Source organism: Alligator mississippiensis, chromosome 10 (genome assembly GCF_030867095.1).
Source record: "Alligator mississippiensis isolate rAllMis1 chromosome 10, rAllMis1, whole genome shotgun sequence".
NCBI classification, from domain to species: Eukaryota; Metazoa; Chordata; order Crocodylia; family Alligatoridae; genus Alligator; species Alligator mississippiensis.
The window spans coordinates 31,378,022-31,484,407 of NC_081833.1; the positions used below are offsets into that span (position 1 = coordinate 31,378,022).

At 49.3% G+C, this 106,386-nt stretch overlaps 2 protein-coding genes and 1 long non-coding RNA gene across 3 annotated transcripts; 2 read left to right on the top strand and 1 right to left on the bottom strand.

Moving 5' to 3' along the window:
- Window positions 1-14,069: 14,069 nt before the first annotated feature.
- Window positions 14,070-34,405, top strand: LOC102558247 (protein DGCR6). The gene is made up of 5 exons (XM_006263069.4): window positions 14,070-14,194; window positions 20,899-21,059; window positions 22,284-22,384; window positions 30,140-30,280; window positions 32,851-34,405. Exons 1-5 carry the CDS (start codon window positions 14,085-14,087, stop codon window positions 32,932-32,934), a joined length of 597 nt encoding a protein of 198 aa, XP_006263131.1. The 5' UTR covers window positions 14,070-14,084; the 3' UTR covers window positions 32,935-34,405.
- Window positions 24,823-26,120, bottom strand: LOC132243567 (uncharacterized). The gene is made up of 2 exons (XR_009455202.1): window positions 25,815-26,120; window positions 24,823-25,580 (listed from the first exon to the last, which is right to left on the bottom strand). It is a non-coding gene; the product is annotated as an uncharacterized LOC132243567 (long non-coding RNA).
- Window positions 34,406-37,572: 3,167 nt separating the features above from the next.
- SLC7A4 (solute carrier family 7 member 4) lies at window positions 37,573-74,312 on the top strand. The gene is made up of 5 exons (XM_006263068.4): window positions 37,573-37,686; window positions 53,007-54,080; window positions 54,810-55,486; window positions 59,560-59,668; window positions 70,974-74,312. The coding sequence occupies exons 2-5, from the start codon at window positions 53,099-53,101 to the stop codon at window positions 71,165-71,167; spliced, it is 1,962 nt and encodes a 653-aa protein (XP_006263130.2). The 5' UTR covers window positions 37,573-37,686; window positions 53,007-53,098; the 3' UTR covers window positions 71,168-74,312.
- Window positions 74,313-106,386: the final 32,074 nt, after the last annotated feature.

Below are 106,386 nucleotides of genomic sequence, written 5' to 3' on the forward strand. Positions count from 1 at the left end.
AAATGCTTTAATAATACTACATGTACACTGAAGAGATCTTATATGAGCACCCTGATAGGTCACAGCTGTTCCTGTAATCACAGTAGAAAAGTTGCCAAAATAAATGAAGCATGGCAAACTGATACACCAAGCAAACCTGTCTGTAACATAATCACTGTGGAACTACTGCAGAGAAAGATGCAAGAGGGGAGAGCAGCCATTTTATTTTTCAGTCTAGAGTAACAGAACCTGCAGCCTGCACTGAGAGCACACTAAGCAAGGGGAGCCTATGTATAGAGTCCTAAATAAACTGGCACTCATGTGGGCAATGCTGGGGATTTTGACGGGTGTCACTATCACAGTTTGTGGTTGCCTTAAAGAAGGCATCAGAGCACTGTCAATTTGGACAAGCTTTGATCAATGCCTTGACAAATACTGTACATTTGTTGACGGGTTGCACAATGACCAAATTTAGAAGTTATTGACTGTCAACCCTTACACTGGAAAAGACTGGAAATAGAGGTTGCCATGGAAATTGCTGAGAGGGGCTTTCTGGAATGTATTGGGAGCCAGAGAAGGCACCCTTTGAGTCAAGACCTAGGAAAAGGGAAACTGAGGGTTTGTAAATGTAACCATTATACACGAACCATGCACACTGAAACGAGTTGCTAGGCACATTACATCAGTTGCAGAAGGTGCCAAAGAAAAGGTCCAGAGTATATAATCTGATGATACTGACCAAGACCTGGAACTGCATGTGCTTGCAGAAGCAATGATGAGAAATGGCATCTGGGTTGCACTCTTATTGAAGGAGTCCCTGTAAGAACAGAGCTAGATATGAGAGATGAAGATATTAGGGAAACAGCAGCTTCGTATAATAAGACCTTGTCTCATATGTACCTTTAAAGGCAATTATCATGACTACACTGGAGAAAAGGTGGCCCCAAAGGGGGTACTTGGTAATAGTTCACCTAGGGCACATCTACATGTGCATTTGCTGCAGGGTAGACTTACTCTAGAGTAAATAACTCTAGAATACATCTACCCTGAGCAGGCCTCTACATGTGCAGGGAAGCTGGCAGCAGTATGCTCCCACCCTGGCCTGCCCTACACTGGCTCCTTGCCACCTCCAAGGGGACCTGGAAGCTCCAGCCTGCTGGCCATTGCCCTGCTCAAGCTGGCTACATCCACCAGCCTCCACTATGTCAGCCACCTCTTCAGTGTGGGAAGGGCCACTACCGGGGAGGCTGTCCTAGAGGTGTGTGGAGCCCTGCAGAATGTGCTGGAGCACACTGTGCTCTGTATGCATGACCCCCTGGTGGTGGCAGTGGGGTTCTGTGCCCTGGGCTTCCCCCATTGCATCAGGGGCCTGGATGGGACCCACATCTCCAACATTTGCCCGCCCTGCAGTGACTATCTCTACTACAGCTGGTAGGGCTGACTCTGTTGTGCTCCAAGCCATTGTTAACCACCATGATACCTTCATGCCCAGGATGACTGTGTCTTATGCAACTCGACCCTAACATCCCTGGTAGAGAGTGGGCCCTTTGAGGCAGGGGTGCCAAACCTCCAGCTGGATGTGGTGGTGCTCTTATCCCATCTTATCGGGGACCCCACATACCCGCTCCTCCGCTGGCTCATGCACCCCTACACCAGCCAGATGGACACCTGCCAGGCACACTTCAACCGGTGCCTGGGCTGGACATGCGCCCTGGTGGAGTGTGCCTTCAACCACCTGAAGGGACACAGGTGCACTCTCACCACCCACCTCAAGGTCACCAAGGCACAGGGGTGTGACATCTGTCTACTCAGGCAGGGGCCCCTCCAGGGAGGATCTGCAGCTGCTGGTGGCTGGCATTACCATGACCGGCCTGGCCCCCTAGGTGGAGTTTGTGGGGCAGGCACTGGCCTGGGCTCCCAGAGCTGCAGGAGGCAGCCAAGGTTCAGAAGCATGGCTGAATAGGCTCCTGGTGGGTGAAGGGATCCTTCCCTGGTGATGCATCACCACAGGTACCAGGCTGCAGGGGAGGTTCAGACAGGCTACCCATGCTTGAACATGGCTCCAGTCAGGGTCCTGGGGCATGAGGATGTTGTCCAGCTGTTACTTAAAGGGCATGGACTTGTGGGCAACCCCTGACCGGTGTTACTACTAGGATTCTTTTTGCCAGAGACCCCCCAAGGACTGACATGGCCCCTTGTCCAATTTGGTATCATAGTTTCATAGTTGGTAGGGTTGTAAGGGACCTGAGCAGATCATCAAGTCCGACCCCCTGCCGTGGCAGGAAAGAGTACTGGGGTCAAATGACCCCGGCCAGGTGTTCATCCAGCCTCCTTTTAAAGACCCCCAGGGTAGAAGCCAGCACCACTTCTCTTGGAAGTTGGTTCCAGATCCTAGCTGCCCTGACTGTGAAGTAGCGCCTCCTGGTATCTAATCTAAATCTACCCTCTGCCAGCTTGTGACCGTTATTTCTTGTCACTCCTGGTAGTGCTTGGGAGAACAGGGACTCTCCCAATGCCTGCTGGTCCCCCCTGACTAGTTTGTAAACGGCCACTAGATCCCCCCTCAGCCTTCTCCTGTGGAGGCTGAACAGTTCAGGTCCCTTAGCCTCTCCTTGTAGGGCCTGCCCTGCTGACCCCGATCATGTGGGTGGCCCTCCTCTGGACCCTCTCCATGCTGTCCACATCCCTCCTGAAGTGCAGCACCCAGAATTGAGTTTTAATAGTAATCCCTAAGCCTTATTACAGGTTTGCTCCCCATAATACGACTTTACAAGTGGTTCCTTAGGTGTTACAACGGTGACCTTTGGTGGTACCAGCCTCAGATCCTCTGCTGGGTCTGTGGGATGTTAGTTTCTGGATTCCTCATTATCCAAACAAGAATTCCAAGGTTGCTCCGGTCTCCCCAGGGTGGCAACTCAAAACACACGTGTTCCTTTGTTCGTCCATCACTTTTGTAAATTTTCTCATCCCAAATGATCCATTCCCTTGGCTCTGTGCCAAGCATTTCTTATACAGTGCACCAATCCCCTGCCACTATGCCAGTCACATTCCTTATAGGGAAACTGTTGTGCCTTGTTTACCTAGTGCCCAATCCCAGCACTCACATCTCCCAATGCCACAGAAGGTACTCTGTTCATTTTCTTTGTTTAGTTCTGGGAAAGTCTGGACTATGGCTAAAAGTCTTAGCATAACTCAGTTGTGGTTGGTGATGGTGAGCCACTGTGCCTGCAAGCCCTTGACCTTTATACAGCACCGGCACAGACTCGTTGTGTCCACACTCCCACATGTGGCCTGACAGACTCTTGTAGATGTGTGCATTATAGTTCCCGTTCCATGCAAACTGGCTGAGGACCTCAGCTTCTCCCCACAGTGCGAGGTCCATGGTCTTCTTCTGGCACCAGTTGGGGCCCAAGGAGGTGACATGTGGCTTCAGGGAGGACACAAGCATGGCTCTTTTGATGGCTCACTGGGCCTCTGCATGAGAATCCCAGTGCTGGTGGGCCTGGGCATGTGTGTGCAGTGCTCAGTGCAGGGCCACAGCACAGGCCTAGCAGCTGTGCATGAAGGGCATGCCAGGCACTAGCGGCAGGGTCTGTGCAGACTGCTGTGGCTGGCCTGGGGTCATCTGGAGAGGGACCCAGTGGCTAGAGGCTGGCTGCATGTGGCCCAGGGTGCTGCCAGGCCTGGCAGGTGTCTGCAGCACCCAGCACAGCACGAGGGTACAGTTCTAGCAGTCGTGTGGCAACACAGTGCCAGAAAGGGGTGCTGGGCCTAGGCAGGGTCACAGTTGACCAAGGGCTTCTGCTGGGACATACAGTGGCCAGAGGCTTACTGCAAGTGCCCCACAAGCACTGCAAGTATTCCCACAGGCTTTTAAGGCCCAGGGGCTGGGGCAGAAAAAGAGCCACCCCAGCCCTGGGGCTGGAGAGGGACTGGGTTCCAGGTGGTCCCCTAGTGATGGGGCTGACTGGAAGCAATTTTGTCCCCATCAGTGTCTACATGTGAATTCAGATACCCCAATAGGTGGGAGAATAGATGACTACTACCAAAAGGACATGAAGGATGTTGGTGGTTGTAAACTTCCTCCTGCATGGCATGGAGATGTTCATCTGCTAGCCTGACCTGTTGCCTTGGGAAATCTGCTGTCTGACAGGCTCCCACATCTAAGACATCACCAAAAGGTCACTGAGACTTATCCAGGCTTCTGACTACCATAGGCAATGTATAGGGGGATCACAGGGGTGCATGTGAACCCCCTGAGAGCACCAGTGCACCCCCTGACTGGCCACACTCGCCGCTTGGGCAATGCACAGGGGGGCAGGCAGAAGCACTGGTGCCTTCCCTGCAAGTGCTGGCCAATTGCTGTGATCACTGCAGCTGCTTCCAGGAGTGGCTGCGGCCGCTTCTGGGAGTGGCTGCAGCAGTCAGCCAGCGCTTACTCCAAGAAGTGGCCGCAGTGATTGGCTGTTGTGGGATCACCTGCAGGGGACCCCCCCTCCCCCGGTTGGCAGGATCGCTCATAGGGAGACCCCCCCACCCTGGTCGGCAGGACTGGTCACAGGGGGGGCATGTACCCTCCCCCCCAAAGGCAGCACCAGTCATCCATGCTGACTACTATCTTACACTGCTTATCCATGTAGGCAGTAATGAAGTAACCTTGAGCAAAAGTGACTACATGGTTCTGGGTGCAATCATGAAGTGGATAGAGGCCCAGATGGTGTTCTCATCAGTCATTCCAGTCAAGGGTGAAGGCCTAGGTAGGACACATCTTGGAGTTCAACACATGGTAGATGGTACATGGTGTTCCCAGAAGAACTTTGGCATCTCCAACCAGGGGGTGGTGTTCCAGGAACAACTACCTGGAGGACATGGGGTCCACAAGACAAAGAGAGGGAAGAGTCTCTTCATGTACAAGATTGCTAATCTAGTGAGGAGGGCTTTAAACTAGGTTCGCCTGGGGATGGAGACAAAAGACCAGAGGTAAGCAAAGAACCAGGGGACCTGGATAAAAACCTAATAAAGGGAGATAATGGTAGAGTCTCCACAATGCTCTAAGGAAGAAAATAGGCCAATCCATTAGCTACCAGAAATGTTTCTATATTTATCTGAGAAGCTTGGGGAATAAGCAAGAAAAATTGGAGATCTTATTACATGGAATCATGAGGTAATTGGGATTACAGAGACATGATGAAATAGTTCACATGACTGAATACTGACAAATATGGGAATAGCTTTTTCAGGAAGGACAGGCAGGGAAAACGGAAGAGGTGTTGCACAGACAGAGAGAGAGAGAGAGCAGGAAAGAGCAAGTATGCATGTGGTCTGAGGTTCAGTATAAAGTGGGAAGTAGGCCTGTGAAAGCTCCTGAGTAAAGGTCAGAGGGTTGAGTAGCAGGATGTATGTCACTGTGGGATTCCTATATGCTACCAAACCACAAGGAAGAAGTGGATGAGGTCTTTAAATAAGTAGCAAAAGTTTCCAAATCACAGGACCTGGTTATCACAGCGGACTTTAATTATCTGCACAGGCAGTCCAGCAAATTCTTAAAGTATGTTGGGGGTAACTTTTTGGTACAGGTGATGGAGGGGCCAACTAGCAGGGGACGTTCTTCTTGACTTGCTGCTTACAAACAGGGAGGAATAGTCTGAGAATGTGAAGTTGGAAGGTAGTTTGGTGGCAGTGGGTGCATCTACACAAGACACTTTACTGCACAGTAGTGTACTTTACTGCAGAGTAATATGTGCACCTACACATGCACATGCTTACTGCACAGTAAACCTCCCTAATCACAAGTAAATTTGCTACCTGAAAATGCAAGTAGAAAATTGACTTGCGATTACTAACTGTGCAGTAGGGCTCATGTAGATGCCTGGCCAGAAGCAAATCTGCTCCTGGCCAGGGGATGGGAGATTGCTCCCTGCCCCCAGGAGCTGCCTGCTGCCAGGGTGGGCTCCACCAGCAGAGCCCAAGTTGGGGGCAGCAGGGAGCTCCAAGACCCCTGCTCTGAGATCATGATTGGAGAGTGGGGCTGAGAGAGCCTTATCTCCCAGCCCACACTTCACCATTGCAATTGAGGAGCAGGAAGCTGGGAGAGCCTCATCTCCCAGCACCAACTCCATGACCATGGGGCCAATGCTGGAAGATCCTTATCCCCCAGCACCAACCCTGTGACCATGGACCTGGTACTGGGAGCTCTGTGCTGGTGAAGGCTAGAGAGCCTGTTACCTGCACAGCTCCATGAGCGTGGAGTTTGGTGGGGAACAGGCTGTTCCCCACTTAACAATCACAGAACGGGGTCTGGGAACTGTTGCAGTCAGGGTCAGGTCCCAGCCCTGTGCCCGATCAGGTGATCAAGGCACAGGGCTTGAAAAGAACTGCAGGGGTGGGGTAGGTCCCAGCCCCCTGCCCTAGTCTGCTGGTGGGGCAGCTAGATCACTGCTGGTGGATCAGAGCATGGGGCTGTGACCTGCACCTCCCCTGCAGCTCTTTCCCTGACCTATGTCCTTGATCAGGGAGCTAAAGCCAGAAGCTCCCTGCTGCTGGGGCAGGAGAATTGTTCCTGTCCCGGAAGCAGGCAGCCTTCCAGGGGCAGGGTACAATGTCCTAGCTCTGGGCAGCAGACAGCTGTCTCCTGGCCCCCTGCTCTCTGCCAGCTCTTGAGCTAGCACCAAGGGAGAGCCTAGAGCTCCACCTGGTGGCTGCATGGGCCCATTGCAGGGCCCCAGGAACTGGGAGCACTTTTCTGCCTTTAGCAGCAAATCTGTTCCCATTTCCTTGAACATGTGGATGCCTGCCTGGGAGCATTTACTTACAAGTAGGTTACTTGCAAGTAAACTGCTCCTGGATCTAATGCACATGTAGACACACTCAGTGACCATAAAATGATAGAGTTCAAGACCCCAGTGGGAGGAAGGAAAGCAAAGCAGCAGAATAAAGACACTAGACTTCAAAAAAAATAAAAAATAAAATAAAAAATAAAAAAAAGCAGACTTTAACAAACTCAGAGAAAAGGTAGACAGGATCCCCTGGGAGACAGGTCTGAGGGGTAAAGGAGTCTAGGAGAGCTTGCTGTACTTTAAGGTCATATTAAGGGTACAGGAACAAACTAGTCCAATGCAATGGAAGAACAGGAAGTGCAACAGTAATCTCTTGAATGAGATGAAACTCAAGAAGGAATCCTACAAGAAATAGAAAATGTTATTAGTAGGGAAGAGTATAAGAATATTGCACAGGCATGCAGGGAGAAAAATCAAGAAGCCCATTGCCTGACTTGAGATGCAACTGACAAGGGACGTAAAAGGCAATAAAAAGGATTCTAAAAGTATGTAACAAGTATGCTAGCTCACATTGGGTCATGGGTGGCCAGGTCTGGGGATCAAAGTACCAACCAGCATCAGGAGGAACAAGCAATTCCAGTCAAGGGGAAGGGCTGAAACAGGAGTGGATACATCCTACAGCCCAATGCATGGCTGTGCAGGTGGTGTTGCCAGCAGGGATGCAGCTTCTCCAACTATGGAATGCTGTTCCAAGGATTACTAGGAAGAGATGGGATCAACCTAACAAAAAACAGGAACAGCATCTTCACAGACAGGCTTGCTAACTTAGTGGAGGACTTTAAACTAGATTCACAGGGGCACAGAGACCAAAGCCCCAAGGTAAGTGGGGAGGTGGGAAACCTGAAGAAAGCATGAGGGGACAAGAAGGAAGGCCTCCTCATTCTTCCTGAGAAAGTAGGGCACTTGGCTAGCTACCTCAGGTGTTTGTACACGAATGCACGGAGCCTGGAAAACAAGCAAGAATTGGAATTTCTTGCACAATCAAGGAACTATGATGTAACTACAATAATAGAGACTTGGTGGGATAGTTTGCATGACTGGAACACTGCCATGGGTGGGTACAAACTATTCAAGAAGGACAGGCAGGGAAGAGCTGCTCTTTATGTAAAAGAGCTGTATGTTTGCTCAGAGCTGCAGTATGAAACTGGAGATAGACCTTTTGAAAATCTCTGGGTTAAAGTTAGAGAAGAGAGCAACAAGGCTGATGTTATGGTGGGTGCCTGCTATAGACCACCAGACCAGAAGGATGAGGTAGATGAGGCTTTCCTCAGACAACTAACAGAATTTTCCAAATCACAGGCCCTGGTTCTCATGGAGGATTTCAGTCACCCTTACATCTGCTGGGAGGGCAATACAGCAGTGCACAGGAAATCCAGAAAGCTTTTGGAGAGCATTGGACACAACTTCCTGGTGCAAGTGTTGGAGAGACCAACTAGGGGCCATGCTCTTCTTGACCTCCTGCTCACAAACATGGAAGAATTGGTGGGGGATGTAAAAATGGATGACAACTTGGGCAGCAATCACTATGAGATGATCGAGTTCAGGATCCTGACAAAAAAAAGAAAGGAAAGCAGTAGAGTATGCACCCTAGACTTCAGACAAGCAGACTTTGACTCCCTCAGGGAACTGATGGGCAGGATCCTCTGGGAGGTCATTCTGAGAGAGAAAGGAGCCCAGGAGGGCTGTCTGTATTTTAAAGAAAACTTACTGAGAGTGCAGGAACCAGAGACGCGAGTTTTCTGGAAAAATTTGAATTGGAAAATTTTCCAATGCCCTAAATAGAGCATGATCTGGTTTAGCATGTTTATTTGACTTATATTTAGCAAACAAAACTAAAAAAGTATCCCCATGTTAATTTTATGTCCCACTAGCCACAAGTATTTGAACTTAAATATTTAATTAGGAAAAAAATTAAATACAGCACACTCAATGTGGTTTAAATGTTATATTTAAACAAATTCAAAGCTTTATGTGGAAAGAAATTATTTTTATTGGAATACTTATAAAAATGTAAAGACAATACACAATAGCATGTACTTCCCTTGCATGGCGTGTTTAAATTTAGGGAAAAAAATGAAGGCACTGAAAACTGTTGACACACTAGTTTTAGCACACCCAAAGAACTGTGCATGATGCGCCATGGTTGTCTACTCATCTACTTCAACAGAGTTTAACTCTCTTCCACTGAGGTCATTGCGGCACCTCCAGTTTCACTGTCACTATCTGTAGGATCACTTGCACTACTTACTAGTTCCATTTCAGAATCAGGTTGAGGCAAATCTGATTCAGAACTACTTGAACCACATTCTCTTTTGCTAAAGGATGGTCCAATGAGTCTATGGGCAAGCGCAACTTATCATCACGCTGCATCTTCTTCACTAATTGTGCTTCTGACTGATTCTCCAGAAGCAAGAGATTTTGAGAAATAGAAACAAGCTTAGTGCTGCGTTCATTTGATAGTCTATTTCTCTTTTTTGTCTTGATTGAGCTGAAAGCCTTCCAGTTCCATTCCCAAGAAGCTGCTGTTGGTGGAATGCTTAGGATCCTTAGAGCAATCCTGGACGACAGTTGGGCGTTACAGTATCCCTTCTACCACGTGACGGGAGACACATTCTCTGCTGCCCGCCAAATGATGTCTTTGCTCCAAAATTTTTCTTTTGCATGGTACCGGGCAATGTCTGTCATCATGGCTATTTCGTCAATGTTGGGGACATTCTTAGCTATTTCCATAATTGTATTAAGAGCAGTAGATAATTCATCTTCTGATAAATGTTGTCCTCTGTGTTGAGGACCCAAAAGGTTTGCTGCCAGATTAAATGGATGAGAGCAAAACTCAGATCTCTTGTTAAACATTTGTTTTACTTCTTCTTTGGAAAGAGGTAAAGAAGGCAAAAGCTCAATTAGATTTTCATTCAGTTGTCTGAAAAATCTCTGGATTATTTGAAAGGCTTGGTGCATATGTCCTTCAAGTTTCTTGATAGCCACTGAAACTGGTAGTAGCAAATTGAATGCTCCTTGAACTTGAACATCATTATCAAGAATCTGCTTCCAAATGCTCAAGGGAATAATCTGGGATATTGTGTCATCTACTGAAGAACACTGCAAACAGTTTTTTGTGCGCAGCAAACTATGTAAACACTTTGTAGCCAAGCCCCATCTAGTTTCTCCTGACAATAAAAGTGCACTTTCCTTCCCCTGCTTCTCTTTCTGTCATTTCTTCAAAGCCCAATTAGCAACATGATGATTGTTGAATACCTGCACAATCACTTTGCAGTTTGCCAATGTTGTCTTCATTGTATTCATACTTAATGTGTCCTTCACCAGAAGATTCAACCCATGAACAAGACAGCCAAATACTATTAAATGAGGATACTTTGCCTTTAACAGTTGCTACACAGCTTTCCATGTTACTCACATTATCAATTGCAAGGGCTTGTACCCTGGAGGGACCTGCACTTTCAATCTCTTCACTCAGTAAGTTGGCTATATATTCACCTGTATGACAAGATGATTTGGAACAATTGTTTTCAGGAATATTGGTTCAGGTGCTGTTAACATAATGTTCAATAAAGGATTTACTTGTATATCAGTCCATCCATCTGACATCAGAGTCAGTGATTCTGCTTGACCAATCCTCTGAATAACCATTGTTTGAATTCTGTCATACTCTCTATCTAAGAGAGAATGTAATAAGCGGTAATGTGACGGTAACTTATATGATGAGCAAATTAGTTTGTAATGTTCCTTCCAGTGTTGATTTTCAGTTATAGAAAGAGGTGTACCACTTGCAAATATAGCTCAAGTTAATGTCTCATCTGCTTTTTCTTGATCTTCTTTTGACATTTTGTCCACAAAGCTTGATAAAAAGCTTGACTGTCTTGAACAGCTACTCATGGTGGATCACATACCTGGTGACAGGGATCTTGAAAGCAAGGATCCTGCTTCTTCTTCCCCCAGACCTGGTAGCTCAACATTTTCATTTTCCATTTTTTGTAAACCTGTTATTTCACTTGAGCTACTAAGTCCTGCAACAAAAAGGGGGGGAAAGATTTTGATTTTAGCCTATTCTAGTCTGGCCTCATCCATCAGAATGAGGAGAAGCAGCAGGGAGCTTGACTGTTAAGCCTAAGATACTTTAGGTGATTAGTGCAAGCAAAAACACTGGATACAAATACTTTAAATAAATAAATAAATAAATAAATAATAGTCCAGAGTTGCATTAACAACTTTTAAAGTTATAATGTTTTAAAACAATATAGAGGCTAGTCTATACTGTGTGTTGTTTAACATATTCATTTGTTTACTTACATAAGATTCCTGAAGTAGACTTTTCTCAGATGATGTTGTTCCACCACTTGGTTGTATTACCTTTCTGTATATGGCTTATACTCTTTCAGGACAGTTTCTACATGTTATTAAATGTTTCTTCATTCTTGTTGCATTGTTAGCATACTGCTGCCCACAATATTTACATCTACCAACTTTCTTTCATCCTTCAGTGGCTTGACCTTCACTATAATGATGCCCCACACTAGGTTTTTTTCTGATTAGGCATTATTATGACTACTTCAAAGCAAAAGCACTAGAAAACTAACAGATTGTATGCAAACACTTTCAACTTCCAACTCAAAAAAAGAAATGAGACACCATTCTGTGCATTTACTAAACTGAAAGTGAAACAAAAGTTAATCAGTTTTAGTTTTGGTTTTGCTTTCACTTGCAGTCTGAGATTAAATAAGAATTTTAGCTTTGGTTTTGATTTGATCTGCACAGCCAATTAGGTGAATTCATAACTTGATTTTGGTTTGAATTATTATGTGAGTATACTTACCTTCCTGTTTACAAATAAATAAAACATATATGTATTCTCTCACACATTTCCCAGGAAAAACCTGAAAAACATTAATTACAACTTTTAAACTGCCAAGCTTGCCTAATATTGTACTGGCATCCATTCATTGTTACTAATGATTGCCTTCTGTGGATACAGGGAAAAGCAGCATACGTAATATATCTTAACTTTATCAAGGCTTCTGATACCATTTTCCACAGCATTCTGAGGAAGTATGGGTTATATGAATGAACTGTAAGATGGATAGAAAGCTGGCTGGATCATTGGGCTCAGTGGGTAATAATCAATGGCTCAATGTCTAGTTGGCAGGCAGTATTAAGTGGAGTGCCCCAGGGGTTGGTCCTAGGGCCAGTTTTGTTCAATATCTTCATTCATGATCTGGATGATGGGATGGATTGCAGCCTAAACAAACTTGTGGACAACACCAAGTTGGGGGAGTTGTAAATATGCCATAGGGTAGGGCTAGGATTCAGTGACCTAGACAAATTAGAGGACTGGGCCAAAAGAAAATCTCATGATGTTCAACAAGGACAAGTTCAAAGTCCTTCACTTAGGACAGAAGAATCCTATGCACTGCTTCAGGCTTCGGACCACCTGGTTAAGCAGCAGCTCTGCAGAAAAGGCCCTGGGAATCACAGTGGACAATAAGATGAATGAGTCAACAGTGTGCTGTTTTTGCTAAGGACAAAACACCCTACTGGGCTGCATTAGTAGAAGCGCTGCCAGCACATCAAGGGAAGTAATTATTCCACTCTATTCTGCACTGGTGAGGCCACATCTGGAGTACCGTGTCCAATTTTGGGCCACCTACTACAGCAAGGATGTGGACAAGTTGGAAAGAGTCCAGTGGAGGGCAACTAAAATGATTTGAGGGGATGGAGCACGTGACTTCTGAGCATAGACTGAGGGAACTGGGCTTATTTAGTCTACAGAAGAGAAGACTGATGGGGGATTTGATAGCAGCCTTTAACTACCTGAAGGGTGGTTTCAAAGAGGATTGAGCTAGAGTGCTCAGTGGTGGCAGATAACAAAACAGGGAGCAAGTTGCAGCAAGGGAAATTTAGGTTGGACAGTAGGAAAAACTCTCATTAGGAGGGTGGTGAAGCACTGGAACAGGTTACCTAGAGGTGGTGGAATCTCCATCCTTGGAGGTTTTTAAGGCCTGGCTCGGCTCAACAAAGCCCTGCCTGGAATAATTTACTTGGGGATGGTCCTGCTTTGAGCAGGAAGTTAGACTAGATGGCCTCCTGAGGTCCCTTCCAACCCTGATTTTCTATGATGCTATAACAGGCAGGTCAGGAAGGCAGGAAGTCTATCTGAGAAGAGGGGCTAGGAACAAACCAAGTCAGAAAGCCAGGGAATCAGGAAGACAGCAGAATCAGAGAGCAAGCCAGGTTGAAAATCCAGGAGATCAAGCAGAGTAGAGAGCCAGTCTGAGATTGAGTTGAACCCATTTAGTGAGATACTTCCTGTTCCTGTGCATGGGTTTATATCTGGGAACTCGAGGGTTAGTTGACCCTGACCAGCCACGCTGGTGACTGAGTGGATAGAGGGCTAGGCCCCGATAGAGACTTTGTACCTACCTTACCCAGTCTGGGTATGTGACAGGACTAGATCTTCCAGGTGCTAGCAACACCCTGCAGCTGGCTAGCCCACCCGCCCCTCTGTCACTTCTGAACTGCTGTCCTCTCTCGCCTGCCAGGCCTCGATGGAACAACCAGTCATACAGGACTCCTGAGCCTGGGCATAACCTGTTCCATTTGGACCACCTGCTTCACCCTTTGAACTTATCTAGACCCCGGCCCCCTTGGTCAGGCCTTACTTTGGCTACTACCTTCAATCCTAGACCCACTTACTTAGGCCATGGCTTCTCAGCAGCAGCTGCACAGCTGGAGTTTTTAGCCCAAGGGTTTAGGCTCTGGACCCCCTTCCTGGCCCTCTGGCCTAAAAGGAGATAAAATCCCGCTCTCTCCCTGACCCTCTTGCCTAAAAGGGACTTAACTTACAAGGTGCTTTAATTCACTGCAGCCTCCACCTCTCCTCACAGTCACTTCTGGTCCTTCAGCCTTTACTAACTTAAATCCAATTAAAATACCATCCCTCCAGGCACTCACAACCAAAGCCTACATGAACTTAAATCCTTATCCCTTCTTGGCCCACTCCGGGGCGGGGAAGTCTTCTCTTTCCTTTGCCCTCATCCACGAAGACTTCCTTGCTGCACTTCCAGACACCACGAGAGCCTGCACAGCCAACCTGCCTCCTTCCCAGCCAAGGCTAGGATGCCCTCTATAGCCTGAAGGCAATGCGAGCCGTTTATGCCCTTCCCAGGGCAGAGCTATCGGAAGCGGGAGGGCCCTTCCCTCTCCCCGCCGCTCTTGCGCGGGGCGGCTGCGCCGGAGCATGCGCGGGGCGGGGCGATGGCGCGGCTGTGGCGGTGCGGCGAGGAGCTGGGGGACGCGGCGCGGCAGCAGGAGCGGCACTACGAGCTGCTGTCCGAGCTGCAGGCGCTGGTGAAGGCGCTGCCCAGGTGCCGGGCGCTGCGCGGAGCCGGGGGCGGGGCGGGGCGGGGCGGGGCTCCCCCGGAGCAGGCGGCGGAGAGGCTGCCGGCTCGGGGCTTTGGGGCTTCAGCAAGGAAGGGGGACGGGTCTGTCGGGGGCCATCGGGGCTTCTGCAGCCCACACGGCTTCTGCCGGAAGCCCTCGGGTGTCTGCAGCGCTGGGTAGGAGGCGGGTGGATGTCAGGGTGCTGGGGGTCAGAGTTAAACAGGCCTATTTGTGATCACAGGCTTTTAGGCCCATCTCCAAGAGCTATAAGCCTTCCTTAATAAGGGAGGCCACTGAGGATATGTCAGCTGATTTTGTGAGACGATGAAAAGAAAACAGGCCTGTTTGATTTGCTGTAGGGCCAGGGGCCTTGGCCCATTGTGGAAAATTATAGGCCTCCCTTAAGAAGGGAGGCCACTGAGGACGCATCAGCTTGGGACAGCAAAAAAGAAAAGAGGGAAAGGAGCAAGGTCACAGGTTACTAACGCGGGATTTGGAAGAGAGCACCCAGCAAAGCACATCAGCCCGGGCCCGCTGCCCCCGAGCACGTTGAGGGAGCCTGTGGACACCGACCAGTGAAACTGCCCGGAGACATGAGCCTATTTGCCACTGTGGGAATTCGTGTGCTAAAGGCCGACCATGGGAAACTATAAGCCCACCTCAGAGAGGGCCTATGTGTTGCCTAGGGACCCAGGGTCAACACCCGCAAGGAAGCATTATAAGCTTCCCTTAGGAAGGGAGGCCACTAGATAGGCAACAACTGAATGCTTGGGACACCTAAAGACATAACAGGGACAGGAGTGAGGATCAGAGGCTTAAAACTAGCACGCAAAGGGGAAACGCTGAGCAGAGCATACCAGACTGCCCACTGGCCCTCAAATGAATCCAGCAAGCTAGTGGACACAGAACCTCCTTCCTGGTTAGATATACAGCTAGCTTAGCCAGGGCCAGGAGGAAGTTGACCAGGAGGCCCTAGGACTTGGTGGGGCCACAGATTCGGAGCGTGGAAATAAACCGGTGAAGGAAAAACTGCAGCCAGAACATCAGCAAGAGGTTCTGGAGGAGTTGGTGGAGGGGCTGCAGCCTGGCATACTCCAGGTTCATGTGCACCAGGGTCTCCCTCTGCTTGCAAAAGGGGCAGGTGTCCGGGGTATCCATGAACCTCTCCAGATACACTCCTGTGGAGACAGTTCTATGCAGGAGCTGCCACCTGAGGTCCCCAGTGGCTCACGGGATTAAGGTGGAGTACAGACTAGTCCACTAGGGACCCTCCCCACCACAGCCTAGCGTGTCCCGCCACTTGTTGGGGCAGAACATGAGGGCAGGATGACGGATGGTGCAGAGCACGAGCATGTGGACTTGGCAGCAATGGGCAGTTCAAAAGTGGACTAGCTGGTATCTCCCAGCTTGCTATGATGGTGGGGCAGAGAGCACCATGGGGCCTGCTAAGGCAGCAGCCCCACAACCAGCTCCAGAGGGCTTGGAGATACTGGGGGGCAGGCACTGCCCTCACAGGACTGGGTTGACGTAGGTGAGGGCAGTGGGCAGCTGGGCAACCTTTACCTCCTGGAGTAAGCAGCAGGGAGTGCACAGAGTAGACAGTTCCATGTGCTGGGCCAACAGATGGATCCACCCACCCCTGCCTGGCATAGTCCAGGAGGTCCCCGATATGGGTAATGTTGGCCAGGACCATCTTCTAGTGCATCCAGAGCATCTCGCCTCCATCACCGGCACCACTGGCTGAGGGGTTTTCAGCAGGGTCTCAGCTACAAGGTTGGCGCCCTGGTTGGAGTTAAATAGGATAGGGAGATTTGCAGTTCTCTCAAAGTACAGTAAAAGTTCTGTTAACCGGCATGCTCGCTTGTAAGATAAAGTGAAACTGGAAGTGCCCACCATGGCAATTCTGGTTTCTCCGAGCCCCCGCAGCCCGGGGCAAAGCAGCCTGCGCTGCTGAGCCCTCATGGCCCCCAGGCATAACAGGCTGTGCAAGGCCTACCTCCCTGTCTCACGGGGCCCGCGGGAGGGGTGGCGGAATGCCCCAGATGTGGTGGGAGAAGCAGCGGCCTGGGCCACTCAATTAACCAGCATATTTTGTTATCCGGCATCCCCAGGGGATACTGGATAACAGAGCTTTTACTATAGATCTGTGGTGCTCTTAATGGTTTGTTATGGAGGTAGCTGGTATGTTTGTAATGATTTGTTTGGACTCTACAATAAGCATGTGAGGTGTGTTCCCGTGAGCCCTTTCCAAGCAAGTCAATACTCATCAATACTCGAGTTAACTAGCAGTCCATCCACATAGCAGTCCTTACTTGTCTGTGTGAACAAGCCTTTAAGAGTGCCCTTTGGAGGCCCCTTTAAAACTATCCAAAAGTGCTGTGGTTAATCTGAGCCGTTCTCCCTCCCTCCTGTTTATGAGAGAAGTAGTGGAATTTGTGGTGGAGCTGAGAGGAGCCTAGGAGGGTCACATCCCGCCTCCCCCTGGCTCCTACTTTGCCCAGCCCCCCAGGGAGCCACGCAACTAGAGCCTCACAAACAGAACATGCAGTCAGGCACACTTTTGGCCTGGTGCATGAGTTAGCACAGGAGGGCACAAGGCTCCAGGCAGCGAGCCTGAAGAGAGAGGTCTGCACAGCAGCAGCCCAGAATACTACTGGTGCAATGGTGGTGGGGATGCGCCGCATCCTGAGGATCCCCTCCGAGTCTGGGACCCCCACTCTGGTACTGCTGAGGCCTCCACCCAGACGGAATCCATGGTTCCAGTCTCCACTGAGACGGAGCCCCTGGCTCTCAACTGTGGGGGCTGCCTGCTATGCTTGCAGGCATCTGGGATTAGGAGCATTGCCACCTCCCCTTGTGAGGTTTGCTCCACATTGGAGACCCTGGAGTACCAGCTAGGGGAGCTCCAGGCTGCATTGCAGAGGCTGCGTGCCATCAGGGATGGTGAACAGGAGATCATCTCATACTGCCAGGCCCTTCACCAGAAGACAGAAGAGCCATGGGTCACCTAGACGAAGGTTGTCTCCAGCCCCAAGGCACACTGCACCAGAGTCACTACTCCCCTGGACCTTCACAGCAATGAAATCCTTGCTGTACAAAATGAGCCAGCAGAAGCACCAGCTCCTGTACCTGAAGAAGAAAGCCATCCTGAAACTACCCTGTGGAAGAAACGCAGAGTGGTTGTTCTGGGAGACTCCCTCTTGCTGGGGACTGAGGGAACAATCTGCCGCCTGACCCCTCAGCCTGTGAGGTCTGCTGCCTCCCAGGGGCCTGTATCCAGGATATAGCTGAGAGAATCCCAAAACTTATCTTGCCCTCTGACCACTACCCCATGCTCCTTATCCATGTTGGCACAAATGACACGGCTCAAAGCAATCCCAGCCAGGTCATGAATGACTACAGGACTTCAGGAGCAGGCCTCAAAGGGTTGGGAGCGCAGGTAGTTTTCTCCTTGATCCTTCCCATTGTGGGTCACAGGCATAGGAAGGTGAGAAGAATTCAAGAAGTAAACAGAAGACTTGTGGCACTGGTGCCATCATGAAGGCTTCGGCTTCTATGACCACAGCCTGCACTTCAGAGAAAGAGCTAGCAAATTATTGGGAAGAGATGGCCTCCACCTCACTCGCACAGGGAGGAAGCTCTTCTCAGCCAGAATGGCTGACCTTGACCAGGCTTTAAACTAAGTTCGCCAGGGGAAGGGCAGAGCATCTCTGGTGCAAGCCCACCTAGCATCAGCCACCAAACCATCAAGTCAGGCTGTACAAGGAAACAAATTCCAACCCCACCCCAGGGACAGGGCTCTTCCAGAAGTGCAGGGAAACCTAAGGCCGCTGATGGCAAGCTCACTTGCCTTTACACAAATGCCAGGAGCCTGGGCAACAAACAGGAGGAACTGGCCCTACTTCCAAACAGTAATGTTTATGATCTCATAGGGATAACGGAGACATGGTGGAACTCCACCTATGACTGGACCACAAGTATAGATGGCTATACCTTGTACAGGAGAGATCCTGTTGCAAAAAAGGGCGGGGGTGTAGCTCTCTATGTGAAAGAGCAATACACTTCCCTACAGGCAGAAGTTGGCAGCCAAGGAGGGCAACTTGAGACCCTTTGAGTTAAGAATAAGGGGGGAACATGGTAGACCTGGTACTGGCCAAAGGGGATGAGCTAGTCAGCAACCGGAGAATCGAAAGGAAGGTGAGAGACATTGACCATGAGTTGATCACTTTCTCTATTCACCGCAAAGCTGGCAAGTCAGTCAGCAATACGGAAGTCTTCAACTTTAGAAAAGCCAACTTCCACAAGCTTAGGAGGCTAGTTGTTCAGGCCCTGAGAAACCACAATTTGGCAGGGAGGAATGTCCACGATGACTGGTTGCTCCTCAAGGATGCAATCCTTGAAGCACAAGGGAAGTCCATTCCAACCCGCAGAAAAAGTAGCAAAAGGGCTGGATGACCCCTTTGGCTCAATAGGGAACTCAAGGACCTCCTGCACCTAATAAAAGAAGCTTATAAAGGATGGAAGATGTGAAACATCACTAAGGAGGGGCAGTCAGCACTAGCCTGCACCTGTAGGGAGTAAACTAGGAAAGCTGAGGCTAAAACCAAGCTCAAACTGGCCATTCAAATTAAGGACAACAGAAAGTCCTTCTTCAAATATGTGGAAAGTCAGAAAAAGAACAAGGGTAACATTATACCCTTACTAAACCAAGTGGGACAGCTGATAACCGGGAAAAGCCACTCTCCTTAATGACTACTTTGCATTGGTCTTCCATCAGGCCACTGGCATCACCCTGTCTGACAAGAGGCAGGATCACCAGGGAAAGGGCAAACCTGTGCCCACCATTACCACTGATCTTGTGAGGGAACATCTTAAGAGGCTTGACATCCACAAATCAGCTGGCCCGGATGGAATGCACCCAAGAGTGCTAAAGGAACTAGCTGACATTATAGCACAGCCTGTGGCAAGGATATGCGAGAACTTGTGGCACTCGAGCAAGGTGCCTGATGATTGGAAAAGGGCCAGTGTGGTGCCTATCTTCAAGAAAGGGAGAAGGGAAGATCCAGGGAACTACAGGCCAGTTAGCTTGACCTCAGTCTCTGGAAAGATCCTGGAAAAAATCATTAAGGAAACTATTACCAACATCCTAACAGAAGGTAATATTCTGAGAAATAGCCAACACTGCTTCATGGCGGGTAAATCTTGTCTGGATGGACCCAGAGAGTGTCAGTTGATGGAACCAAATCAGCTTGATGCACTGTAGTCAGTGGCGTCCCCCAGGGCTCCGTTCTCGGACCTGTGCTCTTCAATGTGTTTATAAATGATCTGGACTCAGGTTTTACAAGCAGACTGGCTAAGTTTGCTGACAACACCAAACTATGGGGAAGTGCAGCCACCCCAGAGGATAGGCTAGCAATCCAGGCTGACCTCAACGGCTTACAAGGTGGGCAGATCAGAACCTGATGGTATTCAATGTGGAGAAATGCAAGGTGCTCCACCTTGGGGGAGAGAACCCACACCACACCTATAGGCTCAGCAGTGCTACACTAACTAGCACCGCATCTGAAAGAGACTTGGGAGTCATGATTGATCACAGGATGAATATGAGCCACCAATGTGATGCCACAGCCGGCAAAGCAAACCATACTTTGGCCTGCAACTTCTGATGCATCTCAAACAAGACCCGGGAAGTCATCCTCCCACTTTATTCAGCCTTGGTGAGACCACAGCTGGAACTGTGTCCAGTTCTGGGCTCCACAATTCAGAAAGGATGTGGAGAAGCTCAAGAGAGTCCAGAGGAGAGCCATGTGAATGATTAGAGAACAAGAGAGCAGGCCTTATGAAAAGAGGCTGAGACATGGGACTCTTCAGCCTGGAGAAGCGTAGGCTCAGGGGTGACTTGATGGCAGCCTATAAGTATACAAGGGGTGTGCATCAGGAACTGAGAGAACATCTGTTCACCAGGGCACCCCAAGGGAAGACTAGGTTGAATGCTCACAAACTCTTGGAAGATCGTTTTAGGCTGGACATAAGGAAAAACATCTTTACTGTCCGAGTCCCCAGGGCCTGGAATAGACTCCCCCCAGAGGTGGTGCAGGCACCTACTTTGGGTCCCTTTAAGAAACACTTGGATGCCTATCTTGCTGGGATCATTTGAATCCTGCTGACTGCCTGCCCTTTGGGCAGGGGGCTGGACCCGATGATCTCACAAGGTCTCTTCCAGCCCTAATGTCTATGGAATCTATGAAATCAAGAGTACGAGAAAAACATGATGGGGGAGGTAGAGCACATTGGGGCTGTCATAGCATATCAGTAGAGAACATGAAAGGTCTGACTCTTTACCTGGCAGGAATGAGACAATGCAGGATCCAGGAGCTGTGCTAACAGACTTTTCTTTGGGAGGAGAGGTGTGTGTGTGCATGTGCATAGAACTCACCTGTAGGGCTCCAAGAATTGAGTAATAATGCTTAACATTGTAACAATTATTTTTTATTTGAGGACTCCAGTGCTTTGTAAAGCACTAATGAACTAAGCTTTTCTTCCCTTCATTTGCTCTGTCTGCAAAACTGTGCTGCCTCCTCAATTAGAAGATTTAATTGGCTTAATAACAAAGACAGTTGTCTTTAAAATGCAACCTTGTGCCATGGCTACTACTACCCTCCTACTTTTTCTTGTGCTTTATCTTCAGCTCCTGCCAGCAGCGTTTGTCTTACACAATCCTCAGTGACCTGGCATTAGCACTCCTTGATGGAACAGTCTTTGAGATTGTTCAGGGTCTGCTTGAGATTCAGCATCTGACAGAAAAGAACCTCTACAACCAGCGGCTGAAGCTGCACAACGAGCACCGAGGTGAGAACCCTAGGCAGAGGTGCTTGAAAAGTGCCTCTGTGTGTGTGGCAGGGGTGTGTGGAGGGGATGGGTGTGTGAGGGGGGTGGGTGCCTGCCAGTGCTGGGGGAGCTATCTGGGCATTGGGGCTGCAGCAGGGAAGCAGGGCGGGGGGTCCCTTTGGGGCAGCAGGGAGCTGCGTGGCTGGGCCAGCAGCACCAGGATCAGTGCCTGTGTCTGCAGGGGCAGAGCAGCTGGGAGACACTGCAGGGCTGGGGGGAACAGGGGGCTGTGGGTCAGGAGTGAGGGGCACTGGCGGGGCTGTGGCTTGGGAGTCAGGGACACCAGGGAGGGCCGGAGACTGTGGGTCAAGAGCAGGGGGCTGCAGGTTGGGACTGAAGGGTATCAGCAGGGACAAAGCAGATGCAGGTTGGGACTGAGGGGCACCAGCATGGTCTGGGGGACAAGGTACTGTGGGTCAGGAGTGAGGGGCAGCAGAAGGGCTGGGGTGGGCTGTGGTTTGGTAGTGAGGGACAGGGGCAGGGCACAGGCATATCACTGCCCCCCCCCCCCCCCCCCCCCCCCCCCACACACACACAATCTTATTCCCCACCCCCAGCAGGTGTCCTCTTTTTTGAAACTGGAAATATGGTAACCCTGCACCTGCATGGCCAGGCCACAGTGCCATAAGGACTGCTGGCTCCTTCTGGGGAGCCAGCATTTTATTTTCAGTAGGGGGGAGGGGTTTCCCCCACAGATTTTGCAGGCATTGCCTGATTTTGTGATTTCCACAGGTCCTTAAGTATATCTTTAAAGCAAGGAAATTAGGCCCATTTCTTCAGTCCTTTTCAATGAATTATTCCTGTTGTGTTTCAGGAACAGTACTCTTATTATAAAAGTCTCCGAGCTGCACAGTTCTGGAGAGGGAAGTGAGCTAAGTAACTGGCAGCATTTTAAAGAGCTCACTTTCTTTCTGAACACCAAAGGGATAAAGACTTGGTGGATGGCTAGTCAAATGTCTTGTTAAAGATTAAGGCAGAGGTATGTCTTCTGTGCTTTGCTTCAGGCAACCCATGCCAAGAAAGGCGATGCTCCTAAATTCTGTGGATTTAGTGAAAATAGTATTCTCTGAAGTATAAGACTTAACTTCCAAAGGCTAAACTTTTGTGAATATGGAGGAAATGCTGAGTATAACTGTCTTGCCTGTTATTTTTGATGCACAATTTAATTTTGTATTTATTGAACAGTGCTCAAGCAAGAAATGTTCCACAAACACAAAGAGGCCCAGCAATCCTGTAAACCACATAACCTGCCACTCCTCAGAGCAGCTCAGCAGAGAGAAATGGAGGTAAAGTTCTCTTGGTATTTTCTGTTGCACAACATATTAGAGCTCTCACTCCCAGCTGCATGTGTAAACCTCTCTGCAGTGGCATATGCTGCATTTATACAAATTCAAAATGACTTTGAATTCAAGTTGATTCCCCCAATAACAGGATTCTATGCATGGATAATTATAATCTGTGGGGATTTGCTGGTTGCCCCACCCACCTGCCCCCATACGACTTACTCTACCCCCCTGCCACTTGCACCCCTGGCACTACATAGTCTCCCCTGGGTCAGGATTGTAGTGCTGCTGGAGCCACAGCTGCCAGCTCTGTCCTCATATCCAAGGCAAGGTTTCTTTTTTTTTCTTTTGTTGAATGGGGAGAAAGCCTTATCTTGTACGTGAATAAATACAGTACTATTATTATAGTATATTAAGTTACCTGTAGAAATGGGAAAGTTGATTCTGAAATTGGTCTCTAGATCAACAGTTAAACTCTTCCCTGTAGGAATGGATGTTCCTCATCTTCACTTAGTAAGCACTGATGACCCATCTCCATGCTGTCTACTCCCAACAACCGCCTACGGGCTATCTTTCCAAGGAGGCCAAAATAGAATTTCTGTTTACTGTACTTGAAGTAGCAAGATGCAGGCGTGCTGCTGCTGAAACGTTCCATTCTAGTTGTGAAGCAGGGAATGCAGTGCAACCTGTTTCTGCTTCACTAATCTCCAGAAATTAGAGCTAGCAAGGATCTTCTCTGAAGAAATTTTGATTAGTAATCTTTGTATTCCTTTGATTATGTGCAGTTTTCCCCCAATGAACAGTACACAGTTTGTCTTCCCTTTCACAGGTATGGTTTCATAAACCCTTTCTTGTAATTATAGGAGGCTCAGTTACTATAATTCTTTGACCAGGCTTGTACTTGCTCACTGAATTTGTTTGAGGATATTTACTCTATTTACCTGAATATAGGATGATGTTAAATTTTAAGATGACCCCCCCCCCCCATCAAATTCTTTACATTGCAAATTATAAATTTGTTATAAGTTTCCATGTACAGAATCTAATCGGCAGAAGAGCATCTTAAATTTGCCTCCCCACCACTACTGTGTTGAGGAAAGGAACAGTGGAAAGTGAGGGGCCGCACACCTGCTTCTTACTCCTATGCCTACCTGCATACCTTCCCCCTGCTGCGCTTCGCGCCCCCCCCCCCCCCCCCCCCGCGTCCTGCCCCCACCACTTCCCTCTTACCTTCTCCTGCAGCTCTGCTCCTCCAGGTACTTGGCAGCAGCCCTGCCCAGCCAGGGAGAAGCAGCAGCTGCTGCATACCTTCCCCCTGTTGTGGAACCAATATAGTTCCATTGGCTAGAGCAGTGGTTTTCAACCTGTGGTCCACAGACTCCTGGGGGTCTGCAGGCTGTGTTTAAGGGGTCTGTGAAAGGTGACTCTGATCAATAAAAAGTATGTGAATACCCACACTTACAATTCAGAGAGATCTGTACCTCCTTTCAAAATTTCCAAAGGGGACCATACCTCCATTCAAAAATTTTTAGGGGTCTGCAAATAAAAAAAGATTGAAAGCCACTGGGCTAGAGCATGTGATCTTTTCACAGATATAACTAGTATAGCTATGATTGTAAAACTCAAGTGTTTTACCAGTTTTCAGTAAGCCTCAGTCTACTTGGAGCCCTGTACTCTTAAAACAGGGATGGGCAAAATACGGCCTGCAAGCTGGATCCGGCCTGCCAGGCACTTTCATCTGGCCTGCGGTACCAACCAACGAATTGTACCCTGCCCAGCCCTTCTGCCCATGAGGGTGGGAGCAAGGCATCCACATATATTCATACCCCCTACATACCCTACTGTACCTTGCTTCCACCCTTGTGGGCAGAAAGGCCCAGCCAGCAGGCAGCTTCTGGGCAGCCTTGGGGATCTGCTCAGCCTCCTCAGCATCCTGCTCGCTCTGGGCAGCAGGTAGGGAAGCGGTGGGAATGGGAGCAGAGCTTCAGCTGGGTGGGAGCATGGGGGGCAGGGGCTGGGGCTGGTGGCAGCACGGAGCCCACGCCCAGGGGTGGTGGCAGCACAGAGCTTAGGTGGGTAGGGTGTGGGTGTGAGGGAGGGTATGGGTACCCTGCCTTTCCTCTCCCCCCATGGTGGGCCGGCAAGTGGTGGTAGCAGCAGATGCCTGGCACCCAGCTCTGGCCAGAGTTGCACATTGCAGCGAGGAGCACAGCCCCCGCTGGGCAGTCTATCGCCGGCACTTCCTGCCCTCACATCCCATGAATCCCACACACCCACACCCTGCCCCCACATCTCCCCACATATAGAGAACCCCAACATACCCTGTGCCCCCTCACACACAGCCACAGCCCTCACAAACCCCACCACACATCCCTCATACCCCACCATACACATACACACCCCTAAGCACACCCCCTACACAATGTACAAGACCAAGAATGTATTATTGAGTTACTTTGCAATCACCTCTATATACAGTATGCAACCACAAAACATGACAAAAATATTTTTTGTAATAAAATTTAAGTATGTTATATTAGGTATTTGACTTTTAGTGAATGATTTGGGGGGTGGTTTCTGGTTCTAAGATGGCAACAACCTCTCCCAAAAGGAGTATTTTGGGGGGGCAAAGGGAGGGACATCCAGTGGCAAAGGTCAAGGATTAGGGGTGGGACTTCCAGTCCCAAGATGGCAACCAAGAGGTGGGGCAACTGTCAAGGGGCGGGTCTACCCTGCGGCCCTCAAAAGCTCATCAAACCTTGCTAAGGGGCCCTCCACCCAAAATAGTTGCCCATCCCTGTTTTAAGATCTGCCCAGTTTGATTGAATTTGTGCTATTAACTTACTGTTTGCAACTACCAGCATGTATTGTAGTTGGAATAGTCATTTTGATTTACCCCATCCTTCTTTTTTCCCTTTTTTTTAAAGATGGGCACCATGTTAGCTTGTCTCCAGTCCTTTGGGACTCCACCTGTTACCTGTGACTTAAATATTGTTCCAAGTGGCTCTGAGATTTCTTTGGCCAGTTGCTTCAGCACCCTGGGATGAATTTTGTCAGATCCTGATGACTTGAATTCTTTAATATTTGTCAAAGCTCACTGCTGCCTTCTTTATTTAAGATGTGGCCTGGCCCTTCTTCCTTCTTCTCTGTATGATATTTGCTTGATTAAAAGACAAGATTTCTTTTCACCATTTAACACCTGGGGGGGAAAGCCCCTCGTTTTATAATCAAGTACGAGATGGTGGGTACAGGCAGCTGCTGCAGCTCAAACTCTGGCCCAGGGCCAGAGCTGCAGCTTCTGCTGTCCCCCCTGCTGCCTCTGCACCCTCTGCCACTCCCTCTCCCCACAGCCTCAAGTCCCTGTTGCCCTCAGTCCTCTCCCACCCCATGCTGCTTTTCCCCCTCTCTCCCCCTTTGCCACACTCCTCCTTACCTTTGTTTTGTGCTGACAGGCTCCGTCCTTGCTGCAGCTTGGAACATGGAGCACATACTTCACCTCATCCCTATAGCAGCAGTGCCAGCTCCACAGCACTGCTGGGGTCATGCTCAGTGCCTCAGGCAGAAGCAGGGACAGAACCTGCTGGTATGGAGCAAAAGTAAGGGTGTGAATGGTGGTGGGGCAGGCAGGACAATAGGGACTTTGAGGGGAAGGGGAGATGGGGGGGGGGAAGGGGAGGCAGGGACCCAAGACTGCAGAGAGCAAAAGCAGTGTCGGGATGGGGGTAGGCAGGGGAAGCAGGAATGGGGGGCCTGGTTTTATCTTGAACTTTCTGGAACAGAAGGTTGTCCTCTAAGGTTAGCTTGCTGGACATCTTATGTTTTGTTGTATTAATCTTCCAGCTGGTGCTGGGAACTTAATTTCCCATAAATGCCATCATACGTTTTTTGGATATTGTTACTTCCTTGTAGCAATGTTACTTCCTGATTTAGGGGTATAGGCTGTAGCCAGTGTTACCTCTAAGCCGCATGCGTGTGCGGCCACACACAATAAAAAATCATGCTGCGCAATAACTTTTTAATGCCATGCACACAGTGGCATACTGATGGGGGGGTGGGGAATGGTAGGGGCTGCCAGACTGCTGCAGTGGGTAGGGGGTACAGGGTCCACTCTAGGTCAGGGCTGCTGCAGCAGTCCAGCTGGCACAGAGGGCTAGTGTCCCCATATGTCAACTGGCTGGGCCTGAGAAACTCCTGAGCAAGTAGCCGAGCTGCTCGCCAGGGCAGGTTTTTATACTGCTGGGTCCAGCACTTGTGCTGGCCACAGCCTTCTGCTCCCCCTGGCTGACGATCTGGAAGGAACTGGGCAGGGTCAGTTTGCCCCAAGTTGCACAACTTGCCCCACACCAAAGTGTATGTTCAGGCACATGTGCTGAGGCACAAATCCCCAGCACAAATTTGTGCCGCTCCTATTTGAGCTGCTGCAAGCGCATGTGCCTGCATATGTGGACACGCCCCTGGAGGTGCAGGTGCAAGATCCAGGAATGTCGATAGTTCTGTTGTGCGGTGTCGTTATCGTGTTGGTGGTGAAGATCTGTTGGCAGGTTTCATAGATTTCATAGAGATTAAGGCTGGAAGGGACCTTGGAAGATCAAGTCCAGCCCCCATCCCAAAGGGCAGGAAGTCAGCTGGGGTCATAGGATCCCAGCAAGATAAGCATCCAATTTACTCTTGAAGGTGTTCAATGTAGGTGCTAGAACCACCTTCTGCTGCAGGTTATTCCAGACCTTGGGGGCTCGGACAGTAAAGAAATTCTTCCTTATGTCCAGCCTGAAACGGTCTTGCAGTAGTTTATAACCATTCGAACTTGTCATCCCTTGGGGTGCTCTGGTGAACAAACATTCCCCCAGGTACTCGTGGTCCCCTCTGATAAACTTATAGGTGGCCATCAGATCACCCCGAGCCTGCGCTTTTCCAGGCTAAAGAGCCCCATAGCTCTCAGCCTGTTGTCGTAAGGTCTGTTTTCCTGACCTCTGATCATGCGCGTGGCTCTTCTCTGGACTCTCTCAAGCTTCTCCACATCCTTTTTGAATTGTGGAGCCCAAAACTGGACGCAGTACTCCAGCTGCGGCCTCACTAAGGCCGAGTACAGGGGGAGAATGATGTCCCGGGATTTGCTTGAGAAGCATCTATGGATGCAAGCCAGTGTTTTGGTCGCTTTACTAGCCGCAGCATCACATTGCAGGTTCATGTTCATCTTGTGGTCAATGATGACCCTTATTTTACATTTCTTGTCATGGCATAGTCTGAATCCATTCAGTGTGTTTTGGGCTGTAGGAAATTTGCTTCTGGTGATGAGGATGGCGAGGTTTGGTGCTTGTTTAAAGGCTAGGATTTAGTGATTTGTGATCTGCAGCAGACATCATCCTTTGATATCCCCTACCCTGTTGTTCTTTATCTTCACCCTGATTTGCTGATTTCTTTCTCTTGGACCTGAAACTTGAACATGCATTTTGATTTAGTGCAGTACCACCTCTTTTTTCCCCCAAAACTATCCTTCTGAAATAATGAATACCCTTCAATGTTGATATTCCAGTCATGGGAGCTATTCCAAATTTCGGTAATATTAAGTTATATTTTCCTTTACATGCTATGACTTTCATTTAATCTTGCTTGTTCCCCATACTTATGTTTTGTATATATGCATCATAAATATTCTGCAGCCAGCCTTACTAACTTTTTCTCCCATCAAGCCTTCTTCAGAATTGGGTCTCTTTTCTTGCCCCTCATCCCTCTATTGAATGCACCATGACTGAAGAGTTTTCTTTTGCTCTCCCTTGTAGAACTTTTCACAAGGTTAGCCATATGATGCCCAAAGATGCTTTTCCCAGTCTTTGTTAAATAGGCCCTGTGTCTGATGGCAGGTCTCTTAACCAGAACACCAGCCAATTTTCCAAAATCCTATTAAATATTTTCCTTTGTTACATACAGGGAAAGAGGCAGAAGTTATGGGTTTTTTCCCTCACCCTCACACTCAACACATTGGTGGCAGAACTAGTTCTAGTCCTAGCGCAGTCAGAAGCTGAAACCTGTACACCAGCAGTTCCCAAACTTTTTCTTATTTCGTACCCCCTTCTAGATTTACCAGCTGCCTGCGTATCCCTACCAGCATATGTTTTATATTTAAATGCCAATTATTATTTTTATAATGAAAATTAAATCTGCCATTACACAATTCCTCCAGCATACCCTGCCAGAGATGTCTTGCATACTCCCACGGGTACACATACCACAGTTTGAGAACCTCTGCTCCAAACCACACATCTGTCATCTGTTCCTTTACTTCCTTATCTGAGAAATGGGGATAATGCATCTCTTCCTCCCAAAAACTGAAGTAAATTTTGCTAAATATTAGGAGACGTAAAAGTCCTTGTTACCATTTCCTAGATAGCATTGTTTTGGCAACATCTTGCTGGGTAATATTTCTGACCATATGGCCCCCTCTACACAGTATACACAATTGTCAGGTTAACTGCGCAATAAATTTAGACTGGCTACACATGCAAATTAACTATGATGCCTTAAAAAGATCCAACTAGCTATAAAGTTATTTTAGGAAAATGTGTAATTACTTTATAGCTGGTTTCTCTCCACCTTTAATTTGCGCATGTAGGTAGTGCCCCTGTGGCTGGGAGACCAGTCGCTGAGGCGAACAATGCACCTTGGAGCTGGGAGATCATAGCCACTGCAGTCTCCCAGCTGCGGGGACACTCTATGCCACCTGGGGCTGGGAGGTTGCAGTAGTGCCCTTTGGCTGCCAGGACCTTGAGTCCAACAGCTGACAGGACTCCTGGCCCCAGCTGTGCCTCTTACACAACTGAGATGGAGAGTCCCATCAGCTTTGGGACTCTCAGCCCCAGTAGTGCTTGGGAGGTGTGGACGCTAGGTCCTAGCAGCCATGGGGCACTGTTGTGTTCCCCCAATCCCTAGGGGTGTGTAGGGCACCCTGCAGCTGCGAGATTGTGGTCTCCTAGCTTCAGGTGCCCTCAGAGGGGCTACAGTGCCATGGCTGCCAAGGTAAGGCACTACCATGGTGGCAGCATGGAGTTGTGCCCCTCTGCTGCTGCCAACTGGGCAGGGGGCACCTATGCTCGCACCCGCCTGCCCCCCACACACACACCCTGCCCCACACACCATCCCCTTCCCCATACACTAGGGCTAGGGCCTTCCCCTCACACTGGGTGGCAGGGGGCAGTGGGTTGAGAGTGGGAGGCATCAGCAGGGTTGGGGGGCATAGGGGACTGGGTTAGGAATGAGGGGCACCAGCAGGGCCAGGGGTTTGCTGGTTGGGAGTGAGGGGCACCGGGAGGGATGGGGGGGCTGCAGGTCAGGAGTGAAGGGCAGTGGCATATCAGAGCTGCTCTGCACCACAAAACAACAGAGGGACAGCTGCAGCAGGACCCAGATTCTGTTGAGTGAAGGGGGCAAGAGGAGCTCTGATTTTCCATGATAAAAAAAGCCCAAAAATACCAAAACACAGGTATTTGGGGATTTTTATCAAAGGATTTTGGATTTTTTAACAGAGAAAAAACCAGGATCCTTGGTGATGATGATTTTCTAAACTTGTCGTAACTCTCCCTAGCTTATTTTTAGACCCTTCAACAATGCAGGGACTAAGAGATTCTTAAGGAATACAGATTATTTCCTGGTCCTTCTTACAGTCTCAGGGATTAAATTAATTTGTGTCTTTATTTTTGGGTTAAAGAAAATCTAATGAGAAGATAATTGAAGAAAAAATAATATCAAAATTTTCCCTCTTAGACTGTGGAGCAGCGAATTCGAGATGAACAGCGAATGATGGATGAGAAAATAGTCTTGGAACTAGACCAGAAAGTAGTTGACCAGCAGAGCACCCTGGAGAAAGCTGGAGTGTCTGGATTTTATATCACCACAAACCCTCAGGTCTGTAAGATGAGAAGGAGATTCAAGATCTGTCAATACTTTTAACAGTTGACAGATAAAAAAAAAAAAAAGGAAAACTAAAATGCCAGAAGTTTTCTTCATTTCCCACCTTCTCCCCAGCCCATATGGCACAGAATTTGAACTTTGAAAAGTTGTACTGGAAGTATGATCCTTCCTTTGCTGCATGAACTGATGCTAAAGTCTGTCAGCTAGAAATATTAGGTTAAAAAATTTCTTGCAGAAGCCAGTTACTAGAGAGTGAGCAAAGATTACCTGATATAGAGCACATTTTGAACAAGAAGTCTCTGGCACAAGATTTCCTTTCAGCCCCGTGACTCCTTAGCCTGTCCGAGTATGAGCACTAAAAATAATCTAAACTTTTTTTTTTCAGCTTGCATTTATAAACTTGAAATCTAATCTGCAGAGAGAAAGGATAACTTAAGGTGAAAAGGCACCCAAATATAGGCTGTTTTCTGGTTTCCAGTTCATTCTTTATTCTATTATCTTGGGCAAGTCACTTAAGTTTCCTGTTTTTATCCTTCATGTTTAAAATGGGTAAATACTTAATTTCTCTCCAACTGTTTTCTCTATTTGGTAAGGATAAGTAGAGGTCATAGTGAAACAGCCGCTTAACCTAAGGGTTTTTTTTTTTTTGTAAAACTCAGGGAACAGGATCATTTGAATGAGGATAATGACAGATTTTCAGATATTTACAGGGAACACTTCACGATGGAATGGTGAAATAATTGTGTGTACCACGCACAGGTGCATTTAACAAGTAGCACTATATAACCAGTATCAAACCCTCAGTGCCTGCTCCAGCTTTTTGTCTTAGTTTTTCTTCTCTTTTGAAGTAAGATAAATGCATTGGAGCTGCTTTTTGAGAACTATGAGGGTGAGATGCTCAGAGAAGTAGTGCGTGTGTCTCCACATGCATTTAAAGAAGCCCAAAATTACTCTGATGTAAGCTACTCTGGAGTAAGAGTTTTTGGGCCAGCATCTACACATGCAGGGATTAGGGAGAAGATTTCCACCCAGTTCCCTGCAACCCTGCAATGGGCCCCGACACTACTGGGGGGAGCTTCAGACCCTAGCTTCCCAATCAGGGGCATGGGGCTTGGAAAGAGCTTCACGGGAGGGGCAGGTCCCAGCCCCCTTCCCCAATCTGTGATTGGGGCAGCTAGCTCACTGCTAGCTGGCCCACCACCGAATCAGAGCAGGGGGCTGGGACCTACTCCACCCCTGCTTCTCTTTCCAAGCCCCATGCCTCGCTCACCCAATCAGGGCATGGGGCTGGGACCTGCCCCTAACTTGGACAGTTGCTGGGTAGCCCCAGGCTGCATGAAGAAGTCTGCTTGTGGAGCCCAGAGCTGTCCGGGGACTGCCTGAAACAGGACAATCCCTAGCCGCCTCCAGGCTGCATATGCTTCCCTGCATAGCCTGGGGATGGCTAGGAACTGTCCCAGTCAGGGGAAGGTCCCAAACAGCTCCAGGGTGGGTGGGGAACTGTCCCCATGCAGGGAGCTCCCAACCCCCATTCCACGATTGGGGAGCAGGAGTTGGAAGCTTCCTACTGACTGCTGGGGTAGGGGTACATTTTCCCCACCCAGGCATACAGGGCAGGGGCTGGAGAGCTTATTCCCAGTTCCCCAGCCCCCACCAGCAGGGAGCTCCCAGCACTGGCACTGTGCCATGGGGCCACTTATCTCCCAGCCTGAGCCCAGTGACCACAGAGCTCAGGCTGAGACACCCTTATCTCCCAGCACCTGCCCCTTGATCATGGAGCTGGTGCTGGGAAAATAAGCATCTCCCAGCCCCCATTCCCCAATCACGGCTTGGGAGCAGGGGGCTTAGAGCTCCCTGTTTCCATGGCAGGGGGACATAGTCCCTGCCCAGGCTTCTGTGGTGGAGCCTGCCTGGGCAGCAGGCAGCTCCCAGGGGCAGGGAGCAATTTCCCATCTCTTGGTAGATGGCTGACTGGGAGCAGATTTTTCAGTCAGGCGTGTACACGAGTGCTATGGCACTATTACTACTTCAGAGTAAATTTGCTATTTGTATTTGCAGGTAGCAAGTTTACTTGAGATTAGGGAGGTTTACTGCGAAGTAAGCATGTGCGCATGTAGACACGCCCAGGGAGGAGCACTTTAATATGCTTTTTACATTTTTAGTGGAAAGCTATTGCTCCAGTGCCCTAATGAAAAGGTTGCAGAACTGACGGGCCTGTGTGCTTTATGACAAGCTATGAAAAAGGAGAGAACCTCCATAAAGGGTATCGTATCTTATAGCTCTTGTACCTTTCTGCAGATCATCCTCTCATTTCAGATATTTTGCAGTGTTTACATCCTACATTAGGTAAAAAGGTATTAACCTCAAGCTTTAGTTCTGCATACGTCTAGTGTTTGAAGGGGCATTTTATTTGGGAGATGGGGTGGAGGGTTGATGTCATTAGTGTGACTCTATCTACTTTGTGGAATACCCTCTACAGTATCCTCTACATCTTTCCTGCAGCCTCTGGCAGAGAAGTGTGATTAGCTTTTCTTGTTCCTGAAGTGTCATTTCTTCCATTACAGGAGCTGACTTTACAAATGAACTTACTAGAACTAATTCGGAAGTTGCAGCAAAAGGAAACACAGCCAGAGAAAGCATTCTCCTGAATGGACCCAGCTGCAGTTTTCCAGAATGTCTGACTTCTTGCTAATGCATAGAGTACTAAATGCATTTGCTATAAAAAAGCAAGATAAAGAAGCCACTTTCCACCAAGTCTGGAAAAGATGGCCCCTTTTTACTGGGAGTTGGAGGACTCCAAAGTACCGAGGGACAGTTGGAGTAAGGTGTTTGTAATGATTTCTACTGTGTTTACTACGCATCTCAGTTACAGCTGTTGAAAAAAATTTCACTGACCTCTATTCTCAGTTTTAATAAGTGATTAAGGTCTTGTGGTCCTTGAATAACACATGTTTTGTAATGTCTCTTCTGAAGTCATTACCTCTTGAATGTTGTATAAAATGTAGCAAAAGGTCTGAAGGAAGTAACTCTGGGTACTTGGAACATGTCAGTAACATCTCCTTTTGGAAAACAGGATAATAGATGCAATGTTTAAGTGACATTTTGGAAACCATCTGTGGGTCATCTTGGATTCCAAATAATATCTCCTACTCAGTCTCAAAATACAGATCTCTTTCCTCGTGTTCTCAGAGGGCATGGGTTTCTGATAAAGGACCATAAATAACAAGAAAGGATTGAATAGCTGCTGATATCAAAAACAGGTACAGTAAACACTCTGGTAACCGGCACCTTACAAGCTGGTATGCTCTGTTAATAGAGCATACCAGCTTGTAAGGAAAGTGAAACTGGAAGTGCCCACCATGGCACTTCCGGTTTCTCCGGGCCCCCATGGCCCAGGGCAAAGCAGCCTGCACTGACGAGCCCCCACGGGCCAGGGACATAACAGGCTGTGTGGGGTTGTGTGAGGCCCACCTCCCTGTCCCACGGGGCCCACAGGGCCTGCGGGAGGGGTGGTGATGCCACAGGAGGGGCAGAGGAACACCCCAGATGCGGCAGAAGAAGCTGCAGCCGGGGCCGCTCAATTAACCAGCATATTTTGTTATCTGGCGTCCCCCATTCCCAAGGGATGCCGGATAACAGAGCTTTTACTGTAATTGGATGGCTTTACTTTGCTGTGGAGGCTGAGCATGGCCTTTCTAGTCTCATCTTGGTACACAATTAGGAAGCTATGAATCAAGACTTCTGTATGTGTTAAGATAAAAATAACCTTTTTAAAGCAAGCTGGAGCACACTTTCCCTTTCCAAAGCAGCCTCTTTATTTTGAGTGTTGTTTCTTAAAGAAAAAGCCAGGCCTGCATAGTGCTTTTGACATTAGAGGTGCAGTTTCATGAGGGAACCTTTGGACACCTATACACATGCTCCGGGGACTGGGAAGAGGGTGTTTTAATCAGAGTGGCTTACATATTCAGCATCCTGTGTTTCAAAATGGTGACAGGGGCCACATATTGGGAACACCATCTTGGCACTGCACATGAATATTGTGGTTGGTTTACTACACTCTATGCTACTTCAGTGCCAGGTTCAGATTGCATAACAAATAAAAGTTCACCTGTGTTTCTATACCTGGCTCTTGGTGTGGATTTTTACAACCTTTTGCTCTTGCAGTCCTTCAAGTGACTGAGAAATTGTCCCTGCATCTGTGGCTTTGCCCTCCTAACCTGATGGCTAACAGTTAATGTTTTTCCAAGTTCTAGCATTATTGAAATTTAACATTTCAGAGAAATTCCAAAGCTGCTTACCTTGAAGAACTGCATCCTGTTACTCCTACCAGGACACCAGTGCAAAGGTAAAGGCCTCAGAAAACAGCAGCAAAGAATGATGGTTGAGGGTCAAGAGTTCATCTTCCTCTGAAGGTACTTAGGGTTCCTATCAAAAATCAACTGCAAAAGTAGGAAGAAATAAGAGTCCAAGAACTTTGGGAAGGGGGTGAGTGGGGGCAGGGGCTACAGATGGCATGGGTGGTCAGGTTCAAGATGCATAGGCACTTACAGGGGCAGCCAACAGGGTGGGGGAGGGTCAGCAAATGATGGGGGGGAGGGCAAGAGGCAGGGATCAGGCCACTTGACTTCCCTGCTGCTTGACCTGTCCTACCACTGCTCCCCATGCTGCAGCGGTGAGGGGTGGGCTGAATTTAAGATGATCCTCCCATAATTAGATTCTATATATGGAAAATTATAACAAATGTTGTTGGGTTTGAACGAATTTAAGTTAGCAGGATTGGATGAACTTCATCCTAGGGTACTGAAGGAACTGACAGAGGAGATCTCAGAGCCCTTGGCAATGATCTTCCTGAAGACAAACCAGGTACCAGAGTACTGGAAAAGGGCCAGTGTAGCGCCCCTCTTTAAAAAAGGCAAAAAGGAAGGTCCAGAGAACTACAGTCTGGTTAGCCTCATTTCAATACCTGGGGAGTTACTGGAGTATATTGTAAGGAAGTCCATTTGCAAACATCTGGAGGAAGACAGGCTGATCACAAGTAGCCAGCATGGATTTATGAAAAACATTGTGTCAGACAAACCTGATCAACTTTGACAAAGTAACTGCTTGGGTGGATGAAGGGAATGAATGCAGTGATTATGGTGTATCTAGACTTCAGCAAGGAAAGACCTGCATGACCTCATAAACAAATTGGAGAAATGTGGGCTGGATAAAACTACTATAAGGTAAACAGATAACTGGTTCAATATCCATGGAGATTTTGTGTGGAGTCCCACAGGGGTCAGTCCTGGGCTTGGTGCTGTTCAATGAGTTTATTAACAATTGAGATAATGGCACTAAAAGTCTCTTGAGCAAGTTTGCAGATGACATGAAACTGGGAAGGATTGCGAACACACTGGAGGACAGGAGCACAGTTCAGAAGGATCTTGACACATTGGAAAGTTGGCCTGGAACTAACAGGATGAAGTTCAATGTGAACAAACGCAAGGTGCTGCACCTCAGGAGGAATAATCAAAAGCACAAATATAAAATGGGGGACACCTGCTGAATTATGGAAAAGGGCTTGAGAGTCTTGGTTGATCACACAGAGTCAGTACAAGTTTGTAGTGTGATGCAGCCACACAAAAAGCAAATGCAGTTTTAGGCTGCATCAACAGAAGCAGTAGGTGCAAAACATGGGAGGTTACAGTGCTGCTGGGCTTAACGTTTTCAAAAGATTGCAGAGAAGTTAAAGGGTTCCAGAGGTGGACAACACCAGCAATCAAGGGCTTGAAAGCAAGTCATGAGAGGCTGAAGAAACTAGGCATGTTCAGCTTGTGGAAAAGACATTCAAGAGCAGATACGATAGTGTTCAAATAGCTGCCATAAAGAAGAAAAGCACCTTTTCTCTCTCGCGGCAGAGCAGGAGTCATGAAACAGCGACTTGACATTGTAGTCAGGTAAGTTTAGATTGGATATCCAGAAAAAGTCAGTGTTAGTATAGTGAGGCAATGGAATAGACTCCCTAGGGAAGTCGTGGACTCTGCATCAAGGGCAGTGTTCAAGGAAAGGTTGGACAGCAAATGGTTGGGGATGATCTAGGCTTAGCTATGCCCGTTTTGCTACGGATGTTTCCCATGCTTCTGGACTTTTCTAATTGTTGTTCCACCCCCTCAGGTTGGGGGACGGAGGGGGGAGGGTTGCCTTTCTCTGTAGCAGGGGGTGTTGCGCTCTACTGGGATCTCTTGAGCATATATTGACATTTCATGGAAGCTAGAGGTTGACTGATGTGGTTCCCCTGTGGCAGGTTAAGTAGGGTGTTAGTGTCACTGCTGAGGGTAGTCTTATGTAGAGTTTAGATTATACTTTGTATAGGATGGTTTGGATAAGGATGATACTGTCTCAGGCAGCAGGTTGGATTCATGAGACAACCGCTGGATGTCCCTTCCAGCCCTCCTTTCCTAAGGGTGCAGACAGAAGTGCAGCTGCCCCCTGTAACTGAGAACGTTTTTCAGGACATGTTCTGAGCTACAGAAGACACGCTGTTTTGGAACATCTTCATTTGACCCTCATGAAATGAGGGTTCAGATTTTCACCTCATCTGCCAGCCATTGTAAAGCTGTCTGCTGCCCCACACTTGGCAACACTGAGAAAGAAAAAAGATAGACACAAATGGTTCGTGATGGTGGAGGGGGTAGGTTGAGAAAGTTTCTCAGTCTATAGTATCTTATCACGGGGGTCCTCTCCGGGTGGAGTGGAGCGGTCCGTCATTGGAGATCCCTCTCGGAGTCCATCGGGTGCAGAGCGGGGTTCAGGCGGTCAGTCTGGTGGGGTTGGTGTACTGGCGGTGGCCTGTGATGTGCTCAACGTAGATGTCACGGGACCAGCAGATGGGGTCGGGCACCATGAGGCAGTGCATCAGCTTGGCATAGCCACAGGAGACGCGGCAGGCAGGCAAGACACTCTCGTTGCTTGGCTCCAAGCATTCCCATGATGGGCGCGTCGACCATGGCATCGTAGCCATGGCCCTACTACAAGACTTCAGTGGAAGCCTGCATCCTATGGTAAGCCCATAATCCAGGTGCTCCAGGGAGGAGCTGACCCTGGAAACCTGAACCATGCTCTAGCAAGAGAGATTTCTGTCTGGATAGTTGCCCGGGGCCTGCTGGGCATTTGTGGGGAGATGGTGCCTTGCGGCCATGCTGTGCCCACCTGCCCGTTCAACACGACCCCCCCCCCCCCGGGGCCGGGGCGGAGGCCGACTGTCCCTCGGGTGGCGGAGGCCGGGCTGGTCCGCGCATGAGCAGAGCATCCTCGCGGGCGGGGCGCTGTGCCGCATCCTGCCGCTGCCTGCGCGCCGCGCCCCTACCTGGCGGAGCCGCCGCCTGCAGGTGTCGTCATGCAGTGACTCAGCGTCGGGGCAGGTGAGCGGGCCCGGGCGCTGCGTGTGGCGGGGCCCGGGCGGGGGCGGGAGGAGCCGTAGGGTTGATGGGGAGCCGGCACCTGCCCCGCGGCCGGCAGCGCTGGCCGGGCCGGGCCGGGCCCGCCCGCAGTGTTGCGAGTCGGCCGGCCCCGGCCTCGCCCCGGCTTGCGTGCCGCAGAGGACGCCGACGGCCGCAGGCATGCCGGGGGTGGCTGGCAGCGCCCGAGCCGCAGCCGGAGCCGGAGCACGGGGGAGGAAATGGCTTGCGGCCCTGCGGGACGTGTAGGAGGCGGCAGGGGAAAGACAGCGTCTCCCTTGCCGAGCTGGAGGGGCGGGGCGGGGCGGGGCGGAGGGGAGCGGAGCAGCTGTGCTCGGTCAGGGGTGGGTGCAGGCGGGGATGGCCGGGGCCGGGTCGGGACCTGGCAGGGCCACGCCTGTGCGGGCAGCAGGCCCATCTCTGCGCCAAGGGTACCAGTGGCTGTGTAGAGCTCTTAATTAGGCTGTTTTTCTGAGCCCGGACAGGTGAGGTCCCTGGGCTAGAGGAAGACTACCATCCTTTCCCCTGGAGCTCTTATTTCTGGAGGAGCTGAGAGTAGTGAGCACACCACAGCCTGGCATTTTAACCACGAAGGAAAGAAAAGCAGCTGGCTACTCTGGAGGGCTTGGTGGGGAGGGGTCAAAGGGAAGCCATTTTTCTACCCTCAAGGAGGACTGAAAAAGCAGGGTGCAGTGGCATCTGGGGAGTGAGCACTGCAGCCTCCAGGAAATTGGGAAAGCAGGGTTCAGAGGGATGGCACGGTTTGGAGCTACCTGGAAGAGGGTGTTACTGGATATATGAGGCAAGGGGGTGGTGAGGTGATGGTATTGAGACCAGGGAGATCGGGAGGCTGGAATTAAAGGTCCTGAAGGTCGGGGCAATAGACAAAAAAGATTGTTAGGAGATGAAGTCTGGGCAAACTGGGAGGAAAGACAGGGTGAAGAGAGAAGTTCAGGATTTGTGTATACAGGGACAGAGAAGATCCAGGGATTGTAAAAACCAGGATAAGTGTATCTGGGAGGTGCTAAGGCCTGCAAGCTGGGACAGGGGTAGTAAGGATGGGGAAGACCAAAGACCTTTGGAGTTCCTATAGCACAGGTAGTTTGGAGATACCATTGGGAACATGAAAATTGGTCCTTAAAGATCACGGTCTCCAGGTAACTGGGCCTTCATTGGAAAGAGGAACTGGGGATTAGGTTAGCAGCTAGGGTTGAATATGGCACCTTTAGTTCTACTGTATGCAAGGCAAAAAGGCATTATTCAAAAATGGAAGACATACCCAAATGAGAAAACTGGGAAGGTACACAAACTCTGGTAGGTCAAATGTAAAATGAAATAAGGCAAGGCAAAAACAGAATTTGAGGAGCATCTTGCAAAGGATGCCAAACTTAATAATAAAAACTTTAAAAAATACATCAGGAGCAGGAAGCCAGCTAGAGAATTGGTGGGACCATTAGATGATCAAGGTGTAAAAGGTGCACTTGGGGATGATAAGCGTGTAACAGAGAAGCTAAGTAAATTCTTTACATCCGGTTTTATAGCAGAAGATATTGCTGAGATTCCCACACCAGGTCAACTCTTCCTAGCAGATGCATCTGAAGAGTTGGATCAAATTGAAGTAACAGAAGGATGTTTTAGAACAAATAGATAGATTAAACATGAATAAGTCACCAGGATGGTATATATCCAAGAGTTCAAAAGCAACTGAAATGTGAAATTGCAGAACTATTGCCAATGGTATGTAACCTATCATTACAAATGGCCTCTGTGCCAGAGGACCAGTAAATTGCCAATATAACACCCTTCAAAAAAAAAAAGTTCCAGAAGTGATCCTGGAACTACAGACCAGTGCATCTCACTCAATCCCTAGCAAGTCAGTAGAACCTATAGTAAAGAATAAAATCAGCAATCTCATGAACAAATTTGATTTGTTGAGGAAGAGTCCGCATGGTTTTTATAAAAGGAAATTCTGCTTCATCAATCTGCTGGAGTTCTTTGAGGATTGTTAACAAGCATGTGGTCAGGGGAAATACCGTTGATGTAATATATTTGGATTTTCAAAAAGCTTTCAACAAGGTTCCTTTCCAAAAGCTTTTAAGAAAACTAAGTTGCCACAGGATTGGAAAGAAGATTCTTTGATGGACTGAGAGTTGGTTAAAAGACAGAAAGCAAAGGGTATAGCTAAAAGTCGCTTTTCAGGATGGAGAAAGGTCAGTAATTGGGATCTTACAGGACTCTGTTCTGATCCTGGATTTCCCCATTTCAACATTTTCATCAATAAGCTAGAAGTAAAGGTACACAGAAAAATTTCCAAGTTTGCAGATGATACCAAATTAGTCAAAGCTTAAACTGACAGAAAAGAACTGCAGAAAGATCTTGCTAAGCTGAGCGAGTGGGCAAAAAAGTGAAAGATGAACTTCATTGTTGACAAGTGCAAAGTAATGCACACAGGGAAAAATAGCCTCAACTATACATACACAGTTCTGGGCTCTGAACTAACTGCTATGACTCAGAAAATTGACCTTGGAGTCACTGTCGTTAATTCTGTAAAAGCATCAAATCAGTGTGGAACAGCAACCAAAAAAGAAAATCATTGGGCGTTGCTAAGGAGGAAATTGAAAACAAAACAAAACCACATCATTCCACTATAGCAATTCATGGTGCACCTGCATCTTGAATACTTCATGCAGGTTTGGTGTCCACATCTCAAGATGTAGTAGTTAGAAAAGGTACAGAGAACAGCAACAAAAATGATTAGGGGTATGGAGCAGCAGCCATAACAGGAGAGACTAAAAAGGTAGGACTCTTCAGTTTGGGATGGAGAAGGCTGAGGGTCTATAAAGCCATGAAGAGTGTGGGCCAAGTGAGTAGGGAATTGCTATTCATCAAGTCCCAGAATTGTAGAACTAAGGGACACCTATTGAAATGAGCAGGAATCAGGTTTAAAACATACAAGAAAATGATTTTTATTTTTTTATACAGTGCATACTAGGTGTGCACTGATAAAGATTTCTTAGCTGATACCGATCGTCATTTATTAACCAGCCATCTTGGCTGATACCAATCTGATAACTGATTTACAGGAATGCAGCCAGGCAGCATAGAGAGCAGTGCCCTGCAGGTAAGCCTCTGAAGGGGAGGGGAGGGAAGAGGCATGGGGAGGCACAGATTGAGGCCCCCTACTGTGAGGGAGGGAGTGGGACAGGGACTGGGGGCAGCCCCAGCCAGAGGAGTAAATGGGACCCAAAGGCCAGGAGCAGGACAGAGCTATGGGCAGTTTGTCCAGTGGGGGAAAGGGGCAGCTCTCTGCCATTGTGTGCATCACTATGGAAAACATGAGGCCACATGTGTCCCCCTGTAGTTGTGTTCAGGGTGGAGGCAGGCTGCCCTCTGTGGTCTCAGGGCCAGGGGCGACGCCATCCTCTTCTTAAGTGGCGGGGCTGGGCTGGGGCTGGGTTCAGAATGGGTGGGAGCCGGATGGGCTCCGATGTGTGGGGTGGGCTGATGTGGGTGTGAGGGGGCTAAGGCAAATTTTGGGGTGGCTGTAGTCCCTGCAAGCCCTCCCTTAGCACCACCCCTGCTCGGGGCATTCTGCATTGTGGCCTTTCCCTCGGCTATAGCCACTCCAAAATTCAATTTAGCCTCCCCACCCCCCTTCCCCGTAGCCACCCCTCCAAGCACCACCACCACCGCCCACCTGCACCACACAGCTGAGCCTGCTCTGCTCTCACACACTGAACCAAGCCCTGGCCCTGCCTCCCACCAGGAAGAGGTTGACACTGCCCCTGGCCTCAAGCTCAGAGGCAGCCCGTCTCCACCCTGCGCACAAATTCAGAGGGGCACATGCCCCCCTATGCCTCCCCCAGGGGTGCATGCAGTGCTGGAGAGCTCCCCTCCGCCACAACCTCCTATGCCCTCTGGATGAGCTGTCCACAGTTCAATCCCACTCCCAGGCCCAGGGTCCCATTCACTGCACTGTCTGGGCAGCACCCCCTGCCCTTACCCCTGCCCCACTCCCTCCTTTACTGCAGGGGCCCCAGTCTGCCTCCCCCAAGCCCCTTCCCCTCCACAGACTTACCTGCAGGGCGCTGCTCTTCATACTGCCTGGCTGCACTCCTGGCCACATGCATGGCAGCTGCACGCATGCATGTGGCGTCCAGGGGCCCTGACCAGAAGGCACATTATATTTATCAGAGACATTATCAACTATACAAGCCAAAAAAAGCCAATAGCAGATAATGTTAAGTTTCCTTTTATCAGCACCGATCAGCTATGCAATCTTTATATCCGTGCACCTCTCGTGCATACTGAGCTTATTGCTACCAAAGCTTATAGAGGCAGATAGTATATCCAGGCTCACAAAGGGATTAGGCAAATTCATGGATGATGGGTCCATTCATAGTTGTTAAACAGAATAGTCAGGGATGTATCATCTGAGATCCCTAAACCAATGATAGTGGATTCCAAGAAGTGTACAACTGGGGAGTCTAGATATGATCTATTCATGTAGTCTCCCTCTACAGCAGTGGTGCTCAACCTTTCTGCTGCATGGGCTGGTTGAGTGGGGCCCAGCCAGACTATGGGCTGAATTTAGTGTGCAGAACCTAGTTTGTGGGTTGGATCTGGTCTGCAAATCACCCCTTCATGCTGCCCTGATCTGGCATGTGGAGTTATGTCACTTGGCCTGGGAGGGCAGGGGGGGCTTCCCTCAGGTCCAAAAATTTAGCATTGAGGGAGCAGTGGTAGCGTTAATTGCCATGGGGCTCCCTGAGCCACAACAATTAATGCATCTACCACTCCCCTGCTGCCAAATTTCCAGTCCCATGGGGGGCCCCATGGGCCAAATGATTGAGCTCTGAAGGCCAGATCCAGATTGTGGGCCATACTTTGAGCAGCACTGCTCTGAAGCATCTATTCCTGCCACTGTTAGAGACAGGATACTGGGCTAAATGGACCATTGATCTCAGTCACTGTGGCTCTGCTTATGTTCTTATGACTAAGGCTGAAGGACATTTCTCTAAAGTTATAAAACTCAATAAGATGTATGGCTCCCTACGGGGACAGCACACTACCCACAGAGAAGGGACTGCAGCTATTACATGGTGGATGCAGTGCCCCTATCAACCAAGCAGGTGGTGAAATACAGTTAATAGCCACAGGGCTAAGAGGGGGCACTGCCAAGCAACAACTATAGTCAACAGTGAGGGAGCTCTTGAAAACTCTGTTATGCATGGGCGGGCTTGCTGCAGGAGCAGGGGCAACAAAGTATAGGGCAGGAAACTAGGTCCTGTGTCTCTTGGCCTGCCCAGAGGTGATAAGTGTGCAGGGAGTGTGACATTCCTTCTCCTACCACACTGGTAGGCAAGTAACCAAACTAGATTCTTGGATGCAGAGAAGTGTTTATATGGATATGAGGTTTGGCTGATCATCTACCTTGCTGAATTTGTTTAGGGCTGTTCACACCCTCAGTCAGATGAGCCCATGCACTTCTGCCCACTTCTGACAGGGGTGGCTAAACAATTTAAAATATTTCTCTCATCTCTTAGTCCATAGGTTAGAGCTATCCTACTTCAACAGAACTAGAGTTTGAGACCAAAAAAGAATGCCCCTTTTGCCTGACAGTTAAGACAGTCACTTGAGTAATGGCATATCCTGTTTCCATTCCCTACTCCAGTGAATGATGAATTATTTGTATGAAATGGAACAGCTCCCACAGGAGGGATGGAGGGTCTCCAAGTTCCAGCTCAAGTATAGCCAAGGGGCTAAGGAAGATAGGAAATTTCCTTGGAGGAAATTGAGCATAGATCTACTACATTGGGTGCGAGCTTTAAGCTACTGCATAAAGAAACCTACTTTGCATAAACCCGCACCCCCATCCCCAAACTGTACAATGAATCTGGATCAAATTTACAAACATTTGGGAGTTGACTGAAACTGCATTTTTAATTTACTGTTAACTGAAAAAAATTCCTGCCACATATTAAAATATCTGATTAAAAGCAGTGTCCCCCTGTATCACTAGCACAACAACTGGTCTTTGTGACCTTTAGCCTCTCATGCCTCATGGAGAGTTAAGAGACTGGAAGCAGTGGAAGCCAATCTTTTTGGCAGCCATGCCACAAATTAGCTCTGTGCTTTCCTGGAGTAGTACTCCAATCCCTTTCCTCTGCCTGTTCTGCTGCATTTCTTTCTGCTTTCTATTTTGTGTTTCTTCCCTGATTTCTTTGCTTTGCTTCCTGATTCCTGTCCTATTTGCTGCTGTGCTGCCTGTCCCCTTCCTGAGCTGCCACATGCCATATACAGACGATGCCTGCACCACTTGCGGCACTTATACAGCAGGTTGGCCACCCTTACTAGAGTTCCTTGTCCTGCAAGCCAGGGTTCTAGTTCTGGGCTGTGTGTCACCCCTTAACACTGCATCTGTGGCATTAAAGGAGGTGGAACAGGTGTGGGAATTTCCCTGGCAAAGGGAATATGTGGTCACAAACTGAGATCCCATCATAGAGCCATGGTGGAAGAAAGGTGCTGAAGCAAGGTTGGTTTGCTAAAGTCTTTGGGCTGCCGGACAATTTTATAGGTAGCAGCCATAAAGTAGAAGCCCCAGAATGCTCTAACTTTTACTTTTAGGCCCAGGCCTCCTCTTTAATCACAAAGGAGAACATACCTTTTCCCCATCTTTGCAGCCAGGTTTGAACCAGAAGTTTGATACATCTTCTATTTACACACAGGAGAAGGTTTAATTTGTCCGTCAAGCTCATTCTGTGTCCCCTGCACCATCTTTTTGCACTATTTGACATTTTCAACTTTCCTGACTTGTGCACAACCTGACCTAGCACAACTTTCCTTAATACCAAATTGGTCAGGTGTCCTTGTGACATTTTGGGGGGCAATGCCAGGTTTCTCTAAGTTCTTATCTCTCGTGCAGGTTGTTTTAGCTAGTCACAGCTTTTAAAAATGGAAAGACAATCATAAAATCAGCAGGATAGAAACTGTTTTACTTTTGTTTTTAAAAGTAATATATTTTAATGTAATTCATAGGTTTTTTAATCAGAAGAAAAATTCAGACTTTTTATCATATGAGACAAAATGCACTCCCAAAGTGGGTCAGTTGCTGGGTTGGAACCTCTGCCTAGATCCACAGTAGAAGCCTCTGTCACCTAAGTTAATCAAGTAATTGGTAGCAGTCATAGGTGAGCCCGCTGCTTAGGGAGGATGAGACACTGCACAGCTATTTACTAACAACAGGAGAATTGAGAGATTAAAATCCTGAGTTCAGTCTTAAATTTTTCTAACCTAGCCAATTCCTGTCCATGTTTCCTGCTCTGTTCTTCATTCCTTTGTATTTGAATTAGAAGTCTGTTTGGTGTTTTTGGTTTGGTTTCTTTTGGGGGGGGTGGGCAGGGGCAGTGGGATTTCCTCTTGCTTCTGTTGCCACAGTGGCTCTTTGTGTTTGGAAGGAAGAAGTATTAGAAAAGCCCTTTGGAGCCCTGGAATGGAGCCTTCTCAGTCTTGTTGTCATATTGGTGAAGTGTGGTGTGGAGCATGCTCTGTGCAGATGAAATCTTGACAGCATAAGTCTGTTAACTCTCAAATCTGTGTGAACTTCAGTTTTTAACCTTAGCAAATGTGGGCAGATTTTCATGGAGCTGGCAAATCACAACCCTTTGATGACCCCTCTGCCAAATGTCAAGCCCCTGATCCAAAACCTGGAGGAACTAGAGCTTCTTAATGAAATGGATGAAAAAAAAAAAATGGGCAACAATATAGTTTTCAGAACCTTATTCTTGGAAGCAGCTGGAACAATTCTTAATTTTTTAAAAAATAAAATTCAGTCTGAGCCAAACAGCTTTAGAAATTTCAGTTAAAATAATAATAATAAGGAACTGAAAATGGGAACTTATGCTTGAAAGTGTTAGTGAAGTGTAATTGAAGGCAGCACAATCAACTCTCCCTATAATATTCTGGATTCCTGTTTCAAAAATTCTTCCTCTCCCTTGGAAGTGGATTCTGTATATACATATGAAAGCCACTGTGAATGTTGGAAAGGACCTCTGATGTGTTAATGGAGCAGGTATACAAGCTTAGCGAATAATTGTTTTTCATAGATTCATAGATTCATAGATGTTAGGGTCGGAAGGGACCTCAATAGATCATCAAGTCCGACCCCCAATTGATCTGTGATCCCCTGGCTGCATCATCAGAGCACTCACTGGATAGACATACTACAAAATGCACCATAAATGATATGCACCCTTGATGGACAGCCAAAGCAGGTCTGTGTTTCTGGGCCTGGGAAAATTGGGGCTGCCCCTCACCAGCTATATGCCTGTTGGAAACCTTTCCTAGGCCTCTCTACCTCCCTTGTCTTTACTGGTAAGCTCTGGGAGTTGGGAGAGGAGCCTTAGTGCTTATGATGTTGGGTGTTAGATATTTAGTATCTGGGTAGTGCTTTCTATTTCTAGGCTACTTGATGTCTCGGACGGCCGGAGCTGACTCGAGGTGATATACAAATTGCTCAGTCGTTTGGGCGGCCTGGTGAATGGAGAGGGAGACAAAGCGTATTGGTTGCGAAAAGCTTTACTTAGGCCGCTAGTAGCCGCGACACGGGTGGTCCGGTCGCTTAAACAACTCCATGAGTTGCTCCAGCTGGCAAGGCTCAGGCCAGCTAATCCATCCACAAATTAAGCCGGCAGGGAAAGGGTACATCGAAGGATTGCGCTCGGCGACGAGGAGAAGAATCGATAGGTGATCAGGCTATCGATCAGCTCAGCTGCAAGTCGGATATCTTTAGAGGCACTCTGCAGTGTGCTCAAAGTTCTCTGACTTGGGCGGAAGTCGCACAAAATTTTATACGGCCAGCAAGCCAATTACTAGCCGCCACGTAGGAATAATTTAGAACTGGCCAATAGCAGGACACAAATTTGCATGCGAATGGCGGGAACTCTCTTGCACCAGGGTTTTCTGTTGCAGCAGAAAACTTTTGCTGTGCACAGAGACTCATGTGGCGGAAAAATTCCATCGTGCCGAGGCACTAAAATCATTGGGTTGTGACGTGCCCCCTTGCCGACGGCACAACTGGAATTTTAGACACGTGAGCACGTTATAGAGAATTTTTGTTTCAGGATTCGCTGGCCTGACGGACCTTAAGCAACCAACATATATATAAACAAACAATTTTACAGAACGGTCTTTTTAACAAACTACAAAACACAATAACTTAAACATATAACAACAACTATTAGTTATCGTCTGATTGGAGAACATCTGTTTGGGACTCCCCTTGTTTATTAGTCAGTGCACAATGAAATAATCACCGCGGGACATCCGTCTTCTCCTATAACAGACAGTGCCAATTAAAATACTTAGCAAAATGAGAGAGGAGCAGCGCCATAGCAAGTTCTGGGCCGATGGACATTCGCTGCCTCGGTGCCCCCTCCATAGCCGTTATTACGTTGACTTAAGGGGAACCGCAGTTGGGTGCTCGACGGATCTCACAATCGAGCAGCTGTGGATTACTGCTTTGTTGAAGTCGGGCCTGTAAAGAAAGAAACAACAACAGAACAAAACAAAAGAGAATCGTAGTTGAATTTACTATAAGGATACTAGGTGAACGTCGGAACAACGAGTCATCCAGTTGTGATGAACGATAATAGGGGGACGATCGGGCTTTTCCTCTAATTGGACAGAATAGGTATTAGGATATTGTCCCGACCGTTGAACTGCTCCCTCGTGAACTTGCGGATGAGACTGCTGGGGGTGCGGTATCAAGATCCACACTAACTCATCTGGTTGGAACTTAGGTTCCCAAGGCAGAGGTTTCTTGACATTAGCTTCGTCCCATAACGGTTTTGCGGTGTTCAGTGAGATGAGAACATCATGATTGAATTTAGTCCAGTTTTTAAACATCCCTCCTCCTCTGAAACGAAGTTGTTCTTTGTACAGGCCTATATGTCTTTCTACAACGCCATTGGACTGCGGGTGGTACGGCAGATGGAGATGCCACGTTACATTGTGAAGACGAGCAAATCTGTCTAGAGCATTAGAGTTAAAAGGGGGTCCTCCATCAGACTGAATCTCATGAGGAGGTTGCCAGGTAGCAAATACAGCAGTTAAGGCAGAAATAACAGCAGTGGCATTGCTTTTCCGTAAGGGAATAACTTGTAACTGTCTTGTTCCCAAGTCAACAACAACTAATCCTTTATTTGGCGGCTTAGACCCTGGGAGGGGTCCTAGCAGATCTACCTGCCAGACTTTTCCTGCTTGGAACTGTGAAGAGTCGAAAGCTCCGAGCTGATGTTTGGTTCTATGACACTTCTCCTTAGCGCATATCTCACAGGCCTGAGCTACCTTTTCCCAATCGCGCCAAACTCCATATGAGACCGTCTCCGAAATGGTTCGACACCAACATTGATGGCAAGCTCGTGGTCCTGGGTGACCCCAATTTTCATGAAGCCACGTGAGGAACGGATTTATTTCAGGACCGGAGGTAGATGTGATAAGCAAAACTACGTTGGTCCGGAGTGGGTCTTCTAAGAGCTTATCAATGACCTCATGTACTGGATCAGTATCCGGACGGTGTGACTTAGTGTGCCTAACCAATGAGAGTCATGCAAATTTGGTTAATGTTTTCCAGATGTCTTGCCAATCATTCAAATTTTCGGTGGGAAAGGCTGTACCCGTAAGAATTTTATAAATGTACTGCGAATCGATTGCGATGATTGGAACAGGGAGCGAGTCGTTATGATGTGTCAGACAATGTTCCAGTACTTTGAGGAATCCTAACAATTCACATTTTTGGGCCAAATTGTCATCTGGGTAGGCTTGAAATATTTCCTTATCGTGACAAGCCTTGCAGTAATACCCATAGCCTCCGCCATGTCGGGAGGTTCCATCTGAAGCCATCCATGCCGGGGCAGAAGTTCCATACAGTGTAGGGACCTTTTCCTCATCTTCTGGGCTGGGATTATGCGTCATATCTTCTAACTTCCAGCAGTGCCAGTTGTAATGGTGGGTAAGCACCAGTGTATTCCACGTTTTAGGCTCCTCCTGAAAATGCAGGTCGACTTTTTCCGCATTCAGCAAGGGTAACAATGTGGCACCGGGAGCACATAGTGTTCCATGCCCCCTTGCTAATGGCTCCACTAATTGTTTAGCTAGGAGGATTTTTCCTACAGCTCCATATCGATGTTGTGCCGCTTGAAGTGTTTTATGGGCAGTGTATACTAGCTCATCGCAAGGGTTGTGCACAACAGCCCATACGTGGTTTGTAGTGAACCCAAGAGTTACGGTTAATGACTCGCCCAGATCGATGACGTGAAGCTGTGTGTTTTTAACCGTGGCTAGAAGGCGAAGCAGGTTCCGCTGATCTCCTTTCGTCCAGGGCATGGATTTTCGGGATTTGTCACGGATCTGTCGCTGCAACTTAGTGAGGAGCGCCAAATCACTGGGTTCAACATAATGCCGGTACCAATTTAAACGACCCAAAAGCTGTTGAAAATGTCTCTTAGTAACAGGGAGGAATGTTTTTAATGGATCGATGTTAGGACCATCATGCGAGATTCCGTGGCGGATGGAACCGATGTATCGGGTGCCAAGGAACGTGATGTCATCTACAGGATGTAGGCATGACTTTTCCTCGTTGATCGTCCATCCCTCGCTTTGAAGGTGAGCAACTAGTTGGTTGACTATACTAGTAACTACGGAACTGTCACGACCCATGATAGCAATATCATCGACACAACTCCAGATTCTTAATTCCTCCTCTGGAGGAAGAGAATGTGAGGCTTGAAAATTCTTCAGGGTATTATTCATGGCACCAGTAGCCAACGACAGAGCGTTGCAATATCCCTGTGGACAAACCGTCCACCTGTACATAGTGCCATCAATGCACATATTTAGTATTCCTTCAGGGTCAGTTATTGGGATGGAAAAGAACATGTTTTTCAAATCCAGTGTGACTCTGACCCACTTACTTTGCTGGAATTGTGCCATCTCGAACATACATTGTGGCAGAGTAGAAGGATTAGGTTGTTGAAGTACTTGACATCTTTTGTTGACCTCTCTATAGTCTACGACTAGCTGGGCTTCGTTGGGCTTTCCAGGTTTCGCAACTCCCTGTCCTGGTGACAAGTAGGTGCTAGCAGTTACGTTTTTAATACAACCTCGTTGCTCGAGTCGCCGCAGGAGGTCAGTAAGGGACTTTTTTAGGGGACCCTTGGTTGGAATTGGCCGATATCGCCAGGTGGAGGTGTTACGACGTGTTGGTCAATGCCAATCCTGCTCTGGGATAATAATGGGTAAGGCTTGTAGCACTTGTTCTTTAAGGTTAAGCACTCTTATCCCTGGGATTCCTAGAATGTTGATGCCCCCTAGGACAGCCTCTAGGGGGTATCGGTGGCCTTGGACTGAGAATTTGACCTTTGTGGTGACTGCAATAGCGTTAAGCCCTTGTACCTTGATTGTTTTGGTGGTCTTCTGGTGAGGTATCATTGAGGTAATCACATTGACTTGAGCTCCAGTATCGAGAAGGAAGAATACTTGTTGCTGGTCATCTGGATCATTAGGGTTGTAAACAGTGAGTTCGGCATAAGGACAAGGGTCAGTGGGGTCAGGTTTGAGTTGGAGAAGGCCGCCGGCAGAGCCGACGGCCATTATTCATTTTTTGGTGGGTCTTCGAATTTGAATCCTAATGCTTCGGCCAGACGACGTTGGGTCCTTTCTCCCAAAATGCGCAACTGATACATTTTAAGTCCAGAGTGGGCGAGAAGAAACCCGAACATACTTTTTTCCTTCAAGGTTCTTGGAGGTGACCACCATGGCTCTCACCAGGGGGTAAACTCTTGACGTCTTGGTTTCGGTGTTTCAACTGGGTATGCTGAAGATCGGTCTCTTATATCATCAGAAGTTCCTTCACTTTGTTTCATGAGCGCCTGCAGTCATGGGAGGTGGCCTAAGAGATTTCCCACTGGCTGACCTGCCATCAGGTTCAAAAAGAGTCGGAGCGTAACAGCATTTGCTTCTCTGTATACCTCTACACAGGCGTCTATAGCTTCCAGGGGCATTGGAATTGCCCCGGGGTCCGATAGGTGGCGATGAGCCCATCTCTCTTTGCATTGGGCTGCTGTTAGCCCCGTTGGATTCGTTCTCGGGCTCCATGAAAGGTATGATACTCCGATTATGGCTAGGAGGAGTTGCTCTGCAGTGGCCTTCTGCGGGCGACCCTCATGCCAGGTGTGAAATTTGTGGGTTACCTGTCCCACTGCAAGCGCCGGGAGCGGGATGGGCCAGTGTGCACTGTCCGTGACCATGTTCAAATCAGTAGCACGCCCTCCGCTCCACACCGCTTGTCGGGTCAGAGCACTCGCTTCTTCCCGGTCTAAAGTGTCAGATCCGAACTCCACTATTAATTGTCCCAACCACATGGCCAAAGTTTCTTCTGATTTTATTTTAGATTCTCTGCGAAGTTCCTGAATTTCTGGTCAAGTGCGTGTGCGAGAGGTAACAGTGGTACGCATAGTACCTTCTTCATCCGCAACACGCTTCATCACAGCTATCGGGTGAGCTGCGGCAGAGAGAGAGTTAAATTCTTCATGCGGGACTGTTGGGTACAACCCTCCTCCCATTGCCCCCTCCCCATGGCAAGGAGGCGGGGCCGTTGGGAACGACGTCACCTTAGGGGGCGGAGTTGCTAGGCGGATCCCCACCGGGTCTTCCGAAGCTCCGCCTCTCTTTTCTGGGTTCCCTGGATGGCTCGCGTTTCTTTCGGTGCCATTTTCTGTCAGCGGCATCATGCGGCCAGCGCTATTGATAAGCGTCGCTCCGGAACTTTTTGCCGTCCGCTCCAGCGACTCTTTACCCGCTGTATGCAGCTGAGCCTCCAAATTTGCGTATTCCCTTAGTAGACCTGCTACTGTATGGAACAACGCATTCATCATCTTTCCCTTCTTCCATTTAGTTAAACCCCATTTGGGCACGTGACGGCCCTTGGTCTCCAGGTCCTCGTGGAGCTGAACGAGGAGCTCATGGCCCCGTGACCCAGGCACCAAATCCGGACAGTTGAACCAGTCTGTGGGGGTGGGTTCCCCTCCTTCCCTTAAGTATCGGGTGCATTGAGCGAACTCCTGAGCGGGGGTCAGCTTTTCTGCCTTCCACGCCTTCACCCCGGCTAGGGATATGGTCGATGCTTCCTCCAAGGGTCGATAATAGACCCGGTCGCTCCCCATTATGCATCCGAACTCCCCAAGGGATAGCTTAGTTCTCCACTCTTTTATGACTGCTTCTTCTTTCTTTACAGAGAAGTAGCCATCAATATTCCATTCATCCCCTTCTACCACCTGGTGGTAAGCAATATGCGCCTATAGATCGTTTGCATTCTCTACGCAGCGAATCCCGGTGCGCCAAGGGCAGCACCCAATTAGACTCATCTCCATCACTGTGCCCTTGTATCCCATCCTCGTCGCCATGTCTCAGACGGCCGGAGCTGACTCGAGGTGATATACAAATTGCTCAGTCGTTTGGGCGGGCTGGTGAATGGAGAGGCAGACAAAGCGTATTGGTTGTGAAAAGCTTTACTTACGCCGCTAGTAGCCGTGACGCAGGTGGTCCTGTCGCTTAAACAACTCCACGAGTTGCTCCAGCTGGCAAGGCTCAGGCCAGCTAATATATCCACAAATTAAGCCGGCAGGCAAAGGGTACGTCGAAGGATTGCACTCGGCGACGGGGAGAAGAATCGATAGGTGATCAGGCTATCAATCAGCTCAGCCGCAAGTCGGATATCTTTAGAGGCACTTTGCAGCGTGCTCAAAGTTCTCCGACTTGGGCGGAAGTCGCACAAAATTTTATACGGCCAGCAAGCCAATTACTAGCCGCCACGTAGGAATAATTTAGAACTGGCCAATAGCAGGACACAAATTTGCATGCGAATGGCGGGAACTCTCTTGCACCGGGGTTTTCTGTTGCAGCAGAAAACTTTTGCTGTGCAAGAGACTCTCATGTGGCGGGAAAATTCCATCGTGCCGAGGCACTAAAATCATTGGGTTGTGACACTTGAGATGGGAGCTTTTGCCACCTCCAGGGCTAGGACTGGTTTGTGTTAAGTCACAGGTAGAAGTAAGCACTGGCTCATGTTTGTGTCATATGTTAGAGAAAGGACTCTCTTGCATTTGGGCTGTGGAGGAAGGATTGGATGATGTTTGAGTCTCATACTGGGGAGAAGGGCTAGTTCATGTTCGGGCAATATGTGGAGAGGAAGAGCCAGTTCATGTTTTCTTTCTCCCCCTCCCTAGATCTCTGACTGGGAAGCTTCTGAGGGACATTCTGACCTAAGGTCCACCTCCTTCTGCTGGCCTTCCTGAAGGCAGGACCTTATCTGCCCAAGATGGCGAGTTGGCTGCCTCGGTCTGCAGACCTGGCCCGTTTCTGCCAGAAACTCAACCGAGTGAAGACATTGGAAGATGACATGATGGAGACATCTTTCAACAGATGCCTGTCCACTGTTGACCTGACATTATTGGGCATTGGGGGTATGATTGGTTCTGGTCTGTATGTGCTCACAGGCACAGTAGCCAAGGAAATAGCTGGCCCTGCCGTCATTGTCTCTTTCATAATTGCTGGCTTTGCCTCTCTGTTGGCAGCCCTTTGCTATGCCGAGTTTGGTGCCCGGGTACCGAAGACAGGATCTGCATATATGTTCACCTATATTTCTGTGGGTGAAATCTGGGCCTTCCTGATTGGCTGGAATGTGCTGCTGGAGTACATGATTGGGGGGGCTGCAGTGGCACGGGCATGGAGTGGCTATCTGGACTCTATATTTAACCACAAAATAAAGAATTTCACTGAGACCTATGTGGGCACATGGCATGTGCCTTTCCTGGCTCATTACCCTGACTTCTTGGCATCGGGAATCCTGCTGATAGCAACAGCTTTCATCTCTTTTGGAGCCAAGGTGTCCTCTTGGCTTAACCATGTGTTTTCTGCCATCAGCATGGGCGTAATCCTGTTCATCCTCATTATGGGATTCATTCTTGCAGAGCCTAAGAACTGGAGTGTCAAAGAAGGTGGCTTTGCCCCATATGGACTGTCAGGCATTATGACTGGCACTGCCACCTGTTTCTATGCCTTTGTTGGCTTTGATGTCATAGCAGCCTCCAGTGAAGAAGCCAGAAATCCCCAAAAGGCTGTCCCCAGAGCAATAGCCTTCTCCTTGGGCCTAGCCACAGGATCCTATATCCTCGTGTCCATGGTGCTGACACTAATGGTACCCTGGCACACCCTGGACCCTGACTCTGCCTTAGCAGATGCCTTTTACAGAAGAGGTTACTCCTGGGCAGGGCTTCTAGTAGCTGCTGGCTCAATTTGTGGTAAGTCCATACAGGCTGAATTCTCTTATTTCTGGGACCTTAGCTAGCAGTCAGATCTGTTTCTGCTGCAGTACAAACTTTCTGGCTTGTCCTTCAGTTAGTTCATAACCTCAGAACTAGTGGTTAGACATGAATTCTGGGTTCTATTTCCATCACTGCCTCCATTTTACCTAATATAAAATGGAAATAGTACTTGCCTGTCTGAATGTTGTCTGTCAGAGCAAGCTAGACAAAGCAGACTCCCTATCTTTTGAGGCTCCTGCAATTTAGGACTTATTTCAAGGAGAGGAGCACAAGCTTCCTTTGTCTGAGGTTGCTTTTCAGTCTTTTCCCAGGGCACGGGCTCCATTAAGTAGGTCAAACTGAGAGTCCTGGTTGACCTTCCTGTTCCCAGGCAATCAATTTCTAGGGTAAAGTATTTTCTGGGGCATTAGCTCTGCCCTGTGCCTGGTTTCTCCTGCCCCAAGGAGAACTATCAAGGAGAGTAAGTCTTTGCTGGGGCAATGGGATGAGTATATTTTGAGGGTGTGCAGGACAGAAAAAGGACAGTCTTGTAGTAGGAGGGTGGAGACAGAGGGATCCCCTTGCTGTCAATATGTACATAAGTCCACGAGCTTACTGCTGCCTTGGTCTTGAGTCCAAGAGTGTAGCATCTTTCCCATCAAGGTTTTGGATGGCATGATATGTGGCTATGCTTGTGGCTTCACTCTCTCTTCATATCTTTTTCAGCAATGAACACAGTTTTGCTGAGCAACCTCTTCTCTCTGCCCAGGATTGTCTATGCCATGGCAGAGGATGGCCTCTTCTTCCAGGTGTTTTCCCAGGTACACCCCCGCACACAGGTGCCTGTGATTGGCATTGTGGTGTTTGGGGTGCTTATGGCTGTGCTGGCTCTCATCTTTGACCTAGAAGCTCTGGTGCAGTTCCTGTCCATTGGTACATTGCTGGCTTATACTTTTGTGGCAGCCAGCATCATTGTGCTGCGCTTTCAGCAGGGGAAGCCAGCAGCTCCCTCACACCTCACTGGAAATCAGCCCAGCCCTGGACCAAGTGAGGGCCCTAGCACCAGTGGGCTGAAGGAATATGAGTCCTTCTCAGACAAGCTGCAGCTTGTAGACAAAGATAAAGCTAAGGAGCACCGGGAGCCTGGACAGCTGAAGGCAGCTTTTGAGCCATACCTCGAGTTCCTCAGCGACTTCTACCCCAGAGAAGTGGTCACTGTGGCTGTGATTACCTTGATGGTGTCTGCCATATGCCTTTGCTCCATCTTGGTGTTTGGAAACTCTCACCTCCACCTGCCCACTTGGAGCTACTCCCTGCTACTGGTACTCTTCAGCTTGGGATTTCTACTCAGCCTGTTCCTCATCTGGGTCCATGAGCAGCAGCAGAGAATGCAAACCTTTCAGGTAGCCACCTGCCTTGTGCCTTCTCATTGAATGTTGGGCCAGAGGAAGACTGGAATGGCTCATGCCTACCACTGTCATGTGATATCTGCAGTAGAGGGGAAGGCTGAATTGATGGGTAAAGAACAGACAAGGAACAGCTCAATTCTTTGTACTGTCACAAAAAATGGCTCTGGGTGGGTCACTTCCCTTTCTGTCAATGGACTCTATAATTGGTGGGGGCTGAGAAGTTGCACCATCTTCCTAAAGTTTACATAGCACTTTATAGACAAGTTGTTCTTGGGCCCTTGGATTTCAGTATTGTTATTAATGATTTGGAAGAAAATACAAAACCAAAGCTGGTCAAATTTGAGGATGACACAAAACTCAAAAGAGTTCCAAATAGGGCCAGCACAGTTACATGATGATCTGGTCATTTGGTGAGCAGAGTTCACAGTAATGTATATTCTAGTACAGACAAGGACAAGAAACAAAGGAGTTAGGTCGCACAAATTGAACGTAATTCATCTGACAAGGGACTAAGGCATCACAGTGAAAACCAGTGGAGTGTGAGCTCCCAGTGCCATTCTATGGCTAAAAAGACAAACATGACCCTTGGCTGTATAAGCAGGGATGTATTACATAGATGTACACAGGTGCAACTATCTCTGGTTCCTGGCAGACATTACATTTAAGATGATAATTTTATTGTTGGTTCACTTCACACCCTTAAATTGCATATGTGGCCAAGCTGACTGGGGGTCAACCTCAGGAGCCCTTGACTCCCATGCACTCCTAAGGCTGAGAGCATTAGTCAGCTGACTGCTGCTTCCAGCCTCAGGGGCACTTTGGAGTCGAGTGCTCTGATGTGCCCCCAAGGCTGGGAGCTGAGATCAGCTGCTAATCCCAACTGTGGAGGCACACTGGAGCCCTTGGCTCGAATGCGCTGCCACAGCTGGGAGCTGCAGCTGACTGGGGCTCCCAGCCTCCAGAGTGTAGTGGAGCCCCTTACTGCACTGTGTCCTGCAGGCTGGGAGCTCTAATCAACAGCTCCCAACCTCCAGAGCACAACAGAGTCAAGGGCTTTGCTGTACCTTGGAGGCTAGGAAAGCAGATCAGGTGGTCTGCACCCATGCCTCCAGGGCACAACTGTAATCATGGGTTCTGCTGCACCCTTGAGGCTGGGAGTGTAGACCACCTGATCTGCATTCCCAGCTTTGGGTGCAGCAGAGCTGTTGATTTTGCTATGGCCTGGAGGCTAGAAGTAGCAGCTGATAGGGCTCCCGGCTCTTGGGGAGATGGAGTCAAGGGCTCTGGTGCACCCCTGAAGATTGGAGGAATAGTCATTTGATCAACTTCTTACTTAGGGGAGCAGGGGAAGCATAGGATCATGATGGGGATCCCCGCTCCCATAATTGTGCCTCCTGCCATGCACATGTAGCATGACAGGAAGTACGATCATTGGATGTGCACATCAGATCTCATGGAACATTTACTTGAATGTCTGCTGGGTCTGCAACTAGCATTACTGACACCATGGCTGGATACTATGTTGAGTGTTCAGGTCCTAATTTTAAAAGGACTGATTGAAAAAACCACAATAAAGATGTGTGCTCTGGAAAATTGGTGTTCTAAGTAATGTCTAAGAATCCAAATCAGTTTAGCTCCCTGAAAAAAAGGTTGAGAGGAGATTTAATCACTATCTGTTGATATCTACATGAGAAGGACGTTTCTGATAAAAGATTACTTCTGAATTTGGTGAAAGGAAACCATACAATGACTGGATATGAAACTAGACAAATCAAAATTAGAAATAAAGTGCAAATATTTAACAGGGAGGGGAATTAACCATTGTAACAGGTAACTTTGGAACCTGAATGTTCACTCCTTTGAGGCCAATAAGTAAAAATTTGATATCTCAAAAAAATTGCTGCAGCTCAATCCAGGTAAAGGAATCTGTTTAGAAGTCTTTGTCCTGTTCTGTACAGGATGTCAAACTGGATATTCAGAATAGTCCATTCTGGCCTAAAACTTGTGAAGACCTCTCTGATTTCAGTTTGAGGAAGGAGCCTGTTTCCTGACCCTTGCTTAGCATAACCCAGCCTTTAAAACAGGAGTCAAAAGAAGGGACTTGAACTTTGACAGGGCAGAGTTTGGGCCCAGCTTGTGACTTGATGCCCATCAGTCAGATCTGCTAGGAAGGCTGAGCAACCAGGGCAGTGACAATATCCAATATTGCTGTCATGGTCAGGAAAAGGACCTAGCAGGATGGGGAGCAGTGGGAAGTCTCAGTGGTGACCTCCACATGCCAGAATCTCTGCTTTACAGCAGCATAATTATGTAGTTGGCTGCGTGGAAAAGACAGGGTGGGCTAAAGGAGAGAAATGGGGTCTGCCACACACTCGGAGGGCTGCATTGAAATAAAGGAGGTAGAGCTATTAAGCAATCTGTCGCAGGTTTTGAATACAAATCTAAACTTCAAGGTAAAAGATTAGCCCCTCTGGTCTGAACTCTTGTCAGTTACAAGCCATTAAATTTAATTAATATACCATATATAGAGCCCAGTATGGAGTTATGATTAAAGCACATCTTCCAGTGGTCACCAACCTTCACTTGAAGCCCTCAGGCAAGGCAGACTGCAACTCTTCCCTGGATCTGTTCCAACGGTTAATCACCCTCGTTTTCTAATTTAAATTTGTCTGGTTCCAGCTTCTGACATTTAATTTTTATTCTGTGTTTCTTCACTAAATTCAAGAGACCTTTGGAACGTTGTATTTTCTCCCAAGAAGGTCATTAAACATTATGATCTAGTCACCTCTCAGCCTTGTTTTAGATAAGTTGAACAGAAAGAGCTCTTTGCATCTCTCAGTATTGGGCATTTTCTCCGGCCCTTGAATCATATTTTGTGGCTCTTCAGTGCTCATTTTACAGGGTTTCAACATGCTTTCTAAAATGTGCACAACATGACTGAACCCAGTAGTTCAGCATCTGTCACATCAATACTAGATTGAAAGATAAATTCACTTTCCTGCTCCTTCTCCCCACTTCCCTTTTTATGCAGCCAAGGTCCCATTAACCCTTTCTGTCACAGGATCACACTGGGAGCCAGGAGAAGATTCAGGATTTCTCAAAGTGGGGTGCAGGAGCAGCAACCATCACTGCAGGGGTGACTGTAAGCCCTGCTCCCAGACTCTTCCACCCCTGCTGATATAGACAAATTGCCTTTAGGAGTCCATTGCCCATAGACTTTTTAAGTCCCTAAAGAAAGTGAAAATCCTGCCTCCCTGCCTGCCGTTGTTGCTTTCCCCATTTTTCAGGGGAAGCACGAGAGCTTTTCTTCCTGCCCCATCCAGAGCTCATTTGGGGATGGGGACAGTGGCAGTACCATGGCAGGAGAGTAGTTCCCCCTGTTCCCTGTCCCATGCCTCAGGAGCAGATGTGGGTACAGGGATTTCCACCCCAGCCTCCACCCAGCCCCATTGCCTCTTCCCAGTCTCCACTGAGTCCAGCCTACATGCAGCCCAGCTGAGGTGGACAGGAATAGCCCTGTTGTTTCACCCACTTGGGGGACAGCACAGACTGGAACAGTGACAGATGGGGGAGGAGGGTAAGAGGAAGGGAGTGGGGATTTCACCTCCTTTAGAGGATTTTAAATGTCCCCAGATGCACCTGTGGTGTGGTCCAATTCAAAATGGGATGTAGCTGCAATACTGCATCCCCTGTTGGGAGCTTATGTTTAGCCGCTTGTCTGCTATGATGCCAAAATCCTTTTCATAATTCCTCCTTCCCAGGATCCAAGTCCTCATCTCTAGGTAGAGCCTGTACTCCTTGTTCAGAGAAAAAGATTTTTAGTTTTCTGTGCGGAAACATTGTTTGGAAAGACTCCGTTTATCATGTGATCCAGATCATTTTGCATGACTGCTCTGCCCTCACTGTTTACCACTCCACCAGCCCTTGTGTCATTTTTAAGGCTCTAAGTTTTGTTTCTTAGCAGCAGTTGTTTGCATTCCAACATCCTTTGTTCTTGTGATTTTGGTGATGTTTCTGGCTGACACAGGCTGCCTTATCCTTTGTCACTGCTAGCTTTTTTCCTGCAGATTCCACTTGTGCCACTGACCCCAGCACTGAGTATTCTTCTGAATATCTATCTGATGCTGAAGCTGCACTATATGACATGGCTCCGATTCTCCATCTGGCTGATCATAGGTGAGTTTGCATGGTGGCTGCAGAAACATTAACTCCACAGAGAACCTTAGCTCATATGGAAAGAGACTGCGTGCATTTACACGTGCATTAACATGCTTTAGCTAATGTGCGCTAAGTCTAGTATCTCCCCATTGTGAGGTACTAGGAAAATGTGCATTACCTTCTCTTAATATGCATTAACTGAAGAGCACAGTTTTAAGTGACACTTTAATGCACATCAAAATAGGCTAATGTGCATTAAAGTGCACGTTTAGGCATGCCCAGTGAAAACCACAATGATTCTGATCTCAGGCATGCTGAGCTAGTTTGTGCACCTGAACAATTAGAGAGTAAGTGTACACAGTGTGTCCTTGGAAAAAGCTGAGTAGTTTTAGGTATGTAGGTTTGGAAGGGACCTCTTGGATCATGGCATGCAACTCCTGCTAGTGCAGGCACCCCAATATATAATCCCTTTCATAAGTGGATCAAGCTACTTATGTTTTTGCACTCACTACCCCAAAGGAAAGTCTGTTCCATAGCTTCATTGCTCTAATAGTTGGAAAATCTCCTTTAGTGTCTATCCCAAATTTATTCCTGACCAATCTTTACTCATTTGTTCTTGTGCCAACATTGCCCTTTAGCTTAAATAGCTCTTCACCCTTCCTGCATTTACTAATAATATATTTATAGACAGAAATTGCACTATCTCTTGGCCTTTGATTTACCAGGCTACATAAATCAAACTCTTCTAGTGTCCCTCTTAGTAGACCTTCTTTGTACTGTCACAGCGGGGTCCTCGCGGAGGGCCGTGATCTCCTTGAGGCCCTCTCACCGCGCTACTTCGGCCCGAGGGCACCCTCCATTCTCGCCCGCCACGTCTTGCTGGAATATGTAATAGGGAGGCTGCCTTGTGTTTTCCTCAGGCACGTAAGCTCCTGGACCCTTCATGGGTCACCCCGTACAATGGGTGCTACTCAAGCACCCCAGCCTTATGGGCTGTGTGTGGCTCCTACCAGCCCCTAATACCACGCCCCAAGCCTCGCAGATGTAATAGACGTTGTTAGGTCTGTACGCCCGCTTCCCGGGCCTCCTCTAAAGTGTAGCCCGCTCTGGGCTCTCTCTCTCGCACCCAGCCTCTCACTGGGACTCTCCTGATGGTGCGGTCCCGCTCAGGGACTCCCTAGCGGGCCCCGGCCCTTCCGGCCAACCGCACAGGTACCCTCTCTGACCCCCGGCTCACAGCGCTGCTACTCCCTGTCTTCTCGGGGCAACCGCAGCGCCCTGCCTCGGTATGAGGGGTGTTGCCGCACTAGCCTGCGGCCAGGCTCGCTATGCCCATCTCAGGCTCCTCAATATGGCCCCTCTAGGGCTCCTCAGTAAATCGCCCCTCCCTGGGGCTGGGGTCAATGCTCCCCCACCAGTGATGCCCTTGCTAGCATCTGCTGCGCCCGTCCTGGGCTCCCTGATCTGGCGCTCCCCTTCCTCGGGGCTCGCCGTGCCCCCACGGGGCTTCTCAAGAATACAATGTGGCGCTCCCCCTCTTTGGGGCTCGCCGTGCCTCCACGGGGCTTCTCAATGAAATTGCCCCTCGCTCTGGGCTGGGGTCTATGTACCCCGCATGCGATCCGGGGTCTATGTCCCCCGTCTGCAACCTACTGGTTGCGCCCGCGACCCATTGGCCGCGCTCCTTGCCGCCAGTTGCTCCCGCACTGGCGTGCAAGCTGCGCCTCCACTGGCACTGTGAAATTAATGCGCCCTCTTGGCACTAGGGCACCCCACACTCTCTGGGGTCCCTATGATTGAGGCCTCCTCCAACCCCTACAGCCTCACCCAAGCCTCCGGGTGTAATATCACAATGTCAAAGCAAAGCCCCAAGCCCCTAGGCTGTAACACAAATGCAAGCTCAAGCCGTCTGGCTGTAACTCAAACCCGAAGCCCTATGGCCATAACAACATTGCTCCATATGACCATGGTACTTGCTGCTAGGCTCCTCTCCACATCCTCACTCCCAGAGCTCCTGCCTCCCAGGCTGCTGGCAGAGAACTGCTAGCCTGGCTTCGGCCCTGGGCTTTATAAAGGCCAGGCCCTGCCCCCTTCTGGCCAGCTGCTTCTGATTAGTTGCCCCGCCAACTTGCAGCTGTGCTCACTAGGCACTGCCAGGGATCTCTCCCTGGCAGTTTCTCCTCTCTAGGAGCAGGCGCACCGAGGTGCCCTGCGACGGTACCTGATCCATTTCAACTAATCTTTTCTGAACATAATTGACTAGAATTGTACATGGTACTTGAGATGCCTTCTAATCAGTAGCTCATATAGTGGTATTGATATTTTCTTATCTCTCATTAAAATACCTTTCCTGCTACATCCTAGGATCACTTTGTTTTTTTCAAGTCTCAGAGGGTGCATCTACATGAGATGCTACAGCAGTGTAGCATCGGCGGTCATGAATTATGATTCTACCACTACTATGCAGTAGCTTATTGCTACTGTGCAGTAAGGTTGGAAATGACCCATGCACTGCCAGGACTGTGCAGTACCAGCGGTTACTGTGCAGTTGTTTAGAACTTGCTGAAGCAAGTACTAAATGACTGCACTGTAAAAACTATGCAGTTGGGCACGCGTATAGACACACCCAGAGTCATCATGTGATTGACTAATACACCCAGGCCTTTCTTCCTGTGAGCCATTTCCATCTGGATCCTGATCTTGTAGCATAAACTTGTATTAGTCCCTAAGCACATGACCTTGCACTCTGTACTTCTGGATATTGGACATTAGGAAGGCCTTTGACTTGGTGTCCCATGAGGCTCTCAAGGTAAAACTAGGGGACTATGGGCTCAACAATTCAATGGTCAGATGGGTAGGAAACTGGCTGTTGGGTCAGACCCAGAGAGTACTAATAGACATGGGGCCATCCCTGTGGGGGAGCAAATCAGGGCAACAATCCTGGGCCCTGCACTTTGTGGGGCCCCACGGAGCTCGGTGGAGCAGCCATGGTGACTCTATGCCACCACTGTCAGCTTCATGTCTGGACACTTGCTACCCCCTCTCCCCCCAGCGGCACTACTGCCACTGCAGATGGTGGTGCCAGCTTCTTCGGGTCCCAGGCGTGTGGGATTGGAGCAGAGATGGCCCGCGCAAGCTGATTTGCCCCAGGCCCCATACCCTGCTTGGGTCAGCTCTGAATAGATAGATCTGTCAACCTGGCAGAAGGTAGTAAGTGGGGTCCCCCAGGGTTTCATACTTGAACCAGTGCTTTTCAACATCTTCATCAGTAATCTGATTGTGGGGGTGAAAAGCACACTGGCAAAGCTCACCAATGACACTAAGCTGTGGGGAAGTGCGGCCACACATGAGGATAGGCTGATGATCCAGGCAGACCTAGACAGATTGGTTAGATGGGCAGGCCAGAACCAGATGCTGTTCAACACTGAAAAATGTAAACTGCTCCATCTGAGGAGGAAAAATCTGTGACAAACTTACAGGCTCAGTGGTGCCACACTAGATAGCACCACATCGTAAGGGACCTGGGGATCATAATTGACCATAAAATGAATTCGAGCAGGCAGTGTGATGCTACAGTTAGCAGAGCAAACAATTCGCTGGTATGCATCAACCGGCGCATCTCAAGCAAAACTAAGGAAGTTATTCTCACTCTGTTTGGCATTGGTGAGGCCACAGCTGGAGTGCTGCATCCAGTTCTGGGTGCCACACTTCAAGAAGGATGTGGAGAATCTTGAAAGAGTCCAGAGAAGTGTCATGTGTATGATTAGAGGCCTCACAAGGTCCATTCTAGACCTAAACTTCTGTGAATATTATCACATTTATATAACCCTAGTTGTGTTGTCCTCAAGCTCATTCAGTTCTTCCCTTATGATATCATGGTCCTCTTCTTTATAATCAGTACTTCCCAACTTTGTGTCATCAACAGGGATCCTGGTTTTCCCTGATAAAAAAACCCCAAATCCATGATTAAAATTAAAGTCCCCTCCCCCACACCCTCCCTGGACCTTCTGTTGTCCCTCACTCCCCACCACAGGGAATGCAGCACAGATCATGGCAGCGATGGCGGCAGTGAAGTGGCGGTGGCCCCACAGGCAAGCACTGCAGGGTAGCAGTGCCCCTCTGTGGGCCACACACAAGCCAACTGGCAGGGACGGGGGGGGCTTGCATGCAGCAGCCACCACTGCACCACTGCCACGCCCCATGCTGCTTTCCTGCAGCCAGCCACAGGGCTGTGTGGGCACAGCTCTGCAGCCCCATGGCTCCGCAGGCAAGTGGCATGGGGCACAACAGCAGCAGTGGTGAGGTGGTGACAGCGGCCTCCATGTGTGAGCCCCCTCCTGGCTGGCTGGTCGGACAGCTTGTGTGCAGCCCGCAGAGGGGCACCACTGCCCTGCGCTGCTTGCCTGCAGAGCCATGTGGCTGCGGAGCTGTGCCCACGGAGCTGTGTGGCCAGCCACGGGAAGGCAGCACAGGGCGCAGCCACCTGGGCACTCCAGGGCTTCTCCCAACGCCTCCTTGCTCCCTCAGGCCCCTCAGCCCCCAGCCAGCTTCCCCCCCCAGCACTGCCTCACAACCCCCCAAGTCCCCTGCAAGCCCCACTTACCTAACCTTGCAGGCTTGAGAAGGAAAGTGAACCTGAGTCAAGCCTTGGGACTGACTAAAAGCCTCAGGCCCCACCTTTCCCCCTCCCTACCCTGCCTCTGGGCAGGGTTGGGGGTTCTCCGCCCTTTATGCAATCAGCTCTTGCAGGCTGGAGCTCTGCCCATCTGCAGAGCTCTTTGCAAAAGGGGTAATCCACGGCTTTCTCCACTAACAGGTAAAATCACATTTTCTCTGATAAAAATGGGAAATCCATGGTTTTCTCTGTTTTTCCATGGGAAACGGAAAGCCCTGATCCCTGGTCATCAGCAAATATCATTAGTACGCACATTTTTTACGCCAAGGCCATTCATGAAAATATTAAACGAACCCCATTATTTCTCACAAGTCCGTTATTTCCCTTTTCAGCGCTGTCGTCTATTTGCTCCCACTGTGCCAGTTTCTTACCTCACAGTTTTTTTTCTAATCCTCATCTTCTCTAATAATTTTCCTCATGGCAAAGTATCATATGCTTTACTGATGTCCAGCTAAATGAGTTATACAAATGAGATATTTTCTTTGTCTGGATCAGTGGTTCTCAACCTTTTTAGACTCAAGGCACCCTTGGACAATGAGCTCTAAGTTTGCATTCATTATTTGATTATGGAGAAATATGTCAATTTTCTATTGCAAGGAACTCAGACCACAGCAGTTTAGATTTTTTTTTTAATGCTATGGATTCTTATTTGAAATCATTGGGTTTATCTTGTGAATCACATTTGTACACTCAACAGTGCTAACTTTACATGGCAATCCTTGGCACTTCTAAAAGAATCTCCAGGCACTCCTGGGTGCTGCAGCACCCTGGCTGAGAATCAATAGTCTAGACAATTAGTTAACAGTTAGTTAAACTGCAAAAATGGATTTACCAAAGAGGATCACTGCCAGATTAGTCAAATAGTTTTCTTTATCCCATTTACCATTCATCTCCATGTCTTTAGTTATTGTTTCTTTTAATATTTGTTCCTAAGCCTTTCATACTTTTGAGATCAGACTAATAGACCTGCATTTGCCTGGATCCTTTTAGCCCTTTTCCCTCCCTTTGTTTAACTCCAGTGATATGGAGTCCCCAACTTGATAAATTAATTTGAAACATTTGTTCTTAGGTTCGTGTTTTCATGAGACAGTTCTTTCACAGATGTTTAGGGCTGGAAGGGACCTTGTGAGATCAATTCTTAGACAGATTTTCTAGTCCCTCCAGCTTGACTGCATTAAACTCACAGAGTATTGACACATGTATATTTAGAACCATTTCAAAAAGGGAGTGTTTCAAATAGGCAGCATCTGTTATAGAGTCAGAAGGTGCATCTACACATTATGATTTAAGGTACATTTGCCATTTTTAAGGTGCATTAAGGGCATGGGTCTACATGTGTGCACCCTTAATAAGCCTTAAAATGGTGATTTTTAGGCTAAACACCTAATTTTTAATGCCTACATAAAGCAGGTGTAGACACCTTAAGGTGCCTTAACACTATGTGACTGAGTGGTCCAGAGCTGAGCCTCTGGGTGCCACCAAGGAGATGTGGCGGGTTCCGTTTTGCAAGGCACAGATGCTGGAGCTGGAGCAGCTGTTCCGGCAGCAGGGGTCCCTGTCGGTGTGCAGTAAGCCAGCAGAGGGGGCAGAAGGCACAAAGGCTCCTGTCAAAGAACAAGGGAAAGGCCCCCTGTGACTCCTTGCAGGAGAAGGGGGCAGTGCAGCATGGGCAGGGCTAGCAGCTCCCCAGCACATCTTCCTCTGGGTGGGTTTGCTGGCTGGACAATGTAGTCCTGCATGTTGCCCGATGAGCCACGTTAAGGTACCTTAAGGCATCCATGTGTAGATGCATGCCTAAATCACCTTGATGTACCTTAGGCTAAGGTGCATTAAGTTTAGGCATGCATTAATTCATGCATAGACACGTCCATACAGTCATATAGAAATAAGGCTGGAAGGGACCTCCAGATGTCATTTAATCCAACTCCCTGCCAGAAGCAGGATCATCCCTATCCAAACCGTCCTGGGACAGAGCCCAGGGCAGAGCTGCCATCTGCTCCCTGCACACCCCTGCCTTTCAGTGCGTGTGTTGAAGGGGGGGGTATGTGCACATGTGTGTTTGTGGGGGGTTGGGGCTGCCTGGGTGCTAGGTCCCGGGAGCCGGCTGGGGTCAGGGGAGGGAGGTGGGTGCAGGGGGTGCATGCAGCAGAGTTTTCCCAGGCAGTGTGGTCCACAGTTGCCCCCATGGCTTACCACATACAGCCAAGCCTGACCAGGCACAGCCCATGGCAAACTCCATCCCAAGCCTACTATCCTGGCCCTGGCCAGCACAGAGCTTCAAGTGGGGCTGCTCTTGGGTGCTGCAGCAGCCACCCAAGTGGTGCTTGGCTCCCCTCACCTCCAGTGGCAGCTCCCCCTGCTGCACTGCTCCAGGCAGGGAAGAAGCTTCAGCTTGGCAGCTCCTGCCCCGGTGTGCAAGGTTCCAGCTCCCAGCTACCTTCCACCCACTGCAGCTACACTAGGAGCAGCTCTGCTGGAAGGTGTGCATGTTGGCTTGGGCTGGGCCAGTGGATGCAGTCTGGAGCATGGTGTGGGCTGCCCCAAGTGGGGCTCAGACCCACGCAGAGCACAGCAGGGACAGCCATGGACCAGATCTAATCAATTGGTGGGCATCCCCTGTGGGCTGGATCCAATCAGTTGGCATGCTTCTGGCCTGTAGGCCATATTTTGCCCACCCCTGACCTAGATCATTCCCAATCAATGGCTGTCCAACCTGTTCTTGAAAAGCTCCAATGATAGTCCACAGCTTCCCTAGGCAGTCTATTCTACTACCTATGTTCTAATTGTTTTTTGTGAACAAACCAGGAAGGATAAAAATATAGGAAAACTCCAAACTTGGAGTGATTGTGCTACCTTTGTAATGTTCTTGACTTGCTTGCACACATAGGTGGATGTAGGATTTTTAAAAGGGAGTGCGGATGTTGTGGTGCATAATCACAACACAAGCTATTTTTCTCCACTTAAAAAGAAATGGGAAGTGACGGAAACTGGAAGTTTTACTAATATGCTAGAGGCCTGAGGCTGTATTATTCAGTAAGTATGGGTTTTGCCAGCCTTACTGCCAGCCCTGAGGTGGGGCAAGCACCTGGTGCCAGGGGAATACAGCTGTTATTCCCCAGACTGGCCACAGACAGAACTGCTCCCTGCACACTTATATGTGCATCCCCCAGACACTTTGCAATTCATAGTTTCATAGTAGGTTCATAGTTGGTAGGGTTGGAAGGAACCTGAGCAGATCATCAAGTCCGACCCCCTGCCATGGCAGGAAATAATGCTGGGGTCAAAGGAAGAATGCTGGGTCAAATTGCCCCAAAGTGCTCCTCATCACCCTTTATACATTGCTCCTGCCACCTCAAATGTTCCCTGGCTCCACTCTGTCCTATTATCCCATATATCCTCCATCTTCATCCCTACCCCATCAAATCATAGCACCCCTCACTGACTCCTGTCCTGCCCCATCACTGCCTCCATGAATTCACTGCACCCTGCACAGACCAGTTCCTATCATGCCCCTGGTGGCACTAGATTTATGACCCAGATACCTTACTCCAGGTGGACCCTAAACCCTCAGACCAACCGTGACCTCTCCATTTGATATTAGATGAATTGTATTGCTACACAGTGATAGCAGATAAGAATAATGCAAACAATTCTATATCTACCAGTCTTTGAGCTGCCCAAAGTCAAGGTACGTCTGGCCAGTATGTGAGCTTCACTCTGAGGTTCTCTCTTGAATGTCATCTATCAGCAGCCTGGATTTCGGAAGCCTAGCCGGCCCCCCCACCACCACCACAGTGGAGTGGATGGGACAGGCTGGTGGTATGCCCTCTCTCTATGGTGACCTTGGGTTCCCCTCTTGGGGACCCTTTGCTGCTCTGATATCCCTCCTTTTGTATCTCTGTGATGACTCTTCATCTTTGGGCATTGCTGATTGGTCTTTCTGTGGTCGTCGTACTGTTCATGTTCTGTCCTGCCAGCATGTTCCTTTGTTTCACAAAGGCATCACATGCACACATCCTAATTTGGGCTATACCAGTCTTCTCCTAATTTGGTCTGTTCCCCCAAACCAGAAATTCCAAGGGCTCTGGAGCTGGGTACTGTGACCTGGTGCCACCTTATCCCATGGAACAGCATGGTACCTGTTTTGAATTTCCTAGCCCGTGTGTCTGCTTGCCTGTCAGACATGGTGGGCGTTGAGGAAAATTTCTCAAACAGGCTTTTTAGAAATCAGTTAACCCTTCCCATTGCCCTGGACCATTGTTTTAATGCCTAGCTACTTTACCTACAAGCTAATTCCCAAAAGCAAACTTCTAAATGCCATTTTATAGCCATCAGCCCCAGCCCCCTGCGCCCTCTTCTTCCCCTCTGAACATCCAAGCCTCACTGCAGTCCCTCATAGCCCCTGGGCCTCCTTCCCTAGCAATCCCTGTCACTTCAAACCCCAATGTCCCAGCCCCTTTTCATACCACACCCCTCTACCCCGCAGGCTCTCCCTCCAGAGGCCCATTGGTGCCTATGACCCCCATCCAGCTCCTCGCAATCCCTAAGAATCCCTTCTCCTTAGAACCCCTACAAACAGTCACCCCTACCCTTTACAGCTCAGGGTAGGTGAGGATAAGTCTATAACTGCCTCCCACTGCCCTTCCCTCCCAACAGCATGCCCATGGTAGCCACCACTGCCTTTCACTACCACTGCAGGTAGCCTTCCGCTGTCAACAAAAAGAGACAAACATTTAGCGAGGACTTCAGCCACTTGCAGTTACCCTACCTGAGTTGACCAACCCTTCTGGATCTGCCCATGCCTAGGTTTATGCCACCCTGGTTGTGCTTCTGGTATACCCTGATTATGTCACTCCCACAGCCTCTGCCATCTGCTGCAATGAATAACCTGGGGGAAAGGGTCACCACAGTAACTTACCTCTTCTCTTAACCTTTGTAACTCCTTCCTGCTTCTGACTGCTGTGGCACTGCACAGTCTAGCCTACCTTTAGCCCTATCCTCTAATTTTTTGTGGGTTCAAATTTCAGAGCAAAGGCATCCAGTAAAGTTCCTAGATAATGGCATACTTTTATTGTACATGCTGGTGTGTGTGCAAATAAACGTTAACCAGGGTAGCGAACAGACAGGATAATTGCAGAGGAAAGGATAGTTTGATTAGTAGAAGGTCACAAGTTGTTAACAGCCATGGAGTGAATAGATTAGTAGGTATCAGGAAGATAATAAACCATGAAGTCAGTTGACTCCCTCAGTTCCTGAAGAGAAATGCAGCTGTCCCTGCCAGGCAGTTTGTTTTAAACTTTAAATACGGCAGGAATCAAAGTGGAGTTTGACTGAACCCCCAGTCACTGCCCCTCCATTGGCCTTTGTTCACACATAACAATTAGAACGTAACAGCTACTGTTCCTTTTGAAATGGCTCCAGGTGTACCTGTGTTGAACCCCCTCCATCGATTTGCATCTGAGATTGCTAGGGAATTCACTTCAGAACCTATCAAACAGTTGACAAGTCCCACTACTTATTTAGCCACTGTCAAGGAGGTTGGCAGGGACAAAGCAAAAAGAGTACTGATCTCCAAAGAGTGTGATTCTGGCAATCACCACTCTGACTTGCATCCTGTGTAACAGGTTGGAGCAACCAGCAAGAGAAAATCCTGGGACCTTGGGTGCTAGGGGGTGCACTTTAATTAGAGCGGCTCTAAGAACTGTTGTAATTAAAGTGCCCAGAGTGTCCCATGTATTAGCATTCCCACATTTCAAAATGGCAGCAGGAACACTTTATTTAAAGCTGGTCAAACAAGCTTTAGATGAAGCGGCCCTGCCACCATTTTGAAGCACAGGGATGCTAATACTAATACATGAGATGTGGGAGGCTGCTGGAGCATGGTAATTGTCTGTGCTGGTAATTTATCATGATTGTCTGTGTTGACTGTTGTCTTGTCCACTGCCATCATACAGTGGTCTCTATGGGTGCCATACATGAGCAAGTAGGCTACTCCGACACATTGGAATTCCAATGTAGTCTCCCTGCTTGTGTATAGGCACCCATAGAGACCACAGAATTGTGGGAATGGATGAGATATCAGTCAGCACAGACAATCATGATAAATATATGTTTATTATAGACCCTTGAATGAATGGTTGAGGGGAATGCATTGTAGATCTGGATTTTAGAGAAAGATTTAAAAAATATATGCCTATAGCTCATTGGAAAAATGAATTTATATTGACTTTGGTTAAAATAGATAAATAAGTGAATAAATGGCTCTGGCAGAATAGAGAGAAGTGGAGTCTTTTTGTTGCTTTAGTTTTAACTCTCCAGGAGGGTGTATGTATACTGCAATGATCACAGAGCCAACATACAGAGGAGGGATGTGCAACTATCACATGAACTGAAACTGGATGAAAGACATAGATAATGGATCATCGTATATACAAGGGAGCTGAGTGTGTGGGAGATGGCTACTAGAGTACTTCAGAAATTGGTGCTAGGGCTTCTATCACAAGATGTATACGTTCCCTTTCTTCCCTACATGTACCTCCCTCTAGCACGTGGGATGGTTCTGTTCCTCCAGCCCTGAGAGCAATCCTGTTCTCTTGGAACCACCTCATTTTTGCCTGCTGCTAACCTAAGCTCTTTCCCCTGCTCTAGGCCTCCTGGTGTACTTTGGCTATGGCATCTGGCACAGCAAAGAGAATCTACGGGAGCCAAAGTCTCACAACGTGAGTGCCCGCTATGTGGTGTTTCCCAGCAGCAGCCTTGAGGAGACGCTGCAAGCAGTTCAGCCCAGTACTCAGGCATCAACAGGGCTTGCAGATATAGTGAATGAGGAAGCCAAAAGATGATTCTGTTTGGGAAGGGAAGCCTGTGTGCATCGAAGTGGTGGCAACCTCCCTGAGTGATAAAAGAGCACCTGCCTACCCATTCTCTTCTGCAGCAGTAGCTGAGAGGGATGGGTCTGCCTTGGTCATGCTCTGTTCTCTGGAGAGTGCTGCGATACACATGCTTTCTTATCCTCACTGAGCACATGCAGCGGGGTGGAGAGAGCTGAATCCCTTGTATGTGGGAATCTGGCTTTTATCTCCCTACTTCAGCTTCTCTGTTTTGGTAAACTATAAGCCTTGTTCTTATCACTTTTTTCTCTAGAACCCACTGCAAAACTCTAGGATATTAGGAAAGGGGCTAAAACTCTTTTCCATGTTTGTATCCATTCATGCCCTGCCAGTCTTGAAGTAGCCAAGAGACAGCCTCATGGCCATTCTCATCAGAGCCTTCTGTTTTCTCCCATAATTCACAGAGAGCTTTAAACGGTCTCTTCAAGACAGGGCTTTATCCTTTTTCCTACTTTGGTCTTAGGCCACTGTGGCTTTCATCTCCCTTTGCCTCAGTTTCCATCTCTAAAATGAGGATTATTTCGATGCTGAACAGAGATAACTGAATATAAGAATGTTCAGAATGTATGTACCCCTTGTGTACCCATCAGGCACTTCCTGGCATTTCTTCTGCAGGTCTGCCTATAAAGCAAAGTTGTGGATGCAAGCTGCTAGTTCAGTGGGATAACTCCAACAAGAAAATCCTTGTTTTCAATCTTCTAAAAGGGACAGAGATGAGTGTGGCTGCAAGGGTCATTCCAAGAGCTTTCTGCTATTCTCAGGAACCTTGGATGATACAAGTGAGGCCTGGGGAGAAGAATCTGTCCCATTGTGCACCATGTAAGGAGCCATGGCTACCTAGTGCAAATTCAGATTAGGGAGTCCTATGTAGTTTATCAGATTTCTGATGTGATATATTTGTAGCCAGTAGGCAAATGTAATTCAGCCCAGGCTCTTTACTTGTGTTCGTGACCATGTAAGTGGTCTATTGAGCATTAGGTCAATTCCACATCACTTCAGCCTTTTAACTTTGCAGTGCTCAGTCCTCTGCATGAGAGAGAACACAGTCCCTTCCCTGAGGATATCACAAGCTAAAAGTGAAAAACACAGGATCTGTACAAGACCTGAGAAAGCATAACCCAGAACCTGAGTTCATTCTTTGGCATATTCCCCTGAATATGAATCACAGAGAAGCAGAGCTAAAAGGGACCTCCAGAGGTCTTCTAGTCCAGTCCCCTGCTGAGGCAGGATCGTTCCTGTCCAAATCATCCTATACAAATCCATAATCTAAACTTTTTGTAAAACTACCATCAACCCTGATATAATGCAAGATATAACACTAAACCTGCCACAGGTAAAGTGGGGGAACCACGGTAGCCAGCATCCTGCTTCTATAAAAGGTTGTTAATATAGGCTTAAAAGATCCCAGGGAGAGGGTCATGGCCCCTGCTATAGAGGAAGGCAAAAACCTCCACAGTCCATACTAAGAAGCAGAAGCAGCCAGTTGCCCACAAAGAGTATCAGGGAGATAGATGTCACTTGACTCAACTCTGAACAAAAGCTTAGGGATCAATATGTGCTGTTTTTTCTCTGCAACTTACAGAATCCTTCCCAGCAGCATACAGGCTGCAAAGCATTATGCAGAACCCACTCTTGCCACCCATGTAAACTCTCACAATTCCAGCTAGTTTAGCCCATCTCTGGCACAAGGGCCTGTGAAGAGAGGCTTAGGATTCATGCTCCTATGCCAAGGGACTTCTCCACTAGCCACTTGCATGCCCCTTACAGCCATCAGCTGTTCTGGTGGCATATTGATTTAATTTCATATAGGGGCAGCTTCTACTTTTTAATAAAACCAATCAGTGTCCCAAGCAGCTTCAGGGCTTGGACTGAAGTAAGAACTCCAGAACTCCAGCCCAAGTTTTCTCATTAAATGATTGGAGCTTTCTTTGTTTGGTGACTCCCTTTCAGAGACTGTTTTCTGGAACCCTCTTTACCATTAGAAGAGCTTCGAGCAATGGTTCTCAACCTTTTTAGACTCAAGACACCCCTCAGAAAATGCCAGCTCTTAGTTTTCACTTGTTTGTTTGTTTTTTTGACTACAGAAAAGAAACTCAAAAAGTCCACAATAATGTTTTTTAACACTACGGATTCCTTTTTTAAATTTTGGGGCTTTTTTGTGAATCATATTTGTACACCTAATGGTGCTAACATTGTGTGGCATCCCACAGGACCTTTGAAAGGATCTCAAGGCATCCCAAGGTACTGAGGCACAGGGAAAGGCCTCACTACAGCTCAGCTGAGATTTGAGGCTCCCTTTTCCAAAGTCATCCCTCACCTTTGGATCACTTCACTTGCCAGTGTAGGCAAAGTAGTTGCCGCTGTCAAGGCAACCAGGCCCAGGTAGAGTTCAAAAGAGCAGTTGTTGCCTACTTGTGTTACCTGCCCTGACTCCCTGCTGTATGCAGTGGTGATGGACACATTTGCTGTATTAAAATTCTCTGCCTGTGTATTTGGGCAGTTTTGTCAGTATGGGAGCTGATAGCTGAAGCTTTGTAATTCTTTAGTAGGAAGAAGTGAGTATATAGGCAAGAAGAAGACTGACTAATTACTAGGTTGTGCAGAACAGATGCCACAGTTACTGAAGCTATTAAGGATGGGGCAGATCTTCCTCATGAGGACTGGGTGTGAATCTGGAAGCCAGCCACACCCTGGTAGGGAGCAGCAGAATGAGCACTGGGTGACCTACTCAAGTCCCTTCCCCCTGCCGCAGCTTGGATTTTATGTCTCTACTGGACCTAGAGAAGCCCATAGGCTCGACAGTGGGAGACATTCCAAGTTCAGCATATGGGTTCTGTTGTGGATTTGCTGAGACTGCCCAAGGTGTTGAATTTGGCACACACTTGTGTTGTCCAGGCTTCTCCTTGCTCTGTTGCTGCTATTTGATCACCCCTGCCCTTGCATTGTGTGAAACATTGTATTTAGAAATGTGTGAAAGGCTATTATTGCAAACTGAGTTGTGTGTTCCTGCTGTGCTGTGGCTCTTCTCAGTGTCTCTGTATAATGGCTTGTCATAAAGATGATGAATCCAATCCCATTATAAACACTGGTCCTTTAACCACTCTGGCTGGTTATGGGTCTGTTCATGTGATTCTATATGTCTACGTGCAGCCAGCATGGTACTTTGCTGAGGTTGCCCCTTTTCCCACACCATGAGCTCAGAAAAGCCCTTTCTTTTGTACTTCCATTGCACCAACATATGAGGAGGGCTGTAATTTGGGGGCTTTGCTCTTCCAGAACATTCATAGTTTGGTGTCATCCCTCTACATCCCTGCAACACTGGACACTGGCCAGAAGCACCAGGTTACAAGAAACACCTGACTGCACATGTTCTCCACAAGGAGAATGAAATTTGATATTTCCCCTATGTAACAATGCCTGCCCCATCTGCAGTCCACTCTCACCTGACTTTACTCTCTTGGGAACACAAGAGCAGATAAAGACACAGGCATAACAGCCTAAAGCCCCATCTCTTGGAGTCATGTAATGAGATCATAATCCCTTTAAAAAAATGTAGGTGATTATGGTTGCATTGAGAAGCCTGAGAATGTGGCCCAAGTGCCAGTTAGTGCAACATCACCTGCCTTTGTAGGGAGCTTCATAAGGGTTCTCCAAGAGCACTGACTCTAGGCTTTGGAGGATTCTGTTCCAGCAAGAGCCTCTACATGTATCTGGTCTAGGTCATTCTCAGAAGCTGACTTCCCCCTGGCAAGTCCTAGCAGTCCCTATCCCTCTCCAAGAGGAGACCTTGTCTGATGTCACTGTCATTGTGGCTAAGGGCAGGCCAATAAATGGTGTGTTGCTTTGAAGACACATATTTGCCTCAGTCCTACTCCCACAGACCCACTGCATTTCCTGTTTATATTTTCTTTGCTATTAGCCCTTTCTCTACAAACTCTGGTCCTGGAGTCCCTGCTCCCGCACCCACCCCCCAGCCTGTGATGTTCCTGCTCTTTTTTCTTTCTCCTTGTTCTCTTTGTTGGAAGAACACACCACTCCACTGCTAAAGAATCCAGCCAGTTATTTGTAAAGAGGCCAGTTAAGTCTAAATTGCTTAGATATCTAAGTGTGTTGAAATATTTGGGCCCAAATTGCTGCTTCAAATTTACCTCTATCACAGTCTCCTCAAGGTCTGAGACCAAGCTGATCAATAAGGAAGCACTTGGAGAGAAGACTGAAGGCATGTGCCCGCTACTTGGTAAGATGTCTATAACCCAGGGATTATTTTGGATTCTCATATAGTCCTACAATCTTTTTATAGTCATTTTCATAACCCATTCTCAAAGTAATTGCAGTTCTCAAGCAAAAAAAAAATTCTGCTGTGGAAAGGCAAAAACACTCCCCTACTGCCTTAGTTGGCCACTTGTGATGCCATGGACATGGCTTTGTGTGAGTATAAGTAGATTCTTAGTCAAGTGTGAGTGAGTCTGGATGGTGTGACTTTACAGGTTGGACAGTGACAACTGTAATATGATCCTTGGGCAGCAGCCTGCTTTGATACACATTTTAGTGCGAGGATTCTGTATTGCATGCAAGTATGTTGTCCTGCAGACCCCTGCTAGCATATACCAGCTGGCATAGATGCCACTTAGCAGTGCCTAAGCCATATATGAAAATTTGTCTTAGGACAAGTGAAGAAACACTTAAAGACCTTTAAAAACTTAGGCCAAATGGTATAAGAAGCTCTATTTCCTAAAACTGAAAATAATTACAGGAAAATATTTTAAACAAATAATGGAAATAAAAATTGGGAGTAGTTTAAGAAAACTTCACTAGATGACTGCCCAAAAGTGCCAGTTTCTCAGCTACAAAAGAAAGGTTTCTGTTAACAAGGTATTTTGGTAAAGACTCAAAAGCCATGATTAAAAAAAAAAAAAAAGAAAGTATTCAGCAAATAGGAAAAATACAAAGTTGAGAGCAGCAGCTATGAATCAGAAGTCATGAAATGCAAACAACTAATAAGAGGAGCTGAAGTTATTATATAGGAGGAAGAAAGAAATCCCAACAAAGATCTAAGTCCATCCCAGCATAGGTGTGGTAAAATCACTAATAATTAGGCAGATCACTCTGAATCATTCAGTGAATTATTTAATTCTTACTTGGAATGCAATCAGGTGACATATTTAAAGCTTAAGATGGTCATGAAATATTTTCTGTTCCAGCAGTAAGTAAGGCTAAAACAGGAACTATGATCAGTAAACATTTTCAAATAGGCAGGATTAGCCAACTTCCATCTAAGGTTGCAACCCTATGGGCAGGGGTGTGGGGTTGCTGCAGGGAAAAAAGCAGTGGCACGAATTCATGCTGCTGCTTTTTGCCCCGGTGCACACCCCTGCACGTGGGGTTAGCACAGGGGAAAATGCTCCAGGGTGGGGTGGGGTGGGGTGGGGTGGGGTGGGGTGGGGGAGGCTGGGGCCAGTACCTGGGCTGGCCCCAGCAGCCTTACCTGGGGTCATAGGGCCCATACTATGTGGCCAATAATTTGACAAAGTAACTACTTGAGTGGATGAAGGGAATAAAGTGGTTATAGTGTATCTGGACTTCAGCAAGGCTTTTGACAAGGTCCTGCATGACCTTCTCATAAACAAATTAGAGAAATGTGAGCCAGACAAAACTAGTATAAGGTGGATAGATAACTGGCTCAATATTTACAAGCAAAGGTCCGTGTCAGAATGGAAGGAGGTTTTGAGTGGAGCCCCACAGGCATCAGTCATGGGCTCAGTGGTGTTCACTGTGTTTATTAACAATTTGGATGCTGGTACAGAAAGTTGATAAATGCAAGGTAATGCACATGGGGAAAAATAACCTAAGTATACTTACACAATACTGCTTTCTGAACTAGCTGTTATGACTCAGGAAAGACCTAAGAGTTATTATAGATAGTACTCTAAAAATGTGAGCTCAGTGTGCAGCAGTGATCGAAAAAAGCCAATAAACTGTTTGGCATCACTAAGAAGGAAATTTAAAACAAAACAGAGAGCATCATCATGCCATTATAAAAATCCATGGTGTGCCTACAGCTTGAATATTGGTTCTGCAGTTCTGGTCTCTGGATCTTCAAAATGATGTGATAACATTTGAAAAAGGTATAGAGAGGGTAGTAGAACCTAGCTGAGGTGATCAAGCATACAGAACAGTAGCCATTCCAAGAAAGACTAAAAAGACTAGAACTCTTCAGGTAGGAATGGAGAAGGCTGAGGGGAGATATGATGGAGGTCTATACAATCATGAAGTGTGTGGACCAAGTGAACAGGGGACTGTTGTTCACCAAGTCCCAAAATACTAGAAGTAGAGGACACTAATTGAAATTAGTTGATAACAAGTTTAAAACTAAGAAGAGAAAGTGCATGCAACACAAAGTTAACTTATGGAAGTCATTGCCACTGGAGGTGGTAGGGGGAAATAACATAGCCACATTCAAAAAAGGGACTGGATACATTCATGGATAATAGATCTATTAGTGGCTATTGGGCGATTAGATATGTTTTCTGTGGTATCTCTAAGCAAATAATAGTGGATGCCAGGCATAGGTGCTGACTTATTTTTTGCCAGGGCGGGGAACCTGAGATGATGGACATGTGGAAAGTTTTACACATTTCAGATGAAAGCCCACTTCCTGAGGGGGGGCCAGGACCCTCAGGGCCCCATGTATTCAGTGCCTCCGATGTCAGGGCAGATATTGAATAGGGGATATCGTTCTAGAGATATATGGTTCAATACTCTCCCTTTATAGCAGATGTTCCCAAACTGTTTCTTATTGTGTACGCCTTCCAGATTTACCAGCTGCCTGCATACCCCTACCAGTATACATTTGATATTTTAACCCCTTAAATGCCTCAGGTGCACACACCACTGTTTGGGAACCCCTGCTCTATACCATGTAGTTCTGCCCCTGTCAGAGACAGGCTTATTTACTATATGAAGGGAAACCATGGGGTTAGGCTCACCAGTAAAACCTAGTGGCCTCCTTGATTAAGAGATCTTATAGAGATATAGCAACTAATTACTTGGGACAAATAAAAAGGAAAACAGGATGGGAGTGATGGTCACAGGTTTATAACAAGGAGGGCCACTGATCAGAGTGCACTGGCCAGCACTCACTGCCACTTGACCCAGACCAAGGAGCCTATTGAAGCTGACCAATGAAGACTGGTCTGCCTCTGTTGGCAGAAGGGGCAGGTGGCAGAGGTGTCTGAAGCACATCAGATACATGCCTATAGAGATGGCTCCATGCAGGAAAGGCCAAATGGGGTCCTTAGTGACTCATGGAACCAGGGTGGGACACCAGCTGGTTCACTGAGCTTATTTCTCATGACTCTATGGGGCCTGAAACTGTATGTGGGGGAGAGATTGCACTTGGCAGATGGAATGCTGCTTCATGGTTGCTGCCACCCACAGTCAGGGTCCTGTGGGTGCACCAGCTCCACCAGAGGAGAACCCTGGACAGGACCCACCTCCTGGACTACCTGGTCATGATGTCAGAGGACTGGCGGGTGGACGCTTGGGCCTGGCAGGCAGAGGATTTGGCCTGCCAAGACAGGTGGTGGGCAGAAGATGTTTCCTTGCCAGGACAGGAGGCAGGTGAGGACATGGTCCATGAGGACTGGTGGTGGGTGGAGGATGTGGCCTCTTGAGGATGCGTGGGACTAGAAGGACTGGGAGTTCCAATTGCAGCTCCTAGCCCTAAAGCAAGAGTGGGTGGAAGCACTGTGGGAGTAGACCACAGTACTGGGCAGGGCAGTGCAGGCCATGGATGATGATTGCAAGGTGCTGGACACCATTCTGGCCCTGGCATTCACCTTGCTACCAGCCACTGCCTTGGCCCCCAACCCTAGCCTCACCTGCCCCCTGGAAGCCACCCACTGCCCAACAGCAGGGCCTGGGAAGAGGTCCTGTGGTGCCTCCAACAGCTGGGAACCCCTGACCCAGCCCCCACCCTGGGTCCTGTGCCACCTAGTCCCACAGCCTGGGTCTAGGCCTGCTGTTCGCCCACTCCAGAGAAGCCCTGGCTGCCTTCACCCCTGGGTGAGTCCCCCACCCACTACATTTGCTGTGGCATGTACACACAGGGGAACAGCCAGAGGCCAGGGTGCTGGCCACCTGTCCTTGGGTTCTGCTCCCTTGGTGCCCCCACCCCATGGCTCTGCACCCTGGGATGGCACACATAAGACATTATACATAGTTTTCATGGAGAAGATTTTTATTGTTGGTGGGTGGTGGAGGGGCCCTGTTTGTTGAAGGGGGTCTCTGTTTGTTGGGGAAGGGGGCTCTGTATGGGGGGGGGGGGCTCTGATTGATTTGAGGGAAATAAAGACTTGTTCCTCTGAGATGTCTGGTGCTGGGGTGGGCAGGGGTCCTGGGAGGTTTCATAGTAGGTAGGGTTGGAAGGGACCTGAGCAGATCATCAAGTCCGACCCCCTGCCATGGCAGGAAAGCACTGGGGTCAAACGACCCCGGCAAGGTGTTCGTCTAACCTCGTCTTAAAGACCCCCAGGGTAGGAGCCAGCACCACTTCTCTTGGAAGTTGGTTCCAGATCCTAGCTGCCCTGACAGTGAAGTAGCGCCTCCTGATGGCTAGTCTGAATCTACCCTCTGCCAGCTTGGGACCATTATTTCTTGTCACTCCTGGGAGTGCTTGGGGGAACAGGGACTCTTCCAATGCCTGCTGGTCCCCTCTGACTAGTTTGTAAACGGCCACTAGATCCCCCCTCAGCCTTCTCTTGTGGAGGCTGAACAGGTTCAGGTCCTGTAGCCTCTCCTCGTAGGGCCTGCCCTGCTGCCCCCTGATCATGTGAGTGGCCCTCCTCTGGACCCTCTCAATGCTGTCCACATCCCTCCTGAAGTGTGGCACCCAGAACTGGATGCAATACTCCAGTTCGCAGGTCCATGGGTGGCAGTGCAGGCAGGCTAGAGCGGGAAGTTCTGGAGCAGGTGGTCAGCCAGTGCCTCATGCACCCAGTGCCCTGGTTCCTGGTGGTGGGTGCATGGCTCTCCTGGAGTGTGTGTGTGTGTGGGGGGGGGGGGGGGCTGCTACCGCCGTTGCCACTGCAGCTGGTGCTCCCGCTGCCAGGCATCCTCTGCCTACCATGCCTCCCCCCACCCAGGCCTCATGGAAGAGCTCCTCCCAGGCTGCATTGATGACCCGGGGGAGTTTATTCTCAGCCAAATCAAGGCAGGCAGTGTGGGTATGCCAGCAGCCCTTCAGGTGGCCAAAGGTGCACTCCACCAGGGTGGGTAGGCAGGGTCCCTGATGAGGAAGTGGGGACCACCACAGTGCTCAGCTGCACATCTGGCAGCCCTGGCATGAATTGGTCACTGTGCACCAGGGCTGGCAGGGTGGAGTTGCAAAACACAGGCATCATGAGTGCTGCCCACCCAGTTGGCACTCATGTGCATGCAGGCCCCACAGTGATCCATGAAGGCCCCTCTGGCCGTAATGGGAGCAGGCTCTGTAGGCCAGGCAGGTGATGGGGATGTGGGTCCCATCCAGGGCCCTGATGCACTGGGAGAATCCCAGGGCACAGAATCCCACCACCATTGCCAAGGGTTCATGCATGTGGAGCAAAGTGCCTGCCAGCATGTCCTGGAGAGCACAGCACACCTCCAGGATGGCTTGCCCAGTGGTGGCTGTGATCACACCAAACAGGTGGCTTACATACCACAGGTGGGTGGGTGTGGCCAGCTTCAACTGGGCAAGGGCCAGCCAGGTGTCTACAGGGAACGGCAGCCACATGCCAGTGTCATGCTGCTGCAGGTGTAGCCAGAGCTGCTCCAGGAGATCCCTAAAGGTAGCCCAGGTCATCCTGAATGCCTCCAGCCACTATTAGTTATCTCAGGTATGCTGGATAATGCATAGCCACCAGTCCTGGCTGGCCCAGTGGGCCTGGAAGTGGCAGAGCTGGAGGCCCAGGACAGTGTCATCCTGAAACCCATTGTTGGTGTCCCTGCCAGGGTCCAGCCAGGCAGACAGGGTTGAGGAGGCAGCTGTGCAGCAGTGGTGGCCGTGGAACAGTGCACAGCAGGCAGGAAGGAGGTTGCTGGGTGTGAGGGAGTCAGGAGTGGTGAGATGGCTATGGGCCAGGCAGCAGGCAGCGTAACAGGCCAGCAGGGTCAGCATGGTGGCTAACAGGACTGCAGGGCACTGGCCTTCATGGCCAGGAGCAGGGGCTGGAGCAGCCATGTCACGGGGGGGGGGGGGGCGCAGGCAGCGAGGAGAGCACTGCCACATGCTGTCCCTGTGCTGTGCACGCTGCTCCCTGGCTAGGGAAGTGACTGGTCAGGGAGCACCCAGTGGGCCTGGCTTTTAAGGAGGACTGCCAGCTGCTGCCAGCTGTAGCCAGAGCCTGGAGCTCCCCTGAGTGGTGACAGGGGCCCATTGTAGGGTCCCAGGAAGCAGGAGCAGATTTTCTGCCATTGCCGTGTGTAGATGCCCACCTGGAACCATTCACAAATAAGTTACTCGCAAATAAATTGGTGCTGCAGCAAGCGAACGGGTAGATGTGCCCAGTAAGTTTAAAACTGAACAAAAGAAAGGTTTTTCACACTGTGTGTAATTAAACTGTGGAACTCATCGCCACAAGATGTTGTGAAAGCTGACAGTTTGAACAGATTAAAAAAAGAAATTGGATGAAAGGTGCGTCAGTAGCTATTGAACATGGGAGTCAGGGGTACAGCCTCTGAATCAGAACTTCCTAGACCAACGGTTCCCAAACTCTGGCAAATTACACACTGCCAATTTAAAATGATACACCCTTAAGTACCACCAGCAATTTTTTTCAGTTCAACCTAGGTACCACCAGCAAATTTTTGTCCTGCATAAAACAGGTATCAAATGTAGATGCAATTAGTTAAGGCACCTTAACCCATGTGTAGTTCCCTTAAGGCATCTTAACGCTATGTGACTGAGTGGTCTGGAGCCAAGCTTGTGGGGTCTCATGCTGCCGCCAGGCACCACCAAGAAGATGTGGTGGGTGCTGTTCTGCACGGTGCAGCTGCTGGCACAGTGATTGTCAGCAGTGATTGCTGTTGGCAGAGCAGGCAAGAGGCACAAGGGGTCCTGTCAAAGCACAAGGGAAATCCGCCACTACTCCCAATGACTTCCTGTAAGGGAAAGGGGCAGTACAGCATGGACAGGGCCTTTGTTAGTGGCTCCCCCATGCCTCTCCCTTGGGGCAAGTTTGCTGGCTGGGCAATGCAGCCTTGCAGGAGCAGGACACCTCACTGCCCATCTGGGATTCAGGCACCTTTAGAAGCCTGTGCTGGGGCTTCCACCTGGGACAGCAGGCAGGTTGGGGTTGCATCTGCCCACAGCACCTGGCATGGCTTTCCCTGCTCCACCCACCTCTGTCCCAGGCAAGCACCTGGCCTTGGTGCTGGACACTCGGTAGGAGTGGAGCTCATTTTGAACAGCCCCAGTGCAGGCTTCTAAGGGCACCTGAATCCTGACCAGGCAGTGAGGCATCCTGCCTCTGCAGGGCTGCATTGCCCAGCCAGAAAACCCACCCAAAGGGAAAGGCACTGCGGAGCCACCAGCAAAGGCCCTGCTGGTACTGCACTGCCCTCTCCCCCTGCAGGGAGTCATGGGGAGGGAGGCTGCTTTCCCTTGTGCTTTGACAGGAGCCCTCATGCCTCCTGCCCACTCTGCTGACTTACTGCACACTGACAGGGTCTGCTACTGCAGGATCCACCACTCCAGCTCCAGCATCTGTGCCTTCTAGCACAGCACCTGCCATGTCTTCTTCTTGGTGGTGCCTGGCAGTGGCTCCGGTCTACTGTTGTCCAACGCTGGGGAGGCAGGAACAAAGGGAGGGAATTAGGGCTGGGGCTGAGTCACCTGCATCCAGCAGAACTGGAAGCTCCAACCCCCTTGGATGGCACTGGGCTGCACTGCCTGGCTGCACCGCCTGGCTTCCAGGGGCTGTCCAGGGTGCTGACCAGGGCAGGCTGCCCAGGCTGCCCAGTATCCAATGTGCCCTAGGATAAGGTTTGTTGTGTTTAGGCACACGTAAATTCATGTATAGACACACCCTATGTGACACAGGATACTGGGAGAAATGGTCTGATTCAGTAAATGGCATTTTTTATGTTCTAATGTAAATAATCTGCTTCCTACACCCGTTTAACAGCTGTCAGTTTAGCATCATGGTCCTAGACAGTTTGTTCCTCACTTTCTCTATGCTCCACAGTCACGAAGTTGTCTGCAATAATCCTTATTCCTGAAAGTCCCTTTCATTCCTGATTGTCAGGCCACAGCCTTGAATGTGAGACCTTTTCCAGCCCAGCATGGTTTCTGATCCCAACTTGCCACTCTGTAGCAAACTGTTCAGTGTGGGCAAGGTTGGCCAGGGGTCTCCATCAGGTTTTATATATCTGTGCACTCTCCATCACCAGAGACCCTACAGTTCCCTCCATTTAAACCCCTGCAAAGCAACTGGAATTGTCTGGGTACCAAGGTTCAATCTGATCATACACTGTCTTGCTGTTCCCTCCTGCTTGTGTTCCACATTTACACTCATCTTGCTCTCCTGGCTCCTCCACCCAGCTTGTCCTCTGGCTCCATGCTCTGTCTGGTCCTTTGACTTCCTGACTTGGCTTGTCCCTAAACTCTCTGCTTAATCTCCTGACTACTCAACCTGACCCAGAGTTGGATTTTACTCATTCCCCTTGACCTTGTTCTCTGTGTGGCCCCAAACCTGGCTACCCATAGCCCCACATAACAGTGATTTAATTTATGCTGGAGCACCTCTGGGACAGGACTGATGCCCATGTGTTTTTGTACCCAGTGGTGTGAGCCAAAGGGCATTGCAAATGTTGTCAGTTGGCTCAAAGGCTCATGTAACTCAATATGCTAGAACCCATTTTTTACATCACAAAACATGACCACTTGCCCCCAGTAGCTCAGGCACTATGTCCTCAAGAGTGGGGAATACATTATGACTTGTTTCCAATTCTCAGTTAAGAGGTTATGTATCTATATGGAATCCTTTCCAAAAAAATGTAGCCACCACAGGCCCTTGTAGCCATTATGCATTGCTTAGATACACATTACAAAATGGTGGCAAAAATCACCATTTTGTTAATTTAGTTGCATGTGAAAATACATGTTAATGTCTTTTTATCATGGTAGATTTTGATTTATAATGGTAAATTAAACCACCTCCAACATGTTTTATTTTTAGCATGGCCAATTGTTCCAGCAGGATTTTTATCATGGTAGTTTCACAATGTGTATTCTTACATACAGGCAAAACCTCCAGGTGCCCCTCAGGTTAATTCAGAAATCCATGCAATTTTTGTTGCAATGAAGCCGCTATACATTAGGTGGAAAGAATCTGAATTTTTTTGGGTCAGGCAGTTCAAGAATCAGGCTAATTAAAAATACTTTTTGTTAGACTGAAACCTTTTCCAGTACATTTCCTGTTAGCACACAACGCTGGGGCACCAGAGGGACTCCCACCCAGGGGCCCACCAAGGTTCAAGCAAGCAGGAGACAGGGCCCTCAGCCCTCCCCACCCCCCATCCCACTCTTTGCTGATAGCTCACTGCTTCAGGGCACTGTGTGGGCAAGCACACACCACTGGGGCACTTGCCGTACTTTTGGGGGTGCCCACCCAGGGCACCACCAACCTTTTGCCAAGTGCCTCTTTGAAAATACTAAAAAGAGAAGCTTCTTTCAGCACTAGACAATCTTTCTCCCTCACCAATGTAGGGTGCCCCATGGGCTCCTTGCAATGTTGGATTTCTCTGCAAGCATCGGTGGACTTTGGGGGTTGTCCACCCAGGGGACCACCAAAGTCCCAGCAGGAGAAAAGACCCTCACCCCTCATCCTCCACCAAACTGCTTCTTAGCCCCAGCCCCAGCCAGAAGCCCTTGTCCACACTTCTTGTTCGGCCTCTGCACTTCCAATCAGTCCTTTGTAAACCCACAAACCGGTGGTTCACCCACATTGCCCTCCCCACCCACATCACCCTCCCCTGCCTTCACCTCTTGCAATCCTCTCTTGAAATGCACCATTGCACCAGCACCAAAGGGTGTTTGCAGCACACACACAACTGTACGGTACCAAAAATTTTATTTACAGAATTTTTAGTAACACCAAGCAAACAAACAAACAAAAATGGTCATTAAATAATCAAACACAAAACAATAGTCCCTCATCCAATAACTGTAGATCATTGTTTTCACTCCTGTCAAAAATACATATTGGAAATCATTACGATGCCTCCTGAGTAGTACTGTGCTGCTGCTTTCTGTGAAAGAAAGGAAGAATGAAAGGAATTTTGTTTTCTTCTCACCCAAGATTATTGTATAACTGAGATTTCCACTTCACTTCATCAATCTGCTAGATACAGAAACTCATGGACTCAGTATAGACATTGGATTTATGACACATTACAACCTGCCTGGTATCTGACTCCCCAGGTAACAGGTACCTCTCCACTTTTACCTGCTACATCCCCCCTCCCCCCACAGCCTGTCTCTCACTCCCTGATGCCTCCATTTACATTTTCACTGACTGGCTTTCTTGCCTGTATTGCATGCCAGCCTCTGGCTTTTACTATTCCGTCCATCCAGGAAGAGCACATACACACCAACTAGATGCTTCCTCAGCTTGACAAAGGGATTTTAAACCCAAAAGCTTGCAAAAAAGAATTTCTCCAACTATTCAGTTGGTCTAATAAACTATATCAGATTGACCCTAAGAACTCTGTCTGTGCTATGTCCTTAGACCAACACAGCTACAACCTACACCCCTTAACACACATAAGTGACACGAGTTTTGCTTTCAGCAGTTTGAGGTGCAGATTCACAGAAACCCCTGCACCACTCTGCCTGAAACCTGGCAGGGTTCCCTTGAGGGGCTATGTACGTGGCAAGACAGGTGCTAATGAGGGCAGCCATTTAATGCCCCACTCAGAGCTGGAGGTGGCAGTTTAGTTTCTCACCAGCCAGCAGGGGAAGAACATCTTCCTGCTGAGCTCCTGTGCCAGGAATAACTTGGAGGTATAAGGGCTGGGGCTATATGGGGAGGAGGACGCCCCACATCATCCTGGGCACAACCTAAAACTGCACCCTACCAGGGAAGGGAGGCCTGGGTGGGACTGCCAGTGAAGCAGCAGCCCCAGGAAATGCCAGGACCACAAACCTCCCTGGTGAAAGGTGAGTAGGGGCACCTGATAACCTCCAGCCACTGCACAGTCCTGGCTGGGGAATGCCCAGGCCTGGGAGATCTTTGAGAAGCCTGAGGCTTACTGGTTGCAGTGGAGTTGTGAGGGTGAGAACAGGGGCTACCAATCTATCCCTGCAGTTTTCATCCTTCTGTGCCTTAACACACACACAATCTCCTTGAAACCTGGCAGGCTTCATGGCCTCAGAAGGGGCTACCATCCCTGCTATTGTCATCCTGCTCTGCCTTCACACTCACATCATGAGTTTTGTTTTGAACAGTTTGAAGTGCAGTTTTCCAGAAACCCCTGCACCTATCTCCTTGAAACTTGGCAGGCTTTATGGCCTTGGACAGGGCTATCAGCCCTGTAAGTTCCATCTGAATCGGGCAAGAATTGACAAAGTTATAGGCAGTTTTGTGATTCCCCATTATAGCCTATGGCCAAAACACCGTCGAAATTCCGAAACAACTCCGAAACAGTTTCGGCTTATTTCTTCGGTTTCCCAGTTGCATGAACACCTTCCTTTCACCCCAAATATTAATCAGTGCCTCCACTTCTGCATGAACCCAGTTTGGTCCCCAGCCTTGTGAAGTATCTGGCATCTCCTCCAGATGTTGCTTTTTCTTTGTCCCCTCCATAGCCCAACTGTGCCAGGTGAGAGGAGATCAGAGATAGTGTTTGCAGACCAGCCTGCTCCTTTAGACCCTGGTCTCATGTATGTCCTATGAGCAGAGACCTGTGAGCTTGGGTCAGGACCCAACTCTGAAGTAAGATGCATGAGAATGAGCCTGTCGTGCCGTCATGGGCTTGGGCCTCAGCAGACCCATGGCAGACCCCTGACTGGACCCCAGTGCATGCTGGGAGGTAAGTGGAGCCCACGGTGGGTGGGTACTAGCCAGTGGGGCAGCTGAGCAGAACCAAGGTGCACACCCTCCCATGGCTCCTACTTAGCCCAGCCCTTGGGAGCCACGTGATGGGAGATGAGCTAACAGAGCACGCAAACAGGTACACTCTGGACCCAGCATGCAAGTTAGTGAGAAAGTTTGTGCAGGAAGACAAGCAGGAGCAGCATGAGGCTCTAGGCAGCAGCCTGCACAGTAGTAACCCAGACTACTATTTGGACCATGGTGGGAGGCACACGTCGTACCCCAAAATTCCCCCCTGCACCTGGAGCCCCCTGCTCTGGTACCACCGGGGTCTCCACACGAATGGAGCCTATGGTTCCGGCCTCTACCCAAAGACAGCCTGCAGTCCCTGCCCTCACCCGGGTGAAACCCACAGCCCCAGCCTCCATCCAGATGGAGCCCCTGGCTTCCTGTGGAGGCTGCCTGGCATGGACGCAGGCAGCTGGGTTTAGGAGCACTGATACTTCCTCTTGTGGGGTGGGGTTGTTGGTAGAGGCCCTGGAGTGCCAGATTAGGGAACCCCAGATAATGGTTCAGAGACTGTGCACCATTAGGGACACAGAACAGCTATTTCCAGGCTCTCCAGCAAAAGAATGAGGTGGAAGAAGTAATGATGACTGGCAAAGCCAGGGTGGAAATGAAGAACTACCATGAAGACACCAGAGATTGCCTGGATGAAGGTAGTCTCCAGCCCAAGGAGGTACTGCACCAGGGTGGCTTCTTCTTTGGAACTACACAACCAACATGAACCCCTAACATCAGCAGAGCCAGCTGAACCACTGGCTCCAGCATATGAGGATGCAGGGCCTCCAGCTACCACACCCAGGAGAAGGCGCAGACTAGTCATGGTAAGCGACTCTCTCTTGAGGGGGACAAAGGGAGCAATCTGAGCACAGGTGCTGGCCCCAGCCTTTCCTATCCCACCTGGGTTAACTTGTCACACGCCAGAGCACACATGCAGGGGCATTCCCTGGGGATGACTAGCAGTGGCACAAATATGTTCTGCTGCTATTTGTCCCCAGGGAATGCATGTTCCTGCTCATCTGGACACACCCTACTTGTACAAAATTTAAATAAGTATTACAAATTTTTAAAAATAATTCTGTTTAAAAAGCCTATTTCTTATTCTGAAATTAATAAATTACTTCTATGCTATGTGTGAAAGAAACTTGATTTGAACCAGTAATCAAACCACAATTTTTGGTGGCTTGAACCAGATCTGAACCCAAATCAGTTGACAGCACCTGTATCCAAACCTGTACTGAACCCAAATAAATGCTGGTTCAATTCCCTACTTGGAAGTCATAGAGAGCTTGAAGGAGTTAGGCATGTTCAGCTTATGGAAAAGGCACTTAAGAGGGGACAAGATACCAGGCTTAAAATACTTGAAGGGCTTCCATAAAGAAGAAGAAAAATACTTTTTCTCTCTTGCTGCAGAGAGTAGGGTCTGGACCAATGGCTTGAAGTTGCAGCAAAATAGGTTTAGAATGGATACCAGGAAAACTTATTTATTGTTAAAACAGTGAAGCAGTGGAATAGACTGCCTAGGAAAGTTGTGGACTCTCCGTCACTGGAGGTGTTCAAGAAGAGGCTGGAGAGTCACTGGTTGCAGAAGATTTGTGCACAGTGATGCCTATGGGGATTGCCTATGCTTCTAACCGTTGCTGGTTGCTATATGAGACTGGAGGGGATTTTTTTAAGCCTTTCTCTGAAGCCTTGGGTGTTGGCTGCAGCCAAGGGTGGGAATTTTGACTGAGGTGTGCCATTGTTCCTGCTGGGCCTTAAAACTGGCAGTTCCTTGGTTAGAGGGTCTTGCCCCTCTAGTCAGGGTCAGACTGATTACCATATTTGGGGTCAGTCAGGAGTTTTACCCCATAGTCAAATTGGTATGGTCTCTAGGTGGGGGGGGTTGTCTACTTCTGTAGTGTGGGGAGGAAGCAGGGCAGGAAGTGCCTCTTTCTGGGATCCCTGAAGCATGCTTCAACAACCTTTGCAACAGCAGGATGTTGGCTGTTGTGATCCTCTTGCTTTACTTGTGGCACATTAGGTTGTTATGTCTTGAGATGTGACAGCGTTGACTGTATTTTTGCTAGGAGGCTAGACTATGGATTTGTGTAGGGTGATTTGGATAGGGATGATCCTGCCTCATGCAGGGGATTAGATTAGATGACCTCTGGAGGTCCCTTCCAGCCCTGCTTATCTGTGATTCTATGAAAGGTACACTTGATAGCCCAGTGGAAGGATTAATGGTCTCCCTAGCATAAAGTTATGGGTTTTGAGACCTGCCTCTGTCCTGGTCAGCTGCCTCCACGTTTTTTGATTTTTGTTTTAATTTGCTTTTCAAATTCTTTTCCAGCAGGAAATACCAAATATGGAGTGTGGCAACAAAGGGCCCAACAATAATGACAGTGAAATAGAAACAGGGGGGTACCAGCTTGCTGTTTAGAGGCCAGATTGCCAGCCTCCCAAATGAAAGGTTTAGGCTTCAAGGCTCTGATCTGTTCTGATTAGGGCTGTTCCCTAGCTGAAGGTTTCATCTTTCCTTCCTTCCTTTCTAACTGTTCCTCCTCAGGAAATGCTGTGTAGATGTGGGGAGGGAAGCCCAATAGCAATGCTTAATGGCGCCTACGCCTCCCCTCGCACTGCCATACACAAACCCCAGCCACCCTCCCCCCATACCCACCCACACCCCACATACCTACACACCCACAGCCCCCACAAACCTATACCCACCCTCCACAATAAACAAGAATAAGACTTCATTTTAAGCTATTGTGCAGTCACCTCTGCATACACTACACAAACATATGTAAATCAGGACAATTTTTTTTTAAATCAAATTAACGAATGTTGTAGATGATCACTTTTTATAATATAATTTGGTATTTTTCTGGTTCTGAGATGGCAAACCCCCTTGCTGAAAGGAGTACTTCCAGGGGCAAGGGGAGGGACTTCTGGTGGCAAAGGTCAGGGGTTAGGGAGTGGGACTTCTAGTCACAAGAAGGCAACCAGGGGGCAGGGCACCTGTCAAGGAGCAGGGATATCTATGCAACCTTTGACAGCTTGCCAAAACTCTGTAAGCAGCCCTCCGCCCAAAATAATTGCTTACCCCTGATATAAATTGACACTTTGGCAGCCTTGTGCATCATGTGTATCAACAGCACAGCATGCTTCTGCGCTGAGAAAATGGCAGTGGTGCACTTCGAATTAAAACACAGTTGATGTGATTTAGTTCAAAGCACTCGGCTACCATTTTCTCAGCATGGGGATGTGCTACACTGCTGATACACATGACATGCAAGTGCTTTTAATTAGTGCAGCTTGCTAGTTAAAAGCACCCAGCACTGTGTTGGGAGCACATGTAAAAATGCCCTGTAATAATAACTACTAACTAAAGGCACAGTAAAGTAGCACTGGTGCACAGCTTTTAATTATGCTAAAATTATGTGCATTAGCACAGCTTTTGCTGTGACACACTAATGTGCAGTAGAATTAGTCTACTGCACATTTAGCGTCTCTTGTAGACATGCCCACTGAGTGGGCAAAGGAAGTTCAGCTGCTAAAGGGCTTTCACTGCCTTTCTGTGTTGCCCCCTGCAACAGGAAAGCAGGGGTAAAACCCTTCAGGGGCAGTGGCATGGTTGTCCCTTTTGGACTGGACCCTTGGACTGGTTCCCCCTCCCTGCACCTACTCCTTGGGGACCAGGTAGGAGGGGAACCCAGCCCTCCACCCATTGCCACTGCTGTTTCCAGCCGAGCCCAGTCCACACAGGCTAGAGCAGGCAGGAGTAAACCCCCACCCTTGGGACAGCAGAGAATGCAGCATCAGTGGGCAGGTGAGGGGAGAAAGGTAGAGGACAGAGCATCCTTTTGACCATGGAGAGAAAAGGGAAGAGGGATTCTTACATGCTTTGGGGACTTTAAAAAAGCTTCCAGGGGCTCCTGTGGTAGTCTGCCTGCACAGGGTCAGGGGGTGGGGGCCATGGGCTGGGAACAGAGGGTACTTCTACATGTGCTCCGGGGTGGAGAGAGCAGTGCTTTAATTAGAGCGGCTCCAAGATGATAAAGTTCCTGATGATAAAGGAAGCTAGACCCAGGAAACTGATTGAGGATAACATTGGTCAAGGTCAAACAGGCTGCGAGGAAGGCCAGATTTGTTTCAGGCCTATTCTGAGGAATTAAGAGGCTTAAAATGCAGAGGATTGGATTGGGGAAATCTGGTAGAGATTTAGAGGATGTACTATTTCATTTAATTAATTGTAAATACTAGGTAAAAACAAGTTCAACAATGAGAAAACAAGGCTTATAGGACATTAGGCAGAAAGGCTAAATATAGGAAGGAGCATACTGGGAAACCCAGTGAAATCTTAGACCAAGAGGGGCCTATACCCTGTTGGTTAGATTCTGTGTCTCATCAGTGGGAATATCTCTTAAAAGAGCAAGATATGGCTGGTGAATAAGTGGGGACACTAGTGGGGAAAGTAAATGTAGAATGGTGGAGAAAGCATGAGAGATTTTGCACCTGGAGCTGCGAAAAGGTGCAAGTGGCTACATTTGTCAGTTCAGCAGACTTTCCCCAAACCTGTAGCTAAGAGGCAGCTTTGAAAGCAAGCTTATAACATTATTAGCAGCAGATCTCTGCTCTAATACTCTCTGATCCAAGTCAGGAGTGCAATCAGTAGCATTGATGGCTCTGCACATGCCTCTGCCTCACACTATACAAAGGGGCTTGACAATTTTAAGTGGATTTCTATTCATCAACAACAAAACAAAGGACTGTGGAGTTGTGCAGATCTGCCAACGAGGTACAGTAACTAGTGTTTCTTTTGCCTGAAGAGACGGACTTGGTACAGTCTGCTCTGACTGCCCCAGGTCTGGCACAGATCGCATAATAGATGACGTGGTTTTACTTGATATTTAGAGTTCACTGTTGCTGAAATTCTTCTGATTACTATTAATAGATAGATGTGTTTGTTTCTTAATGTCTGTACTAGGTTTGGTAGAGCTCTGAGCAGGGAATAAACATCAGCCTGGTTGGCCTGCCTCATTCTCACTCTGAAGTGCAGCAGGTGAGCACGTCAGGCAATGAGTTGTGTGATGAATGAGCTGGAGTCCAAATGACAAAGTGGGTTGCTTTGTCTCCCCACTCATGTCAGAAAGACTGAAAAGTTGGGATTGTTTAGTATAGGGCTACTCAACTTCAAAGCAGCGGAGGGTCACATGCCTCAGAGGCTGCATCAGAAGGGGCTGCACACTTCAGGGGCAGAACTAGTGGGGACCATGGACCCCGACCCCTCTCCCGCTGCACTGTGCATGATCCCCTACCCTGCATGATCCCTCATGCCACACAGCACCCTACCTTACTTTCAACTCTCTGTGGGCTCCCCCGTGGCACCATGCTGCATGAGAGCTCCAGGCTGCTGGCTACCTTGGCACCATGTGCTACACTGTACTTCCCTGGCCCCTGTGGACCAGAGAATACAGCAGAAACCAGAAGAGGGAGTGGGAGCCCTGAGACTCCAGCTGCAGCTTTAGCCAGAGAAAAAGCAGTATTGGAGGCCTGGTGGGAACTTGGGGATACATGTTAATCCCTTGTAGGCTGCATGTAGCCCATGGGCTGCCATTTGGACAGTCCAGGTTTAGAATAATGAAGACACAAATGAGAAGGAACATGACAAAGGGAGATAAACTAATGGCTGGTGTATAGGAGAGGAATTGGGAACTCGTAACATTTTTCATGGTATAAGTGTAAGGGACTATTCTATGAAACTCCAGAAGCAATTGTAAAAGGATGGATGTTATAGTTCCATGCGGAAGGAAGTACTTAGCTACTCACTAGACAGAACAGATGCTAGGGTCCATCAGAGCACCCTTGTATGTGAATAATGAGTCTATTTTTATATTGGATGTGATGTTCTGCCATCATCCACCATAACTTTCTTGCACTTCCCTCTGAGGCTGGTGCTGACAAGAGAGCTCAATGGTTTTTGGCAGTGTCTATGCACCTGCACAATGATCACCTACACATCACTTAGAGTAGGTTTCAACCTTACATTTGTTTATTTGTCATTAAAATAGCTATTTTGGGGGGGCAGATTCTTTTCCATGAGTGTGGGACTGACAACATAGGGATGGGTAAGCTTTCCAGACCTGGTACCTTTCCTTTGTATTCAGGGCAACAGGCGCTATCCAGTCTGTCTCTTCAGGTGATGCTGTACTTCAGTGTCTTCTACTATCCATTCTGGTGTCTGTCTGAGGGAATAATACTGGAGCTAAAGGTATCAGCACGGCATTAGTTCTGGGAAGCTGAATGAAGTCTCTGGTGTGTGCTTTCCCCCAGTGTTGGTGCAAGTGCAGGATGGCCCAGCTTTGCATGCTGCCTGATGGGCCATTGGTCAGTGAAGATGGTCCAAATTTATTAATGGTCCTGATTTACTAAGAAAAAATACTTTTTTCTGTTTTGGGAAAAATAGCCTTTATTAACAAATAAAATACTTTAAAAAATTGTTGCTTTCTTGGAAACTCTCAGATTTTCACAAAACTTTCCATAATATTTTATACCACCTTTTTCTCAAAACCATTATTGAAATTCCCAATTTCCCCAAAAATTGGGAATTCTCTCTCATCAGTAGGAAGAGCTCTGAAAAGAGCAAGATATGGCAGGTGAATTAAGTGAGGACACTAGTGGAAAGAGAAAAGCTAGAATAGTGGAGGAAGCGTGGGGGATTTAGCACCTGGAGCTGGAAAAGCTCCAGTAAATGGAAAAGCTCCTTAAATGGAAAATAGATACATATCCACTTCTTGCCACCTTTCATAGTTTGGATAGACTCTATTGTGCTCTTTTGTTTCAAACACCCCAGGCCACAGGGCTACAGCCCAAAAGGGCTGTTTGATCCTTATCAAGCACATGTGGGAAGCTCTCCCTGCACTTATCTTCCCTTCCTTTTTCCCATTCTCTGACCTTTCTTCTGTCTGTGTGTGTCTGTGTGGAACTGAGAATGATCTGATTATCAGGAAATGCCCAAAAGCATGGCCCTTCTGCTCTCTGTGGTGAGGAATTTACATATAACAGCCTGAGCAATGTGTTGTTTTCCAAGGAGATGTATGTGCATGGGGCTTCCTAAAAACTCCTGGGGTTGGCTTATTTGGGAGCCAGTTTTGGAGACATTCTGCTATTAGGTCAAGGGAAGACACTCCTGCTATAGCACTGACTTGCTAGCCTTGGTGCAGAACATTAGTACGGGGTATGAGCAGAAAAATTGCACTCTTGTCTGTCTCTGGGTGCCAAGAGGGCATGCATAAATGAAGAATCTTGTCTGGAGTCCAAGTACTAGCATCTCTGTAGAGATTCAAATAGATCTGTCTACATTAGCTAGATCCTTTGAGCCTCTGGACCCCCTGGCTGTCAGTGGCCTGTCAAAGCTATTCTGAGTATAGAGAGGCCAAACAGCCCACAGGGCTAGCTTGATCACTTTCCTCTTCTGGGGAGGGAGGAGATAATCACAGAAATAATCCCATAAATAAATAGCAGAGATAATCCTCTAAATTCTAGGGAGATGGTGTGTTTTGGGAGGAGGAAGCTGCGCAGCTTGACACCATGAGAGAGTAACTTTGGCTTCCAACTGATGCAAGTATTTTGTGCTCACAGTGTGGAGGTCTCATCCCATAACAGGGACAGCTGATGTAGGGCTGGAAGAGAAACACAGCAGTGCCCTGTGGCCACATACTCTCAACTGGCCGAGGACAAGAATGACAAGCAGGAAAGGAGCAAGACTGGCCCAAGTGCACTGAACAGAGTTATATCTCCCAGCTTGCCAGACTGTGGGCAGATATGATTAGAGATGGTGCTTGAGGATGGAGACACCTGTAGGTAGAGGCTTAATGTGGACAGCTGCATGTGTTGGTGAATATGTATTTCCTGTGATGGCATGACTGGTATATTTGTCCATTTTGGGGTGTTGGGGGTGCACTATGTCCTGGTTGTGGGAGCAGACAGTGGAAGGGTGAGGATCAATGAGTGAACAGAGAGGATATGGGTACACAGGCATTGGGGATCAGAGGAAAAAAGCTTGATTTGGCAGCTTATGAAGCTGTAGATGTGCCAAAGTGTGAGTCAGGAGAGCGAGGGGGAGGTAGAGGCTGGAATTGTTGTGATGGAGGGGGAACAAAAATGGAGAGGGATTGAGAAAGGCAGATTGGGGCTTGAATTGCAACTGGATTTTGGAGGCCATGGGAGTTCTATGGTGAGTGGGAGTGAATGCAAGAAGATATGGGGTAAAAGTAGTGAATGAGTATGAAACATGGTATGTGTTGCACTGAAAGGAAGGAAGTAGTAGTGCAACCAGCTGTGGGAAAGCAGGGTGCGGTGGTGGCAGCAGCACAGGATGGTAGGTGATAGCATGGGGTAGTGCATGCTGGCAGCGTGCAGCAGTGGTGGCGCGGGGCAGTGGGTGGTGGCGGCAGCCACCGCATGTGAGTCCTCCTCCTCCCCCATGTCCAGCCAGCAGGGTGGTGCTTGTGTTGACCAGAGAGGATAGCTGCTGTCCTCGCCCTGGGTGCGGGCACAGAAACACATTCCTCACCCCACTCTGTGCCTCACTGTTGCTGCTTGCATCCCATTGCTGGGTGGGCAGCAGCCCAGCAGCGAGCTGCCCAGCAGTGGGATGCACACAAAGTTATGCCACTCTCAAAGCAGTGGCAGCTAGGTGCAGAGGCACAGCAGAGCCCAGCTTGCCCTCGCCTCATGCACAGATTGGGGGCCATGTGCCCCCCCTTGGCTCCCCCACAGTGCACACAGCAGTGGGTGCCCTCCCACCTGCCCCCGCATGCCCCGGGACGTGCTTCTGGACTCCCCGTGTCCCACAGCTGGGCCCGGGCCCCATTCACCCCTGCCCCTACCCCACTCCCTCCTGCACTGTGGGGGTCTCAATCTGCACCCCCAGCCCTTTCCCTTTCCCTCTCCCCCTCCCCACCCCTTCCCCACACACACACACTTACCTGCTGGAGGGGAGGGGTGTCTGCGTCTGCTTGCGTCTGTCCCGTACCTGCCCAGCAGCACCAGGCACATGGCATCACACAGCTCTTGGGGCAGCTGCAATGGGGTACAGAGTCCAGCCTGCAGCAGCAGCTGCCTCCACCTCATGCACAGATCTGGGGGTCACATCCCTGCCCGGGCCTCCACCTCCACTTCCCACACTCCCCCCACTTCCCACACCTCCCAGACAAACGCTCTCACAGCTCTGTCCTGCGTTCTACCCTGGCTGTGCAGCGCCTGACCCAGCCCCAGCCCCAGCCTCACTCCCTCCCTCACAGTGGGGGCCTCTATCTGTGCCCCCCCCCCCCCCCCACACACACACACCCCTTAAAAACAAGAAAAAAATATAAAGGAGTACATGAGCTGAAACTTTGAGGCAGAAGGAGTACACATGTTAAAGAAGGTTGAAAGCCCCTGTGCTAGTTCTTGTTTTCTGTCCACAGAACGGAGACATATCCCCCCAACACTCAATTCCTTACTAAGAGTCTGTCCCCTTTGAATTGCCAGAATGATCTCAGAGCTGCTGTAAGAGGAAATCACAGTATTCTCCTGGTGTAGGAAGGGTCCCTGATGCAGTAAAGCAGTTGGGAAGAACTTACCATCACAGTCCAGAGGTCAGTTGCATCTTTTCTTTCCTGGTGGTGCTAATACTATGTTTTCTTACATACCACATACCACTAAATAAGCTAGATACCTTGTTTTTTGAAGGCAGAACGTAGGAAAAAAGATTTTCCAGTCATAGCCGACTGCCTAACACAAAGTAAGTTTTCCTGGAAGCATAGGGCACATCCCTGTAAGCATGCATGTGCAGTTTGTGGTGCCACAGACTCATCTGTGGTGCCACAAACTGTACACGCTGCATATGCAGGCATTTGCTGTGCTGCTAGTTTGAGAAAGAGAGAGAGGCATCACTTACACATACAATAAAGCAAGTGTGATGGAGCTAACTGTACTTCTCTCCAAGGTGGTGATTCCTCCTAGAAGACAGATGTTTGTGTCAAATCATCCTGTGAAACAGAGATGGGCTGTAGCACTCAAACTCCACGCACAGAGATGACAACATTACAGGTCCCCAGATCACAAAGTGTCCATTTCCCTTGGGCACAGGTCATACTGGCAGGCTTGGAGGGAGCTCCTGCAGATATAAGCTACTCTGCGAATTTGTCCTTGATCCAGTCAGACACTGGTGCAAGGAGACTGGGGTTCATTTCCCTTGCTGGCAGGTGGATCCTGGATTCTGCTTTAGGAGTCAGGGACACTGCTCACTACAAGCACGCTGCCAGCTCAGGAGCCTGCCTTAGCCCTGTCAGAGCTGGGGGGACCCTGCTGGACTGAGGTGCAGAGCCCCTCCATGCTTCTCAGGGAGCATCTGGTGGGATCAGCTGAGGAGATGCTCACCCTGTGCTCCCTGGTGCTGCCACAGAGGGCCCAGAGGGGTTCTCTCCTGTGATTCCCAGTCTTCAAATGCTCTCTTGAAGCAGTCCTTAGAGGAAGCCAAGGAAGCACTCTCAGAAGCAGGGAGCACTAGACCCACAGGTGCTGAGACCAGGACTTCCAGTCCCAGCCTCCCCGGCTATCTGTACTTGGCAGCCAGCTCCTGCTTCCCCTCAGGCTTCCCCTGCTGGCTTGGTTTGGATGCAGCTCCTCATGCTGCTGGAGCTTCTTCTTGTGGCTCTTCAGGTCTCTCAGCTCTTCTGGCTCTTTCCCCCAACCCCCAACTCTTGCCAGGCTTTGCCCTGGCTCCATACTCACACCCTACTGCAGCCTGTACCTTGCTCATGGCCTTGTCCTCTTTCTGCTGTGGGCACCTGCCCAGCTTCTCCTGCACTTGGCCCAGCTCAGGTCTTAGGGGTCCTCTCTCCCCTTATCTTCCTGGGAACAGCTTCAGCGGCTCCAGGTTGACAGGCTCTTCCTCTGGAGCCTCTTTCTCAGCTGTCCTTAGGGCCTCTGCACCTGCTGGGACGGAAAGAGCATCGGCAGACTGTAGGCCTTGCTGGAACAGTGATCACTATATAGGTACTGCTCACACAAAGGCTTTGCTAAAGCTTTGGCCAGAGTAAGCCCGATCAGCAAACCTGGCCAATGTCAGAACTCCTCAAATAAGGAAAACTTAGCATGTGGCCAGAGGATGGGGGCAGTGGTGGGGATGTCTGTACAAGGGGGAGCAGAGTCCAGTACCAGGATGGTAAGGCTGGAATGAGATCCTGCTCCCCACCTCCCCCTCTAAGCAGTATGTGGAGCAAGCCCATGGCACAGGACACCTCATGACAGTCAAGATATGGGTGCAGTGTAACACGCATTATATTTTGTCCACTGTATAAAAGGAGAACCAGGAATGAAGAGAACTTTGTATTGGCCAAGGGAGCCTGCATGGTGTTGTGCCAGTGCCTTGTCATGGGCACACATGCATTAACACTTTGTCTGAGTCGATACCCAATAACACACGCAAGCAGACAAGAGTTTTGCTGTTGGAAAGGGCAGAACCAGCACCTCTCACCTGCCCCTAGCGAAGGGCCTTGTCTGCGGAAGAAGCCCAAGGGGCTTTCATCTGCCAATGAGTCCCAGGTCTCCTTTGTGTTGGGGGAATCTGCAGTGGGACAGAGGTTTTGGATTAAACGGATATAAAAACTAGACCAAAATCACTAGGAAAACCCATTGTCCAGACACACGCACCAACCCAATTCAGGGGCACAGAGGGCTCCCAGCAGGCGTAACAGAGGAGCGACTGCAGTAAAAGCTGCCAGTATTGGCTCCCACAAGACCCTGCATAGTGACCAAATGTGTTTAAAAGCTATGAGCTGGTTAAAGCTGAGCAAAGGAAATTTTGTCCAAGTGGAAATGCTACCAAGGACAGCAAGATGATGTGCAGAGAGAGAAGCATGATAAAAATATCCTGCCAGTCTAGTCCGGGTGTGTTTATGCAGAGCAGGTTTTAAAAAAATACCCAATGGTGAAAACCCCGTTAACTAGTACATGGCCTGTAGTGGAAGCGATTGCCATGGAAAAAATTGTAAATACGCAAGTAACCAAAGGCACCAAACAGTTGGGAAACAAAAGGGCTCCTAGACTGCAGGGCTACTAGACTGCAAAACCCCTGAATGCCCAGAGAAACCCTGGACTGTCTGATCAAGAGAACAGGGAGCAAGACTCACAGGCAAGGTGACTAGTGTGTTCACAGGTACGGGCATGCGTGCAGCTGATGAACAAACCTACACAAGTGCAGAGGACACTCCTGCCTCTGGACCGTTGTCTCTCCTCACAACCCACTGGTTCCCCAGTCTCAGGTTTCCAAATAACATGGTGATGATAAAGGATCTTCCCACTGGGTGCTGCTGCCAGGCCCATGCTGCCTTGGAACAGAGACCGAGGCCCTGTCACCTCACAGACTGGCAGTGAGATCCTAGCCCCTCACTCTGGGGATGAACAGCCAGGCGGGCACCAGCATCTGGGCCCCTCAATACCTCTGCCCATGGCGCTGGCATGTTACCTGGACACCTTCTCTGCCTCCCCCCAGCCTGGACCTGTGCTCTCACTCTCCCACTGCTCCCACGGGGCCTTTTAGCAGCATCTGAGCTCCTGGCTGCCTGCAGGAAGGAGACAGCAGGATTTATCATGTGATGGGGGGCAGAACCACAACCCCCCACCACAGATCCACAGACCCTCGGCAGCCCCAGCAGTTCCTGCCCCCACTCTCACTGAGGGGCTGGGGGGAAGCACCCTGCCCTGACACAGGCATAGGGAGTGGGACAGATCCCAGAGCACCCTTTCAAGGGCCCACACCACCACATGGGCCCACCTGCTGGTGCCCCTCAGTCCTGACCCACAGCCTCCAGGCCCCTCATTCTTGATCTGCAGCCCCCTGCCCACCGCAGCCCTGCCAGTGCCCCTAACTCCAGACACACAGCCCTGTCCCCCGTCCCCGTCCAGCCTGACCAGTGCCCCTCCCTCCTGACCTGCAGCCCCCTACCCTGCCAGCCCTGTTGGTGCCCCTCACTCCAGGCTTGCAATCCCTATTCCTGCCCCTTGCTCCTCACCCGCAGCCCTCCCCCTCCCAACCTATCACTCTGGACCTGTAGCCCCTGCCCCTCCCCCTAGCCCAGCTACTGCCCCTGGGAACCCCTAACACCCCAGCCCTGGTGATGTCCCTCACTCCCGACCCACAGTCCCCTGCCTCTCCTCCCACCAGGCCCGGGGGGAGCCAGGGAGGGAGAATGGAAGGAATGGGATGGATTCTGAGGCAGCGTCACGTCCTGCTGCAGCGCCTCCCTCCCTGCCCCACCCAGCCGAATGCAGTTCCCCATGGGGCAGAATTGCTGGGAGAGATGGCTCCAGGGCAGAGAGGGCAACAAGAGGCTGGGCTGGCCAGGCAAAGACTGTGCAAGCCTCCCTTCCCCATGGTACCAGCGTGCAGCTGAGCACAGGACAGCGCTGCCCACTTAGCCCTGTGGGAAGAGGGGCTTGGGGGGAAGGCGGGGATCCTGTGCACAGGGATACATGGACACAGGCCTGTGTGCACACAATTTATAACACAGCAAAATAATTATACACACACACATCAACTGTAATATAGCAAATTATATGTGTGTATTTAGAGACAGATACACATACACACACATCTACATACACATAGATGTACAGATGTGTGTATGTGTATACTTTACTATGTTATGAAGTGTGTGTGTGTGTGTGTGTGTGTGTGTGTGTGTGTGTGTGTGTGTATCTGTGTGTGGATGTCTGTGCCTATGTATATACAATACTAACTGTTGTTCTCTGGGCCTAAGGCCTGTGTAGGCCTGTGTCCAGGGCATGTCCACTGGCTCCTTGGACTCATTTGAGGTGTAGGAGTGAAATCAGATAGAAGGTAGGGCAGTTTTGCACCTTATAGACCTAGATCCCTTTATCTTTCTCTCCATAGAAAGAGAGAGAGCATGAAAGGGAGGGGCACAGCCTCCAGATCACACCTTTCCAGACCTGAAATCCTGGAGGCTGCGAAGGAGAGAGGAACAGTGGAGAAAACCCTGGTCAGACCCAGGTCACTCTCCCTTCCAGCCTCCATTCCCTGCAGCTGTGTGACACAGGGCTTTTGATGTGTTGTTCTGTGACATGGGCCAAAGCCCAGCAAGTAGAGCAGGGACAGGCAATTATTTTGGGTGGAGGGCCACTTACTGAATTTTTGCAAGTCATCAAGGACTGCCTGGGTAGCCCCGCCCCTTGACAGGAGCCCCACCCCCTGGGTGCCATCTTGGGACCGGAAGTCCTGCCACCTAACCCCTGGCTTTTGCATCTCTGAACCAGAAAAATACCAAATTATATTCTAAAAATCAAACACATACTACAACATTCAATAATTTCATTTCAAAAAATATTTTTGTCCTGATTTACATGTGTTTGTGTACTGTACATAGAAGCGATAGTATATATAGATTAAAATGAGGTCTTACACCTGTATATTGTGGGAGGGTGGGTATAGGCTTGCGGGTATGTGGGGTATGGGGGAGGCTGTGTGTGTGTGTGTGTGTGTGTGTGTGTGGGATGTGTGGGGTGGTGGATAGGTGTGGGGAGCGTGGGGGGTGGGTGGGTATGGGTTTTGTGGGGGACTGTGAGTGTGTGGGGAAGGGTGGCTGGGGAGGGTTGTGGCTTGGGTGGAAGGGGAAGGTTTGCCCACAGTCTGCCACCTCCCCTACCCAGAGGCAGGCAGAGCCACTGCCAGCACTCCTGCAAGCCCAGGCTCTGCGCTCCTGCCACTCCTGGACCCGGGACACTGCCGTGGGCCCTGTGCTCCCGCTTGCTGCCACTTGCCTCCTGTCTGCCACTACTGCCCTTCTCCTGCTGCTTCCCCATTCCCCCTCCCTCCTGCTGCTCTGGCACCACATCCCAGCTGCTCCTGGCACTGCAGCTGGGAACCATGTGGTGCCATTCGTGGCAAGCGAGGAAGGAGCAGGGAAATGGCTGCGGCAGGCTGGGGGGAAGGGGCAGCGAGTGGGCGTGCGGAGCACAGTGACAGCCGGGTGGGAGCACGGGGCCCACTCTCGTGCACTGGGGCCAGTGCCAGCAGGGCCCAGAGCGGGACGGCAGGAGCGTGGGGCATGGGCTGCCAGGAGCTCTGTGGAGCTGGGCCGCTCTGCTGAAGCAGAAAGAGGGGAAGCCAGCCCAACTCCACAAAGCCCCTGGCAGCCCGGCCCCATGCTCCTGCCGCCTGACTCTGAGCCTCACCAGCACTGCCCCAGGGCACCAGAACAGGCCCCACGCTCCCACCCAGCTGTTGCTGTTCTCCACATGGCAGTGGTGGGGGGAGAGGCATCCTTCCTCCCTCAGACTGGGGCCCAGGCCCACTCTTCCCCCACCCCCCTCCCCTCTGTCGGCCCCAAGCCTGCTCCTCCCTTCCCCCCCGCCACCACCACGTTGGCCCAGGCCTGCTGGTCCGCCCCTCCCCCACCACGGTGGGCTGGCTTCTCCCCACCTCAGGCCTGGTTCTCCCTGACAGCCCCCACATTGGGCCCAGGCGCATTCCTCCTCTCCCCCCACCACTGCCGCAGGGAAAGGGGGAGCAGGCCTGGACCCTAAGCGGCAGGAGGGGAGTGGGGAGCGGGCCCAGATGGGGGGTGGGACACAGGGCTCCATCCCCACTCGCTCCCCCATCCCCCATCATTCTTGACAGGCAACTGGCTAGTATATGTGTGCGTGCGCGTGCGTACACACACACACAAATGATCCATATATACATGCACATGGTTAATGAAAGTAGAGTGAGTAGAGTAAATGAGAGCAGAGTGTGCACCCGTATGTGTGCAAATTCTGGAGTGGCGGCAGCCCCTCCCATAGCCCCCCTCTAAGCGCTGCCGCTTTCTGCCCCGAGCGTAGCCTGGCCTGGCCCACAACGGGAAGAGCCTGGTGCTGCCCCGGCCCCAGACTGCCCCGCACACAGATCCGGGGACACGCGCCCCCCATGCCCTCCTGGCATTGGCGACATGTAGGGGGTGCACACAGGTGCACATGCACCCCCTGAGAAAAGGCACCGCCGACACTGTCAGTGCACCTGTGGGTAGTCGTTGCTCACTGCCCCCGTCTCGCCAGCGACATCACCAGCGGCGTCTGCGGGTGTTCCACAATCGCCGCTGGCCACTGCCAACACTGCCGGTGGTGTCTGCAGGTGGTCACTGACCGCTGGTCAGCACTCGCCACCCTCACCCCCGCCGCCGGCAACACTGCAGCTGCCTGCAGCAGCTCCCCATTGGTCTCTGCCATGTTCCCGCCACCGACAGCACCACCACCACCTGCGGGAGCTCGCCATGCCCCCCAGCCTCCAGAGGCACGTGACATTCATGCCTCTTGCGGCGCACACAGTGACAGAAGCTGCCCTCCACATCCCCTTGCACCCTCAGGCTGAGCCACTTGCAACTCTGTCCTGCACCCACCCTCCCCCTCCCCCCCAGTGGGCCAAGTAGGAGCTGGCTCTGCAGTGCCTGCCCCCGCCCCACTCCCTCCCTCATCTGCCTATCTTCAGTTTGGCTGCGGCTCCGATGTGAGATGCACAGGTGGAAGCCAGTCATGCCCCCACAAGCCCAGGACCCCCAGCAGATGTGGCTGACCACCAGCTAGCCCAGGTAAGCAGGGCCTGTGGCGGGGCCAGTTTGGGTCTGGCTCTGGTGTGAGACACACAGGTGGAAGCCCATTGCGCCCTCACGAGCCCAGGACCCCCAGCGAGTGTGGTGGACCCCCGACCTGATCCCCAGCATAGCTGGGAGATAAGCAGGGCCCATGGTGGGAGGGTATCTGATAGCTATGGGAGCAGCTGAGAGGAGCCAAGGAGGGTCATGCTCCCCACCAGCTCCTACTTCGCCCAGCCCCCCAGGGAGCCACACAACCAGATCCTTGTGAACAGAATGCACAAACAGGCATGCTCTAGGCCTGGCAAGTGACTTAACACAGGAGTTCGTGAACAAGGGTGAGCAGGAGGGACATGAGGCCCTAGGCGGCAAGCCTGAAGAGAAGAGTCTGCACAGCAGTAGCTCAGAATACTACTGGTGCAATGGTGGTGGGGACACGTTGAATCCTGAGGATCCCCTCCAAGTCTGGGACCACCCCCCCTCTGGTGCTGCTGTGGCCTCCACCCAGACAGAGCCCATGGTTCCAGCCTACACTCAGACAGAGCCCCTGGCTCTCAGCTGTGGGGGCTGCCTGCTACACTTGCAGGCACCTGAGATCAGGAGCAATGACAACTCCCTTTGTGAGGTTTGCTCCACATTGGAGGCCCTGGAGTGCCAGATAGAAGAGCTCCAGGCTACAGTGCAGAGGCTGCATGCCATCAGGGATGGTGAAGAGGAGATCGACTCCTACTGCCATGCCCTTCACCAAAAGAAAGAAGAGCCAGGGGTCGCCTGGATGAAGGTTGTCTCCAGCCCCAAGGCACATTGCACCAGGTTCCCCACTCCCCTGGACCTTTGCAACAGGAGTGAGTCATGCCTCACTCAAACCCACACCTGGTCAGCTGAGCAGTGGGAGGGAGGGGTTAAGGATAACACAAAATAAATTCAGAGCACCTCCTACTGGGTAAAGAAGAAGCACAGCACCACATGTTGGCAAAGGAAAGCAATTACAAGTCTTTGAGATGCTTTGAGATGCTTAGTGAGCGCGCTACATGATCGGGGGTGCTAAGCCAGGGCACCAGGAAATAATACCTCTCCGAGCACGTTTAGTAAAAGTGCCAAAAAGACTTTTAAAGCAGTGGGAAATCCCGATCATGCAAACACAAATGCAGTTGCGGCGGCCAAAACAGGAAACCGCGTGTCTACAAACACCCAATGGTGCCATTGGGGATGATTGATTACTTGAGTCATCCATGTATTGATGTTAAGGGTGCCCCACACTCTGGACCTGCAGCTGCCTCTCCCTTGGTGTCCCTAACTCCCGACCCGCACCCCCTCCCCCTCTCCCAGCCTTGCCAGTGCCCCTCACTCCTGACCCACAGCTCCTACACCCCCCAGCTCTGCTCATTCTGGCTACAGCCCCAGCCCCCTGTCCCCTCAGCCCTGCCCCTCATTCCCGACCCTCTGTGCTCTGCTCCCTGCTGCCTCCGATTGCCCTCCCCCTACTGCCACCAGTGGAGCAAAGCAAAATCGCAAACTCAGCTCCCAGTCACACAGCGCCGCACTAGGTATTCTGGGAACTGTAGCTCTACCTAGCGATGGCCATATTGAAAATGGACCTGGGAGGAAACCCCAGACATTTGGCTTGCATTTAAAAAACCCGCCCAGACGCAGCACAGGGAGCCAAAAAAGAGGACATGTCTGGGAAAACCCAGACATATGGTAACCCTAGTTGTATAAGCATGAAAGATACCCTCCAAATCTTTTTACTTCTACTAGGTTGATACTCCTTGGTGCTGGGTTGTGACATAGGGCCATGTCAGGACCGGATCTTAACAGCGGCCTGCCCCTCTGTCTAGGGCAGTCTGCCCTGCCTCGCCTGTCACAACTTGCTGGTTAATAAAATTGATGTAATGTGCAGGAGGCTGCCCATCTAGTGCCCCGATGCCAAGGGCATTATACACGGCTCCAACCTTACCATGTCCCATGCCTCACAGATGGTATCCACTATGTGGCTTCAGCCCTACACTGGGCCCCAAAGTCTGGTGTTTGGACCCCAACTAGATCCCTCCTAATCAGGAAGACTCGTTACCTGCAATCATGCAGGGCTGTCAGCTCCCTAGACCTCTTTCCCCCTTGGGCATGGCTCCCCTCTGGGACCTTTGGCCACACAGGCCCTGGCCATCTCCAGGCCAGTTGGAACCCCGGGCCACCTGGTTCTGGGCATCCCTCACAGTGGGCACTCTAGCCCTTTTGACCACCCTGGTCCTGGTCCCAGCACTGACAAGGGTTTTGTCTAGGCTGTCACGCTGCTTGCCCACTCCCTTTCACACAGGTCTGCCTACTTGGGGCCCTGCCTGTCCTTACTACTGGTTAACCCACCAGGTTGTGGGGGCTGAGGCTATAAGGCACCCTTTACTTGCCTTTCTCTAGGGAGGCA

Coding starts and splice junctions, on each gene's coding strand:
- LOC102558247 (XM_006263069.4), top strand. CDS start 14,085: ATGGCGCGGCTGTGGCGGTGCGGCGAGGAGCTGGGGGACGCGGCGCGG. Junction 14,195..20,898: donor CTGGTGAAGGCGCTGCCCAG/GTGCCGGGCGCT, acceptor CTTTATCTTCAG/CTCCTGCCAGCAGCGTTTGT. Junction 22,385..30,139: donor CTCAGCAGAGAGAAATGGAG/GTAAAGTTCTCT, acceptor TTTCCCTCTTAG/ACTGTGGAGCAGCGAATTCG.
- SLC7A4 (XM_006263068.4), top strand. CDS start 53,099: ATGGCGAGTTGGCTGCCTCGGTCTGCAGACCTGGCCCGTTTCTGCCAG. Junction 55,487..59,559: donor AGAGAATGCAAACCTTTCAG/GTAGCCACCTGC, acceptor TTTTTCCTGCAG/ATTCCACTTGTGCCACTGAC. Junction 59,669..70,973: donor CTCCATCTGGCTGATCATAG/GTGAGTTTGCAT, acceptor CCCCTGCTCTAG/GCCTCCTGGTGTACTTTGGC.